Consider the following 144,179-nt stretch of genomic DNA (forward strand, 5'->3'; position numbering starts at 1 on the left):
TGTAAAACAGAAGTTGATAGGGGGAAAGTGAGAATTTTGGCAAGCAGTACACAAGCTCAAGAAAACTTAGCAGATGTTTACAGTGGTTAACAATTTAGTGTATTAGCTTCAATGTACTGAAGTAAAGAAAGACAAGAAGGAGGGAGTAGTCTGAAAATGAAAACAAAGGAAAATAATTTGTCTTGATTCATTGTTGTGGGAGTAACAAGCTATGTAGTGGCTGTTATCTTCGACTACATAAAAACCTGTTAAACTGATTGCCCACTATTACAGGGCTATACTATATATCAGTGGTAAAGTGTTTGACTGCACACTCTTGGTCCTTTCAGTGATGCACACTCTTGGTCCTTTCAGTGATGTACTTCAGGCTTGGTTGTCAGTTGCTGTACAGTGATAATTCTTACGCAGCCTCTGCAATATATTAGTTGGGATTGATTTGGTCAGGGTCAGCAGATTAGGAGTAGAGCTGATTGAAAAGGATAAGTGAGGCCTGATTAACTCAGATGCTAGACATTGTTATGGTAAAAGTTTTACTATGTTTGAAGAATTCAGTTTAACTTGCAAAAAAAAAAAAAAAAAAAAAGATGGGAAATGACAGTGCTTTTTACCAGGTTGTGATGTCCCTCCTTTGGGCCAGTAATCAAGGATCATCAATCCTTTCCACTGACACCGGTGGGGAACATTCACTTAGAAAAAAAATAGATACAAACAATATTTTCAGATGCAGCTCTCTGTACCAAGCACAATTTCTCTTCAGAGCACACATGAAGCATATCCAGTCCTGGGGCTGGACTTTCTCCTCCAGGCCCCAAATAAGACTTCACCTTTCTCTCTCTCTTTGCAGAAACCAGTGCTCTATGTCCTTGTTTCAAATAACTGGCACATACAGCACACACACACACACACACACACACACACACACACACACACACACACACACACACACACACACACACAGACGCGCACTTTGAGATTTGATTTTAACACACACACCTATGCCCAGGCTATAAGGTAGTTACACTGCCACCAGCTAAAGTTGTACTGAGTGAAATTAATACTAATACCAATGGTAATGTTGACCAAACAGCAAGACTTTCAGGAGCGGCCACAGTGTCACCAAATAAATATAAGTACTCTCAAAGGTCAAAGTATTCTCTAAAAAGACCAGCCACAATGAAAAGTTTAAATATATTTAATAATAAATAATAAAAGAACATGAGAATAGTTAATATCTATTTACAATAAACAGAGTTTCAATCGCAGGAAATATTAAAAATAACATAGATGGATAGATTTACACAGATACAAAAAAAAATACCTAGTGGATCTCACTATATTTTCCTGACTGACTAAAGAATTACTGCTCCCTTGTTAAGTTACTTACTACATCAAGGCAAGCTGATGTAGGTGAGTGGTTTTATCAATTCCAATAACAGAGTGCTGAGTGCCACTATCACAGCTCTCACTAATACCTAAAATAAGTTCAGTGCTGGCTATAAAATGACATCACATCTGGTCACCTGACTCTGGCTCCCATACTACCCCCTTCACTAGAAACTTGAGCTTGGTTCTTGCACATATGTGTTACAATACATGCACATAGAGCTTTGCTAAGATGTGTTACAGCATCGGGAAGCTGTAAAACAATTTTAACACTTCCACTCTTCCTACAGAGCTACTAAGGCAGGCCTCATACAGACATTTCTTCTCTGGCTGCAGTCAGAACTGTAAGATACAATCCTTATGGCCTAAACAAGGTCATTTAATTTCAGACTATTTTTCAAAGTTAGCTGGACTGAGCTTAACCTTTTCTCTTCCAGTATCCTCTGTTGTAATATATTAATTTCAACAGTTACAATACAGTCTGACATACAGTTGTATTTCCTTTTTATCCAGTAGGACCCACTATTGGTACATTTTTAACACAAGCAACCTTACAAATACATTTTCAACACAATTACATATTCAAAATCAATTTGATTTACAAATGACATATAATTATTTTTAAAACTCCAGCTGGCAATGCTGGCATATGTTACACATCACTGCTCTACTTTCTCTGGCATAGTTGGCACTACCTCACATCATCACATCCTCCAAAATGCTTTTTGCAGACATTTATGCACCACTGCCAAGAGGTGAGTTCACAGGTCCTTACGTATGCAGGAGCTCTAATTAGCAAAGACACATTTGCAGTCTGCTAGAACAAGATCCAGATGTGCACAATGGTTTAGCATTTTATATCTAGCTGTGATGTCTGTTACATCAAAACTGGCATGAAGTCCTTGGAAACAGGTACAACAACTTCTGAGGTCTACAATTAACTCTTAACTATGCATTAATAAACCCCAGCTTATCTGGTCAAAAAATTGTATAACACAAATTCTACACATTTCACAATTCAGCAATAAGGGTGGACATGTTACGGTTATGTCACTTTTTATACCTATATTACTAGGATTCATGTCTACTGGCTAACATTTGCCTGTATAATTAGCATCACTAATAAACCAGCAAAATGTCTGTGGTTAACTGAGGGAGAAATTTTAGCAGATCCGATAAGAGTTGCCTTACAACAGCTCATTTAACATGGGGACAAGCAAGAACATGTTTTCCTAAACCATACAACACTAGCACTATAACTTTCTCTCTTTGGAGAAGTGCATTTAGAAAATATAAACACTACTACATTTTTTACTTTAGTGTACTAGTTTTAGAGATAGACAATAAAAAACTTAACAATATATTAAGGAAACACCCTCTAGCAGTATAATTAGTTTTAGCTTGAACTGCTTGTATGCATTTTATGCTTAGTTAAACACATCCACAGCTGCTAAACTGGCAAGTTAGATTTTACAAGCATCACAACACAAAATTTAGCATTTGCAACCTAGAGCATGAACCAGCAACTTATCTATGATATAAATATGTGTTAGATGCCTGTGACTTACTGATTTGCTCTGGCTAGAGGCCAAGGTTTCCAGAAAAAAGCATGCATTCAGGTGAATTCAAAGATGCTGCCCTACAGGAAACAACGGAACTCAGTCAGAGAGATGGATGATGGGAAAACAACAGTCGTCAATGGGAGTGAGTGATAATTGGAAAGTAGGTTTAAGCAAGTAATAAAGAGAGATGTAATTACCCAAAGAATTAACAATGCAACGGTGTTGAGAAAAAACAATCAGTAAGGTTTGGCTATGGTGTAAGGTAAGAAGGTTTTCAGAGATAGTTAACTGTATGAGTTGAAGATAATAAAACAGAAGCTGAGAGGGGGAAAAAGCAAATTACAGGCAGCAGTATACAAGCTCAGGAAAAATAAGTAGAGATTTATATGTGCAGTTAAGTATTTAGTGTATGAACTGCAAGACACCATGGTAAGCAAAGAAAAGAAGTAGAGAATAGTTTGAAAATGAAAACAAAGCAAATAGATTGTCCTGATTAAGCGGGGGGAAGTAATAAACTATGCATTGTCTGTTATTTTGTATAGGTTCATAGATTTATAGGTTTGTACTAGGCTATCAACCACCAGGGTCTTTATAAGCCTAGATATGCAGCCTAATGCAGTTTTGTCCTCGAGTACACTAGATTCCTATATGGTGGGGTTATGTTAGTAATGACGTAGGTAAGGTGTGTGTGTGTGTGTGTGTGTGTGTGTGTGTGTGTGTGTGTGTGTTGGGGGGTATGTTACTTCAGGATTAGCTTATCTATTGTCGGCCTCTGTTCATAAGACATGGGGATCAGACCAGGGGTGAATTTATGATTTCCCATTCAGTGATCAAGGTTTTGTTTGAAAAGCACCAGGGATTAATTTCACTTCACATGTGTGCAGAGCCTGTTCTATAGTGCAGGGATCCACTGAGATACATATCAGTCTTTCCAGCATGTTTTATCTATGTCTCAGGCAACGTTCAGCTGGATCTAGTGTTCCTGGTGGTGTTTGTTTTGTGAATTTGCAAAAGGTCCATCAGAGCTGGGTCTGAAGATGTCTTATATGTCAAGCAAAGATCACCTCTCAGTAGCCTGTAGGACACTGAGTAAAGAGACAAGGCCTTAAAGCAACCTGTGTAAAACAGGGTATTCATACTCTAGATTCTCTTGGTGAGAAACCTTTGAGGGCATTCCATCTGTTGTAGGTGCCTGGTTGGGTAAATGCCAAAGGGGGCTTTGTATTTGATGATGGGTCTGATAAGGGCTGAGTAGAGTGGTACTATAACTTTCTTGTTCCTGGATGCCATACCCTTGCTAATTAGTTGGGTGACATGGAATGATTTTCTTATAAGTTCATAGTTTCGTAGGTGTGTACTAGGCTAATGGTCCTGGAGCCTTTACAAGCCTAGCCCATAGGATTACCCTGGCAACGTGCCATCTGACCTTAGCTTCCAGTGCCTCTGTCAAGTAGAGCCACTGGAGTGATCCCCATGGTGAATTTTCTATTTTCCATCCACTCATCAAGATTTCTCTTGAAGAGGGCCAGTGAGGTGCCCTGTTTATCATGTATGGGAAGTCTATTCCATAGCATGGGCAGTCTCTGAGTTATGACCCTGTCTCTAGAGTATATGGTGTGGAGGGATTGGGATTTCTTTAGATGTAGCATTTCTAACAGAGCTGGGTCAGACATGGCTTTATAAGTCAAGCAGAGCTCGCCTCTAAGTAGGCGGTATGAGACAGAGAATAGTTGGAGTATTTTGAGTCTGTCCATATAGGACAAGTGTTTTAGGCCTAGGATCCTCTTTGTGAGGTACTTTTGTGGCGTCTCCAGTTGTTGCAGGTGTCTAGTGAGGTACATGCCAAATGGGGCATTGTACTCGATGATTGGCCTAATGAAGGAAGAGTAGAGGGAGACAATGACCTCTTTCTTCTTGGATGCAAAACCCGTAGTAATGAGATGTGCCACATAGAAGGACTTTCTAACCACAGTGGTAGTGTAGTGGTCAAAAGAGAGGTTTCTGTCAACCTGTGTTCCCAGATCTCTTATAATGCCTTCTGTGTTCAGTGGACTTCCATCGATGTGGTAGTTCATGGGAATGGGTTTTTCCCAAAGGGGAATGACGGCACATTTTTTGGCATTGAGCTTAAGGCCATGGTTCTGACACCAGTCATTGGTCTCAGTGAGGCCTTTCTGTAGGATGTCAACATCACTTGGGGAGTTAATAATGGCTCCCAGCTTGCAATTATCTGCGAACTTTGTCAGCCAGCTTACCTTCGTGTTGGACTGGACTTCTGAGAAGTAAATACCAAACAGGAGAGGACCCAGGACCGATCTCTGTGGGACTCCACTCGTGACTGGTCGGCAGTCTGACTTGGAGTCAGCTACTTTCACACTGTGGGCTCTATCTGTGAGCCAGTTTGCAATCCACCTAGTGATATAGGGGTTGATGCCTAGTTTAGTGAGTTTTTCTATGATTCCTGAGTGGGGAATGGTATCAAAGGCCTTGGGGAGATCAAAGTAGGCTGTATGAACCACCTTGCCTTCATCCACAGCTCTGGTTACTGGCTCAAAGAAGTTGACCAAGTTGAGCAGGCATTATCTACCCTTCACAAAACCAATTTTTGTGAGATCCAAAGTTTGGAGATTGTCTATATCCTTGTTTATTAGGTCCATGATGATGCATTCCATAGCTTTGCATCTCAGACCTGTCAGGCTAATGGGGTAATAGCTCCCAGGGTCTGTAGTAGCTCCTCCTTTGTGGAGAGGGATGACTATAGCAGTGCGCCATTCAGTAGGACAAAGCCTGAGGTGAGGCTGTGACTGAACAGGGCACACAGGTGAGGTGCCAGTTCACTCTGTAGTTCATGTAGAATACAGCCAGGGATATTGTCAGGTCCCATAGAAGCTGTATTCTTGGCTTTGGACAATTCTGTTTTAACCGGTGCAGCAGTAATACTGGGTGCCTGGCAATCTACTGGTATTGTGATTGGTCCTTTGAGGAGGGAGAGAGGGGAAAAGTTGGCACTGAATCTGTTGGGCAGTATATTGACAATAAAGTTTGGCTCGGTATAGAAGGTACTATTGTGCAGTAGCTCAGAGCAAATCTAGGTATTGCCGTGGAGGTTCTTTACATAACTATAGAAGGCTTTGTGGTTGTCTTTACTATCTGGTGCAATTCTGTTTTCATAGCTAGCTTTAGAGGAGTTGATGAGGGATCTCAACTTTTTGTTGAGGCTGATAAAGGAGTTTTTCCACTAGATGTTGGTAGAAGGCCAAATTACTAACACCATATGTTCCCAAATTTCTGAGTACTGGGTCAACTCTTAGGAGTGTTTTATCAATGGAATAATTAACTTGGGTGCATGACTTCCCAAAGGGCATTATAATGCATTTCTTCACATTGAGTTGTAATCCGTGGCTCTGGCACCAGTAGTTTGTTTGTATCAGACCCTCTTGTAGGATGTTTGTGCCGAGGGAAATCTATAATAGCTCTCAATTTACAGTCATCTATGAACTTGGCAAGTGAAAAGCCTTTGACATTAGCTTTGACTTCTGAGATATACATGCCAAACAGGAATGAGCCCAACACAGAGCCTGGGACACTTCACTGGTGACTGGTCTCCTACTAGAAGTGGTCTCACCAATCCTGAATTCTTGATTCCTGTCTGTGAGTCAGTTAGCAATCCAGCAAATTATATAGGGATTTGTGCCTAGTTTTCGAAATTTATCAACAGTAACTGAGTGGAGTATTGTATCGAATGCCTTGGCCAGGTTATGGTAGGCAGTGTGCACCATTTTTAACTCATCCATAGCCTTGGTGACCCTCTCAAAGAGGGATACCAGGCTGAGTAGGCAAGAACATTGCTTAACAAAGCCAAACTGGGATGGGTCCAGTGTCTGTAGCTTGCCAATACCCTTGTTGATCATTTCCATGATAATTGGTTCCATGGTTTTGTATATTTGATTTGTCAGACTGATGGATCGGTAGTATACAAGGTCAAATGATGGTCTACCCTTGTGGAGAGGAATGACTGTTGTGACCCTCCATTCCCTCTGTATTTATTTGAGACTGTAGATGAGCATTGTCTCTAGTTGTTCTGATAAGTCATGTTTGAGGCTATTTATGAAGCAAGCTGGGATATTGTCGGGGGGTTCACTGAAGCAGTGTTTTTGGCCTTAGCATGCTCTGCTAGTACATAATCCATGATGATAGGGGGAATATGCTAGAAGGGATTGCACAGTGCGTATTGGGAAAGTGGGGCAGTGAAGTTAGAGTGTAATTTTTCAGCTAGATTTGCTATGTCACCCTGGTCAGTAAAAGTTGTGCGATTTACAACCAGTTTTGCTCTATGTGCTACCTTTAAGATTCCTGACATAGTTGAAGAAGACTTTGTGATTGTCCTTAGCCTGAGAGGCTATCCTGACTTCATAACTGGCCTTGTTGCATATTACACCTCTTAGTTTCTTGTTCAGTTGAATCAGAGGGCTGTTGTCTGCGACAACTACTTTTTCTGCTTTTGGCCATTACTCTTTTCTGTTATTATATACCCTGTTAAGGTTAGAAGTCCACCAGTGGGGTTTGTTTTTGTTATTAGATCTGGCTTTACTTCTAGTAGCTATGGCAGCCTCAGTGCAGCCATTTACATATTTGTACGAGGTTTCTGTGAACAATTCTGCATGGGCAGCTGTTTTCTTGGGGTTTGCAAGAGCTTTGAATTTTGCTTAATAGGGTGTAGTTAGCTTTAGAATCATCCCTGTTACTTGTTTAGTTGGGTTTTATGGGTTGATTTTTATTTTGAGGGAGACACCTTTGTGATCTGACCTCACTAATGAGGATGTCATATGGGGTGGGGGTTGCAACTCTCTGCCGTGTTGGTCAGTACCAGATCTAATATGTTTCAGATCCTGGTTGTAGTGCACACAATCTGGTCCATGGTGTTTGTGTTGACAAACTCCAGGAAACAGTCTGACTGTGAGTTAGAGGCAGTGTATGTTTCCAACTCTATAGAGGGATAGTTAAAATTTCCCATGAATAGGGTGTTTGGTTGGATTTTGAGTGCCCCCAATAGTTCCAGGTACAAGTTGTGAGCTTTGTTGGTCATAGAGGGTGACCTGTAACTGGCCAGGACATGGCATAGAACCTTGTTTATGAAGATCTGGATGTAGATGAACTCTAGGGCATCATCCTGTTTAACTAACCTGGAGTTTCATTTTTTGCTAACATAAATCAAGAGACCTCCACCTTTAGCCCCCCTAATATTTCCCCCTATCCATGAGGGCCAGGGGTGCTAAACCTTGGCGAATTTGAAGTTACCCATCCATTCATCCAAATTATGTTTGAATAGAGTAAGTGAAGTACTTCACTTTATGTGAAGTTCTTTGTGTGTGTCGGCATGTGCTTTTGTCAGATGTTTTTGATTCTTCACATATCTCAAAGTCAAGCCATAGGTGAATTGGCACTCTTTTAAATTGCCCATTATGTTTATGTGTGTGTCTGTGTGTGTTTGTGTGTGCGTTTGTAGTGTACATTTGTCTGTGTGAGTGTGTGTCTGTGTGTGTGTCAGAGTTGGATTAGCACTAGGTGACTTAGGCAGTTGACTAAGGCCTGCTGGCTTGGGAAGTGGGTGGGCACTGGCTTGGGAAGTGGGTGCTGCAACAACATTTAATTTAAACATTTTTTTTAAACATTACATTTCTTCTTCTTTAAGGATTCACTGTGCATGCAGTTTCCTCTTTAATGACACGCATTCTGTATCTGTGTGTGCATGCAATAAAGAGGCATGCACAACAATGCAGGTTGCATGAGATTTAAAACATGGAGAAATGAGCACAAAATGTTAACCATGGAGAACCAAGCACATGAACATGGATAACTGTCATGAGAGGGATGAGTGAGCTGGAGCCATTCAGTAGGTGATTGAGTGAAAGAGAGAGAGGAGAGAGAGAGTGAGAGAGAGAGGAGAGAGAGAGAGAGTGAGAGAGAGAGAGAGATAGAGAGAGAGACAGAGAGAGAGAGAGATGAAGGTGTGTCTATGTAAAAAAATGCTGTAGTTAGGGATGGCAGGTTAGTTAATTCACTTGTTCAGGCTCAAACATTGTACCTTAATTACATGAGATAGGAGCCAGAATCCTTTAGACCAACTACCAGACTGTCATCAGTGGTGCATTTTCGAGGAATTATGGTTTTCAAGGGAACAGAAGTTTACTGTTGCTCATGCTAACTCTGTTTTCAATGTGCAAATGATTTGTTCAGGAAGTGGCCGTCATTGGTGCTTGTGCTATAAAATTTGACAGCAGTGTTAGTATCATAAAAGGTAGCATACTTGCCTTTGGTGCATAAGACTGTGGTTTTTTCTCCCACACCATGCAGATAGATTGCTAATATTGTGGTGCACTTGAAGGGAGGCTGGGGTGCTTCACTTCTGAGTGTGCCCTCCTTTGACTGAGATGCTTCGTAACTATGAACTTGTTGTCGGTTTGCCTGACATTCCCTATTTCAATATTACTAGTTTACCATTTTTTTAATGTAACATAGGGAATTTATTCTTCAAGGGCAGCAGGCACTAAATTTGCACATGAAACATTAAAATGTAAAGTTGTTTTCCAACAGCAAACTCTTCATTAGTTAGAGATCTCTTTAGTGTGGAATTATTAAGATTACTTTTACTTTGGCAGAGATTGTATATGTTGACTAATATTGGTGGATTGTAATGACAGAACTTTGAGTGGCCTTTTATCATTGAAATGTTCTGAAATGGGTAGTTTTGTCATTATTGCTTCATACATTTGTTTCATTGCTTACTGGAAAATGTTCAACATGACAAAAACACACTCTAACAAAAGTACTATATTCATAGGTTCATAGCAGATTACTAGGCTAATGGCTTAAGACCCCTTACAATCCTAGCCAATGTAACATGATTTTACTCAATTTATGGCCTCTAGAGTCAAGAAGATGGCATGGGTTTGTGCCTATGTCTTCAGTATGTTACAGATCGCCCCTGTCCATAAGGGACATAGACACAGGGAATACAATTTAATGCAATCAGGAAGGTGAATCAAAGAATGTGGGTTTCAATGCCATTTCAATAAATGTGAGTTTTAAAGGCAGAGAAGTTTACTGTTCATCCTATTTGTGAGACTGTATCATTTTGTTTAGCAAGTGGCTACAGTGTTTGTGCTATAAAATTTGAAATAAAAGTTTTAAATTAAATCCAAATATCTCTAATCATTATAGAAGTAAAGAAGAAAATAGTATACACACTGACAGGTTTGAACAGTGTTTATGGTAACTGGGGAGAACTAGCCAAGTAATGGGATACTTGAATGGCTGTGTGTGTATGGGGGAGCCTGATCATTATCCTGCCTAGGATCCCATTTGAACATGATTCAGCTCTGGAGTGTGTGTCTGTAGTGTATGTGTGTGTGTGTATGCGCATACTTTGTTTTCGTGCGTGTGTGTCTGTGTTTGTGCACGTGCATGCGTGCCTGCGTGTCTGTGTGTCTGTGTGTCTGTGTGTGTGTGTGTGTGTGTGTGTGTGTGTGTGTGTGTGTGTGTGTGTGTATACCTACACTCATCCCGTAATGGACTGGCATCCCATGCAGGATTACGCCTTGTCCTTATACATCAGGGATGGACACTAGCTTTGGTGTGACTCTAAATAGGATAGACACAGTGTCACAGGAAGAATGAATATTTAAAATTAGGATCACTCATTTAATTTCAGTGTGAGCTAGTTTTACTTGCACAGTTCCATGGATTTACTATAAATATTACTATTTATAAAGAAGGGAAACAAAGGGAGAGGTATATTCTTTTACTACCCAGGGCTACTTGAGCCTGTTTTCTAAGAAACAATAAACAAATAAAGCTATGCACGAGACTTGGTTATTTCATGATCTTCAGGATTCCTTTTGTTGCTATGGCAGGTCCAAATGTTCATTCATCAGTACTAAATGCTTCAGAAATGAGTAATAGTAACTCAGAGGGCCTATTCTAGTCAAACATAAGAAATACATGGTTAAATTACATGCATTTAGATATGATTTCAGTTTCTGGCCATGGACAACAATTTTCTATTAAAATGAATAACCATCTGTCATTGTAAACAGCAACACAATAATGCTGAGCATTGTAGATTTCAGTCCCAGGTAAGAATGTACTGAGGGATAGAAAATGGACTTTGCATTGTCCCCTGGGAAATCACTGAGCACATTATCTGTCTGCACTGCAGCTGAATTACTTAGTTAGATGGAATGAGGCTGTGGGTAATTATATAACCAGAAGTGTAATTCCTGACCACAAGGGCACATGGATGTCACTGGTAAATCAACAGCAATGTGTTGATAAATTACTGATTTTCAATTGTTTAGTGATTTTTCAAAAGCTATACCACATAACATCTAAGCTGGTTACTTTACTGATACCAAATAATTAACTGATGATTTAGTCTGCCTCCTTTTTTTGCACAGAAAAACTGCTGTCATGCAAAAAAAAAGTTAATGGACCCATGCCTCAATAATGCAATAAATGAGCAGCAATTAGTTTAATAGTCTCTTTGCTTACTTTGGTCCATGTCACTACCTTACCCGTTAACCCCTTCAGCTTATTTCTTTTTGTTTGGAATACTGAATGCACATTTGCAGACAAATTTATTGTGACACTTTGGCCTTGCATATGTCAGACACTGTTCTTTGACAGGTGCTCCATAATAACTTCTTTTTCAGATGCAGTCTTAATGCTGATAGGTATAAGCACCTGTATTTATTTTCAGTGCTTAATTTTCTAAACATTTTGCATGTTTTCCCTTATTTATTTCGCTTGTTTACTTATGTGTTTATTAAATAGATCCAGAGGTCCTTTTCAGCAATGACCTTCTTAAGAAATCAGTGGCAGAACAAAAACAGCAGTTTACACAGGTAAACATGATTAAATGCTACACTTTAACTGCTACACAGTGTAGCCAAATCAATAACGCACATTGTCAGGGCCAGAACTTAACTTACTTACACTGGTGGAGATAGTGAGTGAGGGACAATGAAATACTATTTCATACAGATATGCAACTAGTTCTTTAAATTATTACTGATTTTAGCCTGGTTTTAAGTTGCTTGATTCTGAAATGGTCCCAATACCCAGTTAGAGTTTCAGTCATTTGGAACCAAGAAGGAGGAAGCCCCGATGAAATAATCTAATGAGTAAGGATGCATGCATATGTGTGCTTGTGTGTGTCTGAGTCTGCATTAGATGTGGATGCATACAAGCAATGAGTGAGTACTTTAATTCTGAGGAGACAGCTTATAGTAGGGCAATTATTCAATAAGAGAATTTTAATGATTAAGAAGCAAAATGCAATGTTAAAATTACTATGACGGATAGTGCCTTTGCTTTACTGAGTATAATGCAGTGGTTTTCATATCAGAAGATATTTCCTTGTGATTTATGTAGTGAGGAATGTTCTTTTATTTAGCTGCTTTTAAGTGTATGATGCCCCTGCACTGGCCCAGTAATCAAGGAGCCTCAATTCCTAACCACTGGCAACAGCTAGGGGACATACACACTGGGAGGATGACAAGTACATACACAGTAAGGTGCAATTTCCCTTAAGAGCACACAGAGATCACAGTAAGTCTGGGGCTGGTTTCTTCCTCTCTCTCCAGATCCCCAGTAAGACTCCCCACTAGCACAGCTATAGGTTGAGATCTCAGCTGAGTGGCCAAGCTATGACTTCCAGCACCCTCTCTGTCCAACCAGTGCGTCGTGTCCCTGCCCAAGTAGCTGACACACACACTCTTTGAGGTTTTATTGATATACACACACACACACACACACACACACACACACACACACACACACACACACACACACACACACACACACACACACACACCTGGGAAAGGCTGGCACAGGTTTACTAGCTATGCCCCCTTTTGCCCAGACTATAAGGTAGTTCCAGCTGCCACCAGCCACCCTTATCAGCTGCTATAAGGCCCTTAGAAAGGGTGTCCAATCCTACTGTGTAACTTTACTATTAATCCAAATGGTAGTCTGACCAAGCAAGGCTATTGGAGTGGCCTGTACAGTGTCACCAAATGCATATGCAAATACTCTAAGAGCTTAAATATGTCTCACAAATAACAGCCACAAAGATAGGTTTAAATATATTTAATAATAAATAATAAAAGAATAAGAAAATAGTCAATCAACACACTAACTTCAGAGTTCAAAATCACAGGAAATATTTTAAAACAACATTGCAGGACAGTCTCAGATTTTGTTGTGTCTTTCAGCTTTTCCCGGTTAGGGGTCGCCAAAGCGGAACTCTGGTCCGCTAATGATTGGCAGTAGATTTTTTACGTGCCGAGTTGCCAGCCCTGACGTACAACCTTCAACGAAGGTACACCCATTCACGCATGTCTCCACACAGAAGACGCTTTAGCTGAGAATCGAACAGGACAACATCTTACTGTGAGGCGATAACTCTACCGCAGCACTTAAATAAATACAGAAAACATCTAAACTAATCTTTATTATAATCCTATCTATATCTAACAGAGATACTATGCACTAAATCTTACTTACAGATAGGCAGGTGCAGATGGTGATGTTGAGGGGATGTTCTTGCTAGGACCAATAAAAAATACAAAATGCATAGTCTCTCTCTGAGAGAGTTCTTAAATCAACATCACATTTTACTGCTGGATTAGCCTGGATGGCATCACTTTTTGTCACCTAACTTCAGTTCCCAGGCTAAAACAGAAAGCAATCAAATTTAACATATCTGTCTTAAAAATACTTATCTCGCAGATATTTGCAGATCTTGGAAGTCGTACAACAATGAAGCACTTTGCAATGTAAACTTAGTAATTGCTTTTCTTTCAAGAGAATACAAAATCGTTTAGCTCTAGACATTGTGTCTGCTTCTGGACTGAAACCGAGAGATACCATCTCTTCTTATGGTCCAGCTATAAAGTAACTTAACCTCAACTATTTTTAAGTTTTGCAAGTTATTCTTCTATGTTATAGCAGGGTATGCTGTGGTTACATTCTTGAAGCTCAGTAGATAACATACAGTTCTGTATAAATCATATCAATATTCACAAATTACATAGAATTATTTACAAAATTCCAGATAGTTGGGCTGGCAGTGTGACATTTCTTCCCCCCCAAAAAAAACTCAAGCTAGTTTTTCAAGTGACCCTTGAGAAATTTTGCTTGAGAGGGTTGCGCCTATCTGGGAATACCTTACCTCATTTCCTGTCTTAACAGTCCATCTGCATTGCTAACCCCACTGTGGTGCTGCACTGTCATATCAAATGCTTGCAACCCTAGGCTCCATCCTAGTAATTTGGCATTTTGCTGGCTGGCTTGATGTAGCAATGATAAGGGATTGTGGTCTGTAACTACAGTTAATTTCCTTCCATACAGATAAGGCTGAAGTTTATGCAGTGCCCACACTATGGCTAGGCATTCCTTTTTTTTACAGCTGCATAGCATTCCTCCCTGGGTTGGAGCCTGTGGCTGAGATATACCACTGGGGGCTCTTCTCCCTCTGAGGAAACCTGGCTAAGTACAGCTCCCACCCCATGGTTTGAAGCAGCCATGTTCACAACTTCTTTGCTATAATCTGGACTGGGTAACACAGGGGGTCCTTCCAAAGTTCTTTTAAGTTTCTGGAATGCCTGCTCACATGCTGGGGTCCACACTACCTCATCTGGCTTGTTTTTCCTTGTCAGGCTTGTGAGTGGAGCAGCTATGGTACTATAACTGGGGACAAACTTTCTGTAGTTCCCTGCTGTCCCTATGAATGTCCTCACTTGCTTTTTGGTAACAGGGGTAGGCCATGCCTGAATGGCTTCCACTATGGCAGGTAATGGCCTGATCTTACCACTCCCCACTTTATGTCCCAGGAAGGAGACCTCTGCCATACCCACCTGACATTTGCTGGAGTTAATGGTCAACCCTGCCCTTTGTAGTCTGCCTAGCACCTCCCTGACTTGCTGAATGTGCTCTTGCCAGTAATGGCTGTAGATGGTAATATCATCTAGGTAAGCAAGGGCAAAATCTCCTGCTCCTACTAGGATATGATCTACCAGCCTCTGGAAAGTCACTGGGGCATTTTTTTATCCCAACGGGCATCTTCGTAAACTCATGAAAGCCAAAAGGAGTCACAAAGGCTGTAGCCTAGCACTAGGGGTCAAGGGCACCTGTCAGTAACCCTTGGTAAGATCAACAGGGGTAAGATATGTAGCCCCAACCAGCTGCTCTAGGGCTTCATCTGTCCTAGGCATGGGGTAAGCATCTGACTCTTTGTGACTATTTAATTTCTTGCAGTCTACACAGAACTTGGTACTGCCATCCTTATTCAGTACCAGCACCACTGGGGAGGCCCAGGGACTGCTGGACTCCTGAATTACCTCTAGTTCCAACATATCCTGTATCTCCTCTCTCAGAGTCTGTGTGACTCTCTCAGGCCCCCTATAAGAAGGCTGCTTAATAGGCCTTTGGGGTCCTGTATACACATGGTGCTGCTCCAGGTGGGTGCAGCCTGGTTTCCCAGTGAATAAGCCCACAAACTCCTGTAGCACTGCTTGGATTTCTCAAACCTGGGTAGGGAATAGCTGCTGGGACATTGCTACCCCTTCCACTGAGGTGTCAGTCCGAGCCTCACTGAGAAGATCAGTTATAAGACCCCCCTCAGACTCCTCCTGCCATCCACTGCACATACTCAGCACAACGGCCTCTCTATCATGGTAAGGTTTCATCATGTTAACATGGTACAATTTGTGCCCCTGCCTCCTGCCTAGCAGGTCTACCATCTAGTTAATATCACTGACCTTCCTTACCACCTTGTAGGGTCCCTCCCAAGCTGCCTGCAGCTTGTTGTGTCTGACATGAATGAGAACCATTACCTTCTGCCCTACAACATACTCTCTAGCTCGAGCATTCCTGTCATCCAATACTTTGTCTGCTGTTTGGCTCCTGTCAGGTTCTCCTTGGCCAAGCCCATGAGTTCCCCAAGCCTTGCGTGAGGTTTAAGACATATGCCACAACATACTCCTTGTGGGATTCACACTTACCCTCCCACTCATCTAGAATCAAATCTAGAGGTCCCTTCACCCTATGCCCATACAACTCAAAGGATAAAAAACCTGTGGATTCCTGGGGCACCTCTCTGTAAGCAAACAACAGATGGGGCAAAATTTGTCCTACTTCCTCTTAATCTGGTCTGCAAATGCCCATAGCATCATCCTGAGTGTATAGTTTAACGGCTTAACAAGACATTAGTCTGGGGATTGTAGGGGGTGGTCTTCAGGTGCTTCACCCCACAGTGCTTCCACAGATAATTCAGCAGGTCTGACATGAAACTGACACCTCTGTCAGTCAGTATTTCTTTTGGAAAACCTAGCCTGCTGAAATTTTCTAACAAGGCATTTGCCACCTTTTCTATCTCAATGGAGGACACAGCCACCACCTCAGGGTATCTGGTAGCATAATCTACTACCACTAGGATATACATTTTCCCCAAGGAATTTGGGGTACTCAGAGGCTCCACAATATCCATAGATACCCTCTGAAATGGTTCCTCAATCACAGGTAAAGGAATAAAAGGAGCTTTCACCATGTCTCCTGCTTTGCCTACCTTTTGGCACTGCTCACAGGTCCTGCAGTACCCTGTTACATCTGTAGAAAACACAGGCAAATAAAAGTTCTTCATAATACATCTCTTTGTAAGTTTTATGCCAATATGACCTGCAAAGGGAATATCATGGACTATGTCTAGAAGTGCCAGATGGTAGGCTCTAGGCACTACCAACTGCTATATTCTCTCACCCTCTAGCCCTTCCTCAGGGGTCCACTCTCTATACAGTAACCCTTTGTCCCAGTATACAGATTCCCCCTTCCCTTGAGAATTAAGTGCCTCACTAGCTACCTCCCTCAGGCCTTGTAATGTTGGGTCTCAGAGCAGAGCCTGTCTCAACTCTGTCTTTGTAACCCTTCCCAGCTCCCCTTCCACAGGAAGCCTGGTATTCTCTGTCAGTGGTGCCTCACTGTCAGCCTGGGTACTATTACTCACTTCTGCCCTTGGAATCACTCTGTCCATGAGAACATCAGTACACACAAGTAGCTGTGGCTCACCTTCAGTTTCACTGCTACAGGGTAGCTCCCTCCCTGAAGTAACCACCTTTCCAGTCCTGGCTGCAAGTTTGCAGTCTGTCTGGGTCTCGCCCAGGCTACCAGACCCACATGCTTGTCTCCAAGCCTGACTGCGTGTACCTGCATGCACACATTCACACAGAATGATACCACAGTATAAGGACAAAATGATTGACTTCAACAATTGGCTAAGCTTCTGGTGTCATTCAAAGGGGATCCAGTATTTGTCTGCCTGGGAAGACATGATCGACAAACCACTATGCTTTGCCAGAGATGGCCTGCACCTGTCACCCCTGGGATTCAGGTTACTGGCTGGCTTTCAAAGGATAAAACCACCACCGTGACAGATACAAGCATGCAAAATCTGAAGGTAATGCTACTCAATGCTAGAAGTCTAATCCTCAAAATGCACTCTCTCAAGGTACTCCTAAAAATGGAGAACACTGATATCTGTGCAGTAACTGAGACCTGGTTCAAGGTTCCAGAGAACACCCCTGCAATACCAGGGTACAACTCTTACCACGCTTTTCGATCACAAAACCAAGACCAAAACACTAAAGGTGGGGGAGTGTCCATATTCACCAAGGATATTCACACCTCCAGGCTAGTTGCCCAACACAATGCATCTAAAATTCTCTAGGTGCAACTAACACTAGGTAAGACTGAAATCGAATTTGTAGCTTGCTACAGACCCCCCATCATGCTCCAAGATTCTCACTACACCTTTCTAAACATACTGGAAAATATTAAGATACAACCAAGCACACTAATATTGGGTGATTTCAACTACCCTGCCATTAACTGGGAAAACTACTCGGGTACCAACTCCTTTTCCCAACGGTTCTTGGAATTCATAAATTCCAGTGCCCTGGATCAACGAATCCATTGTCCCACCAGGGCTCCAATATCCTAGACCTGGTCATTACCAACATGGGAGATAGATGCTCCACACCAGTGGTAACCTCCTCATTGGTCAAGTCTGACCATAAGCAAATCACCCTTGACATCTACATCCCACCCCCAGTAAGGAAACCTCCTTAAAAGACTTCTCCAAAGCCAACTTCATGCTACTGAAGTCAGAAGTGACAAACTTCACGACACCCATGCAGACGGGATCTGAAAGTTCGACTGCAGAATCCTACACTAAGGCACTGTACGAGCACATCCACTCATGCATGAATTGTGCCATCCCAAATAGAATCAGGATGTTCTTTTCCAAAAAAGGAAGCCAATCTGGTGGTCCCCTGCTATAAACAAACTATACAACAGAAGGATGAAACTGTTGCAGAAAAGAGGAAAATCCCAGGATGCAAAAAACTCCCTCACCAGCCTCAGTAAGAAGCTGAGATCCCTCATAAAATCCTCAAAAGCTAGTTACGAAAATAAAATTGCCAAAGATTCCAAAGACAACCACAAGGCATTCTATAGTTATGTCAAGAATCTAAATGGCAATGCTCAGATCTGCTCTGAGCTACAACAGAATGGCATTAAATATACTGATCCCAAGGATATTGCCAATATCCTGGCGGATTGATTTAGTGCCAACTTCACCTCCCTCTCACCCCCAAAAGGGCCCATCTCAATACCAAAAGATTGCCAAATTCCGGTAATCATGGCCACACAGGTAGAAACTGCACTCTCCAAAGCTAAGAATACAGCATCCATGGGACCAGATGACATCCCAGGCTGTGTACTACATGAACTACAAAATGAACTGGCACCTCACCTAAGTGTCATGTTTAATCATAGCCTCATCTCAGGCTTCATGCCCACTGAGTGGCGCACAGCTACAGTTATCCCACTCCACAAGGGGGGATCCACCTTGGATCCTGGGAACTACTGTCCCATCAGTCTGACAAGCATGATCTGCAACGGCATGGAACGCATTATCATGGAACTTATAAACGAAGACATTGGCAACCTTCAAACACTGGACTCCACCCAGTTTGGGTTTGTGAAAGGTTGATCTTGTCTCCTGAATCTGATTGACTTCTTCAAACCAGTCTCCAGAGCTGTGGACGAGGGTAAGGCAGTCCACACAGCCTACCTGGACCTCGCCAAGGCCTTCGACACCATCCCCCACTCTGGAATCATAGATAAACTTACTAAGCTGGGCATAGATCCCTACATCACTCGATGTGTTGTCAACTGGCTTACTGACAGAACCCAGACTGTAAAAGTAGCCAACTCCAAATCCAGCTCCAGACAAGTGACAAGTGGAGTACCTCAGGGTTCAGTCCTGGGACCACTCTTGTTTGGCATCTACTTCTCTGAAGTACAGGCCAGCACTAAGGGACTCTGGCTAACAAAGTTCGCAGATGACTGCAAACTGGGAGCCATTATTGAATCCCCAAATGATGTGGATATTCTACAAAAGGGCCTTACAGAAACAGATGCCTGGTGCCAGAGCCATGGGCTCAAGCTTAATGCCAAGAAATGTATAGTTATCCCCTTTGGAAAAAAACATGTACCCATGAATTACCACATAGGTGGCAGGACACTAAACATTGAAAGTGTGATGAGAGACTTAAGGACACAGGTGGACAGTGGTCTCAGTTTCGATAACCACATCACCACAACAGTCAGGAAATCCTTCTTTGTGGCACACCTCATCACTAAGGGCTTTTCATCTAGAAAAAAGGCTGTCATTGTCCCACTGTACTCATCCGTCATTAGACCCATTATAGAGTATAATGCCCCATTTGGTATGTACCTCACAAGACATCTGCAACAGCTGGAAAGGCCACAGAAATACCTCACTAAAAGAATCACAGGCCTAAAGCAGATGCCATATGCTGACCGTCTAAAAAAACTCCAGCTATACTCTGTGGCATATCGTCTACTCAGAGGCGATCTCTGCTTAACATACAAGGCCATGTCAAACCCTGAGCTGTTGGACATGCTCCACTTAAAGAAATCCCAATCCCTCAGAGCCACACGCTCCCGGGATCTAAACCTTGTCATCACAATGAACAAAACATGCTGGAGGGATAGGTTCCTGACCCAGAGACTCCCCATACTCTGGAATAGACTGCCCAAACATGTCAAGCAGAGCGCCTCATTGGCCCTCTTCAAAAGGAACCTTGATGATTGGATGGGAGATAGGAAATTCACCCTGGAGATCATGTCAGTCGCCCTGCTAGACAGGGGTCCAGAGAAGTAAATATTGTGGGAAGAAATATCCAGGGAATTGTTATGGCTAGGCTTGCATAGGCCCTAGGGCCAATAGCCTATTACCAACCTATGAACCTATGAACATGGTACTGCATTATCACAATTATTCCCTATCAGGACATCTGCAGGGATATCATCAAACACACCTACTTGCTGGCTTCCTTTTCCACCATCCCAGTCAAGGTGAACCCTAGTGAAAGGTATTTGGAATGGGGTCTCTCCTTCAGTTCTGACTGGAGTTGACTGCCCAAGCAAGTGATGCTCCTCTTTAACCATTGTAGGCTTCACAATGGTTAGGTCATAGGCTGTGTCTCTCTTAGCAATGGCCTCTTCCCATTTACTAAGAATGGATATAACCTCTTGTGGTAGTTTGGTACCCTTGTTGTCTCAAGGCAACCTACTGTTGGCATTTTGTCATTCCCAATTACTGGCTCTCCCACCTTTTGTTCCTCACCTTGCCTCCAAGGACATCTATATGCTACATGGGCCCACTGGTTGCATTTAAAACATTTAACCATTGGTTCTGGATGTATATTTGGACTAGTGGCTTTCCCTGCTACTGGCAGACTCTGTTGGGGCAGTCTGGGCTGCCCACCATGGGTTCCCTTAGACCCATGAGCAACACTGGGTGTCCCTTTCCTGTGCAGTGATGCCCCAACTCATCTGCAGTATTGCATTGTCTGTCAGCTAACCAGATTCTCATGTCCCCAGGCAAAGTGCTAAGGACTTGTTTCCTCACCAAAGGTTTGCCAGCCCTTCAAAAGTGGTGACCTGACATCCACTCACCCACCTATGGAAATAAGTGCTTAGTTCAGCAACATATTCACACATGCTTTTGTCTGCCTGCTTCTATGCTCACGAAACGTTTTCCTATAAGCTTCAGGTGTTAACTTAAAGAATTCTAAAAGACAATTCTTTACAATAGTATAATTTAAGCACTCAGTATCAGATAATTTAGAAATAGCAGTTACAGTTTTACCATGGAGTAAGGGAGTCAGGAACTGAACCCAGAGCCCTTGGTCACCATTATACTGTTTACATACCCTCTCAAACATATGAATGAAACTATCAAAATTATCCCCCTCTGTAAATTGTGGAAGAAATTTACTGACCTTTGTTGGTTACTCCCTTCCCCATTAACTCCATGACTTTGGCAAAGAGTCAGCATCTCCTTTTCATGTTGCCTCTGCCTTTCCTTCTCCTCAGCCTCTAGACATCTCAGTTTCTCATTTCCCTCAGCATCTAGACATCTCAGTCTCTGTGCTGGTTCTATTTCCAAATCTTTGGCCTCCAGGTTGTCTCTTTAACTCCAGATGGATTTTTAAGTCCTCTGTGGAAAGGTTGAGCTGTCTGTTTTCTGAGAGTTATACATCTCCAAAGCCAGCCTGGTTGTCCTCCTGATTGCTGATCTGTGATGCAGCTGTGCCTAAAGCTACAATAATTTCTTCCTTAGTCAAGTTGGCATGCACCAGTCCTTTGTCCTGGCACATCACAGCCAACTGGCTATTTGTCAGCTTGCCATACTCCTCTGCTGACATGCTTGCCTGCTCTCCCTGACTAACTAAGCTAACAAAAAATATAAAGCAATTGTGATGTGAAACTGAATTCTCACTGCGTGGCTGATTGAGAGTACAAACACCTTCAGTGACCACTGTACACAAGCTACAGGAATTCAATATCCACACCACTACAAGCCAATTAATAAGTGATGTGGAGATCCCACCACTGTCCACCAAATAATATGTGACGCCCCTGCACTGGCCCAGAAATCAAGGAGCCTCAATACTCACCAGTGGCAACAGTGGGGAATGTACACACTGGGAGGATGACAAGTACACACACAGTAAAGTGCAATTTCCCTTTAGAGCACACAGAGAGTACAGTCAGTCTGAGGCTGGTTTCTCCCTTTCTCTCTAGATCCCCAGTAAGACTGTCCACTAGCACAGCTATAGGGTTGAGATTTCAGCTGAGTGGCCAAGCTAAGACCTCCAGCACCCTATCTGCCCAACCAGTGCTTCATGTCCCTGCCTAAATAGCTTTCACACACACACACACACACACACACACACACACACACACACACACACACACACACACACACACACACACACACACACACACACACCTGGGAAAGGCTGTCACAGGTTTACTAGCTATGCCCCCTTTTGCCCAGACTATAAGGTAGCTCAAGCTGTCACCAGCCACCCTTATCAGCTACTATAAGGCCCTTAGAAAAGGTGTCCAGTCCTACTGTGTAATGTTACTATTAATCCAAATGGTAGTCTGACCAAGCAAGGCTATTGAAGTGGCCTGTACAGTGTCACCAAATACATATGAAAGTATTCTAAGAGATTAAATATGTCTCACAAATATCAGCCACAAAGGTTTAAATATATTTGATAATAAATAATAAAAGAACAAGACAATACTCAGTCGATCAACACAGTAACTTCAGAGTTCAAAATCACTGGAAATATTTTAAAACAACATTGCAGGACAGTCTCAAGTAAATACAGAAAACATCTAAACTAATCTTTACTACATTTCTATCTATATCTAAAAGAGATACTATGCCCTAAATCTTACTTACAGACAGGCAAGTGCAGATGGTGATGATGTTCTTGCTAGGTCCAAGACAAAATACAAAATGCACATTCTCTCTCTCTCTCTGAGAGAGTTCTTAAATTAGTATCACATTTTACTGCTTGGTTATCCTCGATGACATCACTTTTTGTCATCTGACTTCACTTCCCAGGTTAAAACATAAAGTAATTGAATATAACATCTCTGTGTTAAAAATACATATCTCTCAGATGTTTGCAAATCTTGGAATTCAATAAATAATGAAACACTTTAAATTTTAAACCTAGTAATTACTTTTTTTCAAGACAATACAACAAATTCTAGCTCTACACATTGTGTCTGCTTCTGCAATGAAACTGAGAGATATAATCTCTTGTTTATGACCCAGCTATAAAGTAACTTAACCTCAACTATTCTTATGTTTTGCAAGTTAATCTTCAATGTTCAGCAGGGTATGCTGTGGTTACATTCTTGAAGCTCAGTAGATAACATACAGTTCTGTATAAATCATATCAAACATGGAGTTTAGAGAGCTGGTTGAACAGTGTGGATCTGATATTGTATGGTGATTTTTGAAGTTCTATTATGGAATCCCCAAAGTCATAACATTGAAAGGCAAAAGGGTGAGAAATTAAATTCAAAATATTTTCGATTAGGGGCTTGCCCCTACACCCCACTGGTATGGATGCAAGCCCACATACCCCCACACCAAATGTATATACTAACTCCACAGTTGCACAAAGACAAAGTAGAGAGAAATCTCTCAAAACACTTAGAAATCACACCAGCAGTGACTTCCTTTTGGAAACAGTGATCATTGGTATGTTCTTCGACATCATGTGCTTTTGGCAGTTGGCACTCAAGGAATTTTATCTCAGCTACATGTATATATACCAACTTGACAGAAGTATATGTGACCATATCATCACCATAAAAGGAAATGGAATACTGTGCAGTGGAAAACTGGAAGCATTAATGTATTGGAGACTATAAATATGAGGCACACCTGGGTAAATCCTAAAGGCATTCTGAGGTCCACCATTTCTGGGTAGTAGAAGGAACTGACTATCCTGACCCAGAAAGAGTAGTCACTTAGGTAGGCATTCTTTCAACTGAGACAGGTAGGGGAGAGTCTGGACCATCCTAGTTTTGTTAAGAGTTGTAGGATGCTGGTCTGAGTTGAAGATCATTGATAGGTTGAGAAAAACAGCCCCTGTAAGTTTGCTATTCCTATTTTGAAGGATATGGCAAGAGAGGGAGATGGTGTCTGTTAAGGTGCTAAGCACCTTTCTAAAGCCATGGTACTAAGGTGTTGAGGATGGAAAATTAGTTTAGGTATGAGGAAAGTTGTGAGGAGTTTAGTAGATAGGAAGACAGGAACTAGATGTATCCTCGATTAGGGAATGGATTTACTTTAGAAGATTTCAACAGATCAGAGAAATATCTATGGAAATTAAAAGGTCTGGCAGTTGGCAAGAAAGTTAAAGCTGTAGTACCTTTGTTGAAGGGTTTGATTCCCTCAGCCCTCATTTACCTACTGTTTGACCTTGAGCTAAGCACTTAACCAGGCAGTGCTGGGGGGCACTGGGAATTTGGGCTAGGCTTCTTAATGGTCCCCTGGACTGCAAGCCTAGCATCTACATATGAACCTGATGGCACAGCTATGAAGATATCATGGACTTTTAGGAATGTGAAGATGAAGCCATCAAAGGTATCGCTACCAATGTTTTGCAGCTGCCATCATCATTTATTAATCTTCTGAATGGAGACTCTGTGAAAATGAAATGAAGGGACACAATGATTGATGGAGGTCTCAGGCTGCAAACTAGCACTATCATGACTACTGCATGAGCCACAGGTAGGAAGAGGGATGCTATATGCAAATAGGTTTTATTGGAAAGGCTTTAGCATAGTTTGGTGTCTAAGATTTGACTAAAAATGGTTGATTTCACTCCAGAACTATTCTGAGCACCAAACTACTATATTTGTACTGTGTCATATGGTAGCTGATACAGACCTGGCAATTTTCTTAATGTATTTATTTTTGGTACTGCAAAATTTCACCCAGACAGTATGAGTTGTGAAGTCCAAATGATTTCCAAATTTATTTATTTATTTTACATTTGTTTACCGGGCTGGTCTGACTGGACATATTTCCATTTTCAGCAGAGGCCCGGGTTTATTGGTATGAATTTTGTTCACTTCACAGTTTAACATGAATGCTGGTTTATGCTCAGTCTATCCAGTGATTAAGGGAGAAGCACTGAAGCAGAAAGAATTTCAAAATTGCATTAAGACTTTTGTAGTGTAACACAGGTCTAATCATTTGTTACCATGCTGTACAAAAGGGAGGACTCCTGTTTATGTTTGAGATATCTGAATGTGGTCGTGGAACCTGAGACCTTTATGATAACAGTATGATGGTCTGTAAAAAAGGGAATGTGGAATAATGGATAAAGGATTCTTTTAGGAGTGTGAAGTCCCCTCTCTGGGCCAGTAATGAAGGAGTCTGAGTCCAAACCACTGACACAAAACACCAAAGCTTCAGTCACAGGAAATATTAAATTAACACAGATGAATAGATTCACACAGATACAAAAAAATAGTACTTAACTAATCTCACTATATTGTCCTAACTGGTCTAAAGAATTACTATTCCTGGTCAGTTACTAGAGTAAGGCAAGATGAAGTAGATGAGGGGTCCTTCTTTGCCAGGTTCCAAAAACAGAGTGCTCTGAGACTTCTCTGTCATCTGGTATTAAAATGTCATTTTTGTCCTAGATTACAGAATGACATTGCATGCATCTGGTCATCTGACTTCTGGTTACCATGCTACCCTCATTGCTAGAAACTGAAACAGAAATTACCACATGTACCTCACTGGTAAGATCAGACCATAAACTAATCTCACTGGATATTCACATCCCGACCCCACCCCATGCCCAGAAAACCACAGTGAAAAACTTCTCTAAAGCAAATTTCACACTCCTCAAAACCGAGGTGGAATCCTTCAAAGCCCCCAGGCCTCTGGATAATACGGCCCAGACCACAAAATCCTTTATAAACGCATTCTATGAACACCTTCAGGAATGCATGGATCATGCAATCCCAAATAAAACCAAGACCCAATCCTCCAAAGGCAGACGTCCTGTCTGGTGGACCCTAGCCATAAACAAACTATACAATAGAAGGAAGAAGCTACTACATGACAGAGCAAAATCCCAAAAAGGGAAGGCATCTCTGATCAGTATTAGCAAAAAACTACGGGCGCTCATAAAATCGTCTAAGGCCAGCTTCGAGAGAAAAATTGCACAGGACACTAAAGATATTCACAAGGCTTTCTTTAGTTATGTTAGGAACCTGGGTGGGAATTCCCAGATATGCTCAGAATTAGTCCAAAATGACAAAAAATACACCAAACCCACAGACATTGCCAACATCCTAGCTGACAAGTTCAGCGCAAACTTCTCCCCCCCCCCCTCCACACCAAAGGGGCTAATATCTATCCCAGCAGAGTGCTGCCCCCCTGACATCTCAGATGCTCAGGTAAGAGCTGCCCTCTCCAAAGCAAGAAACACAGCATCAATGGGACCAGACGGTGTCCCAGGCTGCGTCCTACATGAACTCCAAGAAGAGCTAAACCCAAACCTAAAACTACTGTTCAATCTCAGCCTTACTACAGGATATGTACCCAAAGAGTGGCGTACAGCAACAGTGGTCCCTCTCCACAAAGGTGGTGCCTCAATGGATCTTGGAAACTATCGCCCCATAAGTCTCACTAGCTTGGTCTGCAAAGCTATGGAAAGGATCATCATGGACCTTATAAATAAAGATATTGGGGACCTACAGACACTGGATCCTACCCAGTTCGGCTTTGTTAAGGGCATATCCTGCCTCTTAAACCTGGTCTATTTCTTTGAAACAGTCACCAAGGCCATTGACAAGGGGAAGGTGGTCCACACAGCCTACCTGGACCTCGCAAAAGCCTTCGATACAATACCCCACTCGGGCATTATAGATAAGCTCACCAGCTTAAATATAAACCCCTATGTCACTAGATGGGTTGCAAACTGGCTCAAGGACAGAACCCACATGGTTAGAATAGCTGGAGCCATGCCAGACTCCAAACCAGTTACAAGTGGCGTCCCACAAGGCTCAGTCTTGGGACCTCTCTTGTTCGGTATATATTTCTCGGAGGTACAGGCCAACATGGAAGGACTGTGGCTGACCAAGTTCGCAGATTACTGCAAACTGGGCACCATAATAGACTCTCCAGCTGACACAAGAATCCTCCAAAAGGGCCTCATAGAAACAGACAACTGGTGCCAGAGCCATGGCCTCAAGCTAAACGCCAAAAAGTGTATAGTCATCCCCTTTGGCAAAAACAAAGTGACCACAAATTACCACATAGGTGGTAATCCATTAAGTACAGAAGAAGTAATTAGGGACCTGGGGACCCAAGTTGATAGCAATCTCTCATTTGACAACCACGTGGCCAAAGTGGTTAGAAAAACATTTTATATAGCCCACCTAATCATGAAGGGATTCACATCTAGATCAGGGGAGGTCATCGTGCCTCTTTACTCATCCCTCATCAGGCCCGTAATTGAGTACAATGCCCCTTTTGGGATGTACCTTACCAGACACCTGCAGCAACTGGAAAGATCCCAAAAGTACCTCACCAAGAGGATCAAGGGGCTCAAACAGATGCCGTATGCTGCCCGGTTAAAGAAACTCCAGCTCTACTCAGTGGCATACCGCCTGCTCAGAGGCGATCTGTGCCTGACGTATAAAGCCATGTCCAACCCGGAATTAATGGACATGCTGCACCTCAGAAAATCCAAATCCCATTGGGCTACGCGCTCGAAGGACTTAAACCTCAGCACTGAAATAAATAGGACATGCTGGAGGGACAGATTCATAACCCAGAGGCTCCCTTCACTCTGGAATAAAATCCCAGTCCAGGTTAGGCAGAGTCTCTCATTGACTCTCTTCAAGAGGAATCTTGATGAGTGGATGGGAGATCGTAGGTTTACCCCGGGTATCACTTCTGTGTCACTGTTAGACAGAAGCACAGTATACTAACCTCGAAAAAGGGCATAGCAAAATTAATTTAAAATGGGGGGCGAAAGCCATACACACTCTGGCTAGGCTTATAAATGCCCTAGGGCAGATAGCCTAGTATGAACCTATGAACCTATGAACCTATGTGTTACCATACACACAGATAGAGAGCTTTTCTGAGATGTGTTACAGCATCTGGAAGCTATAAAATCATAAAACACTTCCACTATCCCTACAGGAGCTAATAAACCATTTTCTGGCATAGACATGTCATCTCTGGCTGCAGTCAGAACCATAAGATACAATCTTTATGGCTTAAATTAATAATTTAATTTCTTACTATTTTTCAAAGTTAGCTGGATTGAGATTAACCTCTTCTCTTCCAGTATCCTCTATTAACATATATACATTTCCTCAGTTACAGTACAGCCAGGACCCACTGTTGGTACATTTTTTTAGCAGCTTTACAAAAACATTTTTCAACACAAGCATCTGTACAAGTCAGTTTGATATACAAATGATATATAATTATTTATAAAATTCCTGCTAGCTATGTTGGCATATGTTACACATCCACTGCCCTACTTCTCCTGGCATAGCTGGCAATACCTCACATGGTCACATCTCTGCCCCCTTTTTCAAGTGCCCCTTGAGAAACACTGCTTGAGGGTAATGAGTCTGTCTGGGAATGCATTACCCTGTACCCTGTCGTGATAGCCCATCTGCATTGGCATTGCTGACACCACTACTGTGCTGCACTGTCATATCATATGCCTGCAACCCTAGGCTCCACCTTAATAACTTGGCATTTTGATGTTTGACTCAATGTAGTCATGTTAAGGGAGTGTGGTCTGTAACTACAGTGAATTTCCTCCCATACATATAGGGTTGAAGTTTCTGCAGTGCTCATAGTATGGCTAGAAATTATATTTCTACAGCTGGATAACATTCCTCCCTAGTTTGGGGTCTATGGCTAAGATATACAATTGGGTGATTTTCTACCTCTGTGGAAACCTGGCTGAGTACAGCCCCCACCCTATGGTTTGAAACATCCACCTGCACAACAAATTATTTGTTGTAATCTGGACTGGCTAACATAGGGGGTCCTCCCAAAGCCCTTTTAAGTTTTTGGAATGCCTGCTCACAAGCTGGGATTCACACTGCCCTGTCTGTCCTGTTTGATCAATAGTGGTCAGATATGTAGCCCAACCCAGCTGCCCTAAGAGATCATCTGTCCTAGGCATGGGGTAAGCATCTGACTCTGTTTGACTGTTTAGTTTTCAGTAGTCCACACAGAATATGGTGCTGCCATCATTCTTCACTGGGGAGGCCCAGGAACTGCTGGACTCCTGGCTTACCCATTTCCTGTATCCACCAGGTGGGTGCACCCAGATTTCCTAGTAAACATGTCCCCAAACTCCTGCAACACTGCTTGGATTTCTCAAACCTGGGTAGGGGATACCCACTGGGACATTACTACTCCTTTTGCTGAAGTGTCAGTCCAAGTCTGAATGAGGAGATTAGTCTCCAGATCCCCCTCAGACTTCTCCTGCCATCCACTGCAAATACTCAGCACAAGGGCCTCCCTGTCATGGTAATCCTTCATCATATTAACATGGTACAATTTGTGCCCCTGCCTCTTGCCTAGCAGTTCTACCATGTAGTAACATCACTGACCTTCTTTACCACTTTAAAGGGTCAGTCTAATGCTGCTTGCAGCTTATTTTGTCTGACAGGAATGAGAACCATAACCTGCTGTCCCACAGCATACTCTTGAGCTCCAGCATTCCTCCCATACCAGACCTTTTTCTGCTGTTGGGCTCCTACCATGTTCTCCTGAGTGTGAAGCCCACATGCTCCATAAGCCTTGTCCTGAGGTTAAAGACATATGCCACAACAGACACCTTGTGAGATTCACACTCACCCTCCCACTCATCATGAATCAAATCTAAAGGCCCCCTCACCCTATGTCCATGCAGCAACTCAATGGGCAAAAAATTTGGGGATTCTTGGGGTACCTGTATGCAAACAGCAGATGGGGCAAATATTTGCTCCACTCTCTTTTAAACTATCTGCAAATCCCCATAACATGGTCTTTATTGCAGAGTTTAACCTGCCCACAAGACCATTAGTCTAAGGATGGTAGGGAGTGGTCTTTAGGTGCTTCACCCCAAACAGCTTCCACAGACAAGCCAGGAAGTCTGACATGAAATTGGCACCTCTGTCAGTCAGTATTTCTCTCAAAAAACCTACCCTGCGGAAAATGTCTAACAAAGCATTTGGCACCTTTTCTGCCTCAATGGAGGACAGAGCCACTTCCTCAAAGCATCTAGTAGCATAATCTAGTACCACCAGGATATACTTCTTGCCTGTGGAGCTGGGGTACTCAGATGCCCCAGAATATCCATAGCTACCCTCTGAAATGGCTCCTCAGTCACAGGCAGAGGCATTAAAAGAGCTTTGACCTTGTCTCTTGCCTTGTCTATTTTTTGACACAGCTCACAGGTCCTGCAGTACCCTTTTACATTCTTTGCAATCCCAGGCCAATAAAAATCCTGCATAATAAGTCTCTTGGTATGCTTTATGCCCATATGACCTACAAAAGGAATGTAATGGGCTATGGCTAGAAGTGCCAGCTGATAAGATCTAGGCACTACCAACTGCTGTATTACCTCACCCTGTAGCCCTCCCTCAGGGGTCCACTCTCTATACAGTAACCCTTTGTTCCATTATACAGACTCCCCTTTTCCTTGAGAATCAGGTGCCTCCTTAGCTACCTCCCTCAAGCCACTTAATGTAGGATCTGAGAGCTGAGCCTGTCTCAACTCTCTCTGTGTGTCCCTTTCCAGCTCTCCTTCCACAGGAAGTCTGGTATCCTCTGACAGCAGTGCCTCACTGTCATCCTGGGTACTACCACTCAGTTACTCTAAGGAAATATCAGTACCTACCAGCAACTATAGCTCACCTTCAGGCTCACTGCTACTGGGTATCTCCTTCCCTGAAATAGCCACCTCACCAGCCCTGGCTTCAGGCATTGGGTCTGTCTGGGTCTCCCCCAGGCAACCAGACCCACATACCTGTCTCCAAGCCTGACTATGTATAACTGCATGTACACAAGGTACTGCATTATTAAAATCATCACCTATCAAGACATCTGCAGGGATATCCTCAAACACACCTACTTGCTTGCTTCCTTTTCCTCCATTCCAGACAATTTGAACCATGATCAAAGGAATTTTGAATGTGGTCCCTCGTAATGCTCTGACTGGAGTGGACTGCCCAAGCAAGTACTGCTCCTGTTTAACTACTGCAGGCTTTGCAATGGTTATGTCAGAGGTTGTGTCTCTCTTAGAAGTGGCCTGTTTTCCATCCATTAAGATTGGATGTAAACTCTGGTGATAGTTTGGTACTCCTGTTGTCTCCAGGCAACTTACCATTGGCATACTGTTATTCCCACTTGTTGGCTCCCCCATCTTTTATTTGCCATCTTGCTTCCATGGACATCTATATGATACATGGCCCCACTGGTTACATTTAAAGCATTCAACCCTTGATCATAGCCATCTACCTGAATTAGAGGCTTCCCCTGTTACTGGGGACTCTGTTGGTGTGGTTTAGGCTACCCACCATGGGTTCCCTTATATCTGTGTGCAGAAGTGAGTATCCCCTTCCTGTGCAGTGATGCCCTGCTTGCTAAGTACAGATCCCCCTTTTTTCCCAGCTCATCTGCACAGTTACACTCATGGTCTGCCAACCAGATTCTCATTTCCTTAGGTAAAGTGCTAAGGGCTTGTTCCCTCTCCAAAAGGTCTACAGCCTTTCAAAAGTGGTGACGTGACACCCACTCACCCACCTATGAAAATAAGTGTTTAAGTCACCAATATAATCACAAAGACTTTCATCTGCCTTGCATCTATCCTCACCATACTTTTATTTCTGTAAACTTCAGGTATTAACTTAAAACATTATAGTAAACAATGTTTTTCTCTGTCATAGTTTAAAAAATCAATATCAGACACTTTAGAAACAGAAATTACAGCTTTACCATGCAGTGAGGGGGTCAAGATCCGTACCTAGAGACTTGGTCAAGATTATACTGTTTACATACTTTTTTAAATTTATGAATAAAAATATCAAAATTATCACCCTCTGTAAATTGTGGAATAAATTTACTGACCTTTATTGCTTCTGGGGTTCACTTATTCCCTTCCTCATTAACTCCATGACCCTGGCAAAGAGACAGCATCTCCCTCTCATGTTGATGCTGCTACTCATTTTATTCAGGATCCAAATGCCACAGTCTCTCTGCTGATTCTAATTCCAAACATTTGTCCTCCAGTTCAAATCTCTTTAACTCCAGATGGATTTTTAAGCCAACTGAGGAAAAGGTGAACTGTCCTGTATTTGAGGGCTGTAAATCCCCATCACCAGACTGGTTATCCTCCTGGGTGCTTGTCTGAGCTGTGACTAAGGCTGAAATCATTTCCTCATTAGTCAGGTTAGCGTGCACCAGTTCTTTTGGTTTCACACACCTTGGCTGTTGTTGTTAGCTTTCCCTCACCCTCTGCTGACATATTTGCCTGCTTTTCTTGACTAAACTAAGCTAACAAAAAATAAATAAAACTGCTTGATAATGAAATTCTGAATGTTTACCTTGTGGCTGCTGAGGATATAAACACCTTCAGTGACAACTGCCTACAGGCTACAGAAGTTCAATTAATATCCCACCGCTGCCACCAATATGTGATGTCCCCTCTCTGGGCCAGTAATCAAGGAGCCTGAATCCTCACCACTGACACTGGACAGGGATGTTCACTTGGAACAAAAATAGATACACACAGTATTTACAGATGCGGCTCTCTGCATCAAGCACAATTTCCCTTAAGAGCACACAGGGAATATAATCTGGGGTCTGGATTTCTTTTTCTGTCTCCCTCCAGGTCCCCAGTAAGACTCCCACTGGCACAGCTATAGAGTTGAGTCCTCAGCTAAATGTTCAAGCCAAGTCCTCTAGGACCCTCTCTGTGAAACTAGTGCTTCGTAAGCTGACACACACACTCTTTAAGACTTTATTTTCACAGACACACACACACACACACACACACACACACACACACACACACACACACACACACACACACACACACACACCGGGGTAAGGCTGACACCGATTTGCTAGCTATGCCCCCCTCTGCCTAGACTATAATGTAGTTACTGCCACTAGACACTCCAAAGCCAGCTTCTCTAAGGGTCTTACAAGGGTACCCAATTATACTGAGTGAAATTAATATCAATACCAATGGTAGTGTTTGAATAATGCAGTAAGGCTTCCAGGAGTGGCCACAGAGTGACTAAACATATATGAGTACTCTCAAAGTTTAAAATATTCTCTAAAAGACACAAATTAAAAGTTTAAATATATTTTATAATAAATAATAAAAGAACATGAAAAGACAGAATATCTATTTACAATAAACAACAGAGTTTCAGGCACAGGAAATATTAATATAACACAGACAAATAAATTCACACAGATACGGAAAAAACAGTGCTTAACTAATCTCACTATGTTTTCCTGACTGATCTAAAGAATTACTATTCCCTGGTCACTTACTAGAGCAAGGCAAGATGAAGTAGGTGACAGGTCCTTCCTTGTCAGGTTCCAAAAATGGAGTGTCTTCAGACTTCAGTCTCATCTAGTATTAAAATATAATTACAGAGCTAGTTTACAGAATGATATCACACACATCTGGTCATATGACTTATGGTTCACATACTACCCCCTTGGCTAGAAGCTGCCAGGATTTAGCACATATGTGTCAATAATACACATACATAGAGCTTTTCTAAGATCTGTTGCAGCATTTGAAAATTATAAAACAATAAACACATGCACTCTTCTTACAGAAGCTAATAAACCATTCTCTGGCACAGACATTTTGTCTCTGGGTGCAGTCAGAACTGTAAGATACAATCTTTAATTTCTTACTATTTTTCATAGGTAGCTCGGCTGAGATTTACTTCTTCTCTTTCAGTATCCTATTTACAACAGTACAATCTGATATAAATGTATATTTCTCTTCTGTCCAGCAGGACACACTTTTGATACAATTTTAACACAAGCAACTTTAAAAATAGATGTTCAACACAAGCATCTGTACAAATCAGTTTAGTATACAAATGACATATAATTCATTACAAAACTCCAGCTAGCTGTGCTGGCATATGTCACACATCCACTGCCCTACTTCTCCTGACAGAGCTGGCAGTACCTCACATCATCACAAGGAGCATAGGTGAGAATTCTGTCTAGCATGGTGACAGAATTCTATTGGGGATTTGGTGAGGACCCATTCTGGAAAGTATGCTTACATCAGTTATGGTTTGAGGGAATGGTGACTGTATGAGGTAATAACAATCTGTTTAATCTTAACCATTGAATCATGCACATCCTGCATGAAAGACACACATAGTATATAGTTAAACAGTTGAATGAGGTTGAGTTTACATATTTATATACTTTTCATATTGCCTGGATATTGAAAAATGGGATGCATACAGATGTAACTGTAAAAAATTGGTAACCTACAAAAAAGTTTTACTCTTTAAAGAGATCTGAAAATAACTTAAGTTCCAGTCATTCAGCTTAATTGCAGACTTATACTAACATATTTTTAAATGTATATAGTCTGTGAATTGACACTTTCTTGTACATTGCTCCTAGCAAGTAAAGAAGCTAAATGTTCATCTGTGTTGATTAAATAATTAGGTAAATTTAAACTACAGTAAATTCTGTACCATCTTTCAAACACAGGCAAATACCTTTTCTGGGAGTCATTTAGTAGACAGAAGGATGATACTTATTTTCATTAAATATTCCACATTTTCAGGAACCCTTACCACTAAAGTCACTTGTACTACACACAAAGGAGGTGGGATTTTATTATTTTCCATTGATCGTTGTTGTCACTAGTCACATCTAATTGAGCTGATAATTTATACATTGAAAATTCTAAGACTTTAATAGAGAAAAGTTTTCTATGGACTCATTATCATCATCATTACCGCCAACCCTCTTTTTTCTCATTTATACTTATGTTCAGGCTATTGGGTCAACTGTCACCAGTTCTTTCTATTCAGAGCAACTGTCTTACCTTCTTCAACAGTCAGACCTGCCTGTCTCATGTCTTCCAACAATGCAATCCATCAGCCTGTTGGTTGGATATCATCATCTCTTCTTGTATTCTTCCTTTCTCTCCCAAATATGCTTTTCCAAATCATCCTCTGCTCTCCTGTGGCTAAACTACTCTAATCTGTTCTCCTTAACCTTTTTTTTTGTTTTAATTGGAGCTACTTTGCTTCTGCTCTTCTTTGTACCCCACAATGTGAATTTTATTAGTTATATCATCTCCACCATCTTAACTGCTCTGTCTTCATTGCCCAGGTTGATGTGCCATGGAAATGGACTGATCGCACTAGTGTTCCCTCACAAGTCTAAGGACAACTGCTCTCAAAAACTGAAAAATATCATCATGTCTTGAACTTTTCTACAGTATTAGTATCTCTGCTCCACTCTAAGTTGTTATTATTGTCTTCTAATTTGTCATACCTTAAATGTCCCGAAGGGGGTGGTTGCTATGTTGAGTGATTTCATTTTATGGCCAAGGTTTTCACCTTCTGATATAATTTCTTGAGGATAGAGTCCACAGTAATAAGAACATTTACAATGGCAGCATTTGTTCAGTAACTAGCATATAAAATAGTTTGGTTTCCTATATTTTATCTATATGTGGCAAGAACATCAGTTTACATTGTTTTGCAGTGTCATCCTTTTTTTTTTGTTAGTGAGGATATCCTTTTCAGCACTGAGGTTATATCTGAAAGTTTAGCATGAAAGAGCTGCTTATTTAGTACGCTTTTGTTCATTCTTTGAACTGTAGTACTGATCTGCATTTCTAGCTAATGGTTTAAAGCTGGTAATCTGTGGCTGACAACCAGGACAACTAGAAAACTGTGTCTGCCACAGTTTCCACAATTTTCATATTATCCTTCACAAAAAAAAAAAATCCAAACTTTTGAAATTCTTTATAACTAATTTTTTTTAAACTATTTGCATATTCAAATAAGCTTTAATGAAGGATGACAGTAAATTAAGAAAATGTTGCAATATATGGTAAATATTTAACTAAATCTAATGAAGAATTGCAACAGTTTAATAAAATGTTGCATGAGATGGTAAGAACAGCCACAGTAAATGATGTTTCAGGTAATTTATTCTAAACATAGTTTCATGATTCTTGGTTGTGGGTGAGTTGTAAATCACATGAAACCTGAGTTAAAGCAGTCATATCTAAGAGAATTAAACAATAGGTGTCAGAAGAGGTGACAATGTCCCATATGTTCTATATGATAGAGTGTTTTAATTTAAATAGATAACAAGTTTAGATGTGTCAGCTGGTGCAGAGGGTTAAGGCTGTAAGCTGTAGTTTCTGTGGTACAGAGTTTGATTCAGTCACCTTCTATTTGCCTGTTATAAAACCCTGAGCAAATCAAACATTGCTCATGGGTTGCTCCTGAAAAGAGACTGAACATCCAGTGGACTGACCTGGTTAACAAATGGGAGTTATTATTAGATGTCCTCTCTGTTTACAAAAAAGGCGGTTGACTTCAATGATTCAATACAATTACAAGTGGCCTAACAGCACTCCCATAAAAGATAAAGAAGCACAAACTGACACTTTTAGAAGTGATTATTTTTATGAAGACTGACTCATCATTTCTTTTTTGCAAATTTGTTTAATTTAAGATGTAATAAAATTGTACTGCTTATTGTATTGTACAGGAATGGGTAACAGTTCAGTAACAGTTTTATGAATCCATTTTTCAGCAAAATGCACACAGGTAATTATGTTTACACTATAATCTGTTCAATATGGAGTATATCAATAATGACCTAAGCATTGCTTGTGATGTTTAATGGCCCTGAATATGCATTATTTAAAGATTAACCTGCACAGTATTTAAGAAAAATTCAGTCTGAAAATATCTGTACATGGCAAAACGTCTAATAAGGTATGTGATTAGTATAAATTACAGTATATAATATGAAGAACTGTTGGAGAGTAGAATGAGCCGAGTACCAAAGCCTGCAATTTTCCATTTTTTTGCAAAATATTTCAAGACTTTTATCAACATTTTCCACAATTTTCTACTAGCCCTGCTAATAACATGCACATAAAAAGAGTGGTAGATTGGTAGACACAAACTGACCCTAGGGTTATCATTTAAGGCCCTGCTCATTTTTGGAGCTGATCAATATTACATGCTCAAAAAAGGGTTGTAATAACATTTAAGTGTGTGTTCTGAAAGGTGTACATGGGTATGTATTAATGCATAGTTTCTGGATTTAATTGCCTAGTATTGCTCATATATTTATAAAAGCCTGAGCTGTAGCTATCTTCCCTAACCTACATAAAGCTGCAGATGATGTGGCTCACTCCAGAAAGAAATAATGCAAGAGTTCACAAAAAGCTTTAGGTAGAAATACCATGAGTGACTATTTAAATTATGTTTTCTTCTCTTCTGGTACTATTGGGGTTGGATTAAAAGGAAGGAAATATAGCCTGTGAGGAGGGAAAAAATTAACCTTTGGGTAGAGCTTTCTTTAACAGCACAGGCTCCATTGTAAAAGATATTCCATTACTATCTAGATTAAGCTAGCGCTAAACTATTCCCCAATTCCTGCCTTTGCACTATGCATTCAGAAGTTTCTAAACAAATGAACTATGCATACTGATGAGCTTTCCTGCTGCTGCTGTTATCTTGGAGAATAGATTGTTTTTTTTTTTAAGATTTTCAATCATTCAAGGCTGAAATAATGTATTGATTATAACACCTTTGTTTTGGCAATACATTTTAGTAAAAAGTAAGGCTGTGAAAAAAAACCTGTCACGATGCTTTTTCAGCTACAGAACTGCTATTAGATGATAACAGATTTACATGTTATCCAGGGTGTTATTTGCATAAAGGGGTTGGGGTTAATATCTTGAGTATTCTAAAAATAAAAGTAGACATTAGATATTGTTTTGTGTAATGCCAACACTGTGAAATTCATGCATTTAGTATCCAGATGAAGCTACTTCTAAGCCTTTCCCCTTTCTAGTCTTTGTACTATGAATGCGTATGGCTCTTATTTAACTGTCTTCTACATTATTACCATAGTTTGCTGTTCTGTGTGCTCTTAAGTGTTCAAGTGTTCTTATTCTGCACTAATTACTGCTTGTTAGTAGCCTGATTAATATTGTGAGCATGTTAGTTTTGGTTGTAGCACTTGTGCTTCATGCCATTTATTTTACATTTAGGGTTTTTGCAGACAAACCCTTATCAAACCCTGTTCTCTATAAGTCCACCAAGTATGGATCGTGCAGTGGTACAGCGGTTAGCATTGTTACCTCACAGCAAGAGGTTTTTCAGTTTGATTCTCAGCTGGGGTACCTTCTGTGCAGAGTCTGCATGTCCTCCCTACATTCGTGTGGGTTTCCTCCAGATGCTCCAGTTTCCTCCTACATTAAAAAGATAGGCATCTGGAGAATTTCTCCCTGGCCTCCGCTGAAAATTGGCTCATTCCAAGTCGAACTTTTCCCAGTTAACAAACGTTAAATAAAATAAAAATTAAATAAATAAATAATAAATAAATAAAAGTACTCAGAGCACTATGTCTGGACAATTCCCATCAGTTTCTCCTCCCAGCATGGTCGACATGGGCATACTGAGACAGTGTAACAACTGCCTCATGTTCACGGACAGTCCCCTTCTCCTAGCACATAATTCTTTTACTTGCGAGAGATGCATCTACATCATTAAGCTGGAATCCATGCTCTCTCACACCACAGTCAGTACTTCTGACAAAGAGAAGATTGCCAGTACAAGCACCACATCACCCACATCACAGAGCCACACACCCACCTATGCAGGGGTCCTCAACAAAAACTTATCTAAACAACAGAGATCCCCACCAAAACACAAACACACTCACAAACATTCCACACACAGCACCAGTCACATCACACACAGTATTCAGTGCACCAGTGTCTCACAAAAACAACCCATTAAGCAAAACAATAAGCCAATGCAGCCCATAAGGCATAACAATAAACCAAACATAGTAGTCATTGGCGATTCGATAGTGAGACACACTGATGTCACCAGGCTCAACAAGGAGAAGGTCACAGTCAGCTGTTTGTCAGGCACTAGAATCCACCATATCACACACGCACTCAAGTCTCTCCACAACAGTTACAAGTGTTGGATCATTATAAGTATCTGGAGCATTTCTCCCCGGGCCTCCACTGAGAACAGGTTCTGTGGAACCTAGTCGGACTTTCCCGGTCAACAAATGTTAAATAAATAAATAAAAAAATAAAAAATAAAAAAATTAAAAAAAAGTATGACTCTGTCATTGTCCATGTTGAGGTGAACAACTTGAGACATACTTTCCTGGACTATATGAAGAGAGACATGATTAAGCTCTCAGAGTATGTGCTCCAGGCAGGTATGACCCTAGCCCTAACCAGCATCCTACCTTCACCAAGAATGGTACCAGAATACCAACAAAAAATGTTTGACTTCAACAACTGTCTTAGTTTCTGGTGTCTTTCAAAGGGGATCCAGTATCTGTCTGTCTGGGATGACATGGCTGACAGGCCACAAATCTTTGCCACAGATGGCCTCTACCTGTCACCCCTGGGGTTCTGGATCTTGGCCAAAGCTCTTGCCTCTCCCATCATGCCTTTTTAGGCCATGTCCCAAAGATAAATCTTCCAACATAAAAGATCTGTCAAAAAGAAAATCAAAAGTCATGCTGCTCAATGCTAGGAGCCTTAATCTGAAAATGCACTCAATAGAGGCTCTCCTCACTTTGGAAGATGCCAATGCCTGTGCAGTCACAGAAACATGGTTCAGGCCTGCAGAGAGCACCTTTGCCTTACCAGGCTATACCTCATTCCACACTTTCTGACCCCAAAATGAGGTTTGAAAGACTAAGGGTGGTGAGTCTCTATCTTCATTATGGACAGACACACCTCCAGACTGGTATACCAACATGATGCACTGGAATTACTCCAGGTCCAACTGATAGTCGGCAAAACACCCACCTGAGTTATAGCCAGCTATAGACCCCTCTGCATGTCTTAGGACACCCACACCTCCTACCTGGACATACTTGAATCCATCAAGGTACCCCTTAACACCCTGATCCTTGGTGACTTCAACTACCCCACCATAGACTGGGTGAACTATTCCTGCACTAATGTACTCACCCAATGATTCCTAGTTCTAACGCACTAGATCAGCTGGTCTTATCCCCCACAAAGGGAGATAACATACTGGACTTGGTTCTCACCAACATGGGTGACCACTGAACCACTCCCATAGTATGTTCTTCCCTGGTGAGATCAGATCATCGGTCTGTCTCATTCGAAGTTTCTATCCCACTCAACCCCTCCCCAGCCATAACCAGGCTAAAAAACTTCTCAAAAGCTGACTACAACCTCCTAAGGGAGGATATCAGCAGCTTCACACCACCGCCCCTCTCGGATGATGCAGAAAACTATGCTGAACAGTACGCCAGTGCAGTATACAAGCACCTGTACAACTGCATGGACTCAGCCATACCCAACAGAACTAAAAGCTACTCCTCAAGGAAACACAAACCTGTCTGGTGGACATCCTCTATCAACAGGCTTTACAACAAAAGGAAGAAACTGTTGTCCAAGGGTAAAAAGGAACAAATTCCAAATCGGAAGAACTCCCTTCTCTGCCTCAACAAGCAAATTAGATCACTAGTGAAAACCTCCAAAGACAATTATGAGTTGAAACTAGCCTCCAAAGCAAAGGGAAACCACAAGTCCTTCTTCAGTTACGTTAGGAACCTCCATAGCAAAGCCCAGGTTTGTTCCAAATTAGTACTTAACTTACACTGATCCTGCTGACATAATCAACTTGCTGGCTGATAGATTCATTGCAAACTTCATCCCCTTATTGCCCCCCAAAGGCCCAATCAACATCCCTGATACTTGTTCCACACCTCACATCTCTGTAGAGCAAGTGTTATAGGCCCTATTCAAGGCAAAGAACACAGCTTCCATGGGACCTGATAGTATCCCAGGCTGTATTCTGCACCATCTCCAGCAAGAACTAGCTTCGCCATTCAGTGCCCTATTCAACCACAGCCTAAGTACAGGCTTTATTCCAGCTGAGTGGAGAACTGCCATCATCATCCCTTTGCACAAAGGTGGTGCCATTAATGACCCTGGAAACTCTCACCCCATCAGCTTGACAAGCCTAATCTGTAAAGTCATGGAGTGTATTAATATGGATTTCATAAACAGGTACATAGGCAATCTCCAAGCACTCAACCCCACCCAATTCTGATTTGACAGGGGCAGCTCTTGCCTATTGAACCTAGTTGACTTCTTTGAGACTGTCACTAAGGTTCGGGATGAGAGAAAGTCAGTACATACAGCTTACCTTGACCTGGCCAAGGCCTTTGACACAATCCCCCACTCGGGCATCATCAAAAAGCTAACACAACGTGGTGTTAATCCCTATCTCATCAGATGGGTGGCCAAATGGCTCACAGATAGGACCCACAAAGTCAAAATAGGTGCTGCCACCTCTGACAGCAGACCTATCACTAGTGGTGTTCCCCAGGGATCTGTCCTGGGAACCCTACTGTTTGGTATATACGTCTCTGAGGTCCAGGAAAAGACAATGGGCCTGTGGCTGAACAAGTTTCCAGATGATTGTAAGTTGGGTGCTGTCATTGACTCCGCAATTGATGTTAACATACTGCAACAGGGTCTCACAGCTACAAATGACTGGTGCTAAAGTCATAGCCTTAAGTTAAATGCAAAAAAATGTATGATCATACCATTCTGCAAAAACATGACCCCTGCTGATTACCATAATAACGGTAACCCCCTAAGCACACAATGTGTGGTGAGAGACCTGGATATTCAGGTTACAAATAATCTCACATTCGACCATCATGTAGCAGCAGTGGTCAGAAAAGCCTTTTACTTGGTTCATCTCATAAGTAAAGGGATTTCCTCCAGAAAAAAGGAGGTTATTACGTCTCTGTACTCCTCCCTTATTATACCTGTAATTGAGTATAATGCCCCGTTTGGTTTGTACCTCTCCAAACACCTACACCAACTAAAAAGCCCACAGATATACCTCACAAAGAGAATCCATGGCCTCTAACACCTATCCTGTGTGGACAGGCTTAAATCACTCTACTCGGTATCATACAGATTGCTCAGGAGTGAGCTGTGTCTCGCCTACAAGGCAATGTCAGACCCTGCCCTACTGGAGATGCTCCATATCTGTAAGTCTAACTCCTCATGCATTACCCACTCAGTAGGCCTACATCTACTAAGCGACATCAACAAAACCTGCTGGAGAGACAGGTTTGTCTCCCAGAGGCTGCACCAACTCAGGAATAGACTTCCCATACATGTCAGAGTACCTCACTGACACTCTTCAAACGCAACCTTGATGAGTGGATGGGAAACCATAAATTTGTCCCAGGGGTTCCACCTTTATCCCTCACTGACACAGGTGACAGGTGCTGACTGAGGTTTATTTATTTTTTGGGGGGGGATATACTCTTGGCTAGGCTTGTAAGGGTCCCAGGGCCATTAGCCTAGTAGTCTCCTATGATCCTATGATCCTATGTTCTAGGGTATTGCATTGTGCATACTTTGTTTTGGTACTGCTACTGTTGTCTTGGAGTTTAGATTACTTTAAAGCTGTTGAAAAAAGTATGATTGAGGATTTTTATTAAAGTTTTACTCGGATTTAGGTGTAAGAAAAAACAAACAAACAAACATCCAGACTAGGAAGCTTGATTATTTTGGGATGCTGTATTTTTTTGCTTTAGGTTCATTATATAATCCGGAATTACTTATTATAATATAAGGCAAAAACAATGCTTCCAGGAAGCCAGGATGCTTCAGAGGTTTTAGTGGGGCAACATGTAGCACTAGAGCCTGTTCTAGGCATTAGGCATGGAGCTGCAACCTTAAGAGCCTCTTTGTTACAGATTGCACTATGTTTTACAGTGGGTGACTATAACGCCAGAGGTGTTTCTTAACCAGTCTTCAGAAAGTGATAGTACTTCAATGAACCACCTTCATTTGCCTTTAAAGGTCATCATGAAAGGTGTTTAACCTGACAAAATAGTAGTTTACACATGCTGATAGGCTTTGAACTCTTACGCAAGACAAGGGTATGAATTTCTTTCTTTCTTTCTTTGTAAATGTAATTATTTATTTAATTTAAGTAGATAGATGAACTTACATAAAAGACCCTTTTCAGTTATAGCGCATGCCAGTGGCAAGTAATTTCACCACAAAAAAATACATACATGCACATGCGTATACAGGCACACACACACACACACACACACACACACACACACACACACACACACACACACACAGTTATTTATTTAGTTATTTATATTTGTTAATTGAGTGGGTGGGCTGCTCCATTGACACCTTTTCATCCACAGCCTAGGCTCAAGGAAAAGGTACAATACAAACACTAAGTTGCAGGTTAAAAGACTGAATGCTCATATGAGCAGACACTTTTTAGTGCCGTAAATAAGAGTGAATGCTCAAAGGAGTAAACAATCTCCTTCATGGTGTTTTAGATGCTTATGTTTTGTGCAAATAGGATCAGGGAATTTGCCTTAACCCCACTGTTGTGCGATCTCAAAGTTGTTATATATAATTAGTAGGAGGTGTGGAGGGGGCACGGGGAGGCTTTCCTCCTGCAAAAAAATGTTTTGTGATTTGTTGTTTTCCATCAGTTTACATAGGATCTAAAACAATTGCTGTTTCTTCTTTTGCCCTTCTGAGCATTTGGTATTTGATGAGACAATCAAACATTGATATTTACAGCTGATAACTGTATAGGAATGGAAAATAAATTTACACAACTGTCAAAATCTTAAGGTGATACAGTTATACAAAGGTGTAATAGCCTTTTAGAGTAAATAAAATAGTTATGTACAATATTTGCAAATGTTATTGACTGTAGAAATTGTGGGCAATAGGCTTATTTTAACATTTTGAGTAATAACAAGCTAAGAAGATAGGTCACTCTGATGCTAACAGAGTACAAGGGAGAAAACAAATTATTCCCTAGGATAGTAACATTATGAGACGTTTTTAAGAAACTGGTACCAGCATATGAATTTATATATCTCAAACTACTGCTTTTCTTTTGATGAGTGTACTAATTGGGACGACTAACCATTGTCCCTATAGCACTTACGACTTGCTGCATTGTTAAGATTGATGCAGAGAGATTTTTTTAAATACCTTCATTGTGGACCCACTGTTTGTTTTGCTAGGTAAATGATTTCAAGTTACAGGCAGATATAAAAACTCGCTCCTTTATTTTCTCTCTGAATGATGGCCTATTTCTTCTCTTGCTTACTTAGAGAGTAAGTCTATCCGCTATTGGATTTTAGTAGCAGACAGTATGCTAGTTTCAGTACTTTGTCTTTAGAAGATCGGTTTCTCTAACAGTAACAGAGAACAAGGGAAAAAATACATATATATATATATATATATATATATATATATATATATATACACACTAGGATAATATTATGAGAAGATTTCTTGAAATCAAAACCAGTGTATAAATTTATACCTCTCCAGCTACCAGCCTTCTTTTGGCATTCTTTCTTAGCATTGCAACTTTAATAGACAGCATTATTAATATTGTCACATGTTGATGCAATTATTTTATGATTTAAATATTTTTCATTTTGGTTACATAAACTTTTAAACTCTTCATTAATCAGTAAACAATATTAGCACCATCTTCAGTGTTCAATGCTTTTATGCAAGAATAACTGGGGACACCCACACTGCCATGTATGCTGCTTCTGTTTGTTGATGTAATGGACATTGCAGATTACCTGTAGCTGTCATGATGCAAGTTCAGTGTCAACCTTCATCACATGTTCATAATTTTTTGTCTTATCAGTGTTGATAACCAGACAAACAGAGCATTGATTCCTTTGATTGTTAGCTTATTAAAACAAAGTTTGTAGAGCAAGGCTAGGCAACACTGAGGACATTGCAGAAAAATCATGACTTCTATTCCTGCAAGATGTTCAAATAGGAAGACAAACTGCGTGTGTGTGTGTGTGTGTGTGTGTGTGTGTGTGTGTGTGTGTGTGTGTGTGTCTGTTTGTGAAGCGGAGTTAGTGACAGTATAAGACTTGTGTATGGCATGTATTTTCATTACACACTGGCCTGATTTGTCATGAATTACAAACAAGAATTCTTTAAATTTTCTTAAGCTTCAAAGAAGAGTAAAATAATAATAATAAAAATAAAAAGGTGTGTCTATAAGTCCAAAATGGAATGTCAAACGTATTTACTTGCCAGAAATGTGTGGTCTAGTTTACTATTGCCAGTTATTGCTTTTAATGGAGATCACTTGTATATAGGGACCTTCACATGTACAGTTTATTTAATGTTGTACTGCAGCGTTAGGAAATGTGAGGTTTGTATTACTTTTAATAAAACATCAGAAGGTGCCATCAAAAGGTGTTGTTATCTTGACTAACATAGGAAGAGTGAAAGAAACATTGAAATTAGTGCCTCTCCAACTTTGATCTGTCTCTTACAAATCACTATAAATATTATAAATGTATAAGACTAATTCCTGACCAGAAATTTCTGCATCTTGAGTTTCTTATTCCTTTAATTATACTGCATTTTAAGTCATCTGCAAATCAACTCAGATTTTGAATAATTTCATACTACTTACACTAATTTTGTGGAAATTTCAATATTTCTTTTAAGACTTTTTCTGGATCAAATGCCAGGTACTATAAATTTTAGAAGCATTATAGAATGTTTCCACTAATCTTACAGTTCTGACAATTTTCAATCAGTATTTAAAATTAAATTGAAGTGTGCAATACAGCTAAGTGAATTTTCATATCTGTTACCATGCAATTGCTAATACATGTGATATGGTCTGCTTGCCAAGCCTATGTTTTTCTGTACTTTGACCTTTAGCTAATACTTTGCTTGGGATCCAGAGACTACTACTCAGGAGGAGGACATGGTAGAAATGGTGTGGGAATTGTGGTGAGAGAGAGGCTTCAGAAGGCAGTGAGGGATATCAGAATTAATGACAAATTCATGGCAGTTAGACTCTGGTGTAATGATAGGGCAGTATTTATAATCTCAGCCTATGATAGGGCAGTATTCATAATCTCAGCCTATGATAGAGCAGTATTCATAATCTCAGCCTATGCCCCACAGCAGGGTTATGGTAATGAGGACAAGAGTGCATTGAAACACTAGTTGCAGGACCTACTAGATAAAGTGGGACAACATGAATTGGTGTTAATAATGGGTGACATGAATATACATAGGACAGACAGTACAGGATATGAGGATTGCCTAGATCTACATGGGTGGGGCAACAGGAATAAAGAAGGAGAGGCCATTCTAGACTTTTGTCTGGCAAATGGCTTGATAGTAGCAAACACATGGTTCAGCAAGAGACAGTCACAAGATCACATACAAATGTGCTCAACATGCAACTCAGGTAGACTTCACCTAGTATGGAAAAAGCACTGGGGTAGAATCAGTAATTAAAAAGTTATCCCAATGAAACAGCTGGCCAACAGCATAAACCACTGGTTGCCACAATCACCTGCAAGCAGTGGTAGGGGAATTTATTTATTTTATTTATTTTACACTTGTTTACCAGGAAAGTCCAACTGGACAAGTAGTCCTTTTTCAGAGGAGGCCCAGGGAGAAATGCTGCACAATAATATTAATAGCAGCAATACATTACATACGTTACATATGAAAGAGACACATTAAACAAAGCAAACAATTCAGCAGAGCTGTACAATCTATTCTACACAGCAGTACAATATATAATAGAAGAAATTTAACAATAGTTTATCCTGGGTCAGGTGACATTCAAACATGGTGGTAAACACTGACAAATCAGTAAATGAGTAGAAAATTAGAGATTATTTACAAGAAGATATACTACACTGGAGTCGAGCAGGAGCAAAGCCAGTTTTTAGCCATGTGATGTTTTGAAATCTGCCTTTTAATTTCTCCAAGTCTTTTGGGTTTCTAATACCATGACAGGAATGGACCCCATTCCTAAGTCAAAGTACAATTAATGTTCATGAAATTAGTATTGTTTCAGTTTTTGATGTCAGCCAAACGTGCTCTTCGGATCACCCACAATGTGCCTAGTAATGACTCATTCTGCAATTCGTATGGAGTTATATAGATCGGTAACATATCTAAATACAATTGTAGATTCTTTTTTATAAGACCCGTTGTTCCTACTGCTATTGGAACTGTCTGGGTATCTTTCTTCCACATTGCTTTCATTTCTGCCTGCTACTTTTGTCTTCTTTTCATGGACCACTATATCCAGTTTTCTAGCATTTATCTTTTGAACCGTTGGTAATGGGTGGTCCTATATGATATAAATGTCATCATTTTCTATGATGCTTTTTGGCTCACATTTCCAATGTTTGTCAGCCACTTCAATACCATAATGTTTGCACAATCCCCAGTGCAGCAATCATGCCACATTATTATGCCTTTCAGTATACAATCCTTTTGCTATTAGTATGTCGCAACCTGCAAAAAGGTGTGCAACTGTTTCCAATTTGGTTTTACAAAACCTACATTTGTCTGTTTCTCCTACATGTTCAATGGACTTTGTAAACCAACGTGTAAGTAGCCCACTATCTTGGGCTGCCAATATTAACCTTTCATCTCTTGGTTTGAATTCACCTCTCCTTAACCATTCCTGCGTTCATTCCTGATCAACATGAGGTTCTTCCAGAAGTTTTCTATATTTGCAACTATATTTATGCTTTCTCCACATTTCTTGCTTCTCATCTGGTCCTTCACCTTGTATTCTTTTTTTTGTTTTTTTTTTGGCACATTCAGTTGCTGCCTAATTTTTATCCACTTCTGGTTTGATTTCCATTCCTGCTTGATGCGGATATGCTTCTGCTAAATTAAGCAGAGAAGTCATCTTAGATTTATTCTCCTCATGTTTCAAAACTTTCACTACGTTTGGGTCTTGTGAGGTCAGCAGATATGTGTGGAGTCCCACAATTGCAGATCTATACCTATAATCAATTTCAAGGAGGCCCACCCCGCCTTCAGAAAGGGGAATATATAATCTTGGTATGCACTGATTTTTATAAATCCTTTGGTGAGCATAAAGCATCCTTCTTGTTTTCCTATCTAATCTATCCAACACATTTTGGGGCCAGTCAATCACTCCAAAACTATAAGTTAGGACAGGAAGTGCAAATTGGTTTATAGCTTGAATTTTGTTCCCAGATGTCAATGCTGTTTTCAGGATTAATTTAAGTCTTCTGAAATATTCCTTACTAAGTTTTATTCGCATTTGTTCATGTTTTACTGTTGATCCTTCCTCAGTTCCCAGGTATTTATACACTCCCTCTTACTCAAGTTCTTTTATATCCCATTTTTGTCCCAAACTGATGTTTTCCTGACGTTGCAGTTTTCCTGCTTTAAAGGTTGCTTTTGCACATTTATGAAGACTAAATGGCATTCTTATATCATCTGAAAAAGTTTTGACAGCTTGCAGTTGTGCTATCAGTTCCTTATCTGATGAACTATACAGTTTTAAATCATCAACAAAGAGAAGATGAGAAGTCTTTACACTTTGTTGTTTTCTAGGAGTCAAATTATAGCCATGGCCTAAGCTGTTAAGTAGACAGTTTAATGGATTAAGGGCAAGGCAGAATAACAGCGGTGACAGAGAGTCATTCTGAAATATCCCCCTTTGAATTTTTACCCCTGGGATAAAATTTGCCATTGAGGATTTCCTAGTGATGTTAGAGGGCAGAGAATTCCATCTTCTGGCCATATAGGTAGAGTACAGGGATTCACCTGCAGAGTTATTGGCCTTAGAGAGTTCTAATAGCTGTTTGTTACTTGATCGTAGTACTCTAATCCCAATGTATAGCTGGAGTACATTTCTTAGGGCAGGAGTTTTATCTGGGCAATGTAGGATCTTATGGGATAGTGCTGGCTGGTTATACAGGAGTAGTTGGGGGAATTCTAGCCATTGCAGTTGTTTTAGAGCTGTACAGTGGTTGGTCTTATAAGGAGAGTCGGTGGCAAATCTAGCAATTTTATTGTAGCATGTTTCTAGTTTTGAGATATCTGCTTTTCTTAGGTTAGTGAGACTTGGGGAGGTGTAAGTGAGTGCAGATAGTAGGTGTGTGAGGGCTATAGTTTCCTTGGTTGTTTTTGTCAGGAAAGGTTTGTTGCTATATAGAATCCCTAGCTTTTGTGGACTTTTGTTATTGTATGGGCAATGTGAATGTCAAATCTCAAGTTACAGTCAATCTCAACATCTAGTTGCTTAGTGTGGGTTACAGGTGAGATAATGGTGTCATTTGTGGATACTATGCTGAATGTTAGAGAAAGCGGTGTGAATCTAGTGGAGTTGAAAAGTAGGAGTTTTGTTTTATTGGGGTTCAGAATTAGCTGATTGACAGATAACCAGGATTCAACAGATAGAAAGGATACTTGAGTGGCTGTGCAAAGTTCTTGGATGCAGGGGGCTGTACAGATCAGCGCAGAATCGTCTGCATATTCTATGACTATAGCATGAGGAGTGGAGGTGTGAAGGTTGTTGATAAACATAGAGAAAAGTAGCGGCCCCAGGATGGAGCCTTGGGGAACACCTAATGGTACTGGGAGTAGTAGTGAAATGTCAGAGTGCAACTGTACTGCCTGTTGCCACCCTATTAGATAACTTTGAAACCAAGTAATAGTGGATGCAGAGAGACTGAGTGTAGAAATGACATTGATGAGCTCATCATGTGCAACCATATCAAATGCCTTGGAGAGATCCAGAAAGAGAGCTGATACAAAATAATTAATGTTTCTATTTTTGTTTACCATTTCTGTGAATGACAAGAGGGCAGTAATGGTGCTATGAGAGGGACGAAACCCATGTTGAGTGTTAGTAAGACATTTGTGGGTCTTAAGGTGGTCCATGATTTGTCTATGGATGCACCTTTCTAGAATTTTGGATAGAGGAGAGGGGATTGCAATGGGGCAGTAATTTGGTATTTCTTTTAACGTGCCCCCTTTGTGGACAGGGATTATGTAAGATATTTTCCAGATATCAGGCACTAGATGTTCAGCTATAGATCGGTTTATAAGAACTGTTACAGGATAGGCTATAGCTTCTGCAGATATTTTCAGAAATTCAGCTGGTAGCTTATCTGCTGCTATAGTAGTAGGTCTTAACTTTTTGTAGTGTTTTAATTAATGTCATGATGTTATTATTTGCCTTACATGTTGTAGAAAGGGTTGAAGAAGGTTGGGTTTTGGTTAAGGCAAGAATTGATTCTGTGAAATACTTATTAAACTGAGTGGCTATGTTTTCAGAGAAGGCTTTTTTTATGTTTTCGGAGAAGGCTCTAAAGTCAACCCAGACCAGGCTGAAGACCTGGAAGTTGACTTGAAAAAAAACTCAGTAGTTCAAGGAATTACTCAGGGCTCTAGCACCTCAGGAAGAAGATGAAATGGGTGTAGCTGAAGAAGAATGGCAGTGCATCTAAACAGTATGTGTGAGGACTACAGATTGATATGCAGCTGAGCCAGATGTGCAGTAAGGTGCATAAGGAAAGCTGGTGGTGGATTACAGAAATCCAGGAAGTCATCGAAAGAAAGAAGCAGTGCAGGAAAAAGTGGAAGACAGAAAAGCTGGACCAGGCTAGGAAGGAATATTGGTTGACTAACAAAGAGGCTAAGAAAGCAGTCACAAAAGTGAAGAACAAGGCAAAAGAGGCACTATAATAGCTTCTAGAAAGGGATTCAGCAGATGGCACAAAGAACTACAGCAAGCACTGTAAGAAGTCCAGAGAACACACAGAAGCTTTAAAAGTGGAAATACACAGTTTTATTCCAATGCACTTAAATGCATTAATGAGGTGAGTCAATGTGTTTAAATGCATCAGAATAAAACCGTGTATTTCCACTTTTAAAGCTTCTGCATGTTCTCTGGGCTTCTTACAGTGCTTGCTGAAGTATTTTTAGTTACCACCAGTTTTTCATGTTTACTTTTGCACTGACTATTCTTCCTTTTGAGTTGTCTGTAGATGGCATCATGGCACAAAAAAGCTTTATGTTCAATCATAGCCTCACGTCAGGCTTTGTGCTCACTGAATGGCACACAGCAACAGTTATCCCACTCCACAAAGGGGGAGCCACCACTGATCCTGGGAACTATCACCCTATTAGCCTGATGAGCCTCATCTGCAAGGCCATGGAATGTATCATCATGGAATTCATAAACAAAGACATTGGTAACCTCCAAACTCTGGACCCCACCCATTTCGGGTTTGTGAAAGGCAGATCTTGCCTCCTGAACTTGGTCAACTTCTTTGAGTTAGTCACCCACGCTGTAGATGAGGGTAAGGTAGTTCACACAGCCTATCTTGACCTTGCCAAGGCTTTTGACACCATCCCCCATTCTGGAATTATAGCTAAACTCACTAAACTAGGAATAAATCCCTATGTCACAAGATAGGTTGCCAAATGGCTCACTAACAGAACCCACACTGCAAAGGTTGCAGACTCCAAATCTGACTTCTAACCAGTGACAAGTGGAGTACCACAGGGTTCAGTCCTGGGACCTCTCCTGTTTGGTATTTACTTCTCTGAAGTACAGGCTAACACAGAAGGCCTCTGGCTAATGAAGTTTGCTGATGACTGCAAACGAGAAGCCATAGCTGAGTCCCCAAATGATGTGGACATCCTACAGAAGGGCCTCACTGAGACAGATGCCTGGTGTCAGAGGCAGGGCCTCAAGCTCAATGCCAAAAAGTGCATTGTCAGCCCCTTTGGTAAAAACTCTGTACCCATGAACTAGCACATAAACGGCAGTCTACTTAACACTGAATGTGTGATAAGAGATCTCTGGACCCAGGTGGACAGTAGTCTCACTTTGATAAACACATCGCCACAATAGTCAGGAAATCCTGCTATGTGGCACACCTCATCGCAAAGGGGTTCTCATCCAGGAAAAAAGAGGTCATTGTTCCCCACTACTCGGCACTCATTAGACCCATTATAGAGTACAACGCCCCTTTTGGAATGCCCCTCACAAGACATCTGCAGCAGCTGGAAAGGCCACAGAAGTACCTCACAAAGAGGATTACTGGCATCAAACAGATGCCCTACACTGACCGTCTCAAAAAACTCCAGGTCTGCTCTGTAGCATATCGCCTACTCCTATGAGATCTCTGCCTAACATATAAGACTATGTTAAACCCAGAGCTGTTGGACATGCTACATCTAAAGAAATCCCAATCTCTCTGAGCTACATGCTCTAGGGACCTAAACCTTGTCACCACAATAAACGGGACATGCTGGAGGGATAGATTCTTGTCCCAGAGACTTCCTATACTCTGGAACAAGCTACCCATCTATGTCAAGCAAAGTTCCTCATTAGCACTCTTCATGAAAAATCTTGATGAGTGGATGGGAAATAGGAAATACACCCCGGGGATCACTTCTGTGGCGTTGCTCGACAGGGACACAGGAAATTAACTTTCTTGGGTGGCGTAAGCCAGGGCACCTTGTAGGCTAGGCTTACTTAGGCCCTTGGGCCGATAGACTAGTACCTAGCTATGAACCTATGAACCTATAAAAGCTAAAAGGTAAGGAGTACAAAACAGTGGTGAGGACAGTACTACTGTATGGTACAGAAAACTTGGCAGTAAAGGCAGAGCAGTTGAAGAAGCTAGAGCTGATGGAGATGAAATGCCTGAGATGGGTGGTAGGATGCACATTGTGGGACAGATGAAGAAATGAGGACATCAGAGCAGAAGACAAAATAACTCCAATTGCAGAAAAAGTCAAAGAGAACAGATTATGGTGGCTTGGGCACATGTGCAGGAAAGCAGAAGGCAATCTGGTGAAGATTTGGGACAGACAGGAAGAAGGCAAGAGGAAATTAAAGTGTCTAGCACATGGGTGGATGGTTTGTGTGAGAAAAAACCTTCAACAGTCAGACATGAGTGTCAAAGAAGTTAGAAGAGTGGCACTGAATAGGAAAAGATGGAGGCAAGTGCCCCAAAACTCTAGCCCCATGATGAAGGTGAACAGTTAATAAAAAATTAACAATGAAAGTTTAACAAACTCTTTCAATGTGGAACTGCAATCAACACAATCTTTTTAAGACTACAAATTTGGAACATTCCTTGTAATGGGTACACATGAGAGGTATGTCTTGTTCTGATGCAACCTGTTTGAAATTGTAACTGGTAGGCTCATAATGCTATCAGTGGGTGCTCTCTTTTGATCTTAAGTAATGATTTACTGGAACTGCTGTATAGAGTGTAGTGTATGTAAGAGACTAGCTCCTTCTCTGCTGTATACAGAGTCATGCATGTAAGTGAGTCACTCATTCACTGCTGATTAGAGTGTCATGCATGTACCTGCACTGGGGCACCCTGCTGTAATGAGTCTATATCATATAGCCAAAAACACTATTAGTAGAACTCTTTGTTAGTCGAGCACTAATATGTGAAAACCCTAAATGCTAAATGAATGTTTCAGTGAAAACTTTCCCTGGTTAAAAACCAAATGGCCAACTCAGCAAACTACACAAAAACGTCACCAAATTAAACCCATTCTAGGGGGGGTTATGCCCCCCCATAAAACCCTCCAGTGTGAAGGGATACATCCTCCCACACCCTAAAATGTGGGGGCTCAGTCCCACACACCCTCATAACTAAATATACTAACTCCAAAATCACACTGCAGTGGAGAAAAGGGCAAATTCCCAATGTTGGCTGACTGGTTGTTTTCCCAGCGAAACGTTTTGCTGAAACATTCGTTCAGCATTTAGACTTTTCACTTTTTAGTGTTCAACTAATAAGCATTCGACTAATAGAGTTTTCGATTATAAGACCCTCTGTAACTGTTTTGTAAATATTATATTATGTAATATGACTCACACGTTCAGTATTTTAGCACAGGTGGCTGGTCATACTGCAGAGCACTACCAGATGTATCCAGGCAGTGGAACCATGACTTGAGTAGCCCAAACACATGCCCTACAATGCTTCTAGTCTGTACATGGTGTGGTTGTAACCTTTATCTGTGGAGCTGTGCGGATTTCTCATCAGTGTCATGAGCCAAGCTTCTACGGCATATCCAGCATCCCCCACTAGATGTTCTTTTGGGAAGTCATCCTTTGCGAACCTTTGGTACAGGTCACAGGTGTATCAAATGAATGAGTCATGGAAACTGCCTGAATGGCCCGCATACATTGTAGATGATACATTTTGCTTTACGGACCACCAGGCAGTTGATGGAGTGATACCCTTTGTATGCCTCTTTCCCAGTTCACCAGGTGGGGCCTATATACCCCCCAATACCATGAGGAAATGGGCTACAGCATAGAAGTCTCACATAACACTAGTTATTTCCTTTTGAGAAAGTGGAAACCATATGGGAGAATTGCATTAAGGAACTGATGGAGTATTCTGGAGGCATAAGCCCTCTGTAGGCTACTGAAAATTCCCTGAAACTAAAGATAAAGCTACAGATACCTTAGAATCCACTGGGATGGATTCTCAATGATTCTCATGGGGCTGCAGATGTGGCTGTCACTTATCCACTATTTCCTATATAGTGTCTCTGTCCACCCTGTACTGGTCAATTATTTCTATTTCATGGAGACCATAATGGTATGAACACCCTACACCATTTGGAGTGACATCCAGCACCTTCTGTGACAGCCTCTTGCAGATACAAGTTTACAATGGCTGCACAGCAAACCCCTGAAACGTATGTTAAAGTTTTGCTGTTGCTGAATGTGAGCATATAGCTGAATTCATTGCCTCAGGTACAGCATATTTGTGTGCATATTATAACTCTCTGAATTGCTGCAGCATGTTATTTGACTTAATTATCATATGGTCATAAGCATATATTTCTGCTAGCCATTGTTTTCAAGCCGTTCACTTCATGTTATAGGTTTATACTAGGCTAACAACCACAAGGGCCTTTTTAAGCCTAGCCATGCATCCCAAATCTCTGACAAGTTCTGATACCCTTGCTAAGTGTAAGCATGGGCCTGGGAGATGAACCATTTACAGGTTACCTGTTTGCATCAGAGACATAGGTGCCAAACCAGGGATGAATTTCTGGTTTCCCATCCAATTGTCCAAGTTGCACTTGAATTGGATTAGGGAGGAACTGTGCTTCACATGGATAGGGAGCCTGTTTCATAGGTGGGGTAGTCTCTGAGATACATACCTATCTCTCCAGCAGGTCCCATTTATATCACAGGCAAGGTTTAAGTCTTTAAACTTGGTAATTCTAGTACTGTTTGTTTTGTGAATATGCAGGAGGTCCATCAGAGTGGGGTCAAAATGCACCTCTGCCAAGTACTGAACCCAGGAACCTCTGAACTACAGCTCAGTGCATTACACCACTAGGCCAACTCAGCTCTGTTCTGCTCTGCTACTGTTTTCTGAAATGCACATATCCTGCTTATCACTGCAAGTTGTGCTAACATACTTAGCACAGTTTGGTAGGTGGTGATAAATCCCAGCCATTATTTTAAATTATCTTGTGCTGTCAACTTTCTAAGTGACATTTTTTTTCCTTCTTCATGAAAATGCATGTTAATGCTGATTGTTTTATATTACTTCTTATTCCGGCTAGGGGTCACCACAGCGGATCACCTGTCTGCTCATGATTGGCAGTGGAGTTTTACAGTGTCAAGTTGCCAGCCCAGCACCCAACCTTCCACAGAAGGCACACACTCACACCTAGGGCCAATTTAGAGTGTCCAATCCACCTACAGCATGTCTTTGGGATGTGGGAGGAAACCGGAGCAAACACACATGACCACAGGGAGGACATGCAGACTCCGCACAGAAAGCACCCCAGCCGAGGATCGAACCAGAGAACCTCTTTCTGTGAGGTGGCAATGCTAACTGCTGCACCACCGTGGCCGCCTGATTTGTTTATATTACTAACTTTCTAAATAACTAGAAGCAATATTTGAAGCTTTCCCTGATTTTGGGTCTTCGTCTCTTATTCTTTTTGGTTTTGACCCCAAGTCTTGATGTATCAGGCTGAAAACTATAATGGTGAAATCAGAAAAGCTTCACAAAGTGCTACACATTTGTCAAACAACACCAGTTAAGTGTTTCAGTGATAAAACACATGTACTTAAAGCTGCAGGAGCTTCCTCTGAATTTAAAAATGTTACTAGCAGTGTCCCGTAGGGCTCAACACTAGACCCATTCCTTTTCAGCAGCTATATCTCTGACAGCTTATCTTATGCTTCAGGCTTGTGGCTATCTAAATTTGCTGGCAATTGCAAACTAGGTGGACCTGTTAGCTCACTTTCTGAGACAGTTACTTTAGCAAGGGCTTGAATATGTCAACTCTTGAGTCAATAAATATGGCCTTAAGCTAAATACTAAGAAATGTGATGTGGTTATTTGTGAACAAAAATGTCTGACCTCCTGTAATGTAAAAGACAAACCTGAGTGTCCAAACCGACACCATCAACATGGACATGGGCACCTATGTTGTTTAACCCACTTAGCATTTGAACATTATGCCCCACAAGTGTGCCAAAGTCATTCCATCAAACCCAGCTAATATTTAGACATCTCTTCCAGAGTTGAAGAAATCTTAGCTCCTCTATACTGGTCTTATATAAGGTCCATCACTGAACATAATGTCCCTTTCAGCATATACATTTCTAAGCATATTGTTTAACTGGAAAGACCCCCAGAGATTCTGAACTACAATGATCACTTAACATAAGTCTCTGTTACTCAGGTAGACTGTCAACCCTTTTTCTGAACTCAGTATCCTGGCAATGGCTTCATATTGACCTTTGCCTGATCTATGTTCAGCTATCGAAAACATAAACCCTCGAATGGCTAAATATTTTACAGAAAACATCATTATGGAACATCATTATGCGGGAGTAACTGAGAAAAAAATTCATTGAATGGTCATAGTTGGCCAACATTGCGAATGCAACCAACCAAGGTGGGGGGCTTTGTCCCCCACACCTCCAATGTGGGGACTCTACCTTCCACACCCCCCTAAATGGGTCTACTTCTAAATCTTGAAATCCAAAAATCACGAAGATGACAATTCTGAGACGAGTATCCCAAAGCAGGAAACACCGAACAACCAAAGTTTAACCAGGGCAAGTAAACACTTGCCCAAAACAAACAGGAATACTCACTGCACCAGCTAAAAACCACCTGGGTGATGGGCTTCGCCCCCCACACCCCTAACTATATATACCTACTCAGGGACCGCACTACAGTAGAGAAAGAGCATAATTCCCCGTGTTGGGCAAGTGTTTACTTGCCCTGGTTAAACTTCGGCCATTCTGTGTATCCTGGTTTGGGATTCTTGTCTCGAGATTGTCATCTTCGTGATTTTCGGCAGTTGAGATATAGACTGGGACCCCCCCCCCCCCACAACTATATATACCAACTTTGAGATTGCGCTACAGCGGGGAATAGGGTAAAGTTAAAAGATTTCCATTACTTACCTTATGCATCATGTTACTTCCTGATTGTATGGCCAGTCAGTGATTTTTTTTCACAGTTACTCATGTTTGGTAATTGTCGCTTGTCTAGTCAGGATAAAATACAAGAGGCTTTGTGGGATGTGTTCAAGCAGCTTTATTATGTACAAACACATGAGGCTTAATAACTTTAATTTAGATAAACTTACAAACAAACTAGTTATTGCACTCATACCTGCTCATTCTCTGGCTGCACTCACAAAATAGCACTGAAGCTAGCACGTGCTTGCTATTTATATGCATGTACTGACCATGAAATGCTTCTTAAGGGTACGACACACACACACACACACACACACACACACACACACACACACACACACACACACACACACGAGCACGCATGCGCACACACACACACACACACACACACACACACACACACACACACACACACACACACAAATATTATTCTACATCCTCCCTCTCTGAGAAATGAGTCCTGCAATATTGACGACATTAATTGACATGCAATCAATACAAATAATTCTTTGTAATGCAATTATGCAGAACTAAATACATATAGACAATTATGTCCAGGTTGCTCTGTATTTCACACTAGGTCTGGAAATGTGACCAAATCATGTGACATAGAAATTCGAATTAGGTCTAGCAAATAGGATTGTCTCTGCTGAATTTTCAACTTTGGGGACATCAGGATCATCATCAGGAATGGAAGTAGAAGTAGAAGGTAAAACATATTCTGCAACAGGAACATTGTCTGAATTACTCTGAGATCTACAGTCTGTATCACAGGAACAATGCTGCGATATTGATTCAGATACAGGAAGTAGATGTCTGCGATTTCTCCTGTACGCACTTCCTGAATAGTTGGGCTCTAATTATTTGGTTGTTCTTAGCGTTAGGCCTCAAAAACTGGAACTGATAGGGAATGTTGTTCTGGTTTGCCTAGACAGAAGTCTCTGAGCAGGGGAGCCAAGTATATTGTCATAGGTTTTGTTTCTAAGACTGAGTAAATTCAAAAAGACATTGGTATTATCATGCTTTGACTTTTCCAGTAATTGCTCTGCACTTTGTACTGCATGTTCAGCTAGTCCTTTTGACTATGGATATTCTGGACTACTAGTAACATGTACAAAGTCCCATTCTTTTGGAAATTTCTGAAACAACTGACTGGTAAATTGGGTATTATTGTCAGAAATAACTTTATGCAGACTACCATGGACTGAGAAATTACATTTCAACTTGGTGATAACAGCAATGGACGTTAGATTAGGTAGTAAATCGATCTCAAACCAGTTCAAATAAGAGTCTATCAACACTAAGTAATGCCGATTGTTCCACTCGAATATATCAGTGGCTACTGTTGACCAGGGTAGTTCAGGAACTTGACTTAGTTGAAGTGGTTCTTTTCATAAATGCAGTTTAATACTATTGAATACTGAACAAGAAGAAAGTACTTTATCAATGTTTTTCACTAGAGAAGGCCAAAATACTAGTCACCTCTCACTTCTTTTGGTAGATTTGGAACATCAGTGACCACGATGCAAAATCTGGATATATTCATGTTGTAAAGAAGCAGGAACAACAATTTTAGGACTTTTGAAAATAATGCCATCTTCCATCAAGTCTCATTTCTGTAAGGAAAATAAGTTTGCACTTCAGGTGGTACTAAATTGCTTTGATGGCCAACCAAATTAATGTAGTTGTTAACTTTTACAAAATTGGATCAGTCTTTGTATGATCTCTCAGCTCATCAAGTCTTGTGGTAGAAAAAATATGCACTTCCATGACATTAAAGTCAAAATTCTCTGCATGAAGCTGTTCCATTGTATTTCTGGGCGATCTGAATAAGGCATCAGCCAGATAAAGAAGTATGTCTTTTATATAGACAATTTTGAAGTTGTACATTTGCAATTTTTTTTTTTTTATTTAACATTTGTTGACTGGGAAAGTCCGACTAGGTTCCACAGAGCCTGTTTTCAGTGGAGGCCCGGGGAGAAATGCTCCCAATGCATGTCTTTGGAATGTGGGAGGAAACCCTCACGAACACAGGGAGAACATGCAAACTCCACACAGAAGGCACCCCAGCCGAGAATTGAACTGGAGAACCTCTTGCTGTGAGGCGACAATGTTAACCGCTGCACCACTGTGCCACCCATAATTTGAGCAACATTCTTTGCAATCTCACTGGAGCTGAATGCATAGGCTTCTTTAAAATAGTGATTAGGGGTTGGTGAGCAGTTTCAATCTGAATAGATTGACCATAGATATAATCATGAAACTTTGTACATGCAAATACTATTGCCAAAACTTCTTTCTCAATTTGAGCACATTGCTTTTCAGTTTGGGTAAGAGTTCTAGATGCATAGGCTATGGGTCTGCCTTCTTGAAGAATAACTGCACCATGACCAAATTTTGAAGCATCACAGGAAAGAGTCATTGGTTTATTGATCATAGTATCTTAATGTAGGTGGGGTGACAATTTTCCGCTAAAGGTCTTCAAATGTGCTCTGGTGCTGTTCCAACCAACCAATAACATCTTTGCACATCAGCTCTCTCAAAGGTGCTATCAACTCACTGAAGTCTGGTATGAACTTGCCTAAGTAGTTGACCATACCAAGAAAACATTTTAGAGCTTGAACATTATCTGGTGCTGGCATCTCAAGAATGGCTGCTTGCTTGGAAGGGTCTGTCGCAAGTCAGTGCTAGTAAATAAATGACCTACCTATGAAAATTCTGAATTTGCACTTCAGAGGATTGAGCTTTTAAGTTCACTTCACATGCTCTGTCTAGAACTTTCTTAAGTTTTCTGAGATGCTCTGCTTCACCATTGCCTCCAACCAATAAATCATCTATTATGGCACAAGAATAAGCTGAAAAAAATTGCTCGATTGCACACTGAAATGCTTTACTTGCAGAATTTATTCTAAATGGTATCCTGAGGAATCTATATCTGCCAAATGAGGTACTGAAAGTAGTCAGTAATGAGGATTTGCGATCAAGTATCATTCGCCAAAATAAACTTTTTACATCCAAGACAGAAACAAGTGCCATTTGGTATTAGGGCTGTGACTTCCTCTACTGTATGCATTGGATGATGCAGTTTCTTTAATGCTTTGTTCAAATCTCTTGGGTCAATACATATTCTGGTTTTGTCTGTGCCTTTGTTTGTGGGCTGCTACTATGGACAACACCCATTCAGTTGGTTCTGTGACTGGACAAATTTCACCTTGCTGTACCATTTTATCCAACTGAGCTTTAACTCTAGTCTGCATAGCTATCAGAACTTTTCTTGCAGGTCTGACCACTGGACTGACCTCTGGGTGTAACTTCATAGAATACACAAATGGAAGTTTGCCCAAATTGTGATTGAAAGCATCAGCATACTCTGAGAAAATAGCTTCAGAAAATTTGGAACGAGGATATGTGCTTATATGATGAACTTCTTTGGTAAAGGAAAGCAAATTCATTTTCAAACTGTCTTTGAGACCCAGTAATGACTGCACAGGTCTTTGGATTACATAGAATAACAAGCTGTAACAGTTCCTAGCCAAATAACATGAATGCACTACTGAGCCTTCAGTTTGAATTTCTTCACTTCCATAAGCAATGAGTTTCACACAGCTAGCCACATTGAGTTGTTCATTAGTTCTCACCTTAGCAAATGTGTCTACTGACATAACATTACACTTTGAGCAGTGTCTACTTTAAGCACAGCGGATTTACCATTGATCTGGACAGTACAAAACACTTCATTTTTTGCCAACAAATTCACTGCATCAGCCTTTTCACCAATCACTGACACACTGACTATGTAGAAAGTAGAATTATAGCTGTCTATATGATCAACTTGCTTTTTTGAGTGACCCTCCTTTACAACTGAGTGAGGTTTACTTGATTTGCAAAACTTTTGAAAATGGTTCCATTTTTTACACTTGTGGCATTGCTGACCAATGCTAAGCATTTTTCTTTTTTAGACTCATGCCTGGCACCACAATTGTGATAGTTAACAATAAAGCTGGATTTGGATTTTGCTGACTCACCCTTGTACTGCATTGAGCATGTCCTTTTCTTAGAACTTGCTGGTAAACTATGGGTTTCACCTGAGGATCCTGCAGGGGTGGCAAGTGCCATGTGCTTAGGCCTGCTTCTGCTAGCCACGTGCTGAATGCTATCTACATTTGCTCTGGCGCATGCTAAAACCAAGCTCTTGTCACTTGCAAGCATACCTGTGTGCCTTTCTGTAACTTCACAGATTTGACAGATCTCAATAGCCTTGTTTAGCATTAAATTACTGTCATGAAATAAATCTTTCTCACTGCAGCACTATTAATACCACACACAACCACACACAACCCAAGAGATTTTCTTTATCAGGTCATCTTTTAAATCACCAAACTGACACGTTTTAGCTTTGTTTCACAGATCAGTAATATAAGCTGCAAAAGATCCCCTTGGTTTCTGATCTCTTGTGTAAAACAAATGCCTCTCTAATGTAATATTTGTCTGAGGGTTACACATTTCCCTGAATTTGGATATCAAACACTCCCAGTCTTCCTTTGATTCAGCCTGCACAATAATATGGTGGTTTTCACCTTTTAGCTCATATACTGCTGGTGCATGCACAAATGAACGCTGTCTTCCAATGGCCTCTGACCCAGCTAGGTTTAGCAAAATGAAAGCCTTGATGCGTGCATCGTCAGAATAAGCTGCTTGTATAAAAATATCATACTGTTGCTCAAATGTTCTCCAGTTCTCTGCAACATTCTGATCAACTACAAGTGGTGAGGGTTTTGGAAATCCATCTATTATATTAACATATACCAGTGAAGGCTTTTGCAAGTATGCACGGACACACACATATACATATGCCAGAAATTTATGCCAGAATTTGTAACTATGTCCAATAGCACAACAAGCCTCTGAATAACTGCACTTTGCGAAATAAGACTCTCAGGCCCAGGAATACTCTTGAAATTACTGTACTGTAAGAAATCACCTCTTATTTGTATAAGAAACATAATGTACTGTAAGAAATCACCTCTTATCAGTATAAGAAACATTTCAAAATAACTGCACTTTGTGAATAAACAGTACACAGCATACTGAAACTTTTCCCAAAATGGCTGTACTTTGCTAAATAACTCTTTACATGCAAGAAACACTATAATGGCTGCACTTTGTGAATAGACACTGTGATGACCGTGCCCTGGCCCAGCAATCAAGGAGCCTCAATCCTCACCAGTAACACCAGGGAGGGCGTCTCCTAGGAGAGGAAAGGATAACTAATACACATGGTAAAGTACAATTTCCCTTAAGTGCACACAGAGATCACAGTCAGTCTGCTACACCACAGAGATATCTAAGAGTTCACATGCTCACCAGGTCCCCAATAAGACTCCCCACTGGTACAGCTATAGGGTCCAGGTCTCAGCCTAACTGGGCAAACTAGGACCTCCAGTACCCTCTCTCTCCAACCAGCGCTTCATGTCCCTGACACAACACACACACACTTTGAGATAAGTATTTATACAACTTCACAAACACTCCTGGGAAAGGCTGACACATATTCTCCAGCTGTGCCCCTTTACCCAGACTATACGATAGTAATTACTGCCACCACCCAGTTAATAATATCAGCTACTAAAAGGCCCTTAAAAGGGTGTCTAATTATTACTATGCAATATTAATATCCAATGGTAATGTGACTATACAGTCTAAGGCTTATTGGAAGGGCTTAGACAGTAAGCTCTATAAATATATAATGTACTCTAAAGCATACTTCATCTCTACACAAAGCAGCCATAGGTAGAAGGTTTTAAAAATATTTAATAATAAATAATTAAAACACAAGACAAAACTGCTACACCACAGAGATATCTAAAAGTTCACAGATCACACAGAAACTTAAAGAAATACAGTAGGACAGGTCTGCTTTCAAAGAAAAATACCTAATTAATCTTTACTAGCTTTAACTATTCCTACAAGAAATCACAGTCTGAATATCCTCCAGGCTGATTTTTTCTGATGCAGCTGTAACAAAGGCTGCAATCAGGTCTGCCTTAGTCAGGTTTCTATGCAGCAGCCCCCTAGCCTGGCACATCTCCGCCAGCTGGCTCCTTGTCAGCTTTCCATACTCTTCTGCTGACATGCTGCCTACTCACCCTGACTAACAATAAGCTACCAAAAGAAATTAACAATTGTGATCTGAACTCTTGGTATACACTGTGTGGCTGTTTTAGAGTACAAAACACTTTTAGAGATCACTGTACATAAGCTACAGGAATTTGCTCTACCCACACCACTACAAGCCAATTAGTATGTGAAGTAGATCCCACCACTGCAAACCACTTGTGATGACCGTGCCCTGGCCCAACAATCAAGGAGCCTCAATCCTCACCACTAACACCAGGGAGGTCATCTCCTAGGAGAGGAAAGGATAACTAATACACGCAGTAAAGTACAATTTCCCTTAAGTGCACACAGAGATCACAGTCAGTCTGGGGCTGGCTGCTCCCTTGCTCACCAGGTCCCTAATAAGACTCCCCACTGGCACAGCTATAGGGTCCAGGTCTCAGCCTAACTGGGCAAGCTAGAACCTCCAGTATCCCCTCTGTCCAACCAGTGCTTCGTGCCATGCCCAAGTAGCTGACACAACACAAACACACTTTGAGATAATTATTTATACAACTTCACAGACTCTCCTGGGAAAAGGCTGACACAGATTCTCCAGCTGTGCCCCTTTACCCAGACTATATGGTAGCAATTACTGCCACCACCCAGTTAATAATATCAGCTACTAAAAGGCCCTTGAAAGGGTGTCCAATTATTACTGTGCAATATTAATATCCAATGATAATGTGACTATACAGTCTAAAGCTTATTGGAAGGGCATAGACAGTAAACTCTATAAATATATAATGTACTCTAAAGCATACTTCATCTCTACACAAAGCAGCCACAGGTAGAAGGTTTTAAAAATATTTAATAATAAATAATTAAAACACAAGACAAAACTACTACACCACAGATATATCTAAGAGTTCACAGATCACACAGAAACTTAAAATAATACAGTAGGACAGGTCTGGTTTCAAAGAAAAATACCTAATTAATCTTTACTAGCTTCAACTATTCCTACAAGATATCACAGTGCTAAAAACTTACATGTGAGCATAAGCAGAGTGCTGATAAGTTAGATGTCCAGATCAAAATGTTCTTTAGTCTCTTGTGCGAAATAGTATTTAAACATTACTAACAAACATGTCTCTAAGGCCCTCCCCAAATTACATCATTTTTGACACTTAAGTTTTCCCAGTATTCATACTGCATCTTCTTAACACCTGGTCTGAGTTCTCAGGCCACAACCTGCATTATTTAGCAATCTAACACCTCCTCAGAACTTACAATGATACAAGACATTTCACATGTATATGCTAACAGAAACTAAAGCAATAAAAGCACATTCCACATCTAAATTCTAGTCATAAACTTTAGCCTTAAAACAATGGGCATGAAATCTTCATCCAGCCGCCCTCGGGCCGAATTCTAATATGAAAGGATACAACATGCTTTACTGGGCCAGTAGAGTGCAATGTTGTCACATATTTTGCAGTTCCACATTTCACAGTGTTTTCTTACATTTACAAACACAAGCCTGTATTTTACATTTATTTATACAGTTGATAGAATTATATATCAAATTCTATTTGACTAGGCTAGCAGCCTCCGCCCATCTCTCCCCAGTCATCACAGACACACCCAGCACAAGAAACTTTTTGAAATGGCTGTATTTTGGCTGTACTTCATGAAATAGTTGCACTTTGCATACAAATAAACTCTTTAGAATAAATGCACAGTAATAAGCACACACTGTAAGCACTTTTGCACACTTTGAGATACTCAAATAACTCAAGTTGTGCCCTGAATACAATGTGAAATAGTAGTTATGCCAAAACACAGTACTTTGCAAAAAAGATGCAATCTCCTTGCTTTATGTATGCATAATCTACCCTTTTTGCCCTATACTTGTTTTGTTTGTTTAATCTTTTATCATTCCCATTATACTTTTCTTGTGCTTATTTTACTCTAAACATGCACATGTTGCTTTAAACATGCTTTTTTTGCAATTCCAAGGTAATTCTGAACCCCTTATGTGCTTTTCTATTGCTTGTTTTATCAAATATCTTAATTTAAAAAATGTTGTTTAATTAATAAACCTTTTGTGCCTCTTGCTTGTTTAATAATGTGGTTTGTGCCATTGTAATGCTCTGTTTTATCTTTTTTTATAAAATAAATCATTCTTGCAAGTTTTCAATACCTTTTGTTCATTTCTGGCCCTTTTTGTGCTTGGTTCTCTTAGTTTACCTTCACTGTTAACTTTGCACCTCGTAGCTCTGAAAAGTAGTCTCTGGAATCCCACTTCTGACACCATGTCACCCGTCCAGTCAGGATAAAATAGATGAGCCTTTGTGGGCTGTGTTCATGCAGCTTTATTATGTACAAACACATCAGGATTGAGGCTGAATATCTTTAACTTAGATACACTTATAAATAAACTAGCTATTACACTCATACATGCTCACTTTCTGGCTGCACTCTCAAAATGACACTGAAGCTAGCACGTGCTTGCTATTTATATGCTCATGCTGACTTGAAATGCTTCTTAATGGTACAACACACACTCTGTTCTACAGTAATGTTCCGTAATGATGTTTTCTGTATGATATTTAGCCACTCAATGGTTTATGTTTTTGATAGGCAAACAGAGATCCCCTTTGCCTTGGTTTTCAAGCCATGAAAGATCCTGCCCTATTTGATCTCTTGCATTCTCACAAGACCAACTCCTTAAATACTTAGACCAAGGATCTCAACCAAAATCAACAAATAAATAAGGCTCATTGGCTAGATAGCTATCTAACCTAATGCATTCCACACCTAGGGGAGAAACTTCCCTACATATTAAATGAAGCAGTACTCTGACAGCTTTCAGTGTTTAACTCAGTAATTGGATGGGCAGTCATAATTTTTTCTGAGTTATGTGGGACAGCACTTCAAGACAAAAGGAATAAACACTATTGAATTCCATAAAAATCCAAGGATTATCTGGCTGCACTCCTTATGGTTTTAGTGACTGCTTGTCTAGTATAAACCTACATACCTATACATAATAAGATAGTCTTTGTTGAGTTACATTTATGCCTATCACATGAAACACTGCTTTGAAGCTGGGCTTATTCATAAGGTTAGGTGCAGATATGTATTCTTGTAGTTGAGCTCGGTTTCTGATCTTTGTCCTTAGCCCTTTGCATGAAGTTACCATAATAGCCTGGTATACTTTTCACTGTCCTTCTACTGATGATATAATTCCTTTGAACTGGATTTTACTTTTCAAAAAAGTAGCCAACTGAGACCTGATGGGAGCATCTGGTTACTAAAATAATCATTCATGTATTTTGCTTTCCCATTACTCTGTGTCCTCTTTCTAAATGACCTGAGTCCTGTTTGAAAACATTCCAAAGAGCCAGCATACTTAAATGATTATTAAATGTGCAGATTTATAAACCCAAATGCACTGGCTATGTCATTTCTGATGAGATCAATAATGCTGCTAATTGAAATGCTTAATAATACTGTGGCTTGGATCTTTGAGGAAGGTTGTTTGGTAATTGATTTGTATTAGGCTGATGAAAATTGCTTCTACAAAATATAAGTTGCTGACTATGTAGAAAAGTGTTTTACTCAAATATGATGCTCATCTGCTGGAAACATAAAAAAATCTTATTATTTATATCTCACAGATGAATGATGGTATACTTACATATACATACACACACACACACACACACACATATATATATATATATATATATATACATATATATATATATATGTGTGTATGTGTGTGTGTGTGTGTGTGTGTGTGTGTGCGTGTGTGTGTGTGTGTGTGTGTGTGTGTGTGTGTGTGTGTGTGTGTGTATTTTTGATTTTCTGGTAAATTACTGAGGATTTCAGTCAATTAATGATTCCAGAAGTTAGAACTGTGTTCTTATTGGTCTGAAATGCATGATGGTAATGCAAAACCTACTGTTCAGTTATCTTTTTAAATAAATTAGAGTGACATTTAAAAGTTGTCCATTATTTTGGCTTTTGTCTACTTGCCCATTATTTCTGGCTTTGTCCGGAATTCTTGAGCAGGGAAGTTGATAGTTATAAACAGAAACTTACTATTTAGGTTTCTAATTTGCAAAAAAAAAAAATATATATATACATATGACATGCAGCAGGATTTTTAATACTTTAATTTTCCTAAACCCTAAACATGGGGAGACTCTGTGGCCTGTGGTCTTTTCCTAGGATTTTATAAATGTGTGTTATTTATTTGTTTAGTGATAATAACAAATGTACAGTATTTATAACTCTAGAGTCTGAAGACAAAAAACATGCTCAGTGTGACAGATTTGCTCAGGCTGCCATAAAGTAACCTTTGTATGCTGACATGCATGTTGTTTATTCACTCTCCCTCATCATTTTTGTCTTCTTAGCTTTTCTGTAACTGCATTGAATAAGCCCCCACCCACATGTTCATATTATGCACTTACACCAGTGAAATATTCTGATACATCATATTACCTTTCATGGAAGTGATGCTTGTGGGTGTGGGTTACTGGAATAAGGGCAGGGTGTACAAATATGTTGCAGGCATCTTGTTCAGCTAGCAGCCATAGTAATCACGAGCTGACCGGGTCAAGATGAAAAAAAGAGTGAATCGCATAATATGAGGAACAGGCTTTCAAAAGGTGGAGAGGATAGTTCAAGGGATTAGGCTATAGTAGTATATCATAATGCTTGTTTGGTCAGCCCTTGCCCCCGCCAAAAAAAATTAGATGAAAATGTATGTGTGAAAGCAATGCAGATATGTGGGAATCGGACTTTTAAATGAATCTTTAGGTTTAGCATACCATGCATAGAGTGAATTAGTAATGTGTAACAACAGTCTTAGCCTCAAACTGTCATGGCCTCATGATCTGTTGTCCAGCTGTTATCCATGAATGAGAGTAGTTGATCAGTGTGGATATTAGGTAGGGCAAATAGAACTGGGTAAGTGAAGAGGACCAAAACACTTTAAAGAGTGTATATAAATGTCCTGTTTTAAAACATACTCCTCTTCTTCTGGAGGTAACTCTCAAGACTTCAACATCAATAAGTCCACTTTATCCTATATTTTCTTCAAATATCTGAAAGTTTGTACTGTATTAATTGCCTTTTCTGGAGGCACTCTTCACATAGCCTTAAGTAAGTAAACTATACATCTGTCGGTTATTTGCACATTGCTTTGAAACACTCTGTGCTGTAACTGAATACTGCTTGTAGATGAACCAACCTAAATGCTTTCAGGGGATCTGCATATTCCCCAAGATGCCCTACAATATACAATATGTATAGCTATGTTTTTTTTTTCAAATCTGGTAGTGTAACTGGTGTCCGTTGCAGCACCCCTTAACTCAGAGCTGGATGTCAGTGCTCTTTCTTACTTCTAATTTAGGACTTCATTACTTATTTCCAATTATCCTTCTTGCACTCCTTTATACCTGTCCAAAAATATTCTTTTGCTATAGAACTGTCTTCTAAACTAGATGCACTAATCAGTCATAGCCTTCATAACATGCCTATCTCCTGCTTAGTGAAAACTGATTTAGTTTTACATTAACTGAAGCAGCAGGCTGAGTTGCTGTTTTAAGGATATGTTGCACTATGGTTCTTAAACAGCTGCCTGTTATGTTTTGAATTACATGCAGGTTCTACCACATACAATTAATCCCTTCTCCCCATAGGTTTAAAATGGCATGTAAACTTTCATTGCTGAAAAAGCACTAATGCAGCTAGGTATTCTAGCAATTTCATGTAACAGGTGTTTATTATAGAACACATTGGCTGTAATATCTGCCTATGCAACATCATTTGCCTCCCCTGTTTGGATACGTGTGTGTTTGGAAAGTAGATGGGGGAAAAGATGGGTGGGCACACAGACTAATGACTGGACATCTGTATGTAAGAGGAATCTATTACATAAAAAAGTGGCTGCAATGCAGGTATAAGACAACAGAAGAAAAAGTTATATTGTGGGACTGCAATCACAATTTCTACTCTTCCTTTCCGCAAAGAAAACAGCTTGAAGCCTCATAGTGCAATGCATGGACAAAGCATTCGCCATAATGGCCGCACAATGACAAAGAATATCTGAGCAGATGCTGCAGTCAAATATTCATAAGTCATGCATGTTAGCTGGGGACATGGACATAATCCCATTACCGGCACCATGGTTTGTACTGCCACAGTTTCAAAGGAATGCATTTTGCAGTTATTTCTTCTATGCAATGTACAAATGACATTGTAGATTGATTTTTGGTGTTTTGGGATTGCATAACTTTTCCCTTGATTTAATATAAGCTGCATGGCTTCATTATTTATAGTTATATTTTATGTGCCTTGTAGTGGTAGTGCAAGCGTAGTTTCGACGCACCTTGCACTAGCATAAACCAAGTATGCACATATAAAAGCCTAGTGTCTTTTGTAGCCTAGGGACAGATTTAATGAGTGTTATTTCAGGAATCAGTAATAGCCATAACAAATATAAAATGGTCACTGGATTCCTCCTGGCACCCAGGCAAGGATTTGATGGTAGCATTTCCATTCTCTGCATTCTGGCAGTGAAAACTAAGTAAACAGGGTTACTCTGGGTTACATTTTTTGTTGTCACCCTATAGCTCAGGCAGAATGCACTGTTCTGCACTGCCTTGGTCACACAGTATAATACCTTGGTCTTTTGTGGATCATTTATCATAACCCCATTTTTCTTTGGCTGACATTCATCTTTTGTGAGGTCCACATCTGATATCTTATACAGTTTGCATCTGCAGTGACTTGTGTTGGGGCTTATTTTTTATAGCATCAACTTACTGTTAGTGGTTTATGCCTATTATAGCTTTATATGTGGTCTATGTGTTATTTATGCTATTATTTGATAATACCCTTTCTTATAGTGGCTGGATATGTTTTTCTTTGATTCTGAGGGTTAGTGTTGCCATGCCTTTTACATCTAACCTTAAGATGACTCAGGTGAAATTGGAACCACCAACTCCTTTGGAAAAGGAATGAATTGCAGAGGGATCCAGGTATATTGTTCCTCAGGTTACATGGAGCAAGAGATCACAGATCATGTTAGTAACTCTGTACATACGTGCCTGAGGTGATTAGTTTTCAAAGACTGTTAGCAACTGGCTGGATGACAGCATGAACAAACTCGCTGTGAAACTTCTGTGTCTATATTAGAGAATCTTGGCTTTACTCTGATAGGTGTGACTATTTTTCATAAATCTGGACAGCCTCCATACTTGCTCTTCTGTCTTCGTCCGAGATTGGACACAATGTTAGAACCAATGGTTTGGGCTAGCCATCTCCTTGTTCACTTCAAGAATATTGCAAGTTACAATAACAGAATTATTCAAAGAAGTATAAATGTGGATAAAGTATAAATGTGGATACAGTTAGATGGACTGGAAATTAATAAAGGAAAAAAGTAAGGAAATTAGAGAGATAATAAAGTTAGATGGAATATATTTTTCAGATAAAGAAAGAATACATTGGCAAATGTATGTGGAGAAAGCAGAATATGGATGGGTAATGCTGTGAGGAAATAAAAAATTAAAACAAAAGTAAATTCATGAATGTTTGAAATTTTATCTGAGAAGAAAGTATACTTAATGAATAGCACACTAATGGATATGGGGAGCTATGTTTTTGGAGTTTATAGGGGGGCAACCAGTAGCACGTAGTGCACTACACAACTCTGTGCAGAACCACTGACAGAACTATGAGGGAATGACTGAAGACTTCTTTAACACTACAGCAGTATGAAGTCTACAGCAAGTGGTTTGCAGAATAATGGTAAATGTAAATGTGGGGTCAAGGCTAATGTGAATTAAACCTCAGTGCCTTAATCTGGGATTGAAATTGCATGCTACAGTGATTCAAAGCAAGCTCTAACCAAGATGTTTCAGAACTGAGCAGTAGGAGTAAATATCCTATTTTTGTGTGTATGCTCACAGCAGATAGTGCCACTGCATGTAAGTAGTACAAGACTGTGAATATATGTACTGTATGTATATATATATATATATATATATATATATATATATATATATATATATATATATGTGTGTGTGTGTGTGTGTGTGTGTGTACCAGTGTGTGAGAGTTTGGTAATGAGAACTCTAACTCAGTTGTTCCACCAGTGCTATGCATTTGTTTCAGAGACATGCAAAACAAATAAACCAGTCATGACCTTTTGCATCTGAACAGCCAGAGATTGCAAGAAAGACTATACCTTGGCCAGGCATACTGTGTTTAGGCAGAGGGAATGCCCAAGGATGGTGTGATCTCTTCATCTCATGCAGAGGGGTGAATGGAGAAAAAGGGCGAAGAGAGAAAAGGAGAGGTGAAGGCCTTTGAAAGATTGACTTAAATCTCCAGAAAGAAAGGACTGGACAGAAGAGGTCTTAATTCAAAGCACTAAACCATGAGTAACAGTGACAGAAAAACTGTAGGTGGAAGATTATGCAACAGTGGAAGAAAAGTATATAAGAAAAAAAGAGAGAAATAGAATGTGACTTTACTGTTTAGGAAAAGATTAAATGTAAAAAAAAGGGGGGGGGTAGAATGGGATGGGAAATGGCTAATATAATAGGAGGAATGTAGAGTAAGGAATACTTCTTAAAACATACTCAGCTCTTGCTTGTCCATCTGATTATCTTTTGCTCTGCAGTTCAAAATCTCCAGCCAAACTAATAATTGAAGATATCATTGTCACTATGGACGGAGGGGCAGTGGAGTGAAAGAGAGAAGGAGGAAAGACAAGAGACTGTAAACAGGTGAACAGAGAAAACAGTAAGCACAAAAGATTCACAGTGATAAGGGATACGATGAAAAAAAAATCAAGATGGTCAGACATATGGAGAGAACTCAAAAACAAACCTATCAATCATAAGAGAAGGGGACTGTGGGAGCAGATTAGATTAGATCCTAATGGGGTTTAGTTTCTAAAAACTGGATATAAATGATGGAAATAAGAGAAATAAGTTGTTGGGTCATGCAGCAATTCATACCGACCATATTAGAGAGTTTACAGAAGAATAAAATGGAGGTGAAATGAGGGAAACCAGAGAATGGTGGTTTACAGGGAACAACTAAGAACAGGGTTAAGGTGCAGAGCAGGATATAATCAGATTGAAAATGAGGAACGGAGTGTGTTTTAAGAACAAAAGTGGGTAACATCACTTTGATTTATTACTCCACCTTAGCGATATAAGTGAACCTTTGATTACTTCTTTGCCATTGGCTAGATGTGATAGCTGAATATGCATGGATGTAACTAACTTTTAATTACATGCATCCACTTGAGGGACATAATTTATCAGGTTATTTGTCTATTATGCTAAGGTATGCCAGTAATGCCTTTATCCGGTCAGTCATTCTTGACACTATGCATTCTTTTTGTCATTTTAATTCACATTAAACAGTATAAAAGTTGATGAAGTTTTGCATTTATTTGTATGTGTGTGGTGACAGTAAGACTGTAGCACTTAGCATAAGGTCCTTGTTATCCATGAAAAATAACAGAGACACTTTTTCTTATTATTATTCACAGGGACAGTGCTAGTGAGGGCACACAGGGGCATGTGTCTCCCCCTGTGAAACTGTATGCCCCATCACTGGAATCATCTGAACATTGCCTCACTTGCTGACATACTGCTCATTAACAGTCTCATCAACTGTTATACTCTGTTTCTACCTCACACAGAAATGGCAGTCTTGTAAGAACTTGTAGTGACATTGCTTTGTTTGCACTCATGAGCAAGGGTGTTTTGAAATGCATGGAGAACAGCAACTCTGCAAGAAGCACAGGTTAGATGAATCTGTTTGAAATTTTGAATGAGGTGTGTGTGTGTGTGTGTGTGTGTGTGTGTGTGTGTGTGTGTGTGTGTGTGTGTGTGTGTATGTGCGTGTGCATGTGTGTGTGTGCATGTGTGTGTGCGGTGCCTGCAATATACCTCACTTTCAGTGTTATCTGGTTTAGGGAGTAGTTCAGAGTTGCACAGTAGATAAATGTAGACGTAGACAAACTCAAACCCTGAAATATGTTCATTAGAAGGAGGGAGCCTTAATCCTCCACACCAACAATCAGACCTCCATTAACTCATGGAGAGAACTTTATAGTTCTTATTGATTAGAAAATGGATGTCCATGCAATACCTGTTGTTCTGTTAATCTTTTAAGTGAATTAGATTTCTCTGGCCCTGGCGAGAATCTGAGCTGTTAATGGACTTTTTACTGTAGTTACAAGTGCAGGGTTTGAATCCTTCTACCTCCATTTCTGTCACTCAGACAGTACTCCTGCTTTATTCCTGAAAAGGAGTACTTCCTCCAGTGGGTTTACCTGGTTAACAAACATGTAAAAATAGTATTTAAAATGTGTTCCTTTTGGTATTTGCCTCCTCCATCACTTGCTTTTGTGTTTTTCCAAAATTCTTTAGCAAACAAATTGATAATTATTTTGTTTTGTTACTTGTAAAATGTGTGGATTTTTGGCAAAATGTTGCAGATTTTGGCCACTAAACAATGGCAGTATAGCTCTCAACCTTCAATCTCCAAAATGAGGAACACTACCTCTCAAAATGTGGAACAAATGTGTAAAATGTGAAAAACTTACTACCAGCTTACTAACTAGGAAGCTTAAAGGATGGTTAAAATGTGATATTTTTACTTATAGAATATTTTTTTAATGAAATAATATGATTCAGTTCTGTTTACCATGGATATCATTTAAAACAATCGCTAACACTGAATGTGTCACAGACCCTTTCAATGTGGAACTTTGAGGAACATGAACTTTATAAGACCCCAAATGAGGTAAGTTCCTTGTAATGAGGTACACTTGAGAGGTATGAATGGCAGACATGAGTTTTAGATTTTGTATCCTTCAAAAAATGCTTCATAATACAAATGTGGTTATTCTAAGTATATAAGAAAATATTTAAAAGTTGTTCCTGATTTTATTTGTTTCTGATTCTTGAGCTAAGACGTTGAGAGGGCAGAGGGGCATTGCACTATATACAGTACATGTGACATCAGCAAGTTGAGTATTTATTTATTTATTGACATTTTACAGATGTATTTCTTGGCCATTATTTATGAATGTATTCATTCACATGATCTCAAGCAAATATCCAAGTTGTGCAGTCATACAAGTGGGTTTAATTGATAGCCATGTGTGTGTGTGTGTGTGTGTGTGTGTGTGTGTGTGTGTGTGTGTGTGTGTGTGTGTGTGTGTGTGTGTGTGTGTGTGTGTGTCTGTGTGTGTGTGTGTGTGTGTGTATGTGTGTGTGTGTGTGTGTGTGTGTATGTGTGTGTGTGTGTGTGTGTGTGTGTGTGTGTGTGTGTGTGTGTATGTGTGTGTGTGTGTGTGTGTGTGTGTGTGTGTGTGTGTGTGTGTGTGTGTGTGTGTGTGTGTGTGTGTGTGTGTGTGTGTGTGTGTATGTGTGTGTGTGTGTGTGTGTGTGTGTGTGTGTGTGTGTGTGTGTGTGTGTGTGTGTGTCTGTGTGTGTGTATGTGTGTGTGTGTGTGTGTGTGTGTGTGTGTGTGTGTGTGTGTGTGTGTGTGTGTGTGTGTGTGTGTGTGTGTGTGTGTGTGTGTGTGTGTGTGTGTGTGTGTGTGTGTGTGTGTGTGTGTGTGCGTGCGTGTGCGTGTGTGTGTGCGTGTGTGTGCATATGTGTGTGTATGTGTCTGTGTGTATGTGGGTGTGTGTATGTATGTGTGTGTGTGTGTGTGTGTGTGTGTGTGTGTGCGCATGTGTATGTGTCTGCATATCCAAAGCTGAGAGTAGGGTAGAGTGAAATAATAAATGAAAATGTGGAGAAAAGCTAAAGATGTTTGTCACTGAGAAATTGCAACTTGACATGCTAAGAAAAAGTATAAAAATAATTTGCTTTTTATTTGTGTTTTTGTATAGGTGGGGTCCTGGACTTTTTCTTTCTAGTTGTGTGGTGCAAACAATATATTGCAACTGTTATATACCCTTTTCTCTTATAAACAGTGTAAAAAGGAAAATTTTGCATTGTAACCAAGTAACTGTTCTGGCAAATAAAGCGACACAGGTTTATCAAAGATCCTTTTGTAACTATAAAACCCACATTTTATCTGTTGTGTGAGTTTCCTTCCAAGTTGTTAGTAAATGTGTAACATTTTACCCATCTGTTCCACACTATGCATGATGGTATAATATTCCACATTTTGAAAAAAGGAAGATTGACTATGTCTGTAGTTTCTTTAATTTTTGTGCATGTTGATGTTATGTTATCCAAGTTAAATGAAATTACAAAAGGTTTTGGTTTAGTTGGTTTACTTTAGGTTTACCTCGCATCGCCAGTGAGTCTGATACTTTCAATTGTACTTTTGTAATTTCATTCAACTTGGATGCAATGGACATTGTGTCCATTATAAAGAAAAATTGGCGCTTATTAACCACCGAGTCAATAGGAGCATTTGGACTATTAAGGTTACTTTCAGGAGGGGCCTTAACATCAAAAACATCCTGGAGTCCAAAGTTGCCGGTGCCTCCCCCAGATCTGGGATGTTCAAATGTAACATGTGCAGGTACTGCAGATACATTAAAGCAAGTTCAGCTTTTTCCATCAGGGACAAGAAGTATCTTATACAAGGAAGATTCAATTGTGCCAGCAATCGGGTGGTATATTTAGCCCAGTGTTCGGTCTGCCCAGGTTTCTACATCGGCAAGACTGATAGGAAGCTACAGGATCAAGTATACGAACACTTACATGCCATCAGGAAGAGGAAGGTCGACAACGCTTTGGCCAAACATATATTAGATAATCCAGGTCACCAATTTTCGTTTACAGTCATCGATCAGCTAAACCAAGAGTTTATGGGTGGACCCGATTCTTTAAGACTAGAATGCAAGGAGTTGATGTGGCAACTTAAGTTGGAAGCTTACCATTAACTGGACTTAACAGTATGCTTTCCATCAGTTGCTTCCTCAAATTGAGAAGCCTAGTGAGGAGAAGCCCCCTGGAGTGACTTAATGCCATCTGGGAACATATTTTTGGGTTTTACCATTTTTTATTTTATTTCTGTGTTCACCATTTATTGTTTATATTAATGTTTATATTAACACTTGTGGGAATTTTTTTTCCACTTTTATGCTTATTTTTAAAATACATTATAATTTTTTCTTGTGGTTATTGACACATTTGATCATTTGTATTTATATGTAATTATGGTGGCTTTAAAATTCAATATTTGGAGCATTATAGGTTTACCAGCATTGATGGCCGGTATGAGTAGTAGATACCAAATTATTGAACATTTTGGCTGCTTCTTAGTTAAAAATTTCAAAGTGTAATTATGTGCTTTTTAAAGGGGAGCCGCTAGGGGGCGATTCTGAGTGGAGTAGTGATGTATTTATAGTGGGACAAATGTGCGGTGCAGTTTGTTTTCTGAGGAAGTTGGTGCAGAGCGCCGACAAAAAGCTTGTTTTGAAGCTTAATAAAATTTCAATTTGTTTTTTTCATTTATTGACGTTCTTGTTTACAACATAACCTGTGGATTATAAAGAACTTTGCACACATCTATCTGAATCCAGGAGTTTAAAGGCACTGGACCTGCAAGGGTGGTTTTTTCACCAGTTTGTTTTTTGTTTTTTTAATTTTTAGAAGGTTTATGTCTTCCACCATGCAGGAAGCCAGTGGCACTTCAGACTCAGGCGACTTAACTATACTTATTAACCTCCTAACTGAGAAAGTGGATCATCTTTCACAGCGAATTGATGGGCTTTCACAAAGCGGTTCTTTGAGTCCAACGGTGCGCCCCTCCAGTGGATTATCGACGGAATCTCCAGCTTTGTTATCGGCTAATGGAACCGGAACTGACTCGAGAGTTGTTACCATCGGCAACAAGGCTTCACATAATACCGATAGCAGCGATAAACCTAAGGGCATTTCGGGAGGCCATACAAGTTCAGGGGAGAAAATTGGAGCCTCTCCAGCTATTCTCGGTGAAACGGAGGCACCAAGGAGGAGCTATGTTGAATTAAACTTGAACAATTGATTGAATCGCCCCTTCAGTTTTCCTACTGGGGAAGACATCGGTAATATTGATATTCAAACTGAAGGATTGTCCGATTTACCTATTAAGCTCAACAATTTAGACCAAAAATTACTGAGGTTAAGGAAGTTACAACTTGAGGTATCCTACTTTGGGGAATGCCGATGTGCGAAGATTGTTCCGAAGGGACTTCGCTCGTGGCAATATCCTACAGGTTTGGAAGATGGGTCGAAATTCCACCTTGATCTCTTGGCACTTTTTGATAGACATGGGAATGAATTGATCAACTTAATCTGAGCCCACTATCAGGAAGTTATTAATCAATTAACCACAGAACTTTCCAACTTAGATGAGGAAATTAAATCAGATACCCATTTTTTCAGATATCGTTATGAATACGAAAGTGTCTTTACCAGTATCGACCAACACATTTCTAAGACCACTATAACTAAAGCAAAGAAACTCCAGAGGGACATAAAAGCCTATAAAGAGGGGGTAGCCTACCCCAAACCCCCTAAATCTCAAGGGAATTTTCTAGGGAATAGCAGAACCACCATGGGGTTGCTATTTGGCCCCAAGACTAATGGCCAACCTATGCACCCCCGTGAACCGGAGAATGGATCCCTATTGAGGCGAACATACCAGAGAATTTAAACGGAATGTGTTATGAGTATTGGGCCGGGCTCGAGCCAGGAAGAGCCGACTCTTGACAACTATGATGAAAATTTTCAAGTCCGTGCCTCATCCCCCCCAGCCACAGTTAGGTTGGATGACGTGGAACAAATACAAAACCAGGAGGAACTGAGAGATCGTGGTCTAGCTATTCCTTTAGTACCCCCAATGCAACCTTTGGAAATACTTTACAACACGGGTAAAGACTTTAAGATTTACAATTTTTCAGTTTGTTTTTTCCCAACCTTTGGTGGATGTTTTGGCTAAAGGATTAACTTTTGTACCCTCCTGTAGAGCTGGTGTTGGGAGGACTATATTGGACCTGAAACTTTTTGTGAGAAAGTTGAACCTGTCACTGTTGTTGGGTGATTCCCAGAAATGCAAGAACCCTTACCACATAGCAAGTACTTTTAATCTGCCATTACTCCCAGCTGTCAGAATTTTAGAACAATTGTGTGATCTTGACATCCGCCACCTCCTCAATTCAAGGCACCAGGCTCATTTTAGTATCACTAAGGAGGAGAGGGTCTTGTTAGAGGCACTCAGGTTTGCATCAGTTAGACTTATGCAACCTCACAAGGGAGGGGGATTGGTGGCTATGGATATGAATGGCTACAATGACAGGATGTTGGCTATTCTATCTTCTGATACTTACCAGGAGGTTTCTAAGAATGAATTGAATCTTAGCTTGTGCCACATCCGGTCCTTTTTTGAGGAGATGTTCATCAATGGTGTTATGGATGTGGATGTATATAATTTTGTTTCTGTGGCATCACCTAAAATTCCAGTCTTGTTTGGGAACCCCAAGATACACAAGAACATCTATGATCCACCTATGCGGCAACTGGTCAGTGCCAGAGGAAGCATTACGTATGCAGCGGCCAAGGTGGTGGACGAGATTCTCAAAAAGTATGTGGACAGAGTTCAATACATTTTGAGAGATTCTTGGGCATTTTTGGAAAAAGTGGGTTCTGTTCCATTTAATGCTGATTGTATTCTCTTGACCATTGACATTGTTGACCTGTATTCATCTATCCCCCATTTGGTGGCGGTTGAGTGGATCCAATTGGAAATGTTTTTTCACCATTCTCCTGCAGAAGAAGTTACGATGGTCAGCGAACTATTGGAGGTTAATCTTACCAGCAACTTTTTTTACATTTAATAACCGGTGGTTCCACCAATTGATTGTGGTCCCTATGGGATCGCCCTGTGGAGCCAGTGTGGCCAATTTAGTTATGGCCCACTGGGAGAGGGTGTTTGTTCTATCTAATTCTTTGGTCCAAGAGAAAGTAGCATTATACACTAGGTTCTTGGATGACATTTTTGTCATCTTCAATGGTACTCTAGATAATGTTAATAACTTGGTGTCGTTTTTTAATGGCTCCACAGAATTTTTGAAATTCACATCTGAGTTTGCCATTGACAAGATTACCTACTTGGATGTGGAACTAGAGAAAGATAGGAGCCTAAATCGCTTCATGGCCAGCATACATCGGAAGCTGACCTTCTCGAATTCTTATTTACATTTTGACAGCGAACACCCATTACACCAAAAGAGGGCTATCATGAAAGGCCAATTTGTTCAAGCAGCCCGCATGACATCAGAAGATAAGAAATTTCACGAGGAGTGCAAGTTCATCTTTGGCATGTTTGTCAGCAGAGGGTACCCTGCCGATTTTGTTGCAGAATTGAGTTTGGAAGTGCAGGGGAAGAGGGCCAATGGCCACTTCCGCCCCATTTTGGGGAATATGGAGAATGGGTCTTTAGGTTTACCTCGCCTAACCAGTGAGTCTGATACTTTCAATTGTACTTTTGTAATTTCATTCAACTTGGATGCAATGGACATTGTGTCCATTATAAAGAAAAATTGGCGCTTATTAACCACCGAGTCAATAGGAGCATTTGGACTATTATCGACCCCTAAGGTTTCTTTCAGGAAGGGCCTTAACATCAAAAACATCCTGGAGTCCATAGTTGCTGGTGCCTCCCCCAGATCTGGGATGTTCAAATGTAACATGTGCAGGTACTGCAGATACATTAAAGCAAGTTCAGCTTTTTCCATCAGGGACAAGAAGTATCTTATACAAGGAAGATTCAATTGTGCCAGCAATCGGGTGGTATATTTAGCCCAGTGTTCGGTCTGCCTAGGTTTCTACATTGGCAAGACTGATAGGAAACTACAGGAATGAGTATGCGAGCACTTATATGCCATCAGGAAGGGGAAGGTCGACAACGCTTTGGCCAAACATATATTAGATAATCCAGGTCATGAATTTTTGTTTACAGTCATCGATCAGCTAAACCAAGAGTTTATGGGGGGACCCAATTCTTTAAGACTAGAATGCAAGGAGTTGATGTGGCAACTTAAGTTGGAAGCTTACGATTTACCTGGATTTAACAGTATGCTTTCCATCAGTTGCTTCCTCAAATTGAGAAGCCTAGTGAGGTGAAGCACCCTGGAGTGACTTAATGCCATCTGGGAACATATTTTTGGGTTTTATCATTTTTTTATTTTATTTCTGTGTTCACCATTTATTGTTTATATTAATGTTTATATTAACACTTGTGGGAATTTTTTTTCCACTTTTATGCTTATTTTTAAAATACATTATAATTTTTTCTTGTGGTTATTGACACATTTGATCATTTGTATTTATATTTAATTATGGTGGCTTTAAAATTCAATATTTGGAGCATTATAGGTTTACCAGCATTGATGGCAGGTATGAGTAGTAGATACCAAATTGCTGAACATTTTGGCCGCTTCTTAGTTAAAAATTTCAGTGTAATTATGTGCTTTTTAAAGGGGAGCCGCTAGGGGGCGCATCTGAGTGGAGTAGTGATATATTTATAGTGAGACAAATGTGTGGTGCAGTTTGTTTTCTGAGGAAGTTGGTGCAGAGCGCCAACGAAAAGCTTGTTTTTAAGCTTAATAAAATTTCAATTTGGTTTTTTCGTTTATTGGCATTCTTGTTTACAACATAACCTGTGGATTATAAAGAACTTTGCACACATCTGTCTGAATCCAGGTGTTTAAAGGCACTGGACCTGCAAGGGTGTTTTTTTCACCAGTTTGTTTTTTGTTTTTTTGAATTTTTAGACAGTTTCTTTAATTATTTTGCATGTTGCTGCTATGGATGTTGGAAATATCAAAACATACTAACATGGAAGTGAAAAATCCTCAAGTTAAGAATTTAAGGATATATGAAGTTTGGCAACAAACCAAGTTGTCCCGGGACATCTTCATGGGGGGGGGGTTAGGTTAATATTAGGGGGAGTAAATAGGTTGGGGAGGAGAAAGGGTTAGGTGAAGGCAGGGATGGTGGGAGGAAATGAGATAATGATGGGGAGGGGCTTAAGAAGTTTAGTCTAGTGTAGTTGGGTTAAGCAATCACATTTTGGTATGAACTTGCTACCCACCCACCCTCCCTCTTTTCGTTGCTGGGGAGTAGGTTTATTTATTAGTGGAGGTAGGCAGAGAAGAGGGATAGGCTTGCCCTCTTCTGTTCCCCCTCTGGATGTGCATTTCAAGGATCTGGGGAAAGGAAATGTGTAGTTGGAGGAAGCTTGCTGAATAGATAAGCAAGCAAAGATAAGGATGCTGCTTATTTGGTGTAAGGTGATTCAATGAATGGTGTATGAAGTGAGATGGGACGCTGCTTCATAAGTAAAGTAAGCGAGCAGAGGTCTGGACCCTGCTTGTTGGGCAGGGTGAGTAGGTACACTGCCCTGATTAACATTACAATGAATGGTGTATGAAGTGAGATGGGATGCTGCTTCATAAGTAAAATAAGCAAGCAGAGGTAAAGACCCTTCTTGTTGGGCAAGGTGGGTAGATATGCTGCCCTGGTTAACATTACAAGGATGATGCTTCATAAGTAAAGTAAGTGAGCAGAGGTATGGACGCTGCTTACTGGGGCATGGTGAGTAGGTACACTGCCCTGATTAACATTACAAGGATGTTATGTTGTATTTAGAATAAATTACATCATGAATAGTTGTAATTAATGAATTTGGTGATCAGAGCTATGTTATGGAAATTTAATAAAGGTCGTCAAATGTCATTTGGTGTGATGTGTGTTATTTAAGGGGACCGGGACAAGTAGTTTTAATGATCTTATTTATTAAAACTACAAATTCTTAATAACCTTCAAAAATCATAACTGCAGAATTTGAAATCCCGCACATTTGAAAACTAAATCTTAGAATGGGTTATTGTGTCCAGGCATTCCCTGTTGATTGCTGCCCATACCTCTCAACTGCCCTGTGTTTGCAGAATATCCCTGACTTTGATTCAAATGCTTGTCCTGTCCCTCAAAACATTTTTGATCACTCACGATTATAGCTGGTCTGTAATGTCAGTTATTAGTGTTTTATAATTCTTATTGTTCAAAAAATACAAATTGATGAAAACTTGTTCTATTAACCATTTATGTGAATTAGAGTTGTTGTTGTGTCTTTCGGCTTTTCCCGGTTAGGGGTCGCCACAGCGGAACTCTGGTCCGCTAATGATTGGCAGTAGATTTTTACGTGCCAAGTTGCCAGCCCTGACGCACAACCTTCAACGAAGGTACGCCCATTCACTCATGTCTCCAGACAGAAGACGCTCTATCTGGGAATCAAACTGGACAACGTCTTACTGTGAGGTGACAGCGCTACCGCAGCACCACCACTGCAGTTCATTTATGTGAATTAGAGTAAATACAGCAACATGGACCACCTACTACTCCATTTCTAGTTTGCTAAAATAATACTGACATAAATAATTTAGATCTGAATGTTTGGGTGCAGCACCCTACCTGTCAACTTATTTGGCAAAAACATTTGGAAAAAGACAAAAAATAATGGAGGTGGGTTAAAGCTGGGAGCAATTTTAAATAGTACTCTAATTTTAAAATTGCTCCCAAAAAGTTTTGGCCAAATAAGTTGACAGGTAGGGTGCTGCACCCAAACATTCAGATCTAAATTATTTATGTCAGTATTATTTTAGCAAACCAGGTGGTCCATGTTGCTGTATTTGCTAGGTACAATTTTTGGCTTTCAGTGCTGTTTGCCTTGGAGGGAGCTGGAAAACTAACATGTTTATTTATAGTCTCAGTAGTATAACAGATAGCACACTTTCTTTTGGTGCAGAAGGCTGTGGGTTCTAGTAACATGCCAGGTAGTTGGACTGATTTTGTAATACTGACACCACAGTGCAACATAAGGAGGGTGCTGAACTCCTGTGTGCTCAGTCCTTTGGATGTTAACTTAGGCACCTACTGCCTGAGTTGGTCATAGCTCAGGTGAATGTAAGAGATCCTGTGGCACTTATGAAATGAAGTAGGAGAAGTTCCCCAGTGTCAGGGCCAAATTTCCCTTTTTCAGTATGAATACCTCCTTGGGTCTCCCCTTAAGAGACTGGTGGCCTAATGAGACTAATCCAGTCAACAAGAAGTATGTATGAATGAATAAATAAATTAATTATAGTTGCCACTATATCTCAGTTATGTTATTATTGTCTTTGTACTTTGACCATTTGAATGCCTCATTAAGTGGTTACAGTTATTATATGTCAATGGATTTGCCGCTGTAAAGTGATCTTGGAATTTTTTCCCCCAGAATCCACTTAAAAGTCCCCTTTATAAAAGTTATGCTGAATATAAAGAAATCATTATTTAACTGTCCATTTAAATAGTGATATGAATCACAGATATCTCGGTGAAGCTTCTGGAATCTGTTTTCATTTTCACTTTTATGTTTGCATTTCTTTGATTTGTGTTCTCAGAGCAGATCTTACCTCTTTAACAGTACTTGCAAAATAAAGCAGATGAACTCCATGAAGGCTTCCAGTTTTTAGTCCATGTGCTGACAGACTCTCTTCACATTGTTCCTGAGGTTTCAGACTCTACAGTGATACAGGAACTGTTAACTGACCACTCTTGCTTCTAATTCAAAGAAGTATTAGCAGACATTTAAACTACTTTGCTATTCGTTAGTGTCTGTAGAGGGAAGATGTGTTTTATCTTGAATGTTGGCAAAATGTGCTGAATTTGTTTAAAAATATTTTCCTAACAATACAGCGCAAAATAAGTCTGACTTTTTGTTTTTGAATTTGGATTAATGATACTTTTTCACTTTCTACTGAGGCACAACCATGTCTTTCTGCGTGACGTTTTCCCCATCTGTTTTATAGCAGTAGCTACACCCTTGACTTTTAGTCTAGTCTAGTGTTTACCAGGCAGTGTCTGCCAGTTATCATCAGTGTTGCAAACCTTGTCCAATTTTGTTCATCTGAGCTGGTCCTGAAAACTCACTCTGTCTCTGCTCTCCACTGATTCTCTTGCACCCAGGCCACTAGCAAGCATGGGCCATTTGGGTCATATTCAAATATTATGTCAGCATGCAAAACTAGCTCAAGCAGCGCAAGTAGAAAAGAAAGTCATTAAGGTCAAACATCTACCTATTGAAATGTCGGCTCTTGAAATGCTGAGTGCCAAAGAGCTGACACCTCCAAAAAAAAAAAAAAAAAAAACGGAGAAAAGCACATCTCAAAAATTGCTCTACTTCTTAAAACTTCTTTTTATGAAAGCAAGCCCACCCTGCACCCCTATGTGGGGGTCAAGCCCCCTGATTCCCCCCCAGCTTATATATACCAACTCCAGTATTGTCATACCTTAGATAAAAGGGAATGTTTTGAAAAATGGCATCTCGGATTTCGTATATGTGAGTCTGATCTTTCAGCCATTCAGTCTCCATATTTCAGGACTCACTCTAGCGGCTCCCAACATTTCCAGTGGTTACAGGTTCAAACATAACTACTTAAAGTACATATATTTGCAAACTTGGCAAATGCAGCACATCAGCTAACAATAACTTTGCAATTCCAGTAAACGCATTAGGCAATTTTTAATCCAAACACTAAAAATGATTAAAATTAATCCATATTGATAAAAAAATTGGTAACAAAACTATTCCCGTTCATGTAAAATCTCAGAAATGTAGGTCATGAAAATGTTAAAAAAGTAATAACTAAATAATAGCACAAGCTTAATAATCACTTAATAAGCAGCCTTTCTGTAGTTTAAAACAATGGTGCCACCAGTACATGCATGGTAACATCTTCATCATAATCCCTGCATGATCTTCATGAGAAAGTAAGCAAAATAACAGAGGGAACAAATTCCTCCTCTTCTACAGCTGAAGGTGGAGTGACAAGGACTTAGGAAATAAAAACATACTCTGAGGGAGGTTGACATAATGGTCAAGATATTTGCCTTAAAGACACAAGGTGCAGGTTTTGATTCTTACATGGGTTAATTAGCTAGGCTTAAAATGACCCACAAGGGCAGACAGCCTAGTACTAATCTATGAACCTATGTTCAGTTTTGTATTGCAATGGAATCATTTAGGATATCAAGAGATAAAAGTACTTTCAAAAAGATCATCTGCTTATTGACATTTTATCATATTTTAGTTCCAGTGATGTTCTGTCCATCAGTCTTTTCCTGCGGGTCTATATTATATGAACGAATCTTCATAATTCCGAATGCTCTGAAGAGCGAAAATGCCGAACCTTGAAGTGCTTCTTGTGGTATCTCAGTACAGTGAAGGTTGGAATATTTGCCCTTTCCTCACTGTAGTGCGATCTCAGAGTTGGTATATATATATATATATATATATATATATATATATATATATATATATATATATATATATATATATATATTTAGCGGGGGTGTGAGGGGCACAGCCCCCCACAATAATGAGCTCTAGCAGGCATTTTTGCTCTTTAGAGTGTTCGATATTATGAACATTCATTCATATAATATAGAGCCCTTCCTGCTACTCCTACCAGGTACATAAGTCTAGCTTGGTTCCTGAACTGTGGCCAACCCCAAGGACTGGGGAAACAAAAGTGGAGAAACTCACTTTCCTTGGACTGGGTAGCATATTGCAGTGACTGCTGTACTAAGGTCGTGACAAATCTGCACTTTGCAGACTTACTGTAAACACTCCCTGACTGGGCTCATTCACTTAACTCATTGTGCACATGGAATGCACTGCTGGGTTTTCTTCTACAGGATAGTCCAGCAGTGGGACATAACTGCTTTAGCTAATCCTCTGCCACTGAGATGGATGAGTTATTATCCATCACATCCCTCCTTAGCCAGCTTTAGTAATGCCATCATCTTGGTCCGGTCAGGGATTTAGCCCTCTATACTGTGGAACCAGATTGTAATGTCATTACCTTTTTCTTGATGTGGACAAATGCATTTTTTTCCTGCAGCCAGTAAAAATAACTGACATAGCAAATACCTGCCTAATTGTGAAGGGGACCCTGTTAGGGCTCACCATTTTTATTAATTTCCATACATCCATCATGAGTAACCACACATTTTTTCGGCAATGCAAAAGAATGAATTACAGAAACGGTGAACATCTATGAAAGCATTCCCTTAATATGGAATCTGGCTAAGTAAACCATGGGATTCAGTTTTATAAGTGGTTTAAAGTAGAACTAAATAGAACTACTGAAATCATTAAAAGTTATATAATTTACAGCTAATTTTTACACTGAATGCAGCTTTCTTAAAAGAAATAAAATGAAACAAATTTTGCAGATTTGTTGCATCATGATAGTACGACTTTAACCTGAGAGATGGCAACTCCAAATAAATGGTTATACTTAAATGGGGGTGGGGAGCACATGGAGGACATGAAGAAATGTTCCCTTATGTAAAATAATCATATATATGAGTGTACTGAATTTTGTTGAAACACTCAAGTGTCACCCACAAAATGTTGACATCTCAAACACCGAATGGTGGTTATACATGCATCTTGGTGCATGTAAAATTCAAATAAAAAATAGCAAAAAACATTATTTTTTGCAATGAAGGGTGTCACTTGTCTGGTTAGAATAAAACAAACAAGCAGTTGTGAGTTCAGTTCAAGCAGCAAAATTACACACAAACACATCAGGAATGAGGCTTTGTAACTTAAACTTAAATAAGTTATAAACAGACTGACTACCACACTCATACATGCTAACGGTCTGGCTGTTCTCTCAAAATGGCACTGCTGCCTGCATGTGCCGAATATTGATATGCACGTGCTACATCTGGAAATACTTCTTAAAGGTGCATAGACATGCTGTGTTCTACATCCTCCCTCTTTCAGAAATAGATCATATACTAAATGACAGTATTCAATGACATGCAGTTTACAGAAATGATCTTTTGACATGCAGTTATACAGAACTAATTAACTTTGACATGCAATCATACAAAATTAGACACATATAAAACAATCATGTCTAGGGTGCTGTGTATTTCACACTAGGTCTAAAAATATGACCAGATCATGTAACATAAAAGTCAGAATTAGATCTAGCAATGGGGACTGTCTTCAAAGAATGTTCAATTTTGCGGACAAGTGGGACACCATAAGGAACAGGAATGGATACTGAGACGTGTTCTTCGGTATGAACATTGTCAGGGTTGCTCTGAGAGCTGTAGTCTGTATCACAGGTACGATGCTGCAATATCATTTCTGATACAGGAAGAAGATGTCTGCGGTTTCTCCTGCATTCTCTACCCTCATATTCCACTAAGTAGGATCTCAGCTCAGCACATATACCTCTCACTTAACCGTTTGCATCCTCACTGTCTCTCCTTCTTTTAATGGACAAAGAAATCTGCTCCTTTTATCAAAGCTGGATTACTGAGAAGAATGCTTCTTAAAAAGTTGGGCTTTGATTGCTCTGTTGTTTTTAGCATTAGGCACCAACAAACTAGAACTGATAGGCAAGGTTGTTCTGGATTGCCTAGAAAGAAGTCTCTAAGCAGGCGAGCCTATTAGGTTGTCACAGGGTATATTTTCGAGATTAAGTAAATTCAAGAAGATATTGGCATTGTCATGCTTTGACCTCTCTAGTAATTGCTTTGCACTGTGTACTGCATGTTCAGCAAGGCCATTTGACTGTGGGTGTTCAGGACTACTAGTAACATGGATAAAGTCCCACTCTTTTGCAAATCTCTGAAACAATTGACTGGTAAACTGAGAGCCATTGATAGAAATAATTATGTGGACTACCATAGACTGAGAAATCATGTTTCATCTTAGTAATAACAGCACTGGATGTTAGGTTAGGTAGCAAATTGGTCTCAAACCAGTTCAAATAAGAGTCTACAAAACTAAGTAATGCTGATTGTTCCACTCAAATATGTCAGTGGCTACTGTTGACCAAGGTAGTTCAGGAATTTGGCTTAGCTGAAGTGGCTCCATTTGCAAATGTGGCTTAGTACTGTTACATACGAAACAAGAAGAAAGCACTTTATCAATGTATTTCGATAGAGAAGGCCAAAATATTAGTCCTCTTGCCTTTCTTTTGGTAGAATCATAACCTGGATGGCCATGATGCAAAATCTGAATGTATTCACATTGTAAGGAAGTAGGAACAACTTTTGGACCTTTGAAAATGATACCAGGCCAGATTTACGAAGGCTTGCATGGAGTCTAAGAGTAGAGTGAGACTCCATCAAGCCTACATGTCCACCGAGCGATCCAGGAACAGCCAGCAGGGGTGTTCAACTGAGCTCTCTAAACTAGTCCTACATGGACAGGGCTGGGATATGCAAATTACCTCAATTGCAGGCGAAAGCCATGCAAATGAGATAAATTTGTGATCCAGGAAACCCGAACCTGTCCGAGTAGGAGTAGTGTTATCTGCAGAAATGTACTCAGTTGATAACTGAGTACGGTTCTGCAAATATCAAAATAGAGCCGTGTCAGCTGTAAAAAAAAACATGCATTCACAGGAGGAAGCATGCCAATGGCAAAAAATATGGCCACTGGCAATGGGAAGTGTTGCAAATTAAAAATAAAATAACTTTTTTTTTTCAATCCTGATTTCCAGGGTTTAACCGTAGCGCAGCACCTCGCAAACGCGCTGCACCCTAAAAAGCAGAAAATTAATAATTAAGATCCACAAATGTGGATTTCATAGCTAAAATGAATTTACAATGCAAGGGAATGGCAGGCTGAAGACAACATGAGTTGCTAAGGGGGGGAAGCTGAGTCTAAGAGATGTAACTAAGCATTAGTAGGCAATCCTATGCAAATGAGAGTTATGATAGTGAATCGCAAGTTCACATAGCAAATGAGCACAGTCAGTGGAGTGTAGGAGTAGGATAAGGAGAGTAACAGAGTAGAAGATGGGTGACTTCACGAGGGGGTATGTATGAAAGTAGTGCAGCTCATTGGAGCAGAGTGACATGTGTCAGCTTACATTTACATAATAGTGAAAGAGGTGTGTCAACAGGTAGGCCAGGTAAAGTCAAGAAATCGAAGGTGTATGCTATGGATAACACCAAAGTTTCTTGCTGAGTGTGCATGCACGCGTGTGCTCGCCAGGAAACCCGGGTAAGACAGTGTGCATGCGTGTAAACGTGTGTGCTCGCATGTAGGCTTGAGTAAGCATATGTAAGGCTGTGTAAACAGTTGTAAGTGTGTTTGCACCAATGTGCGTGCATTTTAACAGGAATAAGCAAGTTTTAGTCCGTGTAAGCATGTGTGCGCGCGTGTGAGTTGGTGTGCGCGTTTTTGCGCTTGTTTGCGCGGTGCTGCCCCCTGAGGAAACAGAAAGGGAAAAGGAAGCACAACAAATAGTAGGAAGTTAACCAGGGAGTGCTAGCAAAGCTAGCAGGTGAAAAGAATCGGAATCAGACAATTACACAGGCATTACACTAGCTCAGCCCAGCACTCAAAACCCAGCCAAAAACACTCCAGTATGTATTTCTCAGACACACTGCAACACTGCAGTAAGCTAAAAGAAGTGAAAACTGAAAAAGCTTCACGGAGACAAAGAAATGTTAGGGGCTGCCATTGCTGTCATAAGGCGACATATGCAACATGCTGAGGGTGGTGACAATGCAAATGCTGCTGAGCAACCCACAGTGAGGAGACGGAGAAGAGTGTACAGGCCTAGGGTAATCTACCAGGGCTACATGAGCTGGAGATAGTGGAGCGCTATAGAGTGGACAGAGACCTCATGCAGCAAATTGTTGAGCTGTGCGCAGGCCACGCCTCACACATAGAACCAACAGAGGGGACCCATCCCAGTGAAAACCAAGGTATGTGTTGGCCTAAGTATATTAGCAACATGTACCTTCCAGAGACCAACTGGCGATATGATGGGGATTTCACAGGCATCAGCATCTTTGGTACTGCACCAGTTCCTGAATGCCATGGCAGCACATGTCGGTGATCATGTATATTTCCCCAATTCCAGTGAGGTATTAGCCAGCAATATGTGTCTCTTCCAGCAAATAGCAGAATACCCTGAGGTAGTGGGTGCAATAGACTGTACGCACATTCGCATCAAAGCACCAGCCGGTGAGCGGGGTAGGGTCTACTATAACCGCAAGGGTTACCCCTCCATCAACTGCCAGGTCGTGTGTGATGCCCAGGGCATAATAATGTATGTGTGTGCTGGCTGCCCTGGAAGCTACCATGACTCCCATATCTGGCATCTGACACAGCTGTACCAGAAATTTGCCAATGGGGACATCCCTCATGGTCACCTAGTGGGGGATGCTGGATATGCACTCGAGCCGTGGCTGATGACACCCATCAGAAATGCACACACACCTGAACAGGAATGCCATAATGAGGCACACGCACAAACATGAAATGTAATCGACCGTGTGTTTGGGCTGCTCAAGTCACGGTTCCGGTGCCTGGACACATCTGGTGGAGCCTTGCAGTACTCACCAACTACATGTACCCAAATAGTCATGGTATGTGCTATGCTACACAATATGATCCTGTGAAAACAGCTGCAGCAGGAGCAGCATAAGGCCGGCACAACAGCCCCCCAACATTGCCAAGTTCATCACAGGCAGAGCATGACTCGGAGGAGGATCACCCTGAGCCTGCCCCAGTAGTTAGAACGAGGCATGCCCAGTATGCTTTGGCCTTGGCAAAGAGGCAACGCATAGCATATACATTGGCTCAGTAGGAACCCTGGAAATTATACCTCTCTCCAACTCACACATATAGTAAAAGTGATGCCTAACTTGACACTACCTGTTACCAAACATGTATATGGAGTGTAAAATGTGCATCCGACATAGGCAGCCCTGCAGCACCACCTGAGGCATGATTGCTATGTGTTAAGCAATATAAAGCACTGCTAAACAGCTCTCACCACTATTTAGTATATGTGAACAAAATTGCACATACTAAGTAGCACAACTACAGGCAATGTTCAGCAATATTGTGCACTGTCCAGTAATGTTGGGCAACATTGAGCAATGTTGTGCAAGCCCGGTCAAATGTGGGTATAGTTCATCAAAAGCAGGTTAACAAGTTCATATTTGCTTCACTTTTCTTGAAGCAGTCTGTTCTGCCATGTATGAAAATATGAAGCAGTGACAGTCCTCGAACCCAGGATACAGTGCACTATAGTCAGAGTACAGAACCACTAAACGATGACAATATGTTGATGGTCAGCTTGCTTGAAAAAATGTTGATAAGTCAATGCTAAGTATCTAATGGAAACCTTGCATGCATAGCATAATCCCTGTCGAGTCAAGACACAATGGTGAGGCCTGCAGTAATAATAGAACCTGATATTCAACACACATATAGTATAAATGTTAATATTGGTAATATTCACACACGTCAACAAACGTAATGGACCTCAGACAGCAACATACTGCAAGGTCACACTGGGCATGCTCATACACTTGAAACTATGAGACAAATGTCAGGCAACAAAACACTGAAAGTCTGAACTGGGCATGCTAACACACTTAGGTCAAGTTTGAGTACAGCAGTGGGCCACACAAATCCCACAGTTGCAAGTGTCAATACAGGAACCTCGCACTATTCACCAATCCAACATGTGCACACAGTGGTATGACAACAGACACAATATAAAATAGTGAAATACTGTCACAATCAAATATGTTATGCAGAAACCTAGGAAGTGGTAAAGCAAAGAAGAAACAAAACCTGCAATCAGTACCATCACTGAACAATGTGCATCCTGAACATTAGCATAGGTTCAGAGGTTGACACTAGGCTATCTGCCCTAGGGTATGTAGAAGGCTAGCAACAGTGTGTTTGTAGTCTGCAATCACACTAGATCAGTAGACTGTGCCTGTCAATAGTAGGTCACACAATATATCTCACATATATTCATTTCATTCTGCCTCTGTCTAGCAAGGACCCATAACATATCCCAGGGCTAAACATACGATCACCCGTCCAACTGTGAGAATGTCACCTGTAGGTGTTCAGCGTGGGTCTGTGCATATGTGGTACTGTGATCACATTCCCGAGTGAGTGGAGCCTGTGTAATGAAAATATGCCCCTCCAGCATGTCCTGTTAACATCATTGCTCATGTACCTGTCCCTGGAGCATGTAGCTGTAAGGGACTTTGATATCCTCACGTGGAGCCTGTACATCAATGCTGTGATGGACATGGCATCAAAGAAAAGGCAGAGACTGCATCCAAGTAGGCAGTAAGCAACTGAGGAGAGCTGGGATCACCACAGCCAAACTGTGCATACCATCTGTGTGAGTCCCTAGATCCACTTGGTATATAAATCTGTGTACATTCCAGTTGCTGCAGGTGTTGGGTAAGGTACATCCAAAATGGGCAATTGTATCCAAGCATGTGCCAGATAACTACAAGGTCACAATGACCCCACCTGATCTGGATGTAAAACTGTATGGGATAAGGTTTCCTAAATAGAAGGTGTGTCCAACAACATTGGCAACGTGAATGTCAAAGGCAAGAGTACTAAATATTCATGCTCCAAATCACAAACGACACACACTGTACGTGATGTATCATCACCTATGTGGTAATGTGTGTGCACGATGTTACTACCAAAGGTGATGACTATGCATCTAAAGTAAGGTAGCTGTAGGCCATGGCTCTGGCACCAGTCAGCCATCTCTGTGAGACCCTTTCTGAGGATGCCTGTGCCAGCTGTGGAGTCGAATATGTCACACAGTTTGCAGTCATCTGCAAACATGGTCATCCATATTCCTCCTGTGTTAGCCAGTATGTATCAGAAATATATGCAGAACAAGAGAAGTCCCAAGACTGAGCCCTGTGGGATGCCACGTGTAACTGGTGTATAGTCAGACATGGCACCTGCAATACTGACCATGTGTGTGCTATCCATGATCCAGTTAGCAATCCAGATTGTGACATATGTGTAGATATTGAATCCGGTGATCTAATGTGTAAAGGGCAAGTGGGGCATTGTGTAGAAGTGGTGTGCAAGCTCCAGGTAGGCTGTGTGTACAACGCTGTGTACGTCTATGGACCTGCTAACTGTTTAATGACATCAAACATCTGCAAGAGGCAAGATATGCCCACAACAACATCAAATTGTGTAGGATCCAGTGTCTGTAGGTTCACAATGTGTATGTGTATGTGTTCCATGATGATACACTCCATAGCATAGCAGACCAGGATAGTTAGGCATATATTGTGATAATGTCCAAGGTCCCTTGTGGCACCAGCACTGTGTAGCGGGTACACCATAGCTGTACGCCATTCCATGGGTACACATCCTGTAGTAACTGTGATATTGAACAGTGACATAATGTGAGTGTGACGTTTGTCATGAATCTCGTGTATGCCACAGTTTGGGACACTATCTGGTCCCACTGATGCTGTGTTGTCTGCTATGGAGAGGGCAACATACACATGTTCATCTGTGAGGTCAGGGAGGCTACACCCTGTTGTGATGGACATGTGCACTGCAAGGGGGATGGTGGGGAAACATTCCCACTGAACCTGTTGTCCAGGATGTTCGCAATGTCAGTGAGTTCACTGTATCATTTGTAATTATGCAGTAACTCACAGCATATCTGTGAGTTCCCACACAGGTCCCTGACATAACTAAATAAGGCCTTGTGATTGTCCACAGTGTCTGTTGCAAGTGTCCATGAGAAGTGGCCCTTAGATGAATCAACAACTGATCATAGCTATACCATAGTACTGATCAGAGATGCCTTCCAGATTGTGATTGTGCTCTATAATGTAGTAGCCTCCTCCTGTCCATGTATAGCTCAGTAATGGCCATGGTCCAGTAGACAGGTCCCCTGCCTTTGGAGGAGTGAGTCTTGTAGATATCTGGGATAGCATGATCCATGAATTCCAGTAGTTGTCCATAGAATGTGCTTGTAAAGTATGTAGTTGTCTGAGTCGTAATTAACACTGTCCCAGGGTCATTGAGGGATACCACCTCAGTTTGTAAAAGTGTGATGTTTGCTCATGAGAAGTATGTCACTGAGATCACATAGGATGTGTGTGTGTATGGGATATGTATGCCTAGTGAGATGAATGTATGTTCCAACCTTAACAATTACAGGTATACCTCAGTTGTGGAACATATTGTCCCCATGTGTCTGATGATCAGGTACCACATGTATAACTCCCTGTGGGTGTGTTGACCAGGTCTGCCCTAGCATTTGAGTGTAGCAATCTTAGCAACTGTTGTGCGAGGGTGTCACTGCTTGAGTAGTATACCCAGTCAATGTTTGTGTATTTGAAATCACACAATATAATGGTATTTGGTGAGACCTTCACATTCCCCAGTGTTCCCAGGAATAACGACTGTTGTGCCCATGTTTGGAAGTGTGGTCTGTAACAGTCTACAAACTGAAATGCAGTTTTGACCACTCTCAGTTGCACATGTACGTTCCCCAGTGCTTTGTGTACTGCTACCAACCTGGAGGTGTGTGTATGAATGATGTATATGGAATCCCCCCCTATTGTTGTTGTCCAGTCCGAGTCCTGTGTCTGAAAACCATGGTATGACGTAAAACATGTTAGTTCTGCTGTGCTTTTGTGAGCCTGAACCAGGTGTTTGTTACTGCACATATATCAACAGATTTCATACTGATGTGAGTCCTGAGTGCATGCATTCTGAGGGTTAGACATCAGCTGTTGAGCACCATCACTCTCCGTTTCCTGTACCCTGTAACGTCTATGGCTGTGGTTATGTCATCTGACCCTCGCTGCAAACAGCCACTATGTGTGTGTCAAGAGCCTAAGGCAGTCTGTGAAAGCCTAGGGGTGACAGCTGCATGGCATCCATAGTGAATATACATGGCATGTTGAGCATGTAATCCCAGGCTGACAGACACTGGATCCCCTGTGAATGACAACAATATGTTAGGCAACTGTTAAAACTGATCATGTCATCTGTATACTGTGACATAGTACTTGGTGAGGGTAAGATGCTACACAAAGTCAGGGTCATACTGTCCTGGTCTACATGATCAGAGAGCCCCTCTATGTCTCTTGTCATGTAGTCCAGGGAGGAACGTCTGAGGGTCTACACACCGGAATGCTGAATGATGGAGCCATATTTGTACTTGCAGTGGACTGACAACAGTGCATGTGTCATGTGGCATATCCTGGCACCCGACACACAGCACAAAGTGACCTTTACCTTGTTCATCCTGGTGAGTGGGATGTCAGTGTGACTGACATTTACATTCACCTAATACAGTTGTATGAGGTGTGTTGTGTAGGCCTAAGGGCAGTGACTGTGTGGCACAATGACTTTGTGGACTATGTGATGATATGTGTGTATGGTTGTGTGTTAACAGTTGTTTGTGTGTCTGCTTTGGATGTCTCAGCTGCTTAGGCTGAGTACATTTAGATGCTCCAAGTATGTCATTATGTGTCAATGTATACAGTTTGCTGTCGTCATAGGTGCATGTGTGAATGTATTTGTGGTGTGTGTGGTTACTTTCACCACCCGATAGACTGTGCCAGTCATGGCTTGGGAGAGCTCAGCCTCCTGTCCATCTATACAGTTGCACCTCTCACAGATATCTGAGTTTGTTGGTAGGAGGACAGTGTTACCTGTGTACATAAGAAAGTTCTAACAATGCATCAGAATTCCAATATGCACCAGCTGGACTGGAGAATACACACAAAACCGACCTTTGGACATGCCAAGATATGATGATGACATACACTGTCGACTGATCACAAAGGGTCAGTAGTGTGTCAAGTGTGTAAAAGAGTATAACAGGGTTTTAGTGTTCAGGTTTGTTGTTGCTGTGGAAAGATAATCTGCAAAGGAATACAGACAGAAACATTACACCTCCTTTAGCTAGGTTAGAAATATCGATGTACAGTCATATATGCCCTGAGTCAGGGTCAACTGTACCTGACTGACAATGTCAACATCCTGTCAGACAGGCCCATACATACATACCCACCTCCTAGTGACAAAAGGCCCTAACATCATACCAGGAGATATCACATGTAGAATGTGTAAACTGGTATCCACAATGCCAAATGAATCTCATCACATGGATAACAATGTTGCCCCATATGTGTCATAAGTGAACGACAGGACAAACAGACACTGCACCCGAACAGTCTGTTGAGCCTCACACTCTCTACAGAATCTTACACCGTTGAATGTGTTACAGCAACATGTGGCACACCCCACAAGTGTTGGTGCACAACACACCATGGGAACTATATTCCTATAAGCCTATGAAGTCTGAAATGCTAATCCATGGAGTCCATCATGATTGCAGTCAGGAACAGAGATATTGTAAACTGACAAACACACAACACAAATGTCTGTGGTATGTTAATGAGCACATCATGTTCCCCAAACCTGCTAGATATCTTGCAAGGCAGCCACCCAGGACAAACATCACTGACAGGAGCAACACAGGTCCCACATAGACCTTGAATAGCCCTTTACCAACATCACAGACACATGTGGTATCCACAAAACCTACAATCCGTGCATGAATATGTATTGTCAAATGAAGGAATGGTAATATGTCCACAGATAGATCACACCAGGTATGAATTGTGTATTCCTGTTCAAGATGTTCACACCTGCTGAACCACAAGGTTCATTCGTGGGATTGCATAACACTACGTGCACACACATAACCATGTCCAGTCTGATGTCAGCAACCTACAAACATAGCATGTGAATAGAGACCACACAGTAAAGCATGTAGTGCATCGTGTTAATGTGTATCTCACTAGTATTATAACATTGTTAGGTAGGGGTTTGAATCCTGCAATGTGTGTGTGAGGTTGGCTTTGAGAGGAGTGGCCTTTTTGGAGACTGTGGAAACACATTAGGAGTGGTGAATACCTCTTTGCCAAGTGTGATGATGTCAGCATCCTACAAATAGAGCTTTTGAAATGAATGCACCCACTAAAGCAAATAGTGTGTCATGTTAATGTGTATCTCACTAGTGTCATAGCATAATCAGATTGGGGTTTGAGTCCTGCAAATGCCAAGTGGGTGTGTGTATGTGTGTGATTTTCTTTGAGAGGAGTAGCCTTTTTGGAGACTGTGGAAACACATTTTAAAAGAGGAACATCCCTCTTTGGAAAGTTTGATGATGTCAGCATCCTACAAATATTCAAGGAGAACAGAAACCACCCAGTAATGCATATAGTGTGCAGTGTTAATTCGTATTTCTCCAGTAACATCCCATACTTAGGTAGGGGTTTGAATGCTGCAAATGCTGAGTGTGTAGATGTGAGAGACTGCCTTTGAAAGGAGTGGCCTTTTTGGAGAATGTGGAAATATGTTAGGAGTGGTGAATCCCTCTTTGCCAAGTGTGATGATGTCAGCATCCTACAAATAGAGCTTTGGAAAAGCATGCTCCCAGTAAAGCAAATAGCATGTTGTGCTAATGCGTATCTCACTAGTGTCATAACATAGGCATGTAGGGGTTTGAGTCCTGCAAACACTGTGTATGTGTGCCACAGGTGGTCAATGCAGTGTGGGTTTTACTTTTACTATGGTATGACATATGTTTCAAACAGTACGTGCATTGCACACATCAGGTATCTGCGTGTCAAATAGATTTGTGTACATGTGACCTCAATCAGTACATAGGTGTGAAGCCTGCATACTACATGAATACATTTGTAACCTTCGACAGCTTGTGCCGCTGCTTCTCAGATCATAGGCCACATATGTATGTCTGCATCAAGACCGGCCAATGTAGTGACCCGTGGCCAAGGACATCCCTGCCACGCACATCCATGACATGTACTGTAGAGTACTGTGAGTAAGGGTAATTGCTGGGGTATATGTCAGACATGTTCATACACAACAACGACTGGCAATGATGGACAGTCATGATAGGTGTGCACCAGCCCTGTGGATATGCATGCAGGCCCCTAATGTGTTATGTGAAACACTGAGGGACCCCACAATACCTATGGATATGTGGATACCAAGGGACAGATTACATAACACGTGTCTGTCTGTACACATTGGTACCCAACATACGTGTTCAGGGCTACCACCTATGTGGTACTGTAGTGATAGTATGTATAGTAAATGTAGATGACCATGCCATAGACAGCATACTGCTATACAGCATGCATTGGATAACAGGTATCTGTCTGTACGATACCCTTGTGTAGGATATGCGTCCCATCCAGGGAATGCAGTGTAGACCAATGCATGCATTACCAGATGTGGATGGACATATCTCTAGTATGTTTGCATGTACCAAAGAGGGCTTTATGCCACACAGGTGTGGTCCCAGGAACGTGTGGCGGTCAATACCACTGGTTACTGTTATAGTATAGTACTGGAAGGATCCAACTGTTACTGAGTTCCCTACAACTGCGAGTCATTTGTCAGGACATCATCTAATGATTGGTTATAGTCATGCTATTGAGGTGGTGTATACTGCCAGACTGCAGATCATTGACAGATATCAACGGTATCACCCACAGCATAGTGCCAAACCATGTCATACACACATGTGTACCCATGTTAGTACATATCTGTATTAGAATGCATACTGACCATCGAAAGATACCATGAGATTTTAACAATGTGTAGAACAGGGTATGTCGCACATCCCACGTGTCCACTATGCACGTACATGCAGACAGTGCGCACACACCATGTTCACAGATGTACACCTGCTAATTTGTAATGCACACATCAGACACATACTGTCCACTCACTAACACATGCTGTCAACACTGTACACTTCATCCAAGTGGCACATGGGTGGACAATACATACTCAGACCTAACACTGGTGTAAACAATGCTAAAATGACTATCAGAGCTGTGATGCATAATGTCTGCTCAGATATACCTACAAGGATATCAGTACACCTTCCTGTTGGCAACTTGCTACTATTGCTACACTGCTATGATGTCACCCTGTGCATCAGAACCATGTTAGCCTATTCCTGCATCAATGTGACAGATGACAGGAGGTGGCACAGGTGTCATCATATGCACAGGGTGTGTTGTAGGTTTGCCAGAGTCCGACACTGACCCATCCAATCGGCATGTCTGTGTGTGTGTGTGTGTGTGTGTGTGTGTGTGTGTGTGTGTGTGTGTGTGTGTGTGTGTGTGTGTGTGAGGGACAACAGTACTGCATGGGCCAATGTTGATGTAATGTGTGTGTGTATGTGTGAGCCCTAGTTGTATGGCAAATGTGCGTGTGTCTCTGCATGCACACAACTCCACCGTGTGGCTGCCATATATGGGCAGTTGTGGGACAGCCACACACTGTACCTGCTAGGCCGTACAGATCACTGTCTCTGGCCACGGACACCATACCTGTACCCAGCTGGGGTGCTATGGGCAGTATCGGGTACCAACCCTGACTGGGTGCTATCATCAGAGGCAGAGGTATGATGACTGGACCCATGTCCCTGCTGGGACTGGCCAGTGCCACGTGCACGTGGTCTACTAGGACAGTCAATGGACAGGCCAGCCCCAGCATTGCTGGGGCTGGTACTGCCACTACGGGAGCGGCTGTGATCTGTGGTCCATCCGTGACGAATGCCAGCTGATGTTGTTGCTGGCATGCACCTGCATCAGCCTCTCATCCTTCCCGCATGGTCCTGGCTCATGGCTAACACATTGTGGAGGACATCTAATGTCTCCCTCCAACAGCTATCAATGACCTTGGTGTAATTCCGGATGGCACCGGCAAGGTCACGGATGCTATCATTGATAACAGTGTAATGGGCCCTCTGCGCCCTTAGTCCCTGTTGGGTGTACCGTTCCATACATGCCTGTGCCTGCATTACAGCCCGGAACATACTGGAGGTTGTAATACCTCTGGGGGCATGTCTGCCAGGGGCAGTACGACCAGTGGTGCTCCCCCGAGAATCCCTGGACATCTGCCTATGTGGTACTGTTCCAGTAATCTGTCTATGGCTGCTCTGAGGGGATGCACATGCCATAGGTACCACACTCTCCTGGTCAATGCCAACTGTATGCTGTCCCTCAGCTACTGCCATTGGTGACGAGGGATGTATTGGCAGTATGAGTGTGCGCATAGATGGGGTTGACCGCTGTGTACTGTTGATTGGTGGACCAACGACAGGCTCTGTCAGACCTTCCTGTGCCACAATACATGTCTCATCATCTCCACTATTAGTGGCGATGACATCAGGTTCCCTGCTACACTCAGCCACTCCTAACACAGCACCTGTGGAAGGAAGACAGGAAACGCACTTTACAATCTGTACATGATGTTAGCACACATGCACACATGCACACATGCACACATGAACACATGCACACATGCACACATGAACACATGCACACATGCACACATGCACACATGCACACATTAACACATACACACATGCACACATGAACACATGCACAGAAATACACTGCTCACCACAGCGCACACACACACACACACACACACACACACACACACACACACACACACTAGCTATCCAACACATACACAATAGTGGGTGATGGTGGGTGACAGTATCTCAAGGCAAACGGTCACCACACACATGTCAGCAAGCAGAACATGTGTTGCTCAACACCATGCAGTGAAAGTGTAGACAGCCCTTTCTAATGACATTATACATGGCTTTGATGCATGTGTGTAGTTGTGCAGTGATTGGCTACACCCTGGAACACAATGTGTACATGGACGTTACATTGCTGTGCAAGTATTATCTGCTCTCCAATGTCATGTGCACCATCACTCAATGGTATACATACCATGGCTGCATGTGTCATCTGTGTGACACATAGATTGACATGTGTGATGACAGTGTCTGTGTCCATATCACATAATAGTGGGCACAGGTGTAGCAAATGCATGCAATGTACAGACATGGGATGAGTGGTGCATGTAGATGTGAAGGAATCCCAATGCACGACATGGACATTGCACAGTGGTTATGGTGCATGTGGGACATATTGCAGATATGTTGTTGCCAGCCATGACATGGCATGCTACACGACTGCAACATTAAATGCCACACATACCCACTGTTGTCATGTGACCTATACACCCAATAGCATTCCAGGACATTTATATGACTCTTTGTACAGATGGTGGCTGTTGTGCAAAATGTGTATACTAGCATATGTAAGCACACACACAACATGCTATGCATGGTGTGTATAGGTGCATATGTTTGCACACACAAAACAATGAGGTGCACAGCAAAGACTGCTATGTGTAGTACTGTGGTCACTGTAACTGGATGGGGTGTAGTACCATGTGCCATCATCATCATCAAGCATCTTGTGGTCACTCACGGCTACTACTGTGTGACAGACCACTGCCTAGCATGCTGTACCTGAACTGCAGTGCCATGAATATTTTCACTATTACACCACCACTTTGTACATGGGTGCATGAGGTGCCCAGTAGGGAGCATTGCCTAACATGACTGTGTTATGTGTTGAAGACTGTTGCACAGCCCCATGATAGGCCTCTACCCCTGAAGTACATCATGTGTGTGTGTGGATGACATGTGGGATACTTACGTGTGACCTTACAGCGGGTGTGTGGTTATGCCATATGTAGCATGACTTTGTGTACTGCATGTGATAAATGTCTTATGTTGTGTACAGGTGTTGCAACTATACCTATCCAATGTGCAGTACGGGGTTGCCACAACTGTGTGTCATGCTCTGTGTATCGCATGTCATTGAGGAATCTACTGACATTACTGAGCTGTGCAATGTCTCACAGCAAACATGCATTGCATGCATTATGCATAGGTGTGTTACGTGTACATGGCCTACACCTCACCTATGACATGCATATTTCATTACCAACATTGCAGGTATAACACACTCACCAGCATGGATTGGCTGCCCTGCCATCACACCAGAGGGACCTACGAGAATATGAGAGGGTTGATCAGTGGCCACAACTGTGGCATTGCTACAGTGGGTATGCTAAACTGCAGTACAACAACAGTCAACAGTCACAGGTGTAGGGATATTATACAAACTATCCGTATTGCACAACAGTATGCAGCAGAACTGCTAAACACACAGTACACATCTCACGTACACGTAATCTAACAATACAGTTAACTGTAGTCTACAGATAGAGCATATTACCTGCTTGCTCCAGGTGAATGTGCTGGGTGGCTCTGGCTTCCATTACAACACATGTCAGAGGTTGCCATAGCTGTTGTCCAGGAGCCACCACACTTAGGAGCAGCTTCTCCGCTCTGGTGAGGGGGGATGTATGGCCACCCCACCACCTGCGGCAAGCTGCTGTCTTTAGATATCAGACGCACGCTGCCAGACTTGTCTAATTAAATCACTGCAGTGATGGCATACCTGCTCATATGTCCAGTTATGCATGCCTATGTCATTTACCCGACTAACAAGCTCCTGCCACAGTCCAGTCCGCTCCTGCTGGTGCTGGCTGGTTCTGGAGAACAGCATGGTGTACTGCTGCAAAAGGCTGTTGACTAGCACCTCTTCCTCTTCTGCAGTGTAAGCTGGATTACGTTGGTGGGCCATCTGGCTGAAAAAGATATGAACAATATGTGTGAGAGTGTCCTGTGGCACACTGTACACCTTTACCCACAGATATCACTTTACTGACATATATACCATCCTATTGTCTGTCAGTGGTTACACACATTCAATAACACTTATTGGTTCTCAAGCCACAACTAACTAACACTGCCTGGCAGACTCTATATATCACACCACTATACAACAGTACCCAACACACTGTTTGTGACACATTGCACAATCTCAAGACAGGGGTGTATATCACACCAATGCACGAACAGAGATGTCATCCATTGCAATGGATTTAAAGTACAGGTACAGTAGTACCAATCAAACACCCTAGTTATTGATGCCATAGCCCTGCCTAACAGATGTGTCCAGTTGTTACTATAGGTGGCATACTGCTGTAACAGACTATAGATCTTGCTGGATACACACGTCAACCCTGTAACATACATATGATTGCAGCCATTGTACAGGTATAATCACACACACATCAGGCAAAGATACAACGCACCATTGTATTCCAACACAGATGAGCATTACCTGTGTACCATATGGTGCTGTGTACCACTACTTACACATCCTTATGCCTGCAGTCTGTCCTCTGTGCAGACTACAGGAAACACACATGACAGTGTTTCCAAGCAATGTGAACGCACACCATACTGTGCTGTTTAGCCCTACAGCTTCAGGTAGTGCTACAGTTCATATTGGTGATGGATTCACCTGCAGTACCACTCACTAAGCATACATGTATTGCTTTAGCCTATAATGAGACACCGCATTCATCAATGGAGAACTACATCACATCATATGCTGTACTACTATGTCTGCCTAATAGTACATTACACATCAGTTGCTGTCCTCACAGCTAGGTTAGGCACTACCATGTCAGATACAACATCACACTAAGCTATCACACATTTACAGACCTTGCACACATTCAGCGTTACACTCATTCAACCTCACATAGCAGCTATTGCATTAAGTACATGTATGAGTGCATAGTGTCATAGGTAGGTGATATGCTATTGGCCCTAGGGCCTATGGCAGCCTAGCCATATGCTACCCTGGCCTTTGACCCACATGTACATTGATTTCACTTGCCCCAGCCAACCTGAACCACAGAAGTGTTTCCTGGGGTGTATTAACAATCTCCCACACAATCATCAGGGGTATTTATAACAACTGCTAAGGAGGAGCCTTGTTTGCTATCGCTATGTGGTGCATTCCGGTGTGTGGCATATGTCTGAGATGGGAACCTATCCCTCCAGCATGTGCTGTTTAGTGAGCTGACAAGGTTTAGGGCCCTAGAGCGTGTAACCCCGGGGGGTTGTGATATGTTGCCATGGTGGTTGTCACCCAGCTATGGGTGTGACATACCTCTGTATGTCTGGCAGAGGTCACCTCTGTATGGCCAGTATGCAATACAGTGTAGTTGTGGTTTTGTGAGTCAGTCTGCATAGGGCATCTGTTTGCGGATAGTATTACTCTTTGGGAGGTCTGTCCGTGGCCTGTTCACCTGGTGTAGTTGTCATGTGAAGTACATACCACATGGGGCATTGTGATGAGTAGAGGGGAATCCTACCCTATACTTCCATAGATGACACACCTGTTGTCATGACACATACCACACAGTCAGATTACAGGTGTAGTGTGGCGCTGTCTTCATCACAGTGGAGGCTACTGTCCACCTGTGTCCCATGTTCCCTTATCACACCTTCACTGTTAGGTAGATCTCTGCCTATGTGTTAGTTAATGGGTACACTGTTTTGGGAAGGTGGAATAGCACTGCAGTATCAACACTTGTCTACAGTTGATGCCTTGTTCACCACACACCTGTTGCAGTACATATGACCCCGTGTCTCTGTGTCTCTCTCTCTCACTCTATATGTGTATATATATATATATATATATATATATATATATATATATATATATATATATATATATTTGTATATATATATATATATATATATATATATATATATATGCATATCTATAAACATACATGTACACATCCATTGCTGTGCACATGGATGTACATATAGGCACATGTACAGTCCACCTTTCATGGTGGGAATCTCACTTATGCGACAATTGTGGGATGTACAGGTATGTGATTACATTGCACTGTGCTGTGCAGAATGCATGTGGGTGTCCTCAGCCCTTGTAGCATTAGCAGGCCTCACTGTCTGTAACACATCAGATCTGACAAATCTGTCCCACAGCATTTAAACACCACATGACATATATCAACACTACCATAGCTGGCCTTAGGCATAGGCCTACTGGGCGGACACCTAGGGCGCCACTCTAGCAGGGGTGCTTTTCCACTATTTATGTGGACACAAGGATGGGGGCACCAGGAAGTGTGGTGGGGGTGCCATGGGGCCCTTTGCCTAGGGCACCAGTTGACCTAAGGCCACTCCAGCGCATTGCATGCTGTCTTCTAGGCCACACACTACAACCTACATGGATATATGCACATATCAACATTCACTGACAGATAGCTGTCCACCCTTCACTAACAGTTGCAGTATGTCCCTTACCCTATGCACATGTGCAGATACAAATAGATACATACTGCTGCCACACATGGATGATTTGCAGTGTGTAGAGTACTCTTCGGGAACATCTACAACATGCCAACACATACATTTGGGTAACATACCTTACCTTTGTATTTACCTGCTCCGTGTGTTACGGTTTTGTATCTTTTTATTTTTTTTGCTGGTTTGATTTGGGTATTTGCCCTGTATTTCACCTTTGGTCTTATTTTTTTTTGCTGGTTTGATTTAGGTATTTGCCCTGTATTTCACCTTCGGTCTTTTTTTTTTTTTTTGCTGGTTTGATTTGGGTATTTGCCCTGTATTTCACCTTCAGTCTTTTTTTTTTTTTTTTTGCTGGTTTGATTTGGGTATTTGCCCTCTATTTTACCTTCAGTCTTTTTTTTTTTTTGCTGGTTTGATTTGGGTATTTGCCCTCTATTTCACCTTCGGTCTTTTCTTTTTTTTGCTGGTTTGATTTGGGTATTTGCCTCTATTTCACCTTCGGTCTTTTTTTTTTTTTTTGCTGGTTTGATTTGGGTATTTGCCCTCTATTTCACCTTCAGTCTTTTTTTTTTTTTTGCTGGTTTGATTTGGGTATTTGCCCTCTATTTCAGCTTCGGTCTCTGTTTTCTGTCTCTTTCTCTCTCACTCTCTGTCTCACGACACCTGCAATGATATAATTGCATGTGTGGACTGCAGGTACAGTCTGCTTTTCTAGGTATCTGCACTTGTGCATGTGACAGCCTCTGCACCAATTGCTGCCCACCATTCAGTTATTGCATGCAGCCTGCTGTTTGGTGATTGCATTACTCACTGTGATTGCAGCCCACTGCTATAAAATGCTATGTTAGGTAGACATAGCCCTTTCATATTTCAAAGGTGGGGCCCATTCTTGTTTGCTCTGGACACCGTTGTGTCAGTCTGAAGGTTGGTATATGTCTCTTATCTGATGCTAGGGTTGTAGCCAGTTATGTGCATGTTGTATTCATACCTGCATGTTGCTGCATCCAGTACACACATCTCAGTGTAGACATGTACGCACCCCTCCAAATGCTAACACAGGATACATGGGAGTATGTACTTTTTTCCTCACTTACACAATTAACTGCCATACAAATGTGGTTATTGCACTGTATTCCTGTGGCCAGTGTTTATCCTGGTCTGATACTGTGTGGTGTTTGTAAGGTGCTACTGTAACATTATTCCCTGCTAGGATGGCTGGTTCTCCTTTCACAGTCATGCCATGCAATTCCACAACCACTGCTGGTAAAGACCCACAGAAAAGGGTTTGTGTTATATCATTCCTAATTTCCATTTACATTCCTTCATTGTAATGCATGATATATTTATTTCGGAACCAAGTTATTTGTATATCTGCTGTGGCTTAGTGGTAATTTATGCAGTCTATTGTGTCAATGGTCTGGGGTTCGAGACTGGCAGAGGTTTTTTATTTTGCTGCTCAGCAGAACAAGGGCCATGCCATAGAGTGACTAAGGCACTTTTAAGCAGTAGTAAGTGGGTTTGCACAGGTTTGTGCAATGCTTAGCTAAGTGCACACATGCGCACACTCACTTAATTCCGCTTACTACTGCTTAAAAGTGCTTACTCATGCTAACCCCCGTGCTAATTTCTTTAAAAGAAAAGAAAATGGGGAGCTAGGAAAATGGTGAAAAAGGGGGAACGGAGAGGGAAAGACAGTAGGAAAACAAGCTTGGGATGTGCAGGATGGGTGTAGGGAAGGTCCATAGCTGCCCATTTCTTTCCCAGCAACAGCTGTGCATATGTTGAAAATTTGGAGTGAAATTTGAAACCTTCCACCCCTGAGAGAGGGGTGAGGACAACATAGTTTGTTGTACTGCCAGTTAGAATTATCAGTGTACATGTCCAATGGACATGTGTGCAAAATGGGAAGCTATGTATGGGGCGTAATTTTTTTTTGGGTACAAATTGCCCTTTTTTTTTTCAGGGGAGAGTGGTAAGTGAAGTAGAGGAAGTAGGTATATTTGGGGAGGTAGGTAAACAGATAAGACAAACAAGATGCATACAGGGGTGGAAGATGACACATGGGGTGGGTAAACACAATTGACAAGGACAGATGTTTGGAAATCGCAAGCCCATGAGCCCACAGATGGTAACAGTGGGACTGATATCCTCACCCATGGGCAGTCACCACTGGACCTTTACAGACCCGAGGGTCGCTGTGCTGGGGGATGCATAGGAGGGACAGGCTCACCCATGAGTCATGCCACTCTCGCCTTGAGCTGGCATAGGGGATCAGCGACTAAACGCTGGATCTCCCTACGCACCACAACCCGGACCCTTCAGAGGGTGACAGGAGGCCCTTCTCCATCCACGCTTGCAGGGGGGGGCGAGCCCCATCCCCTGCAGTGCTTCCACCCGAAGGTGGCACAGGACCTACGGAGGAGGGTGGCCCGGGCTGGACACCAGACCTGCTGGTGCCAGGTGCAACTTCCAGCTGAGGTGGGAGAGGTGGGTCCGCTGGGACTGGCCTTCCCATACATTCTGTGATTAGGTGTTTTTAATTACAACATAGACAACAGCATTCCAAGTTAGTTGTAACAGCATGCAGTAATATTCCCATTAACCCAACACACCAGGGTTACAACAGTTGAACAGCAAGCATAACACATGCATGTATTGAATGACAGTGGACATTCCAACAGCATGCAGGGATGATTGGTGGCAACAGGCCACCAAGACTGTGGTGTTTTAACAGGGGACATGCATCAAAGTAGGTGCAGATTTTTTATAACAATAGGACATATGTCCCAACCAATGTTATGCGATTACACATACCCATTGAGGTGTGGAATTGCATTGTTTATGCATATGGAGTAGGGTGTAAAAAGAAACCTCCATTAACATCTTATTAGTACTTTAACTGTACACTACATTCCTATTGACTGCAGGTGTATATCCCCTACATGTATTCTTACACTAAACAACATGCATTTGATTGCGTTATGGGTTTTGCTACTTCATGATATACCTGGCCTATATCTGACATGGTAACTGTCCAGGATGCAGATGTTACTGCTACATACTTGTATTAAATTGACTTGTTTATGTATGCGCACATCTGGATGTGTTCACATGGCTTTTCACTTGTTTTCTACACAACCCTACTTTTCACGTAGCACTTAAGTTTCTGGGGAACACCTTGACAGGCTACTCATGTGCAGATTTACCTATGCATGTCAGCCATTTCACAACTGTTTAGGACTGTTGCATACTTCACAGCTACTGGCACTTCCTTCATCCACTTTGTATGGGACTGCACTACTGGGGGTTGTCAGCACTTACTACAACAGAGTAACATTTCTTCACTGCAAGGGTTCAACAACAATTTTTGAGTAACTGGCACATACACACTGCAAGTATTATACCTTTCTTATTTACATTAAAACTCTTTTCTACATGCTCTCTCCTGTATTTGACATTACACTGCATACAGTAGACCTATTCAGGAAATGTTATACCTTTATTGATAGGTTACAAGACTGTTTTACAGGCTCACTCACGTTTTATCTATGACAGTGCATGCAGAGATAGTATTCCAGACATGTTTTTGCTTTATTCATGGGTTACTACACTCTATTCCTGCCTATCTGACTTATGATATGTAACAGTACATGCAGATGATTTATTCAGGGAATGAATGTTTTATACTTCACAGCTACTGCCACTTCCTTCATCCACTTCCTATGGGACTGCACAACTGTGGGTTGACAGCACCCAATACAACAGTACTATTTATTATTGCAAGGGTACAACAACATTTCAAAGTAAGTGACACAGACACACTCCAAATTTTATACCTTTATTAATTACATTGAACACTCTTTTCTACAGGCTCTCTCCTTTACTTGTTATTACAGTGCATACAGAAGACATATTCAGGACATATTATACCTTTCTTGATGGGTTACAACACTCTTTTTCAGGCCTGCTACTTATATGTTATGACAATACATACAGGCATAGTATTCCAGAATTATTTTAGCTTGATTGGTGGGTTAGAACACTCAATTTCAGTCTCACTGAACTTTATTATATAACAGTACATGCAGAGGTTTTAATCAGGACATTTTATTGCTGTATTATCGGACTTATACACTTTTCTCATGCTCACTCACATATATCATGTAACAATACATGCAGAATATTTACTAACCTGCCTGGTGGCGCAGCCTTAGCAGCCTATCTGCATAGGCTTGCTGATTCATAGCACGAGCACCTGTAGCTTTGGAGTAAATAAAGGGATATTGAGACATACCTATCCATTATTTAGACTATATTAGCTTATCTTACATACTGCATTCCATGGCTACCTACTTGGTAGTGGGGCATCCCGCATTTGATGGGCCTCCTGGATCCACTAGTTCAGAAGGTCCTGCTTCCACCTCTTCAGGTCTGCATGGTGGTGATGGACCTGCTCACCAGTCTGAGGGACACCTGTGGCACTGGTGAGTTCATGAGCCAACCGGTACCAAGCCACCGCCTTATACTCTGTTCCTTGGAACTGGCCCTGCAGGAGTCGAGTCTCATGCCGATGGACTAGGAGCCAAACCATATATCTTGACTCCTTGATGCCCCAGTGTTGCGCTCAAAAGCTTGTTCCCTCTCCAGCACCAGACATTCTAACTGCAGATGGGAGCGACAATCAGTTATGGCGAGTATTCCCGCCTATGCGGCTTAAATATGCCGCATTTCCCACACTTTTCTGTGATTGGCTGTTTTTGAATATTCTTGGCTGACTGCAGACCTGCTTAACAATGGTTAATCAAACATTTATTACTATATATATGTTAACAGTGGATGTTTATCCTAAGCTTTTGTGGCTTAGTGGTTCAGTACTTTGATTATGGTGCACAGTGTCCTGGGTTCAAACCTTATCATTGCATTTTATTTTACTACTGTCCAGACAAGTTAGGGGGCATGGCTGTGTGTAAGCAACTTTGCTCTACATTGCTCCACGTTGCCCTGATGAGGCGCTGGTTTGCGCAGAGTGCACCTCCGCACAAACCGATTGTGCTAGGTAAAGCGCTACTTAGCTTTGGGCAACTATTTTGCGCTGGGTAAAGCACGATTTAGCTATGGGCAACTACATTGCACTGGGTAAAGCGCGAGTTAGCTAGGGGCAACTACATTGTGCTGGGTAAAGCACGAGTTAGTTAAGGGCAACTACATTGCGCTAGGTGAAGCGCTGCTTAACTGCGGCAAATTTTATATTGAGATCCTTTAAAATATTTATTTTATTTACTGATACATTGGCCATTTCACTGCTTTTTAGTTATATTTAAACATATATGTTGAGTATTATTCCATATACTGATTTAAAAAAATAAAGACGAAAGGGAGTGGTGGGACTCGAACCGTGAATGCCTCTTCTTTGTGCGAATGCTCTACCATTACGCTATTGCTATTTCGTGTGATTTGCATAAACATTCTTTCTTATGCTCTTCCATGTGAGAATTGCTGACTGTAGCTAAGCAATGGGCACACACGCACACACACGTGCAAATACGGGCAGCTATTTTGGGTATTTAAAAAAAAAATTATGGTTATGCGTTTTAGATGTATGATGGGGGTTTACATTATCAGGCAGTGAGGTGTTGCATAAACATTCTTTCTTATGCTCTTCCATGTGAGAATTGCTGACTGTAGCTAAGCAATGGGCACACACGCACACACACGTGCAAATACGGGCAGCTATTTTGGGTATTAAAAAAAAAATTATGGTTATGCGTTTTAGATGTGTGATGGGGGTTTACATTATCAGGCAGTGAGGTGTTGGGTGCAGGGACATTTGAGCAGACTCGCTCTTGTTTATTTCCTTTATTTTTAAACACTTGCAGGGGCATGGACATTTGGACTGCTCGGCAGTTGGACACACCCCCTGCTTTCTTACATGGTCTGTGTAGGACTTACGGTTGGGTCAGCGTGCCCTCATGCATATTCATGGCACGCTGACATCATACCGTTCAACTGCAGCCTCCGAGTAAGACTTAAGTCTTACAAAGAGGATTTGTGAATCCGGGGGACCATCTTCCATCAACATCTCATCTCTGTATGGAAAATAAGGTTGTATTTTTGGTGGTACACAGGATTGCTTTGATGGCCATCCTACATCAATGAAGTGGTTGAGCTTTTGCAAAACTGGATCAGTGTTTGTATGATCTCTTAACTCATCAAGTCTTGGGATAGAAAAATTACACACTTCCATGACATTAAAGTCAAGATTCTCTGCATCAAGCTGTTCAGTGGTATTTCTGGGTGATTTGGATAAGGTATCAGCCAGGTAAAGAAGTTTCCTTTTGTATAGACCATTTAGAAATTATACTTTTGTAATCTGAGCATCATTCTTTGCAGTCTTGCTGGAGCTGAATGCATAGGCTTCTTTAAAATACTGACTAGAGTCTGATTGTCAGTTTCTATCTGGATAGCTCAACCATAAATATAATCACAGAACTTTTAACATGCAAACACAATTGATAAAAGTTCCTTCTCAATTTGAGCATACTGCCTCTCAGTTTGGGTAAGAGTTCTAGATGCATAGGCAACAGATCTGCCCCCTTGAAGAATAACTGCACCAAGACCAAACTTGGAAGCATCACAGGAAAGAACTACTGGTTAGTGGACATCATAGTAACTTAATGTAGTTGGGTTGGCAATTTGCTGTTTGAGGTTATCAAATGCTCTCTGGTGTTGTTCTAACCATGACCAGAAAACATCGTTGTGTCTCAGCTCTCTTAAAGGTGCTGATAACTCACTAAAGTCATGGATAAATTTGCCCAAATAGTTAACCATATCAAGAAAAGCGGTAAAGCTTGGACATTGTCTGGAGATGGCATCTCATTAATGGCTGCTTGTTTAGAAGGGTCTGGTTGTAGGCCTGTATTGGTAAATAAATGAACTACATAAGTAACTTCTGGTAGTGTGAATTTACATTTCAGAGAATTGAAATTTAAATTCACTTCACACACTCTGTCTAGAGCTTTCCTGAGCTTTCTGTCAGGCCCTGCTTCACCGTTGCCTCCAACCAGTAAATCATCAACTATTATTGCACACAGGTATCCTGAAAAAGTTTGCTCCACTGCACGGTGAAAGACTTCACTAGCAGAAATTATTGCAAAAGGCACCTGAGGAATCTGTATCTACCAAATGGGGTACTGAATATAGTCAGTAGTGAACATTTGAGTTCAAGCATTACTTGCCAAAAATGAACTCTTTGCATCTAAAACAGAAAAAACAGTGGCATTTGGCATGAGGGTGGCAGTCTCCTCAACTGTACTCATAGGATGATGAGGTCTTTTTAATGCCTTGTTCAAGTCTCTTGGGTCAATACATATTCTGATTTCATCTGAATTTTTCTTATGAGCAGCTACCATGGAAGACACCCACTCAGTTGGTTCTGTGACTGGACAAATCATACCTTGTGGCACCATTTTGTCTAACTAAACCTTGACTTTGTCCTGCATAGCTATTGGAACTCTCCTTGCTGGTCTGACCACTGGACTGATCTCTGGGTCTACTTTCATGGAGAACACAACTGAAAGTTTGCCTAGCTTGTCATCAAAACCATCAGCATACTCTGAGAAAATAGCACCAGTGAAGCTGGAACTGGGGCATGTGTTTGCATGATGGACTTCTTTGGTAAAAGAAAGCAGTTTCATTCTCAAACTGTCTCTGAGACCTAATAATGACTGCACAGGTCTTCTGACTACATAATATTGTAAGCTGTAACTGTTCCCAGACAAATAGCATGAAAGCACTACTGAGCCTTTGATTTGAATCTCTTCACCTCCATAACCAACAAGCTTTGCATAATTGGCCAAATTAATTTGCTCACCATCCCTCACTTTAGCAAAAGTTTCTGCTGACATTACATTACACTTTGAACCAGAGTCCACTTTGACATCTGTGAGTTTACCATTGATCAGGGCAGTAAAAAATACTTCATTCTTTGCCAACACTGGTTTGACCACTAATACACCATCTACATAGAAAGTAGGGTTGCAGCTCTCTACATGATCAATTTGCTTTTTTGAGTGACCTTTCTTAATAACTGAATGAAGGTTGCTTGATTTACAAAACTTTTGAAAGTGATTCCATTTTTTACACTTGTGGCATTGCTGACCAAATGCTAAGCACTTCTCTGTTTTAGACTCATGACTGGCACCACAGTTATAACAGTTAACAATAAGACTTGACTTGGGTTTTGCTAACTCACCCTTATACTGCACTAAGCATGCCATTTTTACTGAGCTTGTCTTGGAACTTGCTAGAAAGCTATGGTTCCTCCCAGGGGAACCCACAGGGGTTGCAGCTGCCATGTACTTAGGCCTGTTTCTTCTTGCCAAGTGCTGCATGCTGTCTATGTTTGTTCTAGAGGCTGTTGAAACCATGCCCTTGTCACTTGCAAGCATACTTGTGTGCTTTTCTGTGAGCTCATGGATTTGACAAATCTCTATGGCTTTGCTTAATGTTAAATCACTGTCATGAAGCAAAATCTTTCTCACTGCAGCACTATTAACACCACACACAAACCTGTCCTTTATTAACTCATATTTCAAGTCACCAAATCTGCACATTTTGGCCTTACTCCTCAAGTCAGTGATATAAGCTGCAAAAGTTTCACCTGGATTTTGGCCCTTGTATAAAATAAGTCCCTCTCTAATGTAACATTTGCCTGGGAATTGTACATTTCTCTAAATTTATGTTTCAAGCACTCAGGGTCATCTCTTGATTCAGCCAATACTGCAATATGGCAGTTTTCCTCCTCTCCTGCATATACTTCTGGTGCATACACAAATGAACACTCTCTTTCAATAGCTTCTGACTCAGCTAAGTTAAGCAAAATGATTGCCCCTGTACATATATATTTGTCAGAAAAAGCTGATTGTATGAAAATATCCTATTCCTGCTCAAATACTCTTCAATTTTCTGCTATATTATGATCAAACACAAGTGGACTAGGTCTGCAAAATGCCTCTGCTATCTCAACACATAGTAATGAAGGTGCTTGAAATTATGTATGAATATACACACATAAATATATATGCCAGAACTTTATGCCAGTACTTGTAATTATGTCCAATAGCATAAAAAACCTCTCTGAAATAACTGTACTTTGCCAAATAAATATCTGTAGCATAAGAACACATTGAAATCACTGCACTTTGTGAAATCACTCATCAGTGTAAGAAATACTTTGACATGACTGTACTTTGCAAAGAAACTGTACACAAAAGAAAATGCTCAGAGTAAGAAACACTTCAAGATGAATGCACTTTGCAAATAAATTGTACACAGCACAAGAACCTTTCAAAATAGCTGCACTTTGCAAAATAGCTCTGTACAGTGTAAGAAACACTTTGAAATGGTGGCACTCAGAGAATAAATGCACACAACACAAAGAAACTTTTCGAAATGGCTGTATTTTGACTGCACTCTGCAATATAACTGTAATTTGCACCCAGCAAACACTTTGAAATAATTGCATTGTAATAAAGCACACACTCTGCAAACACTTTGCACACACTAAGATACTTTGAACAACTCTAGTTATGCTTTGAATGGCTTCAGTCAAGGTGAAATAGTAGTTTGTGCCCAAACACAGTCTTTTATTACAAAACATACAGTTGCCTTGCTCTTTAAGCTTATTTTGCCCTTTTATTGTGCTTGTTATGCCCATTTAATATATTGTCTTGCTCGTTATACTTTTCTTGTGCTTGTTTTATTTCAAACATACCCATTATGCAAACCAAAGGTAATTCTGAGCCCCATATGAATATTTCTTCTAGTTTTATCAAATATCATAGTTTCAAACATTTTGTTTAATTAAGAATGTGTTTTGTGTCTTTCGTTTGATTAATAATGTGTTTTGTGCCCTACTAATCCTCCATTCCATTTTCTTTGCCAAATAAATTATTTATGCAATTTTTTTGTTACCTTAAGTTCATTTCTGGCCTTTTTTTGTTTGTCTGAGCTCTGTTTCAGTCAGCCAGCTTAATCTGCCTTCACCTTCAACTCTGCACCTCATGGCTTGAAGAAGTTGCTCTCTTAATCCTGGTTCTGACACCATGTTGCTCATCCTGTCAGGATAATACAGACAAGCGGTTGTGGGTTCAGTTCAAGCAGCTTTATTACAAACACATCAGGAATAAGGTTTGTGATTTAAAGTTAAATAAACTTATAAACAGACGGACTACCACACTCATACATGTTAACACTCTGGCTGTTCTCTCAAAATGGCACTGCTGCCTGCACATGCTCACTATTTATATGCACGTGCTTATATCTGGAAGTGCTACTTAAAGGTGCATACACACACTCTTTTCTACAGAAGGCAAGCCTCTGCGCATAAACCTATGCACCTGTTAAAAATATATATGCTAACTTCGAGATCACAGAATATCAGGAAAGGGGATATTTCCCAACACTGAGAACTGTGTTATCTCATAAAACTGGAGACCATCTGCTCAGCTGACCTAATTTTGTTGAATAAACAGTTGTCAGCCAAAGTGACATTCACTCAAATTTAGTGCTCCCATACATTTCTATATCTATATCTATATCTATATCTATATCTGTCTATATCTATATCTATATCTATATCTGTATCTATATCTATATCTATCTATATCTATATATATATCTATATCTATATCTATATCTATATCTATATCTATATCTATATATATATTTATATCTATCTATATCTATATCTGTATCTGTATCTGTATCTATATCTATATCTATATCTATATCTGTATCTGTATCTGTATCTATATCTATATCTATATCTGTATCTGTATCTGTATCTGTATCTGTATCTGTATCTGTATCTATATCTGTATCTATATCTGTATCTATATCTATATCTATATCTGTATCTGTATCTGTATCTGTATCTATATCTATATCTATATCTATATCTATATCTATATCTATATCTATATCTATATCTATATCCATGGGTGTACTGAAATTCATTAAAACACCAAAATATCGACGTTCACAATGTCAGTCAGATAATGTCAGCTTTGTAAATACCTTCATACTACTATGCATGTACCAAACAATAATCTTGGCACATGCAAAAGAAAACTCAAAAACATAAATAAATAAGCAGGGAAGAAACTCCCCTGTGGCCCCCACACTCCTGCTTATTATATATATTAACTCCAAGATCACACAATGTTGGGACAGGGAATTTTTCCCAACCTCGGGAATTGAGCAGTCTCATACACCTGTCAACCATCTGTGTAGTCAATCAAATTTTTTTGACTAAAAAGTGTGAAAGGAGTGAAATTTGAAACCTTCCACCCCTGAGAGAGGGGTGAGGACAACATAGTTTGTTGTACTGCCAGTTAGAATTATCAGTGTACATGTCCAATGGACATGTGTGCAAAATGGGAAGCTATGTATGGGGCGTAATTTTTTTTTGGGCACAAATTGCCCTTTTTTTTTTTCAGGGGGGAGTGGTAAGTGAAGTAGAGGAAGTAGGTATATTTGGGGAGGTAGGTAAACAGATAAGACAAACAAGATGCATACAGGGGTGGAAGATGACACATGGGGTGGGTAAACACAATTGACAAGGACAGATGTTTGGAAATCACAAGCCCATGAGCCCACAGATGGTAACAGTGGGACTGATATCCTCACCCATGGGCAGTCACCACTGGACCTTTAGAGACCCGAGGGTCGCTGTGCTGGGGGATGCGTAGGAGGGACAGGCTCACCCATGAGTCATGCCACTCTCGCCTTGAGCTGGCATAGGGGATCAGCGACTAAACGCTGGATCTCCCTACGCACCACAACCCGGACCCTTCAGAGGGTGACAGGAGGCCCCTTCTCCATCCACGCTTGCAGGGGGGGCGAGCCCCATCCCCTGCAGTGCTTCCACCCGAAGGTGGCACAGGACCTACGGAGGAGGGTGGCCCGGGCGGGACACCAGACCTGCTGGTGCCAGGTGCAACTGCCAGCTGAGGTGGGAGAGGTGGGTCCGCTGGGACTGGCCTTCCCATACATTCTGTGATTAGGTGTTTTTAATTACAACATAGACAACAGCATTCCAAGTTAGTTGTAACAGCATGCAGTAATATTCCCATTAACCCAACACACCAGGGTTACAACAGTTGAACAGCAAGCATAACACATGCATGTACTGAATGACAGTGGACATTCCAACAGCATGCAGCGATGATTGGTGGCAACAGGCCACCAAGACTGTGGTGTTTTAACAGGGGACATGCATCAAAGTAGGTGCAGATTTTTTATAACAATAGGACATATGTCCCAACAAATGTTATGAGATTACACATACCCATTGAGGTGTAGAATTGCATTGTTTATGCATATGGAGTAGGGTGTAAAAAGAAACCTCCATTAACATCTTATTAGTACTTTAACTGTACACTACATTCCTGTTGACTGCAGGTGTATATCCCCTACATGTATTCTTACACTAAACAACATGCATTTGATTGCGTTATGGGTTTTGCTACTTCATGATATACCTGGCCTATATCTGACATGGTAACTGTCCAGGATGCAGATGTTACTGCTACATACTTGTATTAAATTGACTTGTTTATGTATGCGCACATCTGGATGTGTTCACATGGCTTTTCACTTGTTTTCTACACAACCCTACTTTTCACGTAACGTACTTAAGTTTCTGGGGAACACCTTGACAGGCTACTCATGTGCAGATTTACCTATGCATGTCAGCCATTTCACAACTGTTTAGGACTGTTGCATACTTCACAGCTACTGGCACTTCCTTCATCCACTTTGTATGGGACTGCACTACTGGGGGTTGTCAGCACTTACTACAACAGAGTAACATTTCTTCACTGCAAGGGTTCAACAACAATTTTTGAGTAACTGGCACATACACACTGCAAGTATTATACCTTTCTTATTTACATTAAAACTCTTTTCTACATGCTCTCTCCTGTATTTGACATTATACTGCATACAGTAGACCTATTCAGGAAATGTTATACCTTTATTGATAGGTTACAAGACTGTTTTACAGGCTCACTCACGTTTTATCTATGACAGTGCATGCAGAGATAGTATTCCAGACATGTTTTTGCTTTATTCATGGGTTACTACACTCTATTCCTGCCTATCTGACTTATGATATGTAACAGTACATGCAGATGATTTATTCAGGGAATGAATGTTTTATACTTCACAGCTACTGCCACTTCCTTCATCCACTTCCTATGGGACTGCACAACTGTGGGTTGACAGCACCCAATACAACAGTACTATTTATTATTGCAAGGGTACAACAACATTTCAAAGTAAGTGACACAGACACACTCCAAATTTTATACCTTTATTAATTACATTGAACACTCTTTTCTACAGGCTCTCTCCTTTACTTGTTATTACAGTGCATACAGAAGACATATTCAGGACATATTATACCTTTCTTGATGGGTTACAACACTCTTTTCAGGCCTGCTACTTATATGTTATGACAATACATACAGGCATAGTATTCCAGAATTATTTTAGCTTGATTGGTGGGTTAGAACACTCAATTTCAGTCTCACTGAACTTTATTATATAACAGTACATGCAGAGGTTTTAATCAGGACATTTTATTGCTGTATTATCGGGCTTATACACTTTTCTCATGCTCACTCACATATATCATGTAACAATACATGCAGAATATTTACTAACCTGCCTGGTGGCGCAGCCTTAGCAGCCTATCTGCATAGGCTTGCTGATTCATAGCATGAGCACCTGTAGCTTTGGAGTAAATAAAGGGATATTGAGACATACCTATTCATTATTTAGACTATATTAGCTTATCTTACATACTGCATTCCATGGCTACCTACTTGGTAGTGGGGCATCCCGCATTTGATGGGCCTCCTGGATCCACTGGTTCAGAAGGTCCTGCTTCCACCTCTTCAGGTCTGCATGGTGGTGATGGACCTGCTCACCAGTCTGAGGGACACCTGTGGCACTGGTGAGTTCATGAGCCAACCGGTTCCAAGCCACCGCCTTATACTCTGTTCCTTGGAACTGGCCCTGCAGGAGTCGAGTCTCATGCCGATGGACTAGGAGCCAAACCATATATCTTGACTCCTCGATGCCCCAGTGTTGCGCTCAAAAGCTTGTTCCCTCTCCAGCACCAGACATTCTAACTGCAGATGGGAGCGACAATCAGTTATGGCGAGTATTCCCGCCTATGCGGCTTAAATATGCCGCATTTCCCACACTTTTCTGTGATTGGCTGTTTTTGAATATTCTTGGCTGACTGCAGACCTGCTTAACAATGGTTAATCAAACATTTATTACTATATATATGTTAACAGTGGATGTTTATCCTAAGCTTTTGTGGCTTAGTGGTTCAGTACTTTGATTATGGTGCACAGTGTCCTGGGTTCAAACCTTATCATTGCATTTTATTTTACTACTGTCCAGACAAGTTAGGGGGCATGGCTGTGTGTAAGCAACTTTGCTCTACATTGCTCCACGTTGCCTGATGAGGCGCTGGTTTGCGCAGAGTGCACCTCCGCACAAACCGATTGTGCTAGGTAAAGCGCTACTTAGCTTTGGGCAACTATTTTGCGCTGGGTAAAGCGCGATTTAGCTATGGGCAACTACATTGCACTGGGTAAAGCGCGAGTTAGCTAGGGGAAACTACATTGTGCTGGGTAAAGCACGAGTTAGTTAAGGGCAACTACATTGCGCTAGGTGAAGCGCTGCTTAACTGCGGCAAATTTTATATTGAGATCCTTTAAAATATTTATTTTATTTACTGATACATTGGCCATTTCACTGCTTTTTAGTTATATTTAAACATATATGTTGAGTATTATTCCATATACTGATTTAAAAAAATAAAGACGAAAGGGAGTGGTGGGACTCGAACCGTGAATGCCTCTTCTTTGTGCGAATGCTCTACCATTACACTATTGCTATTTCGTGTGATTCGCATAAACATTCTTTCTTATGCTCTTCCATGTGAGAATTGCTGACTGTAGCTAAGCAATGGGCACACACGCACACACACGTGCAAATACGGGCAGCTATTTTGGGTATTTAAAAAAAAATTATGGTTATGCGTTTTAGATGTGTGATGGGGGTTTACATTATCAGGCAGTGAGGTGTTGCATAAACATTCTTTCTTATGCTCTTCCATGTGAGAATTGCTGACTGTAGCTAAGCAATGGGCACACACGCACACACACGTGCAAATACGGGCAGCTATTTTGGGTATTAAAAAAAAAATTATGGTTATGCGTTTTAGATGTATGATGGGGGTTTACATTATCAGGCAGTGAGGTGTTGGGTGCAGGGACATTTGAGCAGACTCGCTCTTGTTTATTTCCTTTATTTTTAAACACTTGCAGGGGCATGGACATTTGGACTGCTCGGCAGTTGGACACACCCCCTGCTTTCTTACATGGTCTGTGTAGGACTTACGGTTGGGTCAGCGTGCCCTCATGCATATTCATGGCACGCTGACATCATACCATTCAACTGCAGCCTCTGAGTAAGACTTAAGTCTTACAAAGAGGATTTGTGAATCCGGGGGACCATCTTCCATCAACATCTCATCTCTGTATGGAAAATAAGGTTGTATTTTTGGTGGTACACAGGATTGCTTTGATGGCCATCCTACATCAATGAAGTGGTTGAGCTTTTGCAAAACTGGATCAGTGTTTGTATGATCTCTTAACTCATCAAGTCTTGGGATAGAAAAATTACACACTTCCATGACATTAAAGTCAAGATTCTCTGCATCAAGCAGTTCAGTGGTATTTCTGGGTGATTTGGATAAGGTATCAGCCAGGTAAAGAAGTTTCCTTTTGTATAGACCATTTAGAAATTATACTTTTGTAATCTGAGCATCATTCTTTGCAGTCTTGCTGGAGCTGAATGCATAGGCTTCTTTAAAATACTGACTAGAGTCTGATTGTCAGTTTCTATCTGGATAGCTCAACCATAAATATAATCACAGAACTTTTAACATGCAAACACAATTGATAAAAGTTCCTTCTCAATTTGAGTATACTGCCTCTCAGTTTGGGTAAGAGTTCTAGATGCATAGGCAACAGATCTGCCCCCTTGAAGAATAACTGCACCAAGACCAAACTTGGAAGCATCACAGGAAAGAACTACTGGTTAGTGGACATCATAGTAACTTAATGTAGTTGGGTTGGCAATTTGCTGTTTGAGGTTATCAAATGCTCTCTGGTGTTGTTCTAACCATGACCAGAAAACATCGTTGTGTCTCAGCTCTCTTAAAGGTGCTGATAACTCACTAAAGTCATGGATAAATTTGCCCAAATAGTTAACCATATCAAGAAAACGCGGTAAAGCTTGGACATTGTCTGGAGATGGCATCTCATTAATGGCTGCTTGTTTAGAAGGGTCTGGTTGTAGGCCTGTATTGGTAAATAAATGAACTACATAAGTAACTTCTGGTAGTGTGAATTTACATTTCAGAGAATTGAAATTTAAATTCACTTCACACACTCTGTCTAGAGCTTTCCTGAGGTTTCTGTCAGGCCCTGCTTCACCGTTGCCTCCAACCAGTAAATCATCAACTATTATTGCACACAGGTATCCTGAAAAAGTTTGCTCCACTGCACGGTGAAAGACTTCACTAGCAGAAATTATTGCAAAAGGCACCTGAGGAATCTGTATCTACCAAATGGGGTACTGAATATAGTCAGTAGTGAACATTTGAGTTCAAGCATTACTTGCCAAAAATGAACTCTTTGCATCTAAAACAGAAAAAAACAGTGGCATTTGGCATGAGGGTGGCAGTCTCCTCAACTGTACACATAGGATGATGAGGTCTTTTTAATGCCTTGTTCAAGTCTCTTGGGTCAATACATATTCTGATTTCATCTGAATTTTTCTTATGAGCAGCTACCATGGAAGACACCCACTCAGTTGGTTCTGTGACTGGACAAATCATACCTTGTGGCACCATTTTGTCTAACTAAACCTTGACTTTGTCCTGCATAGCTATTGGAACTCTCCTTGCTGGTCTGACCACTGGACTGATCTCTGGGTCTACTTTCATGGAGAACACAACTGAAAGTTTGCCTAGCTTGTCATCAAAACCATCAGCATACTCTGAGAAAATAGCACCAGTGAAGCTGGAACTGGGGCATGTGTTTGCATGATGGACTTCTTTGGTAAAAGAAAGCAGTTTCATTCTCAAACTGTCTCTGAGACCTAATAATGACTGCACAGGTCTTCTGACTACATAATATTGTAAGCTGTAACTGTTCCCAGACAAATAGCATGAAAGCACTACTGAGCCTTTGATTTGAATCTCTTCACCTCCATAACCAACAAGCTTTGCATAATTGGCCAAATTAATTTGCTCACCATCCCTCACTTTAGCAAAAGTTTCTGCTGACATTACATTACACTTTGAACCAGAGTCCACTTTGACATCTGTGAGTTTACCATTGATCAGGACAGTAAAAAATACTTCATTCTTTGCCAACACTGGTTTGACCACTAATACACCATCTACATAGAAAGTAGGGTTGCAGCTCTCTACATGATCAATTTGCTTTTTTGAGTGACCTTTCTTAATAACTGAATGAAGGTTGCTTGATTTACAAAACTTTTGAAAGTGATTCCATTTTTTACACTTGTGGCATTGCTGACCAAATGCTAAGCACTTCTCTGTTTTAGACTCATGACTGGCACCACAGTTATAAGTTAACAATAAGACTTGACTTGGGTTTTGCTAACTCACCCTTATACTGCACTAAGCATGCCATTTTTACTGAGCTTGTCTTGGAACTTGCTAGAAAGCTATGGTTCCTCCCAGGGGAACCCACAGGGGTTGCAGCTGCCATGTACTTAGGCCTGTTTCTTCTTGCCAAGTGCTGCATGCTGTCTATGTTTGTTCTAGAGGCTGTTAAAACCATGCCCTTGTCACTTGCAAGCATACTTGTGTGCTTTTCTGTGAGCTCATGGATTTGACAAATCTCTATGGCTTTTCTTAATGTTAAATCACTGTCATGAAGCAAAATCTTTCTCACTGCAGCACTATTAACACCACACACAAACCTGTCCTTTATTAACTCATATTTCAAGTCACCAAATCTGCACATTTTGGCCTTACTCCTCAAGTCAGTGATATAAGCTGCAAAAGTTTCACCTGGATTTTGGCCCTTGTATAAAATAAGTCCCTCTCTAATGTAACATTTGCCTGGGAATTGTACATTTCTCTAAATTTATGTTTCAAGCACTCAGGGTCATCTCTTGATTCAGCCAATACTGCAATATGGCAGTTTTCCTCCTCTCCTGAATATACTTCTGGTGCATACACAAATGAACACTCTCTTTCAATAGCTTCTGACTCAGCTAAGTTAAGCAAAATGATTGCCCCTGTACATATATATTTGTCAGTAAAAGCTGATTGTATGAAAATATCCTATTCCTGCTCAAATACTCTTCAATTTTCTGCTATATTATGATCAAACACAAGTGGACTAGGTCTGCAAAATGCCTCTGCTATCTCAACACATAGTAATGAAGGTGCTTGAAATTATGTATGAATATACACACATAAATATATATGCCACTACTTTATGCCAGTACTTGTAATTATGTCCAATAGCATAAAAAACCTCTCTGAAATAACTGTACTTTGCCAAATAAATATCTGTAGCATAAGAACACATTGAAATCACTGCACTTTGTGAAATCACTCATCAGTGTAAGAAATACTTTGAAATGACTGTACTTTGCAAAGAAACTGTACACAAAAGAAAATGCTCAGAGTAAGAAACACTTCAAGATGAATGCACTTTGCAAATAAATTGTACACAGCACAAGAACCTTTCAAAATAGCTGCACTTTGCAAAATAGCTCTGTACAGTGTAAGAAACACTTTGAAATGGTGGCACTCAGAGAATAAATGCACACAACACAAAGAAACTTTTCGAAATGGCTGTATTTTGACTGCACTCTGCAATATAACTGTAATTTGCACCCAGCAAACACTTTGAAATAATTGCATTGTAATAAAGCACACACTCTGCAAACACTTTGCACACACTAAGATACTTTGAACAACTCTAGTTATGCTTTGAATGGCTTCAGTCAAGGTGAAATAGTAGTTTGTGCCCAAACACAGTCTTTTATTACAAAACATACAGTTGCCTTGCTCTTTAAGCTTATTTTGCCCTTTTATTGTGCTTGTTATGCCCATTTAATATCTTGTCTTGCTCGTTATACTTTTCTTGTGCTTGTTTTATTTCAAACATACCCATTATGCAAACCAAAGGTAATTCTGAGCCCCATATGAATATTTCTTCTAGTTTTATCAAATATCATAGTTTCAAACATTTTGTTTAATTAAGAATGTGTTTTGTGTCTTTCGTTTGATTAATAATGTGTTTTGTGCCCTACTAATCCTCCATTTCATTTTCTTTGCCAAATAAATTATTTATGCAATTTTTTTGTTACCTTAAGTTCATTTCTGGCCTTTTTTTGTTTGTCTGAGCTCTGTTTCAGTCAGCCAGCTTAATCTGCCTTCACCTTCAACTCTGCACCTCATGGCTTGAAGAAGTTGCTCTCTTAATCCTGGTTCTGACACCATGTTGCTCATCCTGTCAGGATAATACAGACAAGCGGTTGTGGGTTCAGTTCAAGCAGCTTTATTACAAACACATCAGGAATAAGGTTTGTGATTTAAAGTTAAATAAACTTATAAACAGACGGACTACCACACTCATACATGTTAACACTCTGGCTGTTCTCCCAAAATGGCACTGCTGCCTGCACATGCTCACTATTTATATGCACGTGCTTATATCTGGAAGTGCTACTTAAAGGTGCATACACACACTCTTTTCTACAGAAGGCAAGCCTCTGCGCATAAACCTATGCACCTGTTAAAAATATATATGCTAACTTCGAGATCACAGAATATCAGGAAAGGGGATATTTCCCAACACTGAGAACTGTGTTATCTCATAAACCTGGAGACCATCTGCTCAGCTGACCTAATTTTGTTGAATAAACAGTTGTCAGCCAAAGTGACATTCACTCAAATTTAGTGCTCCCATACATATCTATATCTATATCTATATCTATATCTATATCTATATCTATATCTATATCTATATCTATCTATATCTATATCTATATCTGTATCTATATCTATATCTATCTATATCTATATCTATATCTATATCTATATCTATATCTATATCTATATCTATATCTATATTTATATATATATATTTATATCTATCTATATCTATATCTGTATCTGTATCTGTATCTATATCTATATCTATATCTATATCTATATCTATATCTGTATCTGTATCTGTATCTATATCTATATCTATATCTATATCTGTATCTGTATCTGTATCTGTATCTATATCTGTATCTATATCTGTATCTATATTTGTATCTATATCTATATCTGTATCTGTATCTGTATCTGTATCTATATCTATATCTATATCTATATCTATATCTATATCTATATCTATATCTATATCCATGGGTGTACTGAAATTCATTAAAACACCAAAATATCGACGTTCACAATGTCAGTCAGATAATGTCAGCTTTGTAAATACCTTCATACTACTATGCATGTACCAAACAATAATCTTGGCACATGCAAAAGAAAACTCAAAAACATAAATAAATAAGCAGGGAAGAAACTCCCCTGTGGCCCCCACACTCCTGCTTATTATATATATTAACTCCAAGATCACACAATGTTGAGACAGGGAATTTTTCCCAACCTCGGGAATTGAGCAGTCTCATACACCTGTCAACCATCTGTGTAGTCAATCAAATTTTGTTGACTAAAAAGATGTCAAACAAAGGGGGCTTCAATGATATTCATTTCCCCTATATATGGGATCCAGACACATGCTCGACTAGCATATGTCCGAATCACAAAACATCGAACACACATACACGAAAGCGCTTAACATCGAAAGCGCTTCCGTGTATCTGTGCCTGTTTCATAGATCAGACTACAGTGTCGGTAAAGGAAAATTCCCTTTTCCCCACTGTAGTGCGATCTCGGAGTGAGAATATTAAAGTTGGGGGGTATGGGGGTGCAGGGGGCGAAGCCCCCCTGCAGAAATGTAGATTTATTTTTGAACTGCACATACACGGAAGTGCTTTTCGATGTTAAGCACTTTCGTGTATGTGTGTTCGATGTTTTGTGATTCGGACATATGCTAGTCGAGCATGTGTCCTAGACCCATATATATATATATATATATATATATATATATATATATATATATATATATAAAATATATACATACATAGAATATATTTATATGTAGACAATATATATATATATATATATATATATATATATATATATTTATATATATATATATATATATATATATATATATATATATATATATCTATATATGAAGGTAGGGCAGCTAGTCAAATGACCAACTACCTTGACATACAAAATAGCAGCGTTACAAACTCAAAGCACCAAACTTTGACACATTCTGTGCATGCTCCGGAGTAATCCCCCAATTGGAATAAACCAAATGCAAGTATTTTTGCATGGTGGAAATCCCCCCAGTACCACCCTGTGGGGGCTATGCCCGCATACAGTCTCTGTTATTTATATCTACTGACCCTGAGACTGAATAATTCCTGGTTAAAGGGAATATTCCCTTACCCAGGGAATGTTAATCTCACACACCTGTTGACTATCTGTTTGAGTCGAACAAATGATGTCGACCAAATAGATGTCATCGTTGCTGGTTATCTGGCCAACTGCCATATATCTGTATTTATATATATATATATATATATATATATATATATATATATATACATATATATATATATATATATATATATATATATATAGATATATATATATATAGTAGCACAGGCAGAAGATTAACAGAATCCAATTAACTCTTCCTGGATCAGCAAAAACTTCCTTTATTTACTAAGTAGACACAACGAATAGTATAGACAAACAGTATAAAGTGATATCCACACAAGCGCTTTCGCCTGAGACTATGTCAGGCTTTTTCAAGATAATCACTAACTCTTTTTGCACTGCTTATATAGTTAGGTCGTCACTTCCACAAACTTACTTCATTTGTTTCCAATTAAGCAATTCTTACATTAATTGGTACTCCCTAGTACATCCCCATTATGCTGTGCATACGCTAAACATCAAGTATTGAAGCACAACATTTTACGCACCTAACAATTAGACTGTGTATTACACTAAAGCACATATATAACATAAAAATTGATTATAATATAACAATATTTCATAAATCATTTAAAAAACTTAAAAAATTGTTATAATAATAACATTATCATAAAAAATATATGTATTTGTGTATTCCAGAATAAATATCTTCTATAATAATAATAACCACAAGCCACCGTGAACTTCTATATTAAATTATGTAAACAGTAGCAGAACATGATGATAAATAATTAAAATTTGTTAAAAATCCAAAATATAACTTAAATAAGATTAATATAAAATTACATATCTATTAATAATTTTTAGAATCATAATAGTTCAGCAGACATTTTCAACATCTACAACTTTTAACTCATATCTTGCTCTTATAGTAGCCCATGTATGAATATAAAATTCAAAGTAAAAATAAAAATAGAAATAATTTATATGTCTGTCATTACTGTACAGATAACAAAAATGTCCCATATTATATTACACTTAATAAATATATACTTATTGAAAAATGTAAAATAATTTCGAGCTCAGAAACAGTGTTAGGGAATCACAATTTCGTTCGTCTTAGTTTTAAAGTACTGTTAATACTAATAGCCTCATTCAACCCTGGTGGTCTAGAGGCATCCAATCTCAGTTGCCACATTAATTCTTTCTTTTCCAATATGGATTCCCAATCACCACCCCTCGGGTTCAAGGGCACTTGCTCAAGTACTAAAAACTTAATAGACATCCTGGGACATATTGCAAGGTGTTTACAAAAAGCATTATTTTCTTTCTTTTTCTATATGTCATAACAATGCTCATATATTCTTCTACGTAGTGTCCTTTCAGTTTTACCTACGTAAAAACTTCCACATATCTCACAAACCCGTAAATAAATCACCCCTTTAGATGCACAGTTGTAATATGCTTCAGATTTAATTTTAAATTTTCTATATTTAATAAAGTAACTGTCAGCATTCATTATATATGAACATTGTTTACAACTGTTGCATTTGAAAGTGCCAGTTCTTCCACAATTCACCTTCCTTGAAAAGTTTTGTTGTTTTTCAAACATATTTTTAAGGTTGGTGTTTCTGGCATTCACAAAAGTTGGTCTTATAGGTAAGCTTTTAATAATTTCTTCATTAGACCTTAAAATTGGCCAATATTTTAATATAGAATTTTTCACTTTTAGTGAATCGTTGTTAAAAGTATGTATAAATGCTTTATTATGTTCAATATGGGACATGTTATTTTCTCTTGTGGGACATTGTTCTGTAGTAACACCTAGCAGTGGAAAAAAAATGTCAACCCTTTTACTTTTAACTTCTGTTAACATTTCCTCAATCAAATACTTCGGATAACCTCTCTCAAGAAAAAAGTCAACTAGGAGCAAAGATTCTTTTTCAAATAGTGTATCCGTGCTACACATTCGAGATGCCCTAATAAACTGCCCTTTTACAATTCCTTTCTTTTGTGAGAAAGGGTGTCCACTACTGTAATGCAAATATGTGTTTGAGAATATGTTTTTTCTATATATTGATGATTGAAATGTACTGGTTTCTGTATTCTTTGTAAGTAGAACATCCATATAACTTAAACTACTTTCACTTATGTTAAATGTGAATCTTAAAAATTCTGTAGTGTTATTAATAAATGCTAAAAATTTTTGGAGATCCACATAGCCACCTTTCCAGAGAATACAGATATCATCTAGGTATCTCTGGTAAAGGATAATATTGTCTTTCCATGGTGTTGTAAGAATGTATTCATTTTCCCAAAAAAATAAAACAATATTAGCATATGCTGAGGCGCAGGGTGTGCCTATTGCCACCCCTTTCCTCTGCTTGAAGAATTCTCCGTTAAAATAAATAAAATTATTATTTAAAATAATTTCCATAAATTCTACCAGTAGATTGTTAATCTTTGTACTTAAACCAGAGTGTTTAGTTAAAACTTGACTAAACCAGTCTAATCCTATAATGTGGGGGATGCTGGGAAACAATTAAACAACATCTATAGTAACCATATATTCAGTTTCCGTAAAGAATTCTTTTTAAATATTCCTGAGAAACTCCCAGGAATCTTTACAAATATGCTTAAATGATGCTATTGTATTTTTTAGAGTTAAATCTATGAATTTTCCCAACAGTTCCGTAATACCCCCAGCACCCGCCACAATTGGTCTAAATTTTAGGGGGTGTAGAGTTTTGTAAACCTTCGGGATGCCAAAAATTACTGGTATCAAGGGTTTATTCACTAATAAATAGTTAAATAATTTTTCATTTATCGCACCTTAAAACAAATTATCTTGTAAAAAATATCTAATTTTTGCATATGCTATATTAATCTCATTCAATGAGATAGTACTATATTGTTCAATATCATGTAGCATATTAAAAATCCTCTCTTCAAAGTCATTTTTATACATCAAAACAACACCCCCCCCCTCCCTTTGTCTGGTTTCATCACTCTGATTTCCTCATTTCTCAACTGTTCTATTAGTACAAAACTTTCTAAAGGCATATTTTTAGGTTTGTTGCTGGTATTTGACACAGCATTTCTAATATCCAATTCTACCAGATCCTCAAAAATCCTAACTACTGCGTGCATAGGTGGGTTAAAAACACTAGCTCTAGTGAATAGTTCTTTTGGTAAAGCTAGATATATATATATATATATATATATATATATATATATATATATATATATATATATATATATATATATATATATGACCCCCAGGTACCTGATTTTTTTTGGTTAATTTTGTTTTGCTCTTCCATCGAAGAGCCTGGGCAGGTAGGAGGGGTGTGTATCTATCTGGTCTCCTGTTTGATGTGCCAGTAGAAGGAGTGGATCTTTTTATCTATCTATCTGTCTGTCTGTCTATCTATCTATCTATCTATCTATCTATCTATCTATCTATCTATTTATTTATTTTTGTTTTTTCATTGAAGAGCTTGGGCAGGTAGGAGGGGGTATGTATCTATCTGGTCTCCTGTTTGGTGTGCCAGTAGTAGGAGTGGATCTCTTTATTTATTTAATTATATATCTATTTATTTTGTTTTTTTCATTGAAGAACTGGGGCAGGTAGGATGGGGCATGTGTCTCTCTGGCCATCTGGTTTGTCTGGCAGTAGACTCAGTAAACTATTTTTTTTTGGTCTCTTTACTTGAAGAGCTGATGTGTTGAGGTGCTAGTTCATGATGGGACTGGCACAGGGAGCCAGTTAAACTAGCTATGCCTCTGTAACCAAAGAAGGACATACCAGATGCATTCTTATAGGTGTCACCTATTCTTTATCTGAGCCTTTCTTAAAGTGTTCATATTCAACCTATCCAAATGGTTTGTCACTGATGCCTGGAAAATTCCATCCAAGAGTAGCCTATTTAAAAAGCCTAGGTAACTAAAGACTCATCAGCTTCAACAGCGTTATATGCAAAGCCATGAAATATATAACAACTGAATTTATTTATGCAAGCATAGGCAAGTTAACTGATCTAGATTTTATTCATTTTGTAAAGGACAGGTCCTATTTCCCAAATCTAGTAAAGTTCTTTGAAAAGGTTACAGAGGCTGTGGACAGTAGCCACTCTGTGTACACTTCTTGTCTTGACCTAGTCAAGGCTTTTGACATTATTCAACATTCTGGTATTATTGAAAATTTAGACAAACTTAATGTAAGCCTCTACATTCTCCAATGGATTACAAACTGGCTATCCATTAGATCTGAAGAAGTGTTGCTGGTACCATCTCTGAACATAAAATTGTAACTAGTGGAGTACTACAAGTATCAATGCTGGAATCTCTCCAGTTTGGCATTTATTTTTCAAACTCCCAAGGCAGACCAAAGTTGTTGATGACTGCAGGCTAGTTAGTGTTATCTTTTCATACAGTGATATTAAATTGCTCTAAGAAGGGCTGGAAGGCTATTCCTACCTCATACGTTATAAGTGGTACCCATCTTCAGACAAATATGGTCATAAGAGACCTGGGTACTTATGCAGACATCTCTGTCTCAGTCAATCAACATGTGCCCACCATAGTCAGGAAATTCTTCTGTATGGCCCACTTACTTCTTCATGATCCAAAGAAATCAAGTTACCACTGTACTCTTCCCTTATCAGAATTCCCCCTTTAGTATGTACATATCCTGGCATATTACTCAACTGGAAATGCCCCAACAATTTTTAACTAAAAAAAAAATAAAATAAAAATAAAAGCATCAAATCCTTTAACTGCTCTGATAGTTTAGAACAACAGTCCTTACACTTCACAGCCTAACAGATGTTATGAGGTGACCTATGCCTCTTTTTAAGCCATAAAAACCCAAACTTATTTGACATTTTATTTCTTTGCAACATAGTGGCTCCAAAAACTGTCATAAAAGGCAACTAAATTTATGCCAACAAATAAATCAGACTCATTGGAGGGATAGGTTCCTAGTTCAATGTATTCACAACATATGGAATAAATCATCACTACAGGTCAAACAAAGTCTTGCTGATTGAACGGGTGGACATAAATTTTCCAGTTATATAGTACCCTACTTGGTTTGGGAAATGGCAGTGTGAAGTACTTGTGAAGGGAGGCAAGAATGTTTAGTGTGTCTTGTTTCATGTGTATATTACTAGGCCTCTTATAGTCCCTGTGATCACTTGCCAAGTACTGTTCCTATGTTCTAAACAGTAAACAAAATATCCCTGTTGTGGGTGATATTATTACTTGCAACGAGAGCTGATATGGGACATCATCCTTCTAAGTAAACCCTCCAAACCTTAAGAACTCTTCTCTGGTGCCTTTTATTTTAACAAGTTTGATGAAACATAGCAACAAAAATGATAAATAATGAAATGTGCAGCAGATACGATATAAACTAATTATTAAACATTTATTGCAGAATAATGTAACCATGGACAGATTAAAAAAGACTTTGTATATTGCAATAAAAGTCACTTCCTTGTACTGTCAAACTTCACAGTAAGATAAAGCAAGTGCATTTCTTTTGTATAAATGACTTCATCGGTGCCAGAAACAGACAAACAGCTATTTTCTTTGGTAGCATAAAGAATTATTTACTAAGAAGAAATGACAGAATGTTGATTTTCCTAGATTAATTGGTTTTCCGTTAAAGATCGCTATGTTTCCTGTCTTTTTGACTTTGTAGTGGAAGGAGATTAATGAGCATCTAATGAATGATTTCTGACTCATTCTCTGTGGTAAATTTTCAGGAGACATGCAGAATCACAGGCATCATTTTCATTTTAAATGAAATGTTAATTGTTACATGTGCCTTTTTTCTCAGAAAACTGAATAATCCACCCCACTTTCTGAAAACATTTTATTTCTGAGCTTTAAAAGTGTAACATACTTTGTGTTTTCATTCTATTTAAACTATATGTCAATGGTCAGAATTACAATACCCTTTCAAACATTCACTGGCTAGCAGAACTTCACAAAAAATGGAATGTTTGTAAAGTTACTTTTTGACATTTGTAGCTGTATGCAAATGTTAGCATGTTAACTGCATTTTTGATATATTTGGTGTCCCTGTACGTCTACAGGTAGAAAACAAAAAGACAAATATCCTTAAAGTAGATACATTAAGACCAACAGCTAAATTCAATAAAACCTACAATGTCTGTTTCTACTGTGTGTGCATTGGTTAGGTAAACAATCTGGCATATTACAACATAAGCAGCTGAACTGTAAGCTAATCAACCTATCCAACATGGAGGAGCTATTCAACAAGCTATAAAACAACTGTGTAGACTCAGTGCTGGTTTTCCCTGTGAATTCCAAAACCTATTGGAATACAGCCAAGGAAAAGAGTCTAAATGGAAAGAATTTTAAGGAATGCTGCTGTTGCTTTAATTCATTTGTATGTGGAACAGGCTGAAGTCTATGCTGCTGCTGCCAATAGACCTAGACCCCATTTAATATATCACAACCTACATGATGTGGAAATTCTAGAGTGCTAAAGGGGGGATGGTTAAGGTGTTTGCCTTACAAACACAAGGTACAGGGTTTGAATCTCACAGGGAGATAATTGGCTAGGCTTAAAATGGCTCGCAAGGGCAGTTAGCCTAGTACTACTTAAGGGTTGGGAAGGTGGCCTAATGGTTAAGGTGTTTGCCTTACAAACACAAGGTGCTAGGTTTGAGTCTCACAAGGGATAATTGGCTAGGCTTAAAATGGCTCGCAAAGGCAGTTAGCCTAGTACTAACCTATGAACCTATGAACTACAGGAACTCTACAACCTCTGTCGTCCTCAACTCAGAGCCAGGGCCAACCGAGGGGAATCCATCCCAGTGGAGACAAAGGTATGTGCAGCACTTAGAATCTTAGCTACAGGTACCTTTCAGAGGCCAACAAGTGACATGCTGGGGGTGTCACAGGCATCACCATCCAGGATCCTCCATCAGTTCCAAAATGCTATGTTCCAACATGCCAGTAACCACATATATTTTCCTCATATTCCTTAGGACATGGTCAGAAATATGCAGGAGTTCTACCCTGTAGCACACTACCCTGAAGTACTGGGTGTCATAGATTGTGCACATATAGAAATCAAGGCACCACCTAGGGAACAGGGAAGGGTCTACATAAATAGAAAGGGCTTCCACTCTTATTAACTGCCAAGTTGTGGGTAATGCCAAGGGAATCATCTTGAATGTGTGTGCTGGCAATCTTGACAGTTACCATGACTCACATATCTTACATACCTACCAACTGTATCAGATGTTCACTAGGGACTGATATCCCACAGGGTCATTTACTGGGGGATGCAGGTTATGCACTGGAACCATGTCTGATGACACTCATCAGAAATGCACACACACCCACTAAAGAATGCCATGATGAAGCACACGCTCAGACCAGAAATATCATAGAGTGTGTGTTTGGGCTGCTGAGGTTGCGGCTTCATTGCCTAGATACATCTTGAGGAGCCCTGCAGTACAATACATGGACATGTACTGAAATATTCACAGTATGTGCCATGCCAGACAACATCATCCTGAGTAAACAGCTTCAGCAGGATCTGCAAGGGGAAGAGCACACATCCCACCACTAATGCCAAGGCCACCCAAGCCACACGTGGATAACGAATCAGAGGGGGAACACCAGCTGCTGTGGGTGTAGGCAGACATAGACATGCCAAATATGCCCTTGCATTGGCTAAGAGACAACACATAATGCACTCACTCACTCATTACCTAAGGGCCTAAAACCTACCCCATACACACATAAATATAGTAACATTGATTCCAGGTAACTTTCACAACCTTTACCTCCCCATGTATTGGCTGTGTGCAGCTTGCATCAGATAGAGTCAGCCCTGATCTAAAAGTGTGGCATCTGCTGCATTTACAGAGTAAATCCTGAACCTGGATTGTTTAATAATATAAATGAATGGCATAGCCTTGTGTCTCATTACTTGGTACTGTAAGCAAGTAAAAGGTGGGAGAATTGTACAAAAATTACCTTAACGTGTGACAGCAGGGACCTATTTGACATATATGTGTCCAGTATTAAGTAGTAGGCCTCAGCCATCAAAGATTCACACAGTCATAGCTCTCAAGTCATGGAGATCACTGCATGCCCTCAGTTTAGCACCATACGTTTGTACTGGAAAATCATTAAAGACAGAAGTTAAAAAGTAATGATACACATTACAGTTTCAGACTTCACAACCCTCACAAGATCATTCACAATAACATTGGGAAGGTTTGACGCTACCAGCTGTCTAACTTTCTAAGGTCAATATAAGTCAAAGGTACAATTACCAATTCACCACCAGAAATACAGATATGCTAAGCACTAAGTCAGCTATGCACCCTGAGCATCAGACACAAAGCTTATGGATCTCTGAATCCAAAATATAGAAAACAGGGATATGGCACAGTCATCATCACTTGCACAGAGTGTTGTGTGTGTGTTTGGGGGGAGGAATCCTAGGCTGACACCAAAGGTTGATGAATGTGTGTAAGAAAGAGAAGCAGGCAGACATTTGGATAAACCAACAAATGCCCAGTGAGACAAATGAGTTTTAAACTGCACGGGTGAACCATGTAACTGTTGTGTGCCTGTCTGTAGGGGTCCTGCGGGTGAAATGGATGTGTGAGTGTCTGCATGAACACAGCCAAGCTCTGTGGTAGCTCTGCATCTTGGTATGTTGGACTGGTGTGAGCCATGCATGGTAGGGGTGGCAGTTCACCATTGTCATCACTGACAACTTGAACTGGCTCTTCAAGGAGTTGCACTGGCATGTCCATGCCCATGGTCAGATGCACTGCTGCTACCTGAATGTGACTAATGTCTGCTGGACAAACACCCTTCATAGGGATACCACGGACCATGACCACCTGACCTGCCATGTCTGGGTGTTGACAGCTCACCCACTGATACAGCAATGGAAATAATGCCACTATAGGAGTGTGATTGGCATGGCCACATTGTCTAATAGTAGATGATGTGGCTGACCTATGTCCAAGAGGATGCTGTTCCCCTCCCAGCAGATGTTCCATCACAGACAGCACTCATTCCATCACAGACATCCCTCATTCCATCACAGGCACACCTCATTCCAACATGCCATTCATCCTTATCCATTGAACTGGTAACACATTGGAACAGGTATGTATGCCAGCATGTGCCATATCTACAACCTTGAGAATTTGTCTGGAGCACCTATGGGAACATGCCTGTGCCTCTATGATGGTCCTAAACATATGTTAAGTAGCACTGGAAGAGACACCTGGATCAGATGAAGGAAGGACAGCAGGCCTCCTCTGAGCACCCCTAACAACCCTCCTGCTTGGCATCTTGCTCACACTTTGGCTACAGCCAGAGTCAACAGGCACTGAAGCTGCACTAACCATACTTCCCTGATCATGGTCTTACCATCCACCTGTTCAATATGTGAGGACTCACTGGAATGAACAAGCATAGGCCTTTTGGCTTTGTCTGATGGAATTGCAAGGGATGGCTGTATGTCAATCTCAGTGTCAGATTCAATGTCTGCACCCCCGACTGTGGCTCTGTTTGGCCACCATCATCATCAGTGTCTGCTGGTACACTGACATCAGGTGGTAGAGGTCCCAAACTTCCACTGTCAGGATCACATGTGATAAACAGCAACAAGAACAGAAAAAAATGAATACCTACACTGCTATAGTCCAATATATGCTAACAAACTAAAAGTGGTGCCATTATTACAGACAGTACAGCATACGCACAACAGTTCTGACATCAACATCACACATTAAAATATTTCTTTAAATTGCTCAGCAATACTGACATAAAAATGTTTGGCTTACCATCTGCAGAATAGGTTCTCCTCTGCAAGCCAGATGAACCTAGAAGAAGTTAAGCAAAAGATAAGGGCAACATCATCGCAATTAACAGTAACACAGGGGGTAATACTTTTTCCCCTTTATATGTCCATTAACTATACTTTCAACAAGAACTTGGCTGACAACTCCAACCTCAGCTAATCAGTCAGAATGTGCTAACTGTAGCAGTCTTCAATATCCGCCCTCAAAAAGATTCTGGTGCCACAGAAGTAACATATTAATTTCAGTTGTTTTACTATGCAACAGTATTCAACAGTTGAGCTACCAAAGCCTTCCTGGAAGCTCCTCCTGGGACATGCTTGCTGCCCCTGAATTTCTTGCACTGACATCCAGTACATGCTGTTCTACACGTTCCTGAGAACTGTCTGGATCCTTGACAGTGGACAGGAACTCTTCATTTGGTGTTAGTGGTGGCTCCATAGCAGGCTCTCCCCCAATACCCATCCAATCATGGTCCACTGCAGCTGCTTTTCTCTGTGAAGATGTGATGATGTCAGTGGCCCCATTGTGCACCTTTTCATATATTATGCTGTGGCCTCCCATGGCATTTACATCATCCACAATCTGCTGCCAAATCTGCCATTCTGTATGACATATCTCCCCGTAACTTTTCAAGCAGGAAGGCAACATGTTGCCTAAAAGCATCTACTATAACTTGATTTTCAGCATCAGTGAATGGTGATCTTTGAGGACTGACATGGCTGGGTGGCATACTACTAGATGTCCTAAAAGGCAACAGGAGGATAATACACACATGCAACACATAACTACAAAATAACTGTTCCCAGATAAAACAGAAAAGGTAGCATCTCAACATTACCCACTTGAGAAACATAAAGCAGTCAAGTCATGTGAAATATGAACAAGCCAGCTGCAAAAAAAGGAGAATAACAATAGCAACATACCCTTGTTTGTGCCATAACAGAAACAGAGCTTTGCTCCTCCCAAAAAAGAACAGGCAAATGACACATTTTGCTAACAAACCATCTTTGAAATAATAAATATGCTATCAAATGAACCTGAAACATTTGTTCATATTTATCACAGAGCATTCCATTTTAGGGTATTGACAATCATGTATACCCCTGAAATGCCTTGACAAAAATGCCCATGGCATCAGTACACTTCTAAATAATGCATACAGATAAAAGCATAAAAGCCTTTGCTTCAAATTGTTCTTAATTACGTTCCTGTCTATGATAATGTAGCTGACAAAATGCAAATATACCTTCTGAAGTTCAGTAATCCTCTGTGTAAATATATCACAAAGTAATAGCGTATGTTCAGTCTTCTAAACATAAACAAGTCTCCTCACCTTCAGTTTGCCTGGCTACATGGTTAACTTTTTATTTTGTGTAGATTCAGGGCTGTTAGCATGGTGAAGATGCAAATGAGGTGTGAACTGATTAGAATTGCTGAATCCAAAATACTTGGATCCATGTAGGAGATGTAAACATAGTGCAGGCACTTCCTCAGTGTTTTTTAATGGATTGCAGCTGTGAAAGATTACTGGTTGGGAGATGGAAAACACAACAGCACTGCAGGCTGCCTTACACCCAGTGGGTGTGTCAGGTTAGATTTGCAATATGTTAGGTGAAAGGTTGAAAATGTAAGTAAGCAGCACACAATTCGCATGTTGTGTTCATTAACATCCAACCTGCCCTTTATTTGTTGGCAACTGCATATATTGTTTCTAGTTAATTTCCTCACACATTTTAAGGCCAATTATATAGAATGGCTTACAGACTGCATATCTCAGATTACTGGTCAGATAAGTGAAGAATGACCAGCAAACAAAGACCAGTAAGACAGAGCTATATATTTGCAAGAAGTAACCATAACTGGTTGTGTGATCACTTTGTGCACTACATCCAAAAATAATAAATGTACAAATAACAGTTGTATGATTTCATACATATGTTGATGATGTTACAGTTGGTTGTGTGCAGAATGATTTCAGTTCCTTGCTAAAGTGCTGTTTGTGTGGCACCCATCCTGTTTCTGAAGGTTCATTGGAGTGAGAGTTCAAATCCAGATCTGTGTAGACATATCTTATGTGAACCAACATTCTCTAGTGTGTATGTCATAGATTGATTTTCCTTATTTCAATCTGTTGTCCCTTTTTTCCTTTTTTTCCTTTTCTTTCTTGTTTTTCTTTTATTTTTTTGGGGCGGGGTGAGTGTTTGCTTGATGCAGTGCTTAGCGTAATCACGGGAATGGATGAAATGAATGGTGGGTTTAGCTGTGCTTATCTTGTTTGCACAAAGTGTGGCAGTGTGCAAACTGGACAACTAGACCACCCAGGAAGCAGACAGGACCCAAATGGACAAAAATAGAAACTTGATATGTTCAATTAATTCTACTGGGCAAAGTGCAAACCCACTAAGCAGCATTGCATGGTAGTTAACACAGAGACTTTAAGAATGATTATTAAATTATGGAATATCATGTAACTAGTCCTGTGGAAGGAAGTGTAAGTGTAGGTCTAAGAAACAGATGGTCCTGGGTTCTAGTACGGTGTGTGCAACTTTTTTTTCTTGTTGAGACAGTACAATTTATGGCAATGAACTGAAACATAGACAAGGGTTATGTCAACTTTCTTGTGACAACAGGTGTAAGTGTAGGACTGCCATATACATGGCCCTGGGTTCTAATATAGAATATTCCATATGTGTTTACTGTTGTTCCAATTCCCATTATGTTCCCTCTCACTGATAACACTTTAGATAGTGGAGCTGATATGAATTATAAGTCTGAGAGATGAGACAGCATTATTGTGTTTTCAGATATGTGACTGAGGCTATACTGTGTACTATATTTCTATAAGTATAATTCTGCTATCTGGACTCGCATGGGCTTCACATTTGCCTAACAACACATACACAACTGGATCTATATCCAATAACCTTGTCAGGTCACACACATCTTTAACCACTCAAACTGTCACCTGTATTTATATATGATTCCTGACTATGTCTGAGCAGCACTTGTTCTGTGGCAAAGATGGAAAATCAACGCTGTGGAATGAAATGTTTTCTCCCTAATGCTTATGTTTGAATCCTGCAGTGTAAAAATCAATTTTCTCAGTGTATAAAGGTAAAAACAAATGTGTTGGGTCATTACATTTATGCCTCCCAGTGCATATCTGCAAACCTTACTCACCTAACAGTTACCTTCCAATTTCCAATTATGTATTTTCAGGCTACATCAGTAAACAACCCTCAAACTAAGGCCAAGTGTCAGATTAACCTTCCAATTGCAATTATTTAATTCCTCACTGCTTGGCACTGCTGCTTTCCACTTAGCATTGCAGAAACATGTTGCTTGGGTGAGTGCACTCCCAGTAAATGCAAAAACTGTAATTGGCGGGAAATATCAGTCTTCATTGCTCTAAGTCTACTGGTAGACATGGCTGATGTTAGTGGGGAAGGTGCCAGGTTTAGGGCACAGAGGTGAGGTGTCCAGGAGTTCAGGTTATTTATTGGACTCCTGGTAAAGTACCACAGCCATAGGCTTCTGCAGGGAGACTATTTTGGCTCCCAGTATAAGTCTGAGGTGTGGACTAGATTAGCCCAGGCTGTATCCAGTACCACTGGTATCCTGCACACTGAAGAGCAATGTAGACATCATTTTAATGATTTACAGAGAAGAAAGAGGGATACTCTCAGCTGTTGATTGGTGGAATTTAGGACTGCAGATATCCCACAGCTGTGTAAGTATCAAGTAAACAGAGTACTTGTAAGACTTAGAAAGCTGAATATAGCCAAGACTCTTATGCTTAATGCTCTTATGTTCTTTTCTGATCTTTCTCCAACTACCAGAGATTGGGAGTTCAATGTCCGGGCCCATGACTCTAAATTGGAGAGACTGAGGGAAGCAAGTGGTATGCATGCAGCAGAAGAGAAGTGTTACTGTAGTATTAAAAGTTAAACATAGATTTTTTGGTATTTTATAGAGTTGTATCAAATTGAACATACATATTCCAACTGTAAAAACAAGTATGCATGCATTAGTCTGTAGCACAAGCCAGTTGTTTGAGTACAATATTAGACTTTAGTCAGAGGTTGTGGGTTCAAATACTAAAATTCACAGCTATACAGTACTGTACTATTTCTTCAATTATAAACCACAAAACTCAAAAACAAACTTAGTAAATGAAAAAAATAGGTACCAACTGCAGACCAAATGAGCGTTTTACAAAAGAACCTTTACTTTATACTGTGAGCGCTTTCATGCAGATAATCTCCGCACTTCTTCAGACAAGATTACAGACATGTGACATTCATTATATATGCTTTACATAAATGATTAACCAATTAAACAATTTAAACAATTAATCTTATAACAATCAAAATTCCCTTACTTTCATATTAAAAATTCATAAAACCAGGTTTAAAATAAACTATAAGAGAAAACAGAAAAAAGAAAGAGAATAATAATAATAATAATAATAAATCCAACACCTACTCCTATATGGAATATTCATCCATTTGTTAGTATTTTTCCAATAAAAAATTTCGAATGTTTCCAAATAATTTTCTGACTTATAATTGATTATTTTACATAACATTTAGAACAACTGAATAAATGTGTTATCTCAAAAGAGCTCTGAGTTTTAGAAGACATTTAATCGAACAGGTTTCATTGAGACCTGGAAAAACATATGCATTTGTCTTGAGTTGCCATAGCAACTCTTGTTCTTCTAGCAACAAATTCCAAGGACCACCTCTCAGATCTCTTTTAATTTTCTGAACCACCAAGAATAGAAATTTGTGATCTCTATTATCTGAAATATGTTTCGCTAAAGCATTGATGACATTATTTTTTGCAATAGCGTATAAGTGTTCGTATATACGTTGCCTAAGTGGGTGTTCGGTTTTGCCAAAATAAAAGGCATTACATGATTGACAAATTGCTACATAAACTACCCCATCTGTTTGACAGCTATATTTGTCATTGATGTAATATTTTTCTCCTTTGATATAAAATGTGGAACCAGTTTGAATATACTTGCAATAATTGCAATGTCCACATTTGAACATACCTTTATTCGTTTTATGTTGCTGGAAAGGACGTTCTAATAAGGTTTTAAGAGATGGTGTTCTTTTAAAGACCACTAAAGGTTTTGGGCCTAAAATTTCACTACATTGGGAATCTTGCAGAACCAGTTCCCAATTGATGTTCAAAATATTTCTAAATTCCAATATGTGTTCATTATATTGGGTAGATAGACAGGATTTATAGTTAATAAAATTATTAACTTCTAAATCGGGTCTCTCATTAGGCGACGCTATACTTAGATCCTGTGCTTGCGTGTCAATATTATGATGTAATAAAAGTGGTGCTAGAGAGCCATTGTGACGTTTTTGTTGTACTTCCTTCGTCACATTATCCAATAGTCTACTAGGATACCCTCTATTTGTAAACATCTGTTTGAGAAGTGCACATTCCTCATCAAACAAATAGTCCTCTGAACACATACGTGAGGCATGGACTAATTGGCCCTTTACAATGCCTCTTTTTTGAAAATAAGGATGGTTACTAGTATAGTGTAAAAGGGAATTACTGTACAGATCTTTTCTGTAAATGTTAGTAACAAAACGTTTCCTAAGTGGATCTTTACTAATCAAAATATCTAAAAAATTGATTGATTCCCCTTCCAGTACAAAAGAGAAATCCAAAAAGGCAGTAAAAGTGTTCATACTTTGCATTAAGTTCTTTATCTGATCATTACTACCATTGACAATCATAAAAATATCGTCTTGGTACCTTGTGTACCATACGACTATTTGTTTAAATGAAGTGTGATTAAACAAATAGGTACGTTCCCAGAACGCCATAACTGAGTTTGCGAATGTGCCACCACATGGGGAGCCCATCGCTACCCCGGTCTTTTGCAAATAAATTTTGTTTTTAAACAAAAAATAACTGTTATTCAATACTAGCTCCAACAATATGATAATTAAATCAATATCCTTGCCATCAAGATGCTTAAACAAAAGGAATTCTCTGACCCATTCAAGGCCAATATCCTGTGGAATAACAGTATACAGGTTCGTGACATCTGCAGTAATAAACTTGTAGTCATCGTGAAAGGGAATAGTATTAAGGTTTTTTAATACATGCCATGAGTCAACACATATTTGTGACTCTGTCTTCAAAATTCCTTTCAATTTATTATCTACCCATTTTGTGCAGGCATATGTAATCGATTGCCTGCCATAAATAATGGGTCTAAAAGCTAAATTGTTCAATCCTTTATGGAGTTTAGGAACTCCGAACATGACAGGAGTACGGGGGGCTACCATGTCTAAATAGTGGTATAGATCCAAAGTGATACTTCCCTCTATAAATAAATCATTTAAACTGTTCTTAATTTTCAAGAGAGCTTGGTTAAGCTCATTTCTGGAAATACCTACATAGTTGTCCGAGGACAACATTGATTCCATATGTTTGTTATAATCCTCCTCATACATCAAGACTGCCCCCCCCGCCTTTGTCGGGTTTCATAACCTTTATCTGATGACTTTTAACTGATTTAATCATGTCGTTAACTGTAGTGTCCCTTTCATAAGTATGTTTAAGCTTATTATGTAAGCCCCTCAAATGTATTTCAGAAACTTTCTCGAATGCTGCTAGGTGGTTATTAAGAGGTGGGTTATATACACTAGGTACCCGTTCATCATTTAAAATAGCATTGCTTCCCTTAAACAACATTCAGATTCAGTTTTCTTGTATATAGTTTAAGATCACATAACACC

Source organism: Protopterus annectens, chromosome 1.part1 (genome assembly GCF_019279795.1).
Source record: "Protopterus annectens isolate FY-2018-M chromosome 1.part1, PAN1.0, whole genome shotgun sequence".
Taxonomy (NCBI): domain Eukaryota; kingdom Metazoa; phylum Chordata; order Ceratodontiformes; family Protopteridae; genus Protopterus; species Protopterus annectens.